Genomic DNA, 138,663 nt, shown 5'->3' on the forward strand with positions numbered 1-138,663 from the left:
GATGGTACAACGGTCATAAATGCAAATACAGGCCATAAAGCACTTTTCCTGAGGCCCTCATAACTTTGGATAAACAAACGGTCGGTTAAGTCAAGAAATGCCTGTACCTCTTTGAGCCAAGCTGAAGTCCTTTATGAATTTCAGGGAGAAATCTATGAGGAATTGGGATTTCTTTCTTTTTTCCCCCCCTCTTCCTCCTCACTTGGGCTGGATTGTCAAGATTGATCAGAAAACAGCTCAGTTGTCCTTTTCTGCCCGGTTTTAATTAACGTCCCTTTCATCTCTAGCCTGAAGGAATCTGCTCACTCCTGTCTTCTTAATTAACGTTCATTAAGTAAATCCAAAGAACGCCTTCGCCTTACGAACTGGAGGATTCTTAACCCTTGCAAGAGGCAGCAACGGTGTAGAGGGAGAGCAGAGGCTCATTTTACAACCCCTAGCATTTTTGGAGTCACATTGAGTTGGTTGCAACTCTTGTATCGGGTGTAAACAACCAGACCCACACGTATAAGAGCTCAAAGTAGCTACTTGATTGTTTGATGCCCATAATACAGGAATCTCCCCACATTGGCACCTGGTCGTAAACTGAGAACTATCTGTATCTCCAGGGCTCAAAACCTATGGCTCTTTCTGAGAGCAGAAATGCCTGGCAGGTTTTTTTCCTCCTCCTGTTCAGCGGCCCCTAATTGGAGGTGGCTTTGATAGCAACTTAGTTTTCCCGCGCCGCTTTCCCGCGCCTGTCAGAGCTGTGACAAGCCAGGCGTTTTTTGGACGCAGAAGACAAATCCACGGAGCTGTCTGTCAGCCCAGAAAGATGTCACCCAACTCATTTGGAGAACGTGCAAGCAGCATTGCGTGACATGGCATCACCAGCGGGCTGACAAAGCCATCAAACTCCAAGATAACCAGACAGCTAATCATGGTTAGCGGATCAACAGCACAAATGCAGGTAGCTCTCCACCTACAACCATCCATTTAGCAAGTGTTCACAGTTGCAACGGCACTGTAAAAAGTGACTTATGATCAGTCCTCACATTTACGACTGGACCTCACACTTATGACTATCACAGCATTCCCACGGTCACGTGATCAAACCGTTCATTTCTCAACCGTTCAAAGTTACAACAGCACTAGGGAAAAAACGACGTATGTTGTTTTTCACACCGTTTCCAACATCCCGATAGTCACGTGATCAAAATTCAGACCTTTGGCAACTGGCTCGTATTTACGACGGTCGCAGTATCCCGGGGTCACGTGATCCCCTTTTTGCGTCCTTCCGACAAGCAAAGTCAATGGGGAAGCCAGATTCACTTAACAGCTGGGATACTAACCTAACAATTGCAGTGATTCACTTAACAACTCTGGCAAGAAAGTTCGTAAAACAGGGCAAAGCTCACTTAACCCCTGTCTCGCTTAGGAACAGGAACTTTAGGCTCAATTGTGGCTGTAAGTCGAGGATATATGGTTAGACTATGGGTTAGATTCACTTAACAACTGAGATGCTAACCTAACAATTGCAGTGATTCACTTAACAACGGTGGCAAGAAAAGTCGTAAAACGGGGCAAAACTCATTTAACGAATGTTTCGCTTAGCCACAAAAACTCAGAGCCTCCATTGTGGTCGTAAATCGAGGACTGCCTGTAAATTAAATTAAATAAGAAACCAAGCTTTGGAAGAATTTACCAGCCCAAAGAGGAAGTCAGCTGTGTACCACTCAAGGACAATCAATTTCTTTTTTTTTTAAATAAACTTTTATTAATTTAATTTAATTTAATTTAAACATATTTCATATTAAACATATTTCAACCTTTACACCACATTTCCACTCTTTACAGCGTTCCAATATCGGTATTGCTCCTAATTACATAATTTCCTATTTTATAGATTACTCTTCTATATAGTATATAATTATTTAATTAGATAAATTTAAATTATATTATAATTATTTATTTATGTACATACATAATGTACTTTTGACTTTAAATGGTAGTGATATCTACAAATATATACAATGTTTTCCCATTTTTAACATGACTCTTGAGTAATCTTTATGTATGGACTTTACATCTATTTCCTAGCCAATTGTACCATGTATCCCAAATCTTATAATATTCCGTTTCTTCTCTGTCTTTTAGTTCCATGGTTAACCTGTCCATCTCTGCACAATCAAACACCTTTTTTTATTAATTTCTAAAGAGGTCTCCTCTCTTTGAACCTCTTATTTGGAAATTTCATCAGCATTCCTTCCTTCTCGTTCCCCAAAGGAAATAAGTGGGCCGGATCCAGAATTAAACCCATTGCAATGTGATAAGGATCCGTGAGTGAATATTATTTGAGGTTAGCAAGCCCTCTGAAGCCTGCCAATTAAAGATGACCTCCGGCGTTAATTTAACTAGCTCGCTGCTCGGAATTCCAAGGGAGCGCTTTCAAATGCTTGGCTGAAATTAAAATATCCCTACAATAAGCAAGAGGTATAAAAATCAGGTGTCGAGAAGCCCCGTTGCCGAACGTCTAATCATCCCAAACATTGTTTTCAAGGTATTCGCGGATCGATAGTTTTATCATCTGCAGCCTAATCAGTCTTCCCGATCTTGCACTTCTGCTGGAAAAAAGAAAGAATATCTCTTGCAAATGTCAAGCGAATCTTATTAATACATCGGTTCCCAACTGAGCCCGCGGGCCAAGTCAACTTTTGGGGGTGGCTGGGTGTCATTGTGGTTTGTTTTCCGAGGAGAAAGCCTCAGGACTGCAATGAATATCTTGGGTTTAGTTCAGGATCCTCAATCATTTCCCATGGATTTTAATCTTTGCCTTCTCCTTCTGAATCCGGTGCCGGCTGTGCGACTCTAATCCAAGATAACATTTTTTTTCTTCTTCTCTGCTCTCTAAAAAAAATTGGTGTTCTTCAGTTTGAGAGGCGCGAGTAGCAATTCCAAACATCTTAAATTCCCATCTTGAACCGAACGGCTTTCTTTAGCTATAACACCTGTTATTGATCAGTGTTTTATTTTGCCATTATGTAAAGTTTTATGTGCCAGTTTGCCGTGTCCCGGCCTTAAAAATCGATAGCAGAAAATGATCTTGCTTGGAAAATGTCTGGTGGGTTGCAGTAACTATAGCGTGCGACGGGCAAAGATGAAATTCAAACCAAGAAAAAAAAAAAAAGAAAAAAGAAAAAGAAAATTGAAAAAATGTGGAGGATAAATTTAGCCATCTTTCGCCAACCTGGTGCATCCAAAATAAAAAGAAGCAATAGGGGCAGGGGTGGGGCTGCTGGGGGTTTGCATGGGTTCGGGAAAATCTCTAGCTAAGATTCAATCCAAATCCCACTCCTGTCTGGCCCCGCCCACCCTGCCCCGCCCCTCCCCTCCCAGGAGTCCCCACGCAGCCCATTTTGGATGCAGGTAAGTGCAGGGTGAGCGCAGAGCCTCGGGGAGGGTGAAAAATGGACCTACCGGAAGTTCAGGAGGCCTCCAGAGGGCCTCCAGAGCCTGGGGAGGCCGTTTTCACCCTCCCAGAGGCTCAAGGAAAGCCTCCAGAGCCCGGGGAGGGCAAAAACACCCGCCCCCTGCCGTGGTGCATGAGGCCGACTAGGCCACACCCACCATGGCCACGCCCACCCAGCAACCAAGCAGCGAACCCCTTGCTAATTTTTTTGAAGCCCAACCCCCTGAATAGGGGTGACATGACGGCATTGTTCCAATATTTGGGGGGCTGCCCCAAAGAAGACGTCTGGTCCACCTATTCTCCAAAGCATCTGAAGGCAAGACAAGTGATGGATTGGGAACCAATCAAGGAGAGAAGCAATCTAGAACTAAGGAGAAATTTCCTGACTGAGAATAATGGCTTTCCTCCCAGAAATTGTGAATCCTCCAACACTGGAAGTTTTTAAGGAGAGGTTAGCCAGGCATTTGTCTGAAATGGTATAGGGTCTTGCTGTCTGACCGGGGGGGGGGTGTTGAACTTGGAGTAGGAGACCTCCAAAGTCCCTTCCAACTCTGTTATTCTGTTATTCAAATGCTTTGGAGACCATCTCCCATCCTCCCCAGCCAGCACAGGAGGCGGCTGCTTTAATTAACTCTCTATAAACGTAACCGAGACAGGGGGAAAAAAATAATCAGGCTAAGGAGTTTGACCTCTTTATAAAAATAAATGCCACTTCAAAGAAAGAGGATGAACCGAAGGGAACCCGTCATTCCCTGTTTCTGATTAGAGGTAATTGCTTCATTTAACAGTTATAGAACAGAAAGAAGTGAAACTTAATTTAAACTGGTGGAGGCTGAAATCCCTTCAAACCGCTTTTGGATTATTTGAAAGAGGCCACGGAATATTTTCTGTAGCATTTTGAGTACAGGCTGTCCAATCCTTTTTTTTTCCAACTGTAAGAACATTGTGCAGCAGAGAAAGGCAAAAGAAAGTTTGGGAATAAAACCATTTCCAGGAAGATGCAACGCATTGCAATCTGATGTTCAGAAATGTCCAAGAAAGTGGGGAGGAAACAAGATTTCTTTCTTTCTTTCTTTCTTTCTTTCTTTCTTTCTTTCTTTCTTTCTTTCTTTCTTTCTTTCTTTCTTTTTTTGCTTTTCCTTCTTTCCTTCTTTCCTTCTCTCTCTCTTCCTCTTCCTTCCCTTCTTTCTCTTTTTTCTCTTCCTTCCTTTCTCTCTCCTTCTGTCTTTCTCTTTCTTTCTCTTTATTTTTTTCTTTCTCTCCTTTTCTCTTCCTTCCTTCTTCCCTCCCTCTTTCTTTCTTTCTCTTTCTATTCTTCCCTCCTTTCTGTTTCTCTTTTTCTGTGCCTGTTTTTTTTTCCTTTTTCTTTCTTTCTCTCCCCCCCCCCACTTACTTTCTTATTTTCTCTCTTCCTCTCTCTTTTTCCTCCTTTCTTTTTCTTGGTCTCTGTTTCTCCTCCCTCCCTCTTGTTAATTAACTTTTTTTTTTTTTTGCAAAGACTATTTTGAGTCCTAGTTGGCATAATGAGAACCAGTGAACGCATCAGCAACATCCCAAGTTAAAATCATCCAAAACTTCCATTACCAACCCACATATGAATGGGCCCCACGTCATTTCTTTGCATCACTTTGCATTTTTTTTTAAAGAGGGAAATTCAGGATCAGACATAGCATGGAGGATCTGGGCACAAAACACTCAGAAATTTATAGACTCCGCTTGAAAATCAGAAGAAGGGGGGGTGAATCGTAGGAGATCAAACACATTAAGTTCTCTCCAATTAAGTCCCAGAGCAACCCATGCAAATTTTCCCCAGTCTGGAAAATCCCCTGATTCTATTCCAGCTGTCAAAATACAGATCAATAGATGTTAACGAGGCTTTGAAACATGACAAGTGCTAGGAGTGGGGTAGGGGATTTTTTTTTTTTGCAGACATTCAAAGACCCTTCATAATTCATGGTGATTTTGCCAAGCCTTCTCTCTCCCTCTGGTCCTTTTGGAAGAGGAAGAGGCTGAGTGTGACGAACATATCCATAAACAGAGAGAGGGAAGCTTAAATTATAGATGAGGGTGAAGTTTCGGGAACCCTTGGCAGAGTGTTTGAACAGGCAAGTGAGCAGAATCAAATGGGGGGGGGGGAGTGTGAGCTTTTAGTGGGGTTTTTTTGTTTGTAGACGGAAAAGGTAGGTAAAATCCAAGCTTATCTAGGATCTCAGAGTACAGAATAACAGAGTTGCAATGGACCTTGGAGGTCTTCTTGTCCAACTTCCTGCTCGAGCAGCAGACTAGGTGGCTCAGCGGCTAAGACACTGAGCTTGTTGATCAGAAAGTTCGGCGGTTCGAATCCCTAGTACTTGTCTCCTGCGTGAGCAGGGGGTTGGACTACATGGCCTCCAATGTCCCTTCCAACTCTGGTACTGTTACCTATACAATGGATGTCCAAACTACTCTTCAAAACCTCCAGTGATGGAGCAACCACAACTTCTGGAGGCAAGTTGTTCCACTGATTAATTGTTCTAACTGTCAAGGAAATTCCTCCTTAGTTCCAGATTGCTTCTCTCCTTGATTAGTTCCCACCCGTTGCTTCTTGTCCTGGTGTCTTGGAAAATATTTGACCCCCTCTTCTCTGTGACAACACTTAAATATTGGTAGATATTATCATCTCACCCCTAATTCTTCTCTTCATTAAGGGTAAAGGTAAAGGTTCCCCTCGCACATACGTACTAGTCGTTCCCAACTCTAGAGGGCGGTGGTCATCTCCATTTCAAAGCCAAAGAGCCAGCGCTGTCCGAAGACGTCTCCATGGTCATGTGGCCAGCATGACTCAACGCCAAAGGCGCACAGAACACTGTTCCCTTCCCACCAAAGGTGGTCCCTATTTTTCTACTTGCCTTTTTTACCCGCTTTCGAACTGCTAGGTTGGCAGAAGCTGGGACAAGTCACGGGAGCTCATCCTGTTACGCGGCACTAGGGATTCGAACCGCTGAACTGTCGACCTTTCGATCGACAAGCTCAGCATCTTAGCCACTGAGCCACCGCATCCCTCATCATTAGAGTAAACCTCTCTCAACTGTTCATCATACGGTTTAGCCTCTAGACCCCCTAATCATCTTTGCTGTTACCTCCCCCGCCCCCCAAGTCCTTCTCTTTGCTAGATGAGGCATATCCAGTTCTCACAACTGGATATTGTAAATTGTGGGGTAACTCACAATTTACCCCAGCTTCTGGGTAAATCTCACAAAGACAAACCAGCTGAGCAAAGCATCAAACTTTCTTTCTAGGTTCGATCTCTCCCTGATAAGCTTCTTGTCCTACCCTTGGGTGCTTTGCAGAACAAGTTGAACCCCTCTTTTTTCTGTGAGCCCCACCCCCCAAATATTGGAAGTATTGGAAACAATTTCAGGCATCCCCAACTGTTTCTTTCAGGTTGCCCAGGGAGCAATAGAGCTGCCTTCACCACCTGTTTGGAAAAAAAGATCCGGCATCTTAGTTGAAGCAAGTTGTAGCATTTTGCAGCAACCACTGTTATCTTTCCTTAATCCAGTAATAAATGCCCGAGTGCAAAAGGCAATCAGTTTCCATCAAAAGAATCATCGCAGCCACAAGCCATAGCAACAGAAGATGATCAAAGCACATTGACATACACGGAACAACATTTCTCTAAGAAGTCAGAGCACAAGAATAATTAACAAAGATGTACATGTCATGTTCCTTTTCCTTCCGCCCCCAAATTCATGCTAGATTTTTCTGAATTACAGTATTAGATGTGAAAGGTTTTTTTTTTTTTTAAATGAAATTAGAGAAGTTTTGCCAGTAGAAAACGTACTGTATCAGTTTGAGAGACGGCAAGGTGAAGGTCAGCCTGCTTCTGTGGAGCGCCTCTCCTGAGTAATGAACTACTTGTGAGTAAGTTCCCTGAAGGAGTAGGAAGGAGACACCAAAGCTGGCATCTGGTGAGGTTCTTCAAAATGTCTTCGGGTTGTCTTCCAAGAAGGAGTAGGAAGGAGACACCAAAACTGGCATCTGGTGAGGTTCTTCAAAATGTCTTCAGGTTGTCTTCCAAGAAGGTTCAGAAAGGAGACATCGAAGGTGACATCTGTTGAGGCTCTTCAAATTGTCTTCAGGTTGCCAAGAAGGACCAGAAAGGAGACCCAAAGCTGACATCTGGATGAGACTTCAGAAGGATCAATGTTAAAAAAACACACACCAATACTTCAACCATTTGAACCAATTCAGAAAAATCTCAGAGTTTGATTCTGATCATTTCAGATCACTGAGTCTCTTCAGGTTCATTCAACCTATGAAGATGGTGGTTTCTCATCTTAGAAGGCTTTCCATAAGAGTTGGACAGCCACTTCTTGTGGATAATGTACTGGTTTTTCTGCACGTTGCAGAAATTGAGGTTGGATCAGTGTTTTTCAAACTTGGCAAACATTAAGAAGTCTCGACTTCAACTACCATCAGGCTGGCTGAAGAATTCTGGGACTTGGAAGTCCACACATTGTTGTGGTCACCATCTCCAACATCAAAACTCGCTCAAAAGCAACCGAGAAAAAAAAACATTCTACCCTGCAAATATGTCAGAAACCAAAAGACCCTTTGAAAGAGAGAAGGGGAGAAAAAATTAAGAAATTGGCAGGAAAACTTTGTCATCAATTTTTGACTGGGGTTGACTAAGGCAACCTTGCTTCTTCTTGGTATGACACAGTTCATCCATTCAAGGTGTCTTCTAGTCCATCAATCATGCACAGCCTAGAAGTTCCTTCTGGCTGCTGGAACAGCTGGAAGACGCCTTGAGGCGATGACCAGCCAAACAAGGTGAACTGCTTTGTTTTCAGAAGCGGTCAAAGCACACGCTGTTCCACCTAACACCTTTCTGACTCGCACTGAAACCCCATCAAAGATTCAACATTTAAACCTTTTCAAATCTTTTTAAAAGCGTAGCGTGTGTCTTCTTGCGTTTAGGGAATGTCGGTATGTTAAATAACACATTGATCTCCGGGGGGAAAAAAGGAATGAAGGAATGGATTTCTAAATATTTGAACACTCTCTCGCCTGTTCTGGCAAGACTTTAGAATCATAGTCCTGGAAGGGACCTCGGAGATCTTCTAGTCCAACCCTCTGCTTAAGACAGGAGACTTATATCATCCCAGTGAAACGGTTGTCCAGTTTATTTTTGATAACTTCTAGTGATGGAGCACCAACAAGGCAAGCTATTCTGTTGATTAATTGTGGTCACCGTCAGAAAATTTGTAGTTCTCAACTTACAACCCTTCATTTAGGGACCATTCAAAGTTAGAAGGGCACTGAAAAAAAGTGACTTAGGACTGGTTTTCACCCTTACGTGTTGTGACCCAGGCCCACGTAATTGATATTAAATGCAAAACAGTTCCAAAAAACACAAACAGGTTTTATTAAAACAGCTGAGAATTAACTCATTCTCAGCGTATTCCAAATGAAATGACAGCAAAGTCCTCAAAACACCAGTCTTTAGTTTATCTCTGACCTTGGGATAATTAGGCAAACTGCCAAAGGCTTTTTCCTGGCAACAGTTCAGGAACAGAAGAAATAACTTCAGCAAAAGATGAAGCAATTCTCTCAACGGTTGTTTTCTGGCAAAGAGGCCAAGAGCCATTGCTGGTCTTTTAAGCCTTATGGGAAGGGCCAGTCATCTCTTGGCCCTACTCCCGAGTCGTCCTCCGACACAGAGCCCTCATCCAGGCCTTCCCCAGCCTCCAGGACTGGCCCACGTTCTTCCTCAGCCTCATCGCTCTCCGACTCTTCGGCCAGCTCCGCAGGCTGCTGGCGGACCACAACATTACGACCGTGATCAAAAGTCAGATGCTTGGCAACTGGCATGTACTTATGACGGTTGCAGTATCCCGGGGCCATTTGATCCCCTCTTGTGACCTGACAAGCAAAGTCAACGGGGAAACCAAATTCACTTAAGAACAGTGTCCCTAACTTAACAACTGTGACAAGGCAGGTCATAAAATGGGGCAAAACTCACTTAACAACTGTTATGCTTAGCCACAGAAATGTTGGGCTCCATTGTGGTCATGCAGGGCTACCTGTACGATGAAATATATCTTGCGGGAAAGGTGTCCATGAATTATAAAGAATCCAATATAGCATTAATGCCTAAAGTGGGACAAGATTTGATTTTAAGAAGAAAACAATAGCCAATATTTATTGAATGAAGGTCTACAGGTTGTTAGCTGATAGACGGAAAATGGGTTTGCAGGAATTTGTTTTCCTGAGGATCGATGTCACGTTTTCCTAAAAGATAGTTAAAGGGTAATGTTAGACATATGTTACACGTTCTAGAATATTTGGAGAGATGTCACGAAAAACAAACCGCATTGATTTTCTTAGAGGCAGAGAAGGAAGAAAGGCCTTTGACAATTTGAATTGGGATTTCACACCAGCAAATTTTGGAAGATATGAATTTTGGAGAGACCTGTATAAAACAAGTAAGATCGATTTAGACTTGACAGAAAACACAAAAGAAAAACCCCCACATCATTAATGGAGATTTAACCACCAAACCTTGTAAGATACAGAAAGACAAGGATGCTCACTGTCTCGTTTCTTGTTTATTTTGGTTCATGAAATACTAAATAGAAATATAAGACAAGACAAGAAGATTGTGGGAGTAAATATATATATATTTTTTTTTAATAAAAAAAGAGTCATTTTGCAGATTTTGCAAATGACTCGTTGTTGATTCTGGAAGGTCCTTTAAAGGGAATTGAAACATCAATGGGAAGACACAGATAATTTGGTACGTTAGCAGGTTTTAAAACTAACAAACGGAAGATGAAGATGTTAACAAAAACCATGAAATTGGATGCTCAAACAGAACTGATGAATAAAATGGGTTTTGAAGTTCAGAAGAAAATAAAATGTCTAGATATCACTAGGAATTTGGGATTAGTGTGTAATATTTCAGGCCTTCGGATCACTTCATCCAAAATCTTTGAAGCAGGGTGCAAAATGCTGTTAATTATAGTTGTTAACTAGTTTATTACCCTCCTATCCTACCTTTGGGATGCGGTGGCTCAGTGGCTAAGACACTGAGCTTGTTGATCAAAAGGTCGGCAGTTCAGCAGTTCGAATCCTGAGTGCCACATAACGGGGTGAGCTCCCGTTCCTTGTCCCAGCTTCTGCCAACCTAGCAGTTCGAAAGCAGGTAAAAAAAATGCAAGTAGAAAAATAGGGACCACTTTTGGTGGGAAGGAAACAGCGTTCCGTGCGCCTTTGGCGTTGAGTCATGCCAGCCACATGACCCCGGAGATGCCTTCGGACAGCGCTGGCTCTTCAGCTTTGAAACGGAGATGAGCACCGCCCCCTAGAGTCGGGAACGACTAGCACGTTTATGCGAGGGGAATCTTCACATTAACTTTATCCTACCTTTATTTTGGGAGATGAAGATGCAATGGATAATATTCCCTCCTCTTGGTTTTTTTTTTCTTTCTATAGCAACAACCCAGTAGAGTAGATTGGATGGTGGACATGCCTAATTGTTCTCAATTGTTAATTGTTCTCACTTTCAGAAAATCTGGATCCAGTTGGATCTCAGGTTTTCCTCTGCTCCGGTTTTCCTCTGCTCTGCTTTTCTCTTTGGAAGCTGGCTGGGAAGATCACAATTGTAATAACGTGATCAAAAATGTGAGCTGGTTGCCAAGTGCCCAGATTGCAATCATATGACCGCTGGGACAATGCCATAGTCATGAGGACTGTCATAAGTCACTGTTTCAATGCTGTCATAATTCGGAATGGTCATTAAACGAATGGTTGTAAGTCCAGGACTACCTGTAAATTCAGATGGCCAATTGTAATTTGGCTGCCAAAATACAGGTGGCCACTTGGTGGCAGTAGTGAGACAAAGAATACGTACTATGAACCTTTGCTGCCACCTAAAGGTTCCCTAGATTTTCAGCATCAAGTTCTGGCACAGCGCAAAAGAATAACGAGAACAACAACAACAACAACAACAACAAAAAAGAGTTCAGCGAAGAAACTCACAAATGTTACTCTTTCACTTTGTGTAAACTCTCCCGGGAATTTATTCTAGTCCCTCAGCTTTTTCTTGTAAGAAACAAACTCTCAAATTACAAAGAGGAAAAAAATTTTTTGCTGGGAGCTACAGACATATTCTCTTTCTGCCATCTACAGTGGGGAGCAATTCTTGCAAGTTTTTTAGACGGCCCTTATACCATCAGAACAAGAATTGGAAATTCCAAGAATTGTTTGGATTCTGACATCAGAAAAGTGCAGCTCTGGGACTAACTACTGTGCATTACTCTGGAGTATTTTATTATTGTGGTTGCCATAAAAGTATGTGCGTGCCTCTGCAGATTTGCCCAATATTAATGGGTAAGAAACCAGTTTGGTCTAATGGATAAGGTGCCAGGCCAGACCCTGAGTTCTAGTCCTGCCTTAGGCACGAAAGCCCACTGGGTGACTTTGGGAGAATCACTAGAAGATGGTGAGTTTGAATCCCGCTTTAGGCATGAAAGGCATCTGGACTTTGAACTAGTCTGTCTCAGCCCAACCCACCTTACAGGATTGTTGTTCTGAGAAAATAGGAAGGTGGGTTGGATATGTTCGCCACCTTGAGTTATTTGTAAAAATAAAGGCTGGAATAGAAATAGAAATAGAGTAGAGTAGAGTAGAATAGAGTAGAGTAGAAGTAGAGTAGAGTAAAATAGAATAGGAGTGGAGTGGAGTGGAGTGGAGTGGAGTGGAGTAGAATAGGAGTGGAGAGTAGAGTAGAATAGGAGTGGAGAGTAGAGTAGAGTAGAGTAGAGTAGAGTAGAGTAGAGTAGAGTAGAGTAGAGTAGAGTAGAGTAGAATAGAGTAGAGTAGAATAGAATAGGAGTGGAGAGCAGAATAGAGTAGAGTAAAATAGGAATGGAGTGGAGTGGAGTGGAGTGGAGTGGAGGAGTGGAGTGGAGTGAGAGAAGAGAAGAGAGGAGAGGAGAGGAGAGGAGAGGAGAGGGAGAAGAGAAGAGAAGAGAAGAGAAGAGAAGAGAAGAGAAGAGAAGAGAAGAGAAGAGAAGAGAAGAGAAGAGAAGAGAAGAGAAGAGAAGAGAAGAGAAGAGAAGAGAAGCAAGATTAGACCACATGGAAAATGAAAATGTCTGGACCATTTCTTTCCCTTCACAAGAACCTTGGGAAAAAACTTTGGGCTGGGAGAACCCCCTCCACCCAACAATTTTGCAGCTGTGTGATTCCAGGAAGCGCTAACCTTGGTCTATTCTGCACCCAGCATCAATCCTCAGCCATCCCAATCCCACAAAATGTCCCTCGGGTCAGGCTCCAACTTCCCCAACTTCTTCTGGAGGGCTTAATGTGTGCATCCCTCTTGCCTGCGTCCGTCCCCCGCCCCCCCCCCATCCCCATTCTGTGCAAAGAAGAAAGTGTGTCTCGCTGCTTTTCCACCCAGCTAGAATAAATCCTTCTTTCCGAAGGAGCTTTATTTGTTCCCAAGAAAGAGAGACTTTGATGGAACGGGGGGGCCATTCCTGATTCCGTCCACAAGATGGAAGTGAGTGGGAGAGAGAGATCCCGCAGCTGGGAAATTGTTTTTCCCCATCCTCCGTGAAGGAGGAGGAGGAGAGCTTTAGAGGCTGGGACTGTGCAAACACGAACATCAGAAAGATTCTTCCCAGAGCCGTCATGGCACAGCTGCTGCTTTGTTCTCTGGCTTTTGTCATCTTCTTTTGCCCGGCCAAGGGAGCCATGGATGTCTGTTACAACTCCCAGGGCCGTGCCCAGCGTTGCATGCCCATTTTCGAGAACGCAGCCTTCGGCCGGCAGGCGCAGTCGTCCAACACGTGTGGCTGGCCCCCCGAAACCTACTGCTTGCAGATGGGCACGCGGGAATCCAGCACCCTGTGCCACCGTTGCGACGCAGAGGATCCCCTGGCGCATCACAACGCCTCTTACCTGACCGACTTCCACAGCCAGGAAGAGCCCACGTGGTGGCAAAGTCAGTCCATGGCGTTCGGGGTTCAGCACCCCACCTCTGTCAACATTACTCTGCACTTGGGTGAGTAGGTTGGGTGTCGGGGAAGGGGGGATTCCTCGTCTCGAGCGCGCACCGTTGCTTCTTCGTTGTGATCTGGGACTTTCTTTGTAGGAAAGAGCTGAAGAAACCGGATGGCAGGTTTCACACGAATCTCTTTTATAAAAAGCATTGGGTTGGGGGTTTTTTTTCCAATTGGCACAGGATAAAAGGAGCTGTGGCTCGCAAAAGCCGACGCTTTTTGGGTTCGTCTGGCAAGGTGCTCCTCTTTAGATCACTGTTTGTCAAACTTGGCAACTTCCCGATGTATAGACTTCAAGTCCCAGAATTCCCCAGCCAGCATGCTTTGAACTAATGAACACCGAAGATGTTTCTTAATTGGGTGGGGAAAAGAAAACCCTGTCTGGAAGATTGAATGAATGATCATGAATAAGTGATGAACACTGATGGTGTTGGGTCGTGAAACGTCTACAAGGCAACAACCAAGCTCAAGAGTTTTAAATAACAAGCCACCTTCACCAGCACTGACGACGTTACCTAGTGAGGCCATGAAACGTCTTAAGGAAAACAAAGCCCAGAGGTTTTGTATATAAACAAGGGAGCAAGCAAGCCACACTCAGGAGCACGGATGATGTTCCCTAGTTGGGTCATGACACATCTGCAAGGAAACACCCAAGGAACTCACCGTTCAACCCTCAGCTACAGATATTCTCTTTGATGGGAACCATTGTTTATTTGAGACCGCATGTTACTAAGCAAGACATTTGTTAAGTGAATTTGGCCCCATTTAACGACCATTCTTGCCACAGGGAGTCAGTGTGGTTTTTAAGTTACCGTGCTTCCAGGAGCAAGTGCTTTGCTCCTGGAAGCACGAAGCCGAGAACACCAGCCTGAAGATGACGAATGAGACTTCGTCGAAACGTCACGTCACAGACACTTCCAATTTTACGTGGGAGAAGACCCGAATAACCAAAGACCTACATACATATATATATATATATATATATATATATATATATATATATATATATATATATATATATATATATATATTAAACCCTGAAATAAGTGCTTGGCCTTATTGCCATGCGCTCAAAAGCCCGATTGGGCTTATTATCAGGGGAATGTCTTATTTTGGGGGAAACAGGGTAGTAACATGGTTGTTAAGTGAATCCAGCTTCTCGGTTGAATCTCCAAAATGGACTTCATGCTCCGCAGTTTTGGATTATTCCAGACCTCCTTGGTGGATCCCGTTGGCCAAAGATGATGAGATGTTCAAAGGAGGGTCCTCAGCTCCAACGGAAACAAGCACCTTTGGGGTTCGGCAAGTAGAAAATTGAGGTTCTCTCTCAAGGTAGAAGATAGAATAATAGAGTTGGAAGGGACCTTGGAGGTCTTCTAGTCCAACCCCCTGATGAAGCAGGAGATCTTAATCCATTCCAGACAACTGGCTGTCCAGTCTCTTCTCAAAAACCTCCAGGGATCCACAACTTCTGAAGGCAAGCCATTCATAAGGTTGGTTGGTCTCTCCGTCAGGAAATTTCTCCTTAGTTCCTGGTCCTCTCCTTGATTGGTTTCCATCATCAATCATTCATCATACAGTTTAGCCTCCAGACTCCTAATCATCCATTCCTCTCTCTCTCTCTCTCTCTCTCTCTCTCTCTCTCTCTCTCTCTCTCTCTCTCTCTCTCATTCTCTCTCTCTCTCACTCTCTCATACTGCATTCAGTTTTGGTCGCCACAATGTAAAAAAAGATGTTGAGACTCTAGAAAGAGTGCAGAGAAGAGCAACAAAGAGGATGAGGGGACTGGAGGCTAAAACATATGAAGAACGATTGCAGGAACTTGGTATGTCTAGTTTAATGAAGAGAAGGACTAGGGGAGACATGATAGCAGTCTTCCAATATCTCAGGGGCTGCCCCAAAGAAGAGGGAGTCAAGCTATTCTCCAAAGCCCCTGAAGGCAGGAAAAGAAGCAACGGGTGGAAACGAATCAAGGAGAGAAGCAACTTAGAACTAAGGAGAAATTTCCTGACAGGGAGAACAATGAATCAGTGGAACAACTTGCCTCCAGAAGTTGCAAATGCTCCAACACTGGAAGTTTTTAAGAAAATATTGGATAATCATTTGTCTGAAGTGGTGTAGGGTTTCCTGCCTAAGCAGGGGGTTGGACTAGAAGACCTCCAAGGCCCCTTCCAACTCTGTTATTCTATTCTATTCTATTCTATTCTATTCTATTCTATTCTATTCTATTCTATTCTATTCTATTCTACTCTACTCTACTCTACTCTACTCTACTCTACTCTACTCTACTCTATTCTATTCTATTCTATTCTATTCTATTCTATTCTATTCTATTCTATTCTCTCTCAAAAGAGAATCTTTCTGGAAGAGAGGCTGTTGTTTTCCCAGCCTCCTGTGACTTTGCCAACATCTGTTCCAAATTGAGAGAACTTCCTGCTTACGATGAAAAACCAGACAGAGGTTGCTGAGATCGAAGTCCACATTCTTACACTTCCACTCTCTTGGCCTTGTCTTGGACCTCCTGGGAGGATGCTGCATCTCTTAGCTGTGACCTGGTGGGACCTTGAAGATTTTTTCTGGAACACCCAAAATGAAAACTGTCAGGCTGGAGCAACGTGGGAGTTGTGAATGCTGGCTGTTGGATCAAGGCTAGGAGATGGTGGTGGCTTCCTCCAGGCTGAGCCAACAGGTCCTTCAAAGTTTCTTCTTCACATGTTTTAGTGGCTCCCTCGCTGAGACCCTGCCTGAAGGGGAACTAATTTATTTTGGAAAGTTGTCCTCTGCAAATCTCTGCTTCATTAAGGGAGCACAAATAGCTGAAGAAGATGCCTCAGATCTTCATTTCAAAAGCTCCCTGCAGACCTTCAGATAAGACTCATCTGCCCACTTCTACAAGCCACTGCTTAGGCCTCTACTAGAAAAGGTGGTGAAGGAAGGAAGGAAGGAAGGAAGGAAAGAAGGAAGGAAGGAAGGAAGGAAGGAAGGGAGGAAGGGAGGGAGGGAGAGAAGGATGGAAAGAAGGAAGGAAATGAGTGAGGGAAGGAAGGAAATAAGGGAGGGAAGGATGGAAGGAAATAAGGGAGGGAGGGAAGGAAGGAAATAAGGGAGGGAAGGATGGAAGGAAGGATGGAAGGAAATAAGGAAGGGAGGGAAGGAAGGAAGGAAGGAAATAAGGGAGGGAGGGAAAGAAGGGAGGGAGGGATAGTATTAGGGAATTAATGCAACCCCAGCTACTTTTCCCCCCCGAATTTGAGCTTATAACTCCCCCTCCTCTTCTCCTTATTCTTCCTTCTCATCTCATCCTCCTCCTCCTCCTCCTCCTCCTCCTCCTCCTCCTCTTTTCCTTCTTTTCTTTTCATCTTCTCCTCCTCCTTCCTTTTCATATCTTCCTTCTCCTCTTCCTCCTCCTCGACTCCTTCTCCTTCCTTTTCATCTCCTCCACTCAGTGATGGGATTTGAAATTTTTTTCTACCAGTTCTGTGGGTGTGGCTTGGTGGGCGCGGTGTGGCGTGGCTTGGTGGGTGTGGCAGGGGAAGAGTACTGCAAAATTTCCATTCCCTCTCCACTCCAGGGGAAGGTTACTGCAAAATTCCCATTTCCTCCCTATCAGCTGGGACTCGGGAGGCACAGAATAGATGGGGTATTTACCGGTTCTCCGAACTACTCAAAATTTCCGCTACCAGTTCTCCAGAACCTGCTGAACCCCACCTCTGAAACCACTGTCTTTTCCCTTCCTCCCCTCTTCCCTGCATGCCACAATCATGGTTGAAAAAAAAAAATAGCTATTGGTTGGGTGTTTCCTTGGTGGAAACAAGAAACATCTTCCTTCCTTCTCTTCTGCTCATCCATGGCAGATGCTGACATTTTTCCCTTGCCGGAGTTGTTGGATAGCTCCACGCAGTTAACCCTGCAGCTCTTTTGCGTCAGCTGGGCTCCTCCTCCACAGACAATGTTCATATGGGTGCAATTAGAACTTGTTTTAATCTTGCTTAAGAATAACTGCCATTTTTCCATAATCGTTTAGTCTCCTTAGCGCCTCGCCTGACAGCTAATTGCGCTGTGTTGGACGTCATACATGATGTTGCTTATTCATGGAGGGAGTTTTTCCTAAAAATAATAATAATAATAATAATAATTTGCTTTGAGGCTGGTTTTAAAAGAAAGCAAACCAAACTCCAGATTAAACGTCCTCTTTCCAAAAAATTAAAAAACAAAAACCTGATCTGCTTCTGATTAGTGTTATTGAAACAGGGCAACAGCTGGGCATAACATTGCAGTAAACAATGGCTTCTTTTAACCATGGTTTGTTGAACAAACCTCCATAGCTTTCATTTACCCATGAACAGTGGTTTGCTCATCACAATTGCTGAGTTTGCAGGACACACCAAAAATTAACTTGAAAAGCACTGGGGGAACATGTAATGACTTAAAGTAACTTGTGAACATAATTCTTAAGAAAGCATAGATTAGAAAAATCTTGTTATGTCTTGTGTTCGATTGTCCAATATTGTTAACAATGGTTTAGTTCATATGAACCCAGTTAACCTGTTTACTGCTTTAATTTGTTTTCCTGTTGATAGGAAGATCGTCCTAAATCAACCAGACACATTGAATTTACAAAACACACACTTAGTCATGAAACATCAGCGTTAGATACTTTGCAGTTCAATACCTCTAGTTTTGCAGACATGAAAATAAAATTTAGCTGATCTGATTTGTTTATAGAACATACAGCACAGAATAATAGATTTGGAAGGGACCTTGGAGGTCTTCTAGTCCAACCCCCTGTTTAAGCAGGAGACCCTATTCCATTCCAGAGAAATGGCTGTCCACTCTCTTCTTGAAAACCTCCAGTGATGGAGCAGCCACAACTTCTGGAGGCAAATGGTTCCCCTGATTAATTGTCCAATAAAATCAGCCTGTATGGGCAGGATCCAAATGATATCTATCTATTTACGGTATCTATCTATCTATCTATCTATCTATCTATCTATCTATCTATCTATCTATCTCCCTCTCTCTTCTCTCTCTGTCTCTCTTCCTCTCCTCCTCCTCCTCTTCTTCTTCTTCTTCTTCTTCTTCTTCTTCTTCTTCTTCTTCTTCTTCTTCTTCTTCTTCTTCTTCTTCTTCTCTCTCTCTCTTTCTTCTTCTCATTCTCTTTCTCTCTCTCTCTCCTCTCTCTCCCTTTCTCTTCTCTCCCTCTCTCTTCTCTCTCTCTTCTGTCTCCTCTCTCTTTCTCTCTTCTCATTCTCTTTCTCTCTCTCTCTCCTCTCTCTCTCTCTCTTCCTCTCTCTTCTCTTCCTCTCTCTCTCTCCTCTCTCTCTCTTCCTCTCTCTTCTCTTCCTCTCTCTCTCTCCTCTCTCTTCTCTTTCTCTCTCTCTCTCTCTCTTCTTCTCTCCTCTCTCTCTCTTTCTCTCTCTCTCTTCTTTCTCTCTCTCTCTCTCACACGCACACCAATGCCAACAGCCACTTTTCTTGCAAAACGGCCTTAGGAAACTTTCATCTGTTCTGGGTTTCCTTTCCATTCTTCTCCGGCCAGGAATGGCTGAGACCAGTTACTACAACAACAGACATTTTCTTTGGACGGGATTCCTTTGTTTGTTGATCCGGAGGAGAAGCCGGGGCAAAGAAATAAACATTACAGTCAAGATGGAAAAAGATAGCGGTGGGGAAAGTAAATCTGCAGCTTGTTTTTTTATAGCCAGGAGGTGGTTAGCTCAGCTTGCTTGAGTAGCAACCTCCAAGAAAGAAACTGGGGAGGCTGCCCTTAAAAATGGAAGAAGGAAGTCGCAATAAAAGTTGGTGGAAGGTTTTGTGGATCAACTTTCCCAGTTCTCTGGCATTTGAATTCTGCCAGATTTCCCAGAATTCTTTAGCAAAGTGTGGCTGGGAATTCTGGGAGTCGGCCTCTGAGATCCCAGAATTCTTCAGCAACCTGCTTGCAAGGGATTCTGGGATCTGACATTCCAGCACATCATAAAGGTCTCAAAATCGGGGAGGGAAAATCCTGTTGTTGCTTCTGCTGCGGTTGTAAACATTGCTGAGTGCTGTTTCTCTAACTGAAGGAAGGTTTGAAGTAGTTTTCAAATTAAAAACCCATCAACAAAACATTTGTACAGAATTGCCACCACTTTGAGAAAGCATCTCGGAGGAGTGAATCAAACATTAGCATAACAAATCCCTGTGAGTGTGCAACATTAGCATAACAAATCCCCCATGAGTGTGCATGAGTAGATGTGCATAGAGTGCACTCAAGTCCTACAATCACAGAATAAAGAAAGCAAATGGGGGTAATTTAATGGGGGGGGGGAAACTGGAGGCTAAACTGTACCATGAATAGCCTTGAAACAGGTGGAATTCAATTTTTTTTTACTATTGGTTCTCTGGGTGTGGTGTGGCTTGGTGGGCATGGCTTGGTGGGCATGGCAGGGGAAGGATACTGCAAAATCCCCATTCCCACCCCACTCCAGGGGAAGGATGATGCAAAATCTCCATTCCCACCCCACTCCAGGGGAAGGATACTGCAAAATCCCCATTCCCACCCTACTCCAGGGGAAGGATGCTGCAAAATCCCCATTCCCTCCCCACTCCTGGGGGAAGGATACTGCAAAATCCCCATTCCCACCCCACTCTGGGGCCAGCCAGAGGTGGTATTTGCCGGTTCTCTGAACTACTCAGAATTTCCGCTACCGGTTCTCCAGAACCTATCAGAACCTGCTGGATTTCACCCCTACCTTGAAGGAAGGATCTTGAAAAGACCCTCATCCTACCCTGAATAATTTCCTTCCTGGAATTCTCCTCTCCCCCACCCCTCTCTTTAGGGAAGTCTTATGAAATCACCTACGTGAGGCTGAAATTCCACACCAGCCATCCAGAGAGCTTTGCCATTTACAAAAGAAGTCGGGCCGAAGGACCGTGGATCCCATACCAGTTCTACAGCGCCTCTTGCAAGAAGACGTATGGAAAGGCGGAAAGGCAGTTTTTGAGATCCGGAGAACATGAGCAAGTGGCCTTTTGCACGGATGAGTTCAGCGACATATCTCCTCTCAGTGGTGGAAACGTGGCTTTTTCCACCTTAGAAGGCCGGCCCAGCGCCTACAGTTTTGACCAGAGTCCCCTCCTCCAGGTATTAAAACCTAGACAGGTAGAAGAATCCTAATGGAATTCTTCCTGCCTTTTGCTTCCTTCCAACTCTCGTTGCATCCAATGGAAAGGAATTTCTGAAGCGTTATATAGAGAGAGTGCTGTGGTGGCCTAGAAGTGGAGCTCTCGCCTCACAATCAGGAGGCTGTGAGTTCAATCCTAGATAGAGGCAGATATTTCTCTCTCTGGGCATGATGAGAACATATCTGCTGAATATAACTCAGCAGTGGCAACAGGAAAGGCATCCGGCCAATTAACGCTCAGTTCCATTCAGTTGCCCAGCAGACTCCACCCCATATATATGGAGTGTATATATGTATAGGTATGTGTGTGTGTGTATATCGATCGATCAATCAATCAATTGATTGATAGATCGATAGATAGATCATTGTAAACCGCCCAGAGTTACCTTGAGGTAAGATGGACGTCCTATAAATTAGATAATAAATAAATAAATAACCCCCCAAAATTAAAACAGTTGAAGCAGTCAACCAAAGCATACATTGAAAGGTTGAATAGGTTTCCAGAGCTAAACATATAATATAAATTAGAAATTGGATACTAGCAGGATAAAAGCAGCGCTCAAATTAAAGACGATTCAACATGAATGCATTGACATGTTCTTGTTGTTATTAGCAAATCTGAAAAAAATTAAAATGGTCTTGCCCGGTGCCCTAAAAAGCAACATAGATAGTGGAACTTCTGATTCCCAATTCAGAGGGCTACCATTGAAAAGTTCCACTCTCGAGTAAACTACTCACCATTTCCCAGAGGTTCTCTGGTGATGATCTTGGTGTACAGGAAGCTACATGATGCGGAGTAAATCTCCTTTTTAAATTTAGAGCCACTACTCTGGAGCTCCTGTGGTTTCCCAACCTCCATTTGTTCTGACCTAGGCTGCCCCAGCAGCACGAAGCAGAGTCCTCGTCCCGATAAACCCCTTTTATTTAATTTACAGTGAATTCCTCTCCAGCAAAGTCTTTCCTCTCCCACAGTCTTTCAAGATAGTTCACCATTATCAACCTTGATCAGGCTTGGAGAGTGGCCAGGCCGATATCTTTCAGACGCCTGCAACACTTGGCAAGAATGCAGGAATGAACTAATTGTCTCCTGCAAACTCCACTCCCCTTTCGCTCCTCTTTTATTCCCTCTGGGAGGGGCCATTCACCGTCCATCTGTGGCCTTACTCCCAAGTCGACCCTTGTTCTTTAGCTGTTCCCTGCGTCTGGCAACTCTGTGCATGCACACGCTGGGAACAGGCTCCAGCTGTTCATCTGCCTCACTGATGTCTGACTCCGAAGGCAGCTGATAACTGTCAGACGGCCCTGGCCCCCTCTCTGCCTCCGACGCAGAGCCCTTGTCTGAGCCTTCCCCAGACTCCAGGACTGGCCCATGTTCCTCCCCAACCTCCTCACTGTCCGAATCTGCTGCCAGATCTACTGGCCGCTGGCGGGCCACAACACCATTAAACCCCAAGGGAGAAGTAAGGTGTAAGGTGTCCCTCTCTCATTTAAAGGCCTCCAAAGCTCTTCAGTTCTTTCCGAGTTGGTTTGGGAAAGACCCAAAAAGGACACGAAGAATTCATAATTCAAACATGGCCACCTCCAGTTTAAAGGATCTTGGATGGTAGACTTGAAAAAGTCAGGTTCTCCTTGGTGTTCCTCAAATCTTTTGCCAACGTTCATTCCAGACCAGTGAGTTGCCTTCAGCATTTTTATTATTCCACAGGAATGGGTGACTTGTACCGACCTCTTGATTTCTTTGGATCGCCTGAACACCTTCGGGGATGATATTTTCAAAGACCCCAAAGTGCTCCAGTCTTACTATTATGCCATCTCGGACTTCTCCGTCGGGGGAAGGTAAGACGAAACTTTATAAGAGGAAGCCTCTGAGGAAGTTTGGAGTGTGGGATGAGGTAGCTTTGATCAATAGGAGGGAATATTTGTAACTCAGGGTCCCCTTTGGCAGCCTTCTGACAAGCAAAGTCCACGGGGGAGTCAGATTCATTTAACAATGGTGCTATTAGTAAGGTTCTACATTTAGGCAAGAAAATCCAAATGCACAGGTACAGTGTATGTGGGACTTTGCTCAATAGTAGTGACTGTGAGAGGAATCCTAGTGGACAACCATTTAGATAGGAGCCAGCCGTGTGCAGCAGCTGCCAAAAAAGCCAACACAGTTCTAGGCTGCATCAACAGAGGGATAGAATCAAGATCACGGGAAGTGTTAATACCACTTTATAAGGCCTTGGTAAGTATTCCCTACTTGGAATACTGCATCCAGTTTTGGTCGCCACGATGTAAAAAAGATGTGGAGACTCTAGAAAGAGTGCAGAGAAGAGCAACAAAGAGGATGAGGGGACTGGAGGCTAAAACATATGAAGAACGGTTGCAGAAACTGAACATGGATAGTTTAAGGAAAAGAAGGACGAGGGGAGACATGATAGCAGCGTTCCAATATCTCAGGGGCTGCCCCAAAGAAGAGGGAGTCAAGCTATTCTTCAAAGCACCTGAAGGCAGGACAAGAAGCAACGGGTGGAAACGAATCAAGGAGAGAAGCAACTTAGAACTAAGGAGAAATTTCCTGACAGTTAGAACAATTAATCAGTGGAACAACTTGCCACCAGAAGTTGTGAATGCTCCAACACTGGAAGTTTTTAAGAAGAGGTTGGACAACCATTTGTCTGAAGTGGTGTAGAATTTCCTGCCTAGGCAGAGGGTTGGACTAGAAGACCTCCAAGGTCCCTTCCAACTCTGTTATTCTATTCTATTCTATTCTATTCTATTCTATTCTATTCTATTCTATTCTATTCTATTAACTGAACCACTGAAGTGATTCATTTAACAACGGTGGCAAAAAAGGTCATAAAATGGGACAATGCTAACTTGACTAACGCCTCGATTTAGCAGCAGAAATTTTGGGCTCAACTGTGGCCATAATTCAAGGACTGCCTGTATGTTATAATCTAGAATTACTATCTTTTTTTTCCTTTTAATGTTAGGTGGGTTGTCTTTTGATTCATTGATTTTTCTTGGGGAGGTGACATATAAACAAGGAGGGAATGCTCTCTACATTATCTTTTTCTCGTTTATGTTGGAGAAGCACGCCTCCTTGTTTTTAACCGTATTAAATCTTCCCTTGCGTTTTTGTCTTCCACTTGAAGCCTGAAATGCTGTAGCTTCTACTCGGGTTTTAAGAAAAGTACCCTTCGTGTAAAGATTATGTCTCACTCATTTGAGGTATTGAAATTTTACGCGGCATGCATGTCGGAGGATAACGGAAATAATCCACCAGGGCACGGTTAAATCATATTTAAGCAGAAACGTTCAATAAAACATGTCTGGAAGGATGCTCATCAGCTGACAGTGAGGGACGCATTCTATCCCTAGATTTGATTAGGGAATAAGGCATTAAAATGTGATTAAAGTGCTATAACGCACAATTAAAGTCTATCTGAAATAGATAGTTTTTAAAAAATTGCAGAAGTTCAGCCGAATGAAGATTAGTTAGGGGAGACATCCAGCTGTTTAAAATACAGGTAGACCTTGGCTTACAGCCACTCGTTTAGTGACCATTTAAAGTTACGACGGTGCTGAAAAAAAGTGAATTAGGAGCCGTTTTTCACACTTAATGACCGTTGCATCCTCAAAATCCGGGCGCATGGCAACCGGACTGTATTTATGACGGTCGACGTATCCCAGTGTTATGTGATTCCCTTTTCCGACTTACCCAACCGGCCTCCGGCAAGCAAAATAAATGGGGAAGCACGGTTCGCTTAACATCCATGTGATTCCCTTAACAACGGTGGCATGAAATGGGGGGAAAAAAACTCGCTTAGCAAACTGTCTTGCTTAACAGCCGAATTGTTGGGCTCGATTGTAGTCATAAATCGAGGGCTACCCGGGGTGGAAATTGCCATGAATTCTTTTTTTTTTTTTTTCCACTAAGTTCATTATTTCCCCACTAAGCCCCATCGTCTTTCCCATTCATAAAATTGATGAAACGGTGGCTATTTTTCATGAAAAGGGCTCCTCTCCCTTCCCTGCCACAGCCTCTCTGAATATATTCCATGTTTGGGAAGGGAGGACATATATTTTCCTTGGATTCTTAGGTGGTCTCGGCACGCGGTGGGTTTTTTAAATGAGGTGTGTTACACCTTGCAAATTAAATATGATAAACGCTTTCCCTCGGTGCAGAGGGGGGGAAAGGGAGATATTCCCCAGCGGTCTGCTCTGAAAATATATATCTTTCTTTCTTTCTTTGGTCTCTACCTTGCTAATTTTCACTGCCTGTGGCTTCGCCGGAGTCCTGAATTGTGTTCTGCGGGAAAAGGAAATAGGTTTCTTATAAAATCCTAACCAAGACCACCCTGGTTTTATTACTCTGTCATCTTAGACAGCTGGAACTTTTTAATCAGCTGAAAAGGCTAACGAACCCTAGACCGAAGCAGGGTCGGAGGGAGGTTCTGCGGAGAGGAGGTGACCAAGGACGCCACACAATTTGATTTGTGTTGCTGGTCTCCAACTTTGCTGATTGCGTGTTCCCGAACTAAGGGAGGAAATTTGGAAAGAGGAAGCATTGTAGAAATCGGGTGGGTGGGTGGCCATTGGCCTGAAGTTGAAGCCAGGGAGGTAGTAGCTAATGTGAGATGGAATGTTCTAGTTGTTCTACTCAGAGGTGTAGTGGTTATATAGTATAGCGTTTTAGGATTATCTAAAGCTCCATAGTAGCTTTACAGCACTCTCTGGTCAGTTTACAGAGTCACAATCTTGCCTCCAGCAATCTGGAAGGATGGAAGGATGAGTCAACCTTGAGCTGGTCAGGGTCGAACTGCTGGCAGTGGGCAGAGTCAATCTGCAATATGGCATTCTAACCACTGGGCCACCATGCCTCAGATTAGAAGATAGATAGATAGATAGATAGATAGATAGATAGATAGATAGATAGATAGATAGATGGATGGATGGATGGATGGATGGATGGATGGATGGATGGATGGACAGACAGCAAGACAGATGGATGAATGGATGGGTGGGTGGATGGATGGATGGATGGACGGACGGATGGACGGACAGACAGCAAGACGGATGGATGAATGGATGGGTGGATGGACGGATGGACAGACAGACAGCAAGATGGATGGATAGATGGACGGATGGATGTCCAGTCTCTTTTTAAGAGCCTGGAACATCCAACTTCTGAAGGCAATTATACTCAGTGGTATAAGAAAGAAATGACAAATCAGTTGGAGGAGAACAATGATTAAAGTATTGGAATAAGTAGGAGTAGGATAGGTTGGAGTAATGCTGGAGCAGAATGCTAGAATAGATCGGAATAGCCTGGAATAGGAATTGCTTGGTGTAGGTTGGAATAGAAAGAAATAAATTGGAGTAGAAATGTTGGAGTAGGAGCTGAAGTAGGTTGGAGTTGGAGGAGGTTAGAGTAGAGTTGGAGTAATGTTAGAGAAGAAAGGACAGAATAGCGTTCCAGTACGTAGGTGGAAATGGAGCAGGAACATTCAAGAAGATTAACCCATTGGTTAAAGAGTTGGAGGGAAATGGCAAGACCTAATCCATGGGGGGAGGGGGGCATCCAGCCATTGTGACCGTAGCTTCCTTCATCAAGCACAGATGGCTCTCCACCACACCCAGGAGTAGTGGGGCCACCGATCTCAAAAATCTGCCTCTTGTATCTTTGCCAGATGCAAGTGTAACGGCCATGCCAGTGAATGCATCCCTAATGAAGAAGACCAACTGATTTGCCTCTGTCAACACAATACTACCGGGGTAGACTGCGATATGTGCCAGCCATTCTACCAGGACCGCCCTTGGGCAAGGGGTACCGCTGAGTCAGCCAACGAATGCCTTCGTAAGTCCTCCTGGCTCCGTTTTAAGTCCATTCAACTCTTACAAGCAGCTCATTCCCACCAACTTGTATCAGCTGACACCCAAAAGTAGCAAAATTGTGTGTCGGTACTGAGTCAATCACAACGGGCTTGAGGGATAAGATTCTGTAGTCCCTGTCATCAAGGACCTTACAATCTGAAGTTAGACAACAAGGCTTAGCTTCACAAGAATAAAACAATCCATCATGCTTTTCTGCTGTCTCTATCCAGCGTGCAACTGTAGCGGTAGATCCGAGGAATGTTATTACGACTGGGAACTCTACCGGCGCACCGGGCATGGTGGTCATTGCGTGAATTGCCGGGACAACACCGCCGGACCCCACTGTGAATACTGTCGGCCAAATTTTTATCGTTGGGATGATGAGATGGTGTGTCAGCCCTGCAATTGCAACCAAGCAGGTAGGGTGGTGAGAAGATGGGACAATACTTTATATTACCTTTTTTATTTGCATGTCATAGAACCTAAGCTTGGAAAGGGACATGAGGATCTTCCAGTTGTAAGCAGGAAACAGAGTATTGCTATCCAGACAGAGCCTCTATATTTGAAGAGGCAGGCTTTAACATTTTTCCTCTTGTCCCCCTTTTCTTTCTTTAATGGGGGTCCAGATTTAATCAAGATTGGATGGACATTGAAGCCTAAGGTTGGGTAATCTTGTTATTGCTACTGACTTCTGATTATTGCTTCTGTCTTCTTTCCTCTTCTTCTTATTCCTTTTGTCTTTTCATTATTGCTTCTATCTTCTTTCCTCTGTCTTTTTCTTATTCCTTCTGGCTTCTCATTATTGCTTCTGTTTTTTTTCTTATTCCCTCTGTCATCTTCTTATTCCTTTTGTCTTCTCATTATTGCTTCTGTCTTCTTATTGCTTCTGTTTTTTTCTTATTCCTTCTGTTGTCTTCTTATTCCTTCCATCTTCTCATTATTGCTTCCATCTTATTGCTTCTGATTTTTCCTTATTCCTTCTGTCTTCTTATTCCTCCTGTCTTCTTCATATTATTCCTTCCATTGTCTTCTTATTCGTTCTGCCTTCCTAGGTTCTTTAAACCCTCAGTGCGATGCTGCAGGGAAGTGTGAGTGCAAAGTGACAGTCACAGGCTGGAAGTGCGAGCGATGCCAAGAAGGATTCCATTCCCTGAGTGAAGGAGGGTGCAGGTGAGTAACAAGGAAGTAAGCATGGAGAAGTCACCTGCTCTTTTGTGGAAGAGCTGCTGATATCAAATGGACTGCCCACTTCCAGCTTTCTTTTTGCAGACCTTGTGCTTGTAACTCCGCTGGAAGTTTGGGTGTGTGTGACCCCAATTCAGGACACTGCAGGTGCAAGAAGAAAGTGGAAGGGTACCTGTGCAACAGGTAAGTGAAATGTTTGAAAACTCAAATCTCTTTTCTTCTTTTCCATCTACCTCTCTTTCCCTCTACGCATAAGTAACTTGATAGAATCTGTTGCTTTCTTCATGTAGTTTCCATTGATGCTATTGAGAACAACAGTTTTTAAATGTGTAAATAAATAGACAGAGAGGCAACCATAATTGAAGGTCCCAAAACATCCCTCATTGCATTGGCAAATTTTGATGGAAAAAGGTGAAATTTTGGGAGTGCAATCAAGAATTTGAAAACACCCATGAGACAAGGAGAATGCATGTGCTGAACATCGGAGATATGACTTTTTTTTTTCCTATCTAATGTTTCCCTCCATATTTTTTTCAGAAGGTGAAATTTTTTTCACCACAATGCCAGGCATTCTCCTAGTTGTAAGAGTAAAGTGTGAAACCTTCTCCATAGCCAAAAACATAGTGTACCTCATTTACATTGAACAAATAGGCACACCGAGTCCTAAATTTATAGTCCAGATTTGAACAATAGCTGGGACTTGATGCTAGGAAGGGACCAAACCAATTGACCTCAAACTATTATCCGTCTATCCCTTGTTAGAACAACGTGTTCTGTGTGGAGCTGTCCAAGGTCCTGAAACATAGCACTGTTTCACCAGCTTCAACCATCCTGTGATCTTTCTTGAGGGCCTTCTTTGATCTGTAGAGGTTCTCATTGAAATTTTGGGACCCGGATTTTCCCCGATAACAGCCCCCACACACATACCCTGCCCCTGTGTAGAATGAAGGAGGGTGGGCATGGCCGCTCTCTACTCTCAGTAAAAAGTTGTATGTCGGGAGAATGATTACGCAGAACTACAGGTGTATGAGATCCTTACGTGATGAAGACTCAGTGCAGAGAAGAGAAGAGAGAAGACAAGCTGTGAGTCACCATCATATTTTCCCATCAGAGAGACCCTCAATAGAGGGGGAGTCAAATAGAAGATATGTGGATATGTATGTGTATCTATCTATCGATCGATCGATAGATAGATAGATAGATAGATAGATAGATAGATAGATAGATAGATAGATACCATGTTTCCCCGAAACTAAGACCCTGTCTTATATTTTTTTAAACCCTGAAATAAGTGCTTGGCCTTATTGCCATGCGCTCAAAAGCCCGATCGGGCTTATTATCAGGGAATGTCTTATTTTGGGGAAAAAAGGATATCTATCTATCTCTATCTATCTATCTATCTATCTATCTATCTATCTATCTATCTACCATGTTTCCCCAAAAATAAGACCCTGGCTTATTTTTTTTTTTTTGAACCCTGAAATAAGAGCTTGGTATTATTTTCGGGGTGGTCTTATTATTTTGGGGCACTTGGAGCAAGATGGGGCTTATTATCAGGGGAGGTCTTATTTTGGGGAAAACAGGGTATTTAATAATGAATTAATTGCTGGCATCCAGATTATTTCTGGAACATCATGAACTACTTAATAGTTCCTCTTACAAAATTTATTTCTCTTTCTTTGTCTCTCTCTCTCTCTCTCTCTCTCTCTCTCTCTCTCTCTCTCTCTCTCTCTCTCTCTCTCTCTCTCTCTCACGCACACACACACAAAAATAGCTGGAACATCTGGTCAGGGAAAAACAAAAACCTCTCCACTTCTTTAACGTTTCATCCTAAGAACAGAACAGAGCAGAACATTGTATTCCATTTTATTTTTTATGGACAAGTCAGCTCCCTTCTCAACAAGCAGAGTTTCATCTATTCGCCTCATTTATTTTGGAAAAAAATAAATAAGAAGAAATCTTTTGCACCGGTAGGAGCTATTCTGATTCCAGAGGCTGAAGCTTTACTTAGCAAACAGCTCCCTGTTTGTTGTTTTATTTAAAGGAATCTAAAGGAAATACCCTTGGAAGACAAACCCGAGGAACTAAATCACAATAAATAAAGTAAAAGCTGGTGGGTGGTAGAGCATTTGGCGGCCCTCGAAAGAGGAATGCCAAGCAAAATTGAAGATCCGGTGTTTAAAGATTGTCCACTTACAGATTTAACAGAGTTGGAAGGGACCTTGCAGGTCATCTAGTCCAACCTCCCTGCCTCTACCTAGGATCGAACTCACAACCTCCTGATTGTGAGGCAAGAGCTCCACCTCTAGGCCACAGCAGCTGGGTTAGTTTGTTACTTTTACCTACTTTGTTGTTGTTGTTATTGTTATTAACAATCTTTTTTTTTTTCTTTTTTTGGGATGGGGCAGGAGATTTTTAAGTTTACAAAGAAATGGCCCTGCTTTCCTTAAAAGCGATTTTCTTCCCGGAAGGAGCCTCATTCGTAATTTTGTTCACACAGATGTCAGCCTGGCAGTTTTAACCTACAACCTCACAACTCAGAGGGGTGTACAAGTTGTTTTTGCTATGGACACTCAACCGTCTGTGCAACAGCTCCAGGATACGAGCCCCGTGACATTGTCTCCGACTTCAGACAAGGTAGGTGGGCAAATAAAACCCTCCTAATTCCTCCAAGAAGGGAAGGCGGTGGCTCAGTGGCTAAGACGCTGAGCTTGTCGATCGAAAGGTCGAAAGCCTGCAGGGATGGACCACCCACAACTTCTGAAGGCAAGCCGTTCCACAAACGAAGAAAGAGCCACAGCAGTGATTCCAGAAATGTTCTTAATTGTGGTAGGCTAGAATCTCGGAAGCCTTCAGAATGGAACAATTATCTTCCTGCAACATTGTAATAAAACTAAAATTAGCTTGGATGATTTTGGTTTGGGTTCCTGGTCCACCTTGAAAGACTGACATTTATGTACTCCATCTATCTATCTATCTATCTATCTATCTATCTATCTATCTATCTATCTATCTATCTATCTATCCATCCATCCATCTATCTATCATCCATCATCTATCATCTATCTATCGAGCTATCTATTTATCCATCCATCTATCTATCTATCCATCCATCCATCCATCCATCCATCTATCATCCATCATCCATCATCCATCATCTATCATCCATCTATCGAGCTATCTAATTATCCATCCATCCATCTATCTATCTATCCATCCATCCATCCATCCATCCATCCATCCATCCATCTATCATCCATCTATCGAGCTATCTATTTATCCATCCATCCATCCAACGATGGATGGATGGATAAATGGATGATAAATGGATGATATCTATCTATCATCCATCATCCATCTATCGAGCTATCTATTCATCTATCTATCTATCTATCTATCTATCTATCTATCTATCTATCTATCTATCATCCATCATCCATCTATCTAGCTATCATCCATCATCTATCTATCTATCTATCTATCTATCTATCTATCTATCTATCTACCTATCTATCTATCTATCTCCATCCATCCATCCATCCATCTATCATCCATCATCCATCTAGCTATCTAGCTATCCATCCATCCATCCATCCATCCATCTATCTAGCCATCTAGCTATCATCTATCTATCTATCTATCTATCTATCTATCTATCTATCTATCATCTATCATCTATCTATCTATCCTATCTATCTATCTATCATCTATCTGTGTCTGTGTATGTCTGTCTGTCTACCATATATCCATCCATCCATCCATCCATCCATCCATCTGGAACAATCTTAAGGAGCAGAAGGAAAAACTGGTATCAAACCAGCAATTAGATAAAAGAAATCCGAGACTGGGGCACAACTGTCCCAGATGTTCTCTGTGGAGCATTTGGATGAAATTTGGGGGCACATCACACTGTCCCTGGGAAATCTTTCATTCAGTTGAAGGTCCCCAACAGATCTATTATCTGAACTATTAAATCTGTGCTCTGCTGTGAAAAACATTTGGGCCAATTATTCTTTGCAGAATCCTTAACACGTCTGGATCAATCATGGTTGTTGATTTTTTTAAAAAAATAGCTTTGAATAAGTGAGGCCACGTAGCTTTGTCTTTAAAAACAAACAGATAACCCCTCTGTGTGGATGTGTGGGTGGGTATGTATGGACCGAGTGTGAAAAGCCACCATATTAAAAATCCATCCTGATTATATTTAAAATGGAATGTGAATTGCCACATTAATTTTAATGCGTTCTTGGGTTTGTAGCAGAATTAACCTTTGCCTCTGTTTAGCATGGAAAATTCAACCTATTTCTGCTTGGCCACTTAAGGGCAACGTTTTCAAAGCACGGAGATAATTGTATTTTTTTTTAAAAAAAAAAAATAAAAATAAAAGACTTGCAGTCTTTCAGTGACATGTAATTAAAGATGCAATCTTTTCTGCTCTCCATGAGTAAGGATGCTAAGGATCGGTTTAGACTAGACGAATGTGGTCGTGCTGTAATTTCTTTCCTCCCATTTTTTTAACCCAGGAATTGACGGCTGGAAAGCAGAAAACTCAGACGGGAGAGAGATTTTACTACGCTGGGATGGGGACGTCATCTTCGTAGACCAAAATGAACAGGAGGTGACTGGGTTCAAGGCACCAGGTAGGACAGCTCCTTGCTAAACCAGTAGGCACAGTTGGATGTGATTAATACAGGTAGTCCTTGACTTACGACAGTTCATTTAATGACCCTTCGAAGTTACCATGAAGTGACTGATGACTGTTTTTCACAGTTACGACCTTTGCAGCATCCCTGTCGTCTTGTGATCCAAACTCAGATGCTTTTTCAACTGACTCTTATTTATGACTTTCACAGTGACCTGGGGGTATTCTATTCAGAATAGAGTAGAATAGAGTAGAGTAGAGTAGAGTAGAGTAGAGTAGAGTAGAGTAGATTAGAGTAGAGTAGAGTAGAGTAGAGTAGAGTAAAATAGCATAGCATAGCATAGCATAGCATAGCATAGCATAGCATAGAATAGAATAGAATAGAATAGAATAGAATAGAATAGAATAGAATAGAATAGAATAGCAGAGTTGGAAGGGACCTTGGAGGTCTTCTAGTCCAACCCCCTGCTTAGGCAGGAGAAACATCTCACACAAGTGACTGTCCTCGCTGTTCTTATCTCCCTTAGCAACAGAAATTTGGGACTCCGTTGTGGTTTTGTAAGTCAAGCAACTACCTGTAATTTCTGGCAATATATAATTCTTTCCTGTCTGCTCTTGGCTTGGCTCTCCACTCCGCTTAGAGAAATTCCTAGGCGATCAGCGTTTCAGCTACGGCCAGCTGCTCTCGGCAGTCCTTCACTTCGGAGACAACACAACGGATGTGCCTTCTCCTTCCGTCCAGCTAATTTTGGAAGGCAACGGGGTCTTTTTATCAGCGAGACACGAGGACCCGGAAGAAAAAGGGAACGAAATTCCGTGCAAGGAACGGATCGTGTCCTTCAGGTATCCCTCCGCCTGCTTCGATTCTCAGCTCGGTTGCAAAGACCAATTGTGTTGTTTTTCCTTTGCAATTCTTTATACAGGAAAACGCCACAGATGTAGCTACGCTATCCCATTAAAGCTATAAATAGCGGGTGGCAATTATTCCAGATTATTCTAGATCGGAGAAAACCTAATGAGGGGTGTTCATTGTTCTGGGGTTTTAAAGCTGAGTTTTGCCTTGCCTAAATGGAAGCTTTGTTGTGCATACTAAACAGCTCTTTAAAACAGCCGATAAAACGACTTGTAAAAACCAGCGCTACACTCAGGGTTATAGGCTGAGAGACACAGCAGCAAAGGAAGATGTTGTGGCGCAAAACTCGCTTAACAACTGTCTCGCTTAGCAATGGGAATTTTGGGCTTAATTGTGGTCGTAAGTCGAGGACTGCCTATCATTTTGGAGAACAAGTCTATTAGGGCTCTTAGTCTTGAAGACACTGCCTTGGAGTAAGGTGGGACTCCGTCTGTTGCTTGTGAGCACCCCAGAGGCATCCAGTCAACCCCTCTGAGCACCGAAATGCCGGACTACGAAGGGCCTCAAGTTAACAGACCTGTAAATGTGTAACACGCCACAGACGTCTTCATAAAGGCAGCTTATTTTATTTTATTTTTAACAAAGTAATATCCATGCCGGGCTCTGCAATACCTTTTGATGTTGTTCAATTAACTCTAACCGCTGCTGGCAAACAGCAGGATGAGCTGATCAATGCTACATCCTTTTCTTTGTGGAAAGCTATAAATATCCAGAGAACAGCAAGGGTCGGGGTTTCAGCAGAGGGGAATTAAAAGGTTTTTATTAAAAAAACAACGCCACCTAGCCTGAGCAAGAACCTGTTAATCCTTCAGGTGACTTTTCTGCAAGTTTTGTTTGATGACAGTTCCTGGGTCGGCTTGTTGCAGGTTGCACGAGGCAGAAGAGGCCATGAATTCGGTTCTGTCGCCTTTCCAGTTTCAGCGGATGCTTTCCAATCTGACCAAGCTTCGGATCCAAGTTAAAAGTAAACCCAGATCGGGTAAGCGCAACCGCCAAAGAAGGTTAATCCTCATTAGTTTCAGGGAGAAAAATGAAACTTGGTCACTGTGGTTTACCTCTTAATAGAGTAGAGTAGAGTAGAATAGAGTAGAGTAGAGTAGAGTAGAGTAGAGTAGAGTAGAGTAGAGTAAAGACTAGACTAGACTAGACTAGACTAGACTAGACTAGACTAGACTAGACTAGACTAGAATAGAATAGAATAGAATAGAATAGAATAGAATAGAATAGAATAGAATAGAGTAGAGTAGAGTAGAATGGAGTAGAGACTAGACTAGACTAGAATAGAGTAGAGTAGAGTAGAGTAGAGTAGAGTAGAGTAGAGTAGAGTAGAGTAAAGACTAGACTAGACTAGACTAGACTAGACTAGACTAGACTAGACTAGACTAGACTAGACTAGAATAGAATAGAATAGAATAGAATAGAATAGAATAGAGTAGAGTAGAGTAGAGTAGAATGGAGTAGAGACTAGACTAGACTAGAATAGAGTAGAGTAGAGTAGAGTAGAGTAGAGTAGAGTAGAGTAGAGTAAAGACTAGACTAGACTAGACTAGACTAGACTAGACTAGACTAGACTAGAATAGAATAGAATAGAATAGAATAGAATAGAGTAGAGTAGAATGGAGTAGAGACTAGAGTAGAATAGAATAGAATAGAATAGAATAGAATAGAATAGAATAGAATAGAATAGAATAGAATAGAATAGAGTAGAATGGAGTAGAGACTAGACTAGACTAGAGTAGAGTAGAGTAGAGTAGAGTAGAGTAGAGTAGAGTAGAGTAGAGTAGAGTAAAGACTAGACTAGACTAGACTAGACTAGACTAGACTAGACTAGACTAGACTAGAATAGAATAGAATAGAATAGAATAGAATAGAATAGAGTAGAGTAGAGTAGAGTAGAGTAGAGTAGAATGGAGTAGAGACTAGAGTAGAATAGAAACTAGAGTAGAGTAGAGTAGAGTAGAGACTAGACTAGATTAGACTAGACTAGACTAGACTAGATTAGACTGAATAGAATAGAATAGAATAGAATAGAATAGAATAGAATAGAATAGAATAGAATAGAATAGAATAGAATAGAAATATTCTTTATTGGCCAAATGTGACTAGACACACAAGGAATTTGTCTTTGGTGCCTACGCTCTCGGTGTACATAAAAAGACAACATACATTCGTCAAGAATCAGAAGGTTCAACACTTAATGATAGTCATAGGGTACAAATAAGCAATCAAATCATGCTAGTAAACAATGTCAATATAAATCATAAGGATACCAGCAACAAGTTACAGTCATGCAGTCATAAGTGGGAGGAGATGGGTGATGGGAACGATGAGAAGACTAATAGTAGTAGTAGTGCGGACTTAGTAAATAGTTTGACAGTGTTGAGGGAATTATTTATTTAACGGTATGTAGTGTGCACGGCCCCGTTGCGAACTACTTACTAAAGGTAAGTAGAACCCACCCCTGGATGGAAGGCAGGTGAATTTTCATTCTCACTGTAAAACCTGCGTTTCTTCCTCTACAGGCAGAATTGCGCTAAAGGAGGTTCGGCTGGCCTCTGCTCATCCGGGTTTCTCCCAGCGGGCTCCGTGGGTTGAAGAATGCCTCTGCCCCCAGGGGTACCAAGGCCGATTTTGCGAGTTTTGCGCTCCGGGTTACAAACGGGAGATTGCTTGGGGCGGGCCATTTGCAAGTTGCGTGCCTTGTACCTGCAACCAGCACGGGAGCTGCGATCCTAATTCGGGTGCGTATAAATACTATCAAATTTAGGACAGATGGTATTCCTGGCTTGAGAGTAAACGCAAAACCTAAGGGATAATCTCTTAAATATAATATGTAGAAGGTAAAATTGCTGAAGAAATATAGGATATGAAACTGAATTATGAATCGATGTTATTACAATTCAAATAAGGATGTAATTTAAGATAGAGAGATATAGAATTAGAATTTTTGTAAATATGTTTGTTATGATAGAGATACCGATATAGAAAAGCTGTCATTAGCGTTAAATTTTTGCTATGTGGGGTTTTTTTGTATGGTGTGTTTTATATGTTGGAATTTCAATAAATATTATTTTTTTTAAAAAAAGAATTCTGGATTTAGATCTCTTGTGAGCATGAAGGGATTCGAGACTGATAACACGTTTGACTCCTCCCACCAGTTCATTCGTGTCATCTCCTACAGTTACACTTCCTCAGGTCTTTTCTTTCTGAGAAAATCTTCCTAAGGTTTCCTTGTCTCTGCCCCTTCCCTCCTCCCCCTCCTCCTTCCACAGGCATCTGCCAATGTCTACACAACACCGAAGGACCCGCTTGTGAGCGATGCGTTGTGGGGTTCTACGGCAACCCTTTTCTTGGGCAGCCTGATGACTGCCAACCTTGCCCGTGTCCGGGGCAAGGGCCTTGCGCAACCATGCTAGACAGCGAAGAAGTGGTCTGCACGCACTGTCCCCCGGGACAGAGAGGTAAGTGACCCCCACAGCAGGGCACCTCAAAAGGCAAGCAACACTGGCCCAAACACAATGCTCACCGAGTAAAGTGGTATATAAGTTTAAGTGCTATTGTTATTCTTATTATTATTACTCTGTTGCTTTGCATGTGTTCTGACCTAAACTCCCTTAATAAGCAGGAGGCAGGAATTGGTCCCGGCAAAACCTCTTTTATTTACACGACTGTGAGTTACGGTCATTCACAGTCAGCAAGGTTTGTCCAAACAGTTTTGCAAAGGAATGTTTCTCAACACACCTTATCTCGTTTGGCAAGCTGCCACGTAACTGGTTTCCAAACGCAGTACAAGGCCAAACTTGGCACAGAGTCTCTCAGAGTCACGGGACGAATTTATTTATTTATTGTTTATTGTTTATATTTATATACCGCCCTTCTCCCGAAGGACTCAGGGCGGTGAACAGTAAAACCCAAGAAATACAAAATTTAAAAACAGTATTAAAATCCAATTAAATTAATTTGGCCCACAATTAAAAACACCCCTGTATTAAGACTCCTAATTAAACAATTTAAAAATTAAAACAATTTAAAAGAGTTAGGCCAGCCCGGCTTGCTGGAATAAAAATGTCTTTAGGGAACGGCGAAAGGTGCGAAGATCTGGGATCTGCCGTATGAATTATTTTCCGCAAAAGCCCCCTCCCCATTCGCTCCTCTTTTGTTTCCTATGGGAGGAGCCAATCACCTCCCAAGGTGTGGCTTTACTCCCAAGTCGACCCTGCTTTCTGAGTTATTCTTGTCTTCTGGCAGCTCTGCGCATGCTCACACCGGGAACAGGCTCCAGCTGTTCCTTTGCCTCGCTGCTGTCTATCTCCTTCTCTGCCTCCGACGCAGAGCTCTCGTCTGAGCTTTCCCCAGCTCCCAGGACTGGTCCAAGTTCCTCCCCAACCTCCTCACTGTCCGACCCTACTGCCAACTCCGCTGGCCGCCAGCAGGCCACAACAGCATATGCACTGAGAGCTTCTGCACCGGAGACAAATTCCTTGTGGGTCTAATCACACCTGGCCAATAAAAATATTTTAATTCATCATCATCATCATTATTATTACCATCATCGTCCTCAATTATCAGGGAAAATGTTCTGTTTGCGTTTCTCAGGTCGCCTGTGTGAATTATGCGATGACGGTTTCTTCGGGGATCCCTTGGGAAGAAACGGATCGCTGCGTCCTTGCAAGAGCTGCGATTGCCGTGGCAACACGGACCCCAACGCAGTGGGCAATTGTGACACTTTCACCGGCCGTTGTCTACGCTGCTTGTACAACACCGCAGGGGAGCATTGCGAGCGGTGCCAGGAGGGCTTCTATGGAAATCCTTTGGCTGCCAACCCAGCCACCAAGTGTGCGCGTGAGTCCTTCAGCTAAACCCGAGAACCGAGGGTGAAATCCAGCAGGTTCTGGCGAACCGGTAGCGGAAATTTTGAGTAGTTCAGAGAACCGGCAAATACCACCTGTGGCTGGCCCCAGAGTGGGGTGGGAATGGAGATTTTGCAGTATTCTTCGCCTGCCACGCCCAGAAAGCTACACCCACCAAGCCACACCCCGCCCACCAAGCCACGCCCACAGAACCCGTGGTAAAAAAAAATTGAATTTCACCACTGCTGAGAACCATCCCAAAAGTTTCTTAAGATGTGGTGGGAGCGTCAACAGCGTGAGCGATTAAATCGAGGCTGCTTTTGATCTCAAGGATATAACAGAATAATAGAAATGGAAGAGGGTACCTTGGAGGTCTTCTAGTCCAGCCCCCTGCTCAAGCTGAAGACTCTAGTCTAGGCCATTCCCGAACAAATGATCATCCAAGCTCTTCTTTAAAAACCTCCAGTGATGGAGCTCCCACAACTTCTGGAGGTGAGCCATTCCGCTGATTAAAACTCACTTAACGACTGTCTGGCTTAGACAATTGAACTTTTGGGGTCCATTGTGGTCGTAGGTCGAGGACTACCTGTAGAGCAAAACAAGAAATGATGGAAGCTAATCAAAGAGAGATCCAGCCTAGAACTAAGGAGAAACTCCCTAACAGTGGGGACAATTAACCAGTGGAACTACTTGCCACCAGAAGTTGTGGATGCTCCATCATTGGAGGTTTTTAAGAAGAGACCAGACAGTCACTTGTCTGAAATGGTAGAGGGGTCTCCTGCTTGAGCTGGGGGCTGGACTAGAAGACCTCCAAGGTCCCTTCCAGCTCTATTTTGATTGAACTATGCAGGTTTTTTTTAGCTGATTGGCTGCATTTCAGCCTCACGTTATTTCTCCTTCTTTCTCACATTCTCTCTCTTCTCTCTCTCTCTCTTTCTTCCTAGCCTGCAACTGTAACCCTGATGGCTCTACTCAGGGACCAAAAACTTGTGATCCCGTTTCGGGTCAGTGTCACTGCCTCCCCAATGTAAGCGGACGAGAGTGCACCCAGTGCCTGGAAGGCTATTTTGATCTACAGCCAGGAGTGGGGTGCAGAAGGTAACGGACGTGGGATTGAGGGAGGAGAAGGGTGAGAAGTTTCCAGGAAAGGCCAGAAGAGGGGTACATAACCCATCTTCCTTCAAATGGGTGGTTTTTGATCCATTGGGATTACGACTTGGTTCTCTAGAGTTTTCAACCTTAGCAACTTCAAGATGGGTGGACTTCAACTCCCAGGATTCTCCAGCCAGCATGCCGGCTGAGGAATTCTGGGAGTGGAAGTCCAAACATGCTGGATGGAAAGTTAGTTGGTCCAAACCCATTGGCTGCAGAATTCTGGGAGTTGAAATCCACACATCTTGGCTGAGGAACACTGAGCTGAGGAAAAGGAATGCTGGCTGGGGAATTCTGGGAATTGAAGTCCAGCCATGCTGAATAAAGAATTCTGGGAGTTGAAGCCCATGCACGCTAGATGGGGAATTCTAGGAGTTGAAGTCCAAACGTCTTGGCTGAGGAACATTTCTCTTAGATCAAAGAGAAATGAATTCTGGCTATGGAATTCTGGGAGATGGCCCACCATGGATGAATGAATGAAGAATTCTGGGAGTTGAAGTCCATGGGGAATTCTGAGCGTTGAATCCAAACATACTGCCTGGAGAATTCTGGGAGTTGAAGCCCACACCTTTTAAAGGTGCCCAGTTAAAGAAAGCAGCTCCAGATGATACTTGGCAACTGAGGATGTTCCCATCCGAGGAGAATCAGACTAACATTAAACATAACATGTCCTCTCTCTCTCTCTCCCTCTCTCTCTCTCTCTCTCTCACTCTCTCCCTCTCTCTCTCTCTCTCTCTCTCTCTCTCCCCCCCCTCCAAGTTGTCAGTGCCACCCGATGGGAGCCCAGAGCAACATCTGTCACCCCACTGCAGGGCAATGCATCTGCCATCCCGGCGTGACGGGGCTATCGTGCAATCAGTGCCAGGCTGGCTTCTTTCAATTCTCTTCCCAAGGCTGCCAAGGTAGGCTCAACTTCCCTTCCCTTTCCCTACTTCTGGTGGGCCCAGAAGGCCTGAAATCTGAGCTCACGTGCCCACCGATATAGCTACGTGTGCCACCTGTGGCACGCGTGCCATAGGTTCCCCATCACGGGTGTAGGGTTTCCTGTTTGAATAGGAGGTTGGACTAGAGGACCTCCAAGGTCCCTTCTAGTTCGGTTATTTCTCCTTTATTTGGTACCCACTGAAGATAAACATCAGGAGGCCTCGTGATGACTCACCCCCCCAAATGCATTTTGGTTTCTTTCCAGCCTGCAACTGTTCCCAGATTGGTTCGGTTTCACTCCAGTGCCGTGACAACAGTACTTGTGTGTGTAAGAAGGGCTTTGTGGGTAACAAGTGCGAAGAGTGTGATGTGAACTACTTCTTTGACCTGGAAAGGAAGCAATGCCGGGAGTGTCCCCTTTGCTACAGCCTTGTGAAAGAGGAGGTAAGATTCTGTTTTGATCAGCCAATTTAGTAAGCCTTTCAGTCCGATTAATTGAATGTTCTCACTCAAATCAGCCTTGAAATATCAACTTTCTTGATCGGCCTTTCGGTGCCCTTAATGGCAGATCAATCAGCCTTAAATAGATACACATGGCCTGGCAGACATTGTGATGGCCACAAATACGAGAATCTGCCCTAAGACCTCTCCTTTCAGCCATCCTAACATTGAACAGTGGCCGAATGAGTGGTCTTTAACTGAGGACTAGCTGCACGATAGAGTAGAGTAGAGTAGAGTAGAGTAGAGTAGAGTAGAGTAGAGTAGAGTAGAATAGAATAGAGTACAGTAGAGTACAGTAGACTAGAATAGAATAGAATAGAATAGAGTAGAAGGGAAGAGGAAGGGGAAGAGAAGAGAAGAGAAGAGAAGAGAAGAGAAGAGAAGAGAAGAGAAGAGAAGATGGGGAAGGGAAGGGAAGGGGAAGAGAAGAGAAGAGAAGAGAAGAGAAGAGAAGAGAAGAGAAGAGAAGAGAAGAGAAGAGAAGAGAAGAGAAGAGAAGAGAAGAGAAGATGGGGAAGGGAAGGGGAAGAGAAGAGAAGAGAAGAGAAGAGAAGAGAAGAGAAGAGAAGAGAAGAGAAGAGAAGAGAAGAGAAGAGAAGAGAAGAGAAGAGAAGAGAAGAGAAGAGAAGAGAAGATGGAAGGGAAGGGAAGGGAAGGGAAGGGAAGGGAAGGGAAGGGAAGGGAAGGGAAGGGAAGGGAAGGGAAGGGAAGGGAATTCCTTATTGGCCAAGTGGGATTGGACACACAACAAATTTGTCTTTGGTGCCTAAACTCTCATTGTACATAAAAGCTATAAGTGATAAACCATGATCATACTCATCATAAAAATACATTCATCATCAATCATAAGATACAACAGTGATAGAATCAACATAAATCGTACTAGGAAACTCAATAAAACCATATAAATTGTTAAGATACAAGCAACAAAGTTATAGTCATGAGTAGAAAAGGAGATAGGAAAGATAAGAAGACTAATATTAATAGAGTCTTACTAAATAGTTTGAGAGTGTTGTGGGAATTAGTTGTTTAGCAGACTGATGGCATGGGGGGAAAACCGTCCTTGGGTCTACATACTGCATTCTGATTCTTCTAACGCTCCATCACTGGAGGTTTTTAAGAAGAGCCGCTTGTCCGGAATGGGATAGGGTCTCCTGCTCGAGCAGGGGGTCAGACTAGAAGACCTCCAAGGTCCCTTCCAGCTCTGTTACGTTTAGAGAGAGGTGAGGTCTTTCTCCAAGACAGACTCACGAGGACTTCTTTCCTGTGCAGACGGACAGACTGAAGGACAAGTTGGCCGAAATGGAAGCCTGGTTCCAGAAGCCCAGCTGTGACCGATCCAAAGGCGAATATTATCATGCGATGTTTGGCGAGAGCCCACGTGGAGACAACCTTCAGCGTCCGTACCTGTTGGAAGGTAAAAATAATGGAAGGGGGAATCATCTTACGACAAACAGGAGACACCATTTTTCCTGGGCAACTGATTAATTGTTCTCACTGTCAGGAAATTCCTACTTAGTTCTAAGTTGGATCTTTCCTTGATGAGTTTCCCCCTCTTGATTCTTGTCCTGCCTTCTGGTGCTTTTTGACAAATGTCTCCTGGCTTTCAATGGTTGGAGTTCCACCAAAGAGGGCATCAAATCTCCATGTTTTGTTTCCAAACATTCACAGATCAGTTCCTTGGCCCTTCGGCCAAGGGAAGAGTTGAAATGTCAGGATCTGAAGGTCCATATCTCACTTAGCATCGGATCAATGGAAGGGCTTTGGAGGGGGTTCTTGAGAAGGACTCCTCTGTTTTGGCTTTTCTTCGTCAGCTTTCTCGAGGTCCAGCTTTAGAGGCATCATGGACCAGGGGAGTCCACCCCGAATGACATTGTCTTGGTTCCAGGTGCCAAAGCTGCTTTCTTGGAGAAGATGACGGATCTGAAGGGCTTGGTGGAAGATGCCCACCATCGGCTGAGCAACACCAGCAAAGCCATCGCTTGCGACGGTCAACGGGTCACCAAAGTGTGCGGACTCCTTTCCGATGTATCTTCCACCCTTCAGTCCACCCATGAGGACATCCAGCTGGCCACTGAGATCCTAGAGAGCACGGTACCTGATACATATATTATAATGATGATGATGATGATGATGATGATGTACTTGGTTGATCCCTAGGACGCTGGCAGCAACCCATATCAACCATAAATATGTCATAAATATGAGTCAGTTGCCAAGTGTCTGAATTTTGATCAAATGACCACAGGGGTGCTGCAACGGGCATAGGTATGAAAAATGGCCATAAGTCAGTTTTTTTTCAGGGCTGTTGTAACTTTGCTCACTAACCAAATGGTTGTAATTCAAGGACTACCTGTATTAATCTTAACCACAGTCTGTTTCTTCTCCTAAATCCATCTACTGATCTATCAACAGGTAGTTTTCTGACCCAACTAGGTAACTTCATCAGTGATAGAAGGGAGGAGGAGGAGGAGGAGGAGGAGGAAAAGGACTGTGGGGTCCTCGGTGCTCTCTGAGCTTGATTGTTTCCTTGCAAACGTTTCATGACCCAACTAAGTAACATCACCAGTGCTAGAAGGGAGTGGGGTTTGCTCTTTCTCCCTTCTAGCATTGATGACATCACTTAGTTGGGAAATGAAACGTCTGCGAGAAACCCACCAAGCTCAGAGATCCCCAAGGACCCCACGGTTCAATCCTGAGCTATCAATATCCTCAAATATCGGTACATAAATGTCCATAACGACAACATTCAACAATGTGACTTAAGTTGTTTTAGCCACAAGAAGAGGACCGCCAAGACACAGGAGCGACGATCCGTGATCTGAATTCCTAAGCAGTCTCCCAGCAGAGAGCTGGGGGCGATCGAAAGCTTAATTCGGATATCAAACGAGATAATTTCATAGCGAAGGCAGAAAAGTTTTGCCATTTTTTTTTTTCCCGCGGTCGGGAAAGCCAGCTGAATCCATTTCAGCTCTCGTTCTCCGAGTTTCCAAACTATCAGTATCTAATTTGGGAAAACACGGGCATCTGCCCAAACTAATGAGTCCTTCAAAACAACTTTAATGGATGGAATAAATTCCTGCTTGGAAGGGAACAGACCAAGCGCTGATAAATGAAGCCCTTTCCCTTCGAAACACAACAACAACAACAACACAACACGGAGACTGTTAAAGTCACTGCTGGTCTTCTCACAAGCCAATGAACAATTGGATTCAATACGCTGAAAACTGAGTTAACGGGAAAAATCAGTCACTAAAAACTGGCGCAACTAACCCAACCATTAGTGCAGTTTAGACCTCAATTTACAATCCTTCCTTCGGCAAACATTCAGAGTTGCAACAGCACTGGGGAGGAGGAAAAAAAGTGGTCCTCGCACTTATGACCGTCGCAGCATCTCCACAGTCACGTGATCAGAATTCGGGTGCTTGGGAACCGGTATGTATTTACGATGGTTGCAGCATATCATGGCATTCAACAAGCCAATTTGCTTAAGGACTGCAATCTGCGTCGATCCACTTAACAACCATGGGGAAAACGAAAAAAAAAACATTGTAAGGGCAGGACTCATTTAGCAACCGCTTTCCTTCGCCATGGAAAACTCTGCTCCCAATTTTGGTTAAAAGTCAAGGACGTCCTGTAAGGTCCTGTAGGCCCTTGCCAACAAGGAACCTCATTGTTTCCCTCTGTAGCCAGAGTTCCAAGATATACTGCTCCTATGCCTAGAGGCTCTACTTGACCTGTGTACTAAATCTGTATCAAAGAAGGCTTTCCTTTGATCTGTTTTTTTAGGTCTGTAATTCAATTTATTTATTTATTTATTTATTATATTTCTATACCGCCTTTCTCCCGTAGGACTCAAGGCGGTGTACAGTCAAGAAAAATAGAGATACACAAACATCATAAAATTACACAGAGTCAAATTATTGAAACACATTTATTTGTCCTGACTGCAAAGCCAGGAGTAAATTAGTAGCATCTGTCTGTCTGTCTGTCTTCTTTCTAACTATCATGTCTGTCTATCTGTCTATCATCTGTCTATCATCTATCTTTGTATCTAATATCTATGTACCTATCTACCTACATCTATCATTAAACCATCTATCTACCTATCTACCTTTCTGTCTCCTCTCTCTCTCTCTCTCGCTTCTGTCTGTCTGTCTGTCTGTGTCTATCCATCCATCCCTCTGATCACTTTCTCTAATATCTATCTATCTATCTATCTATCTATCTATCTATCTATCTATCTATCTTCTATCTACCTTCTTTCTGTCTATCTCTCTCTGTCTATCTATCCATCCCTCTGATCACTTTCTCTAATATCTATCTATCTATCTATCTATCTATCTATCTATCTATCTATCTATCTTCTATCTACCTTCTTTCTGTCTATCTCTCTCTGTCTATCTATCCATCCCTCTGATCACTTTCTCTAATATCTATCTATCTATCTGTCTATCTATCTATCTATCTATCTACCTTCTTTCTATCTGTCTGTCTGTGTCTATCTATCCATCCGTCCATCCATCCATCCATCTGACATATCTCTATCTATTTCTCCTCTCTCTGTTTATCCATCCCTCCTTTGAAAGTGGCATCCTAATGCCGGTTGCAAATGTTTGTTTGTTTATTTGTAATTGACTTGCAGAGCCAATTGTCAATCATTTGCATGTGTTTACTCCTGTGAAATTGGCTCCTGGTGCCTGCTGTAAATTATGAGTGCACACTTGTTTATTTATGTGCCGTTGCCACCCGGTGCCAAATGAAAGCGATTAACATGTAAGTTGCTCATTTGTCTTTCGGTGGCGGTTGCAAACGAGCACAACTTACTTATTTAACTGTAGTTGGCTTCCCACGCCAATTACACATTATTTTTTTTAAAAAAAAAAACTATGGACAATCTCTTGAATCAACGGCTTTGTGTATGTCCTTATTTCTGGCCCCAAATAAAGAAGCGGCTTATTCACTTTTATTTCAGGAAGCTTCCTGTATATCTTCATATTATTCTCAAGATCTAATTTAGAATAAAATAACCCTACTTAGTTTTTCAACTCGATCAAAGTTTGCTAACCGGCGCCACCTAGTGGGGAAGAAATTGCGACCCAACACAGTACAGGAAAACTTGCTTAGTGACCATTTGAAGTTACAATAGCACCGGGAAAAAGTGCTAGTGTTACAATCGATCCTCGCAGTTATGACCATTGTAGCATGCTCTAAATTTTGATGCTCTACATTTTTATCACAGTTATGTGATAAAAATTTAGGCAGTTGGCAACAAACATGTTGGTTAATCGAGAACAATTAACCAGTGGAACAACTTGCCACCAGAAGTTGTGGGCGCTTCATCACTGGAGCTTTTTAAGAAGAGACTGGACAGTCAAAAGATCAATTGTTCTTTCTTTCTTTCTTTCTTTCTTTCTTTCTTTCTTTCTTTCTTTCTTTCTTTCTTTCTTTCTTTCTTTTCTCTCCCCCTGCTAGGAATTTTCTTCTGAGATTTCTTATCCGTCTACAAACTGGAGCCGGCATGCGATCAGATCCAGCGCCTTGGCCCGCAGGTAAGTTTTACATGCTGTTTGTAAAAATGCAAATTGCCCCATCCTTGTACAGACTAGCTTAATTAGTCAACTCATTCAAGTTGATCGAATGACTTCAAATATCTGGAATGGTTTAAGTATATGGAGAATTTTCTTTCCGGACCAATTTGGGAAAATCTTTAGGCTGGGAGATGTCCACCACCAAAGTCACCAGATTGGTTGGGGGGGGGGGTTTCCCTCTTTGCAGCCATGTTGAAATTGCATCCTTGGTGGAAGATCTGGCCAGAAGAGCCATCCAGGCATCCAACTCGAGTTATCAACTTCTGCAAAATGTTGCAAACGTCAGCAAGAGGATGCAGGAATTCAGGCAAGACATGGAAGAAAGGTGAGTTGGTGAGGTCCAGGATGGTGACACAGAGTCTAGAACAGGGGTCAGCAACCTGTGGCTCTGGAGCCGCATGCAGCTCTTTGGACCCTCTGCTGTGTGCTCCATGCAAACTGAGAGTCGGAGCTTCCTTTGTTAAAACTGTGGAACTCCCAGCCACTAGATGCCCAGATAGGCTTTAAAAAGCGATGTGGTAAACAGGAAGAAAGGCCTGTTTTAAACATTTCTGCTTAACGTGGCTACGTGTTTTCTCTAAGACTGCCTCAGCCACGTTTCGAGATTTGCATAAGGCCTTCCTAATTAAGCCAACCTAAATTAAATTAGACTAAAGTAAATTAAGATCAGGAAAATTGAGTTTGAGGCAACAGCTAAAAGAACAAGTTAAGCATGGCAAATGGGGCATTTATTGGCAGAGCTTCTTTGAGTCCTTTATGCTTTAAGATGGGCGGACTTCAACTCCCAAAATTCCCTAGCCAGGATGCAACTTTAAGCATCGTGGACTTCAACTCCCAAAAATCCTCAGCCAGACTGCTTTAAAATAAAATGAGCAAGACCCTGCCTGAAATTCAGCTCTAATTTTTCTATCCTAGCAAATATCAGCAAATACCACCTCTGGCTGGCCCCAGAGTGGGGTGGGAATGGAGATTTTGCAATATCCTTCCCCCAGGAGTGGGGTGGGAATGGAGATTTTGCAGTATCCTTCTCCTGCTACGCCCACCAAGCCACACCATGCCCACCAAGCCACGCCCACAGAACTGGTAGTAAAAAAAAATTGGATTTCACCACTGCTAAAACTCATTTCCTTCCAGTTTTTATCTTTGTTAAATTACAAGGATATCTGTGATGTCCACAGAGACCAAGCCCACCGTTTAAATGAGTTGATAATTTGAGAACATTTGCCTTGCAGTGGTGAGAAAATCGAAGAGACCCAAAAAACCCTCGTCTTGCAAATAGAAGATGCTGAGATCCTGGTTTCAGGCCATCAGAGCAACATAACCCTGGTTCAGACAAATACTTTGGAACTGGTAAGCGTTAGTCACAGGACGATTTTTTCTCTACATCCTTTGTTCATGGAATCAGGTTTTCTCTATATTGGATTATATTTTGTATATTCCTTATCCACTTAATGCCTTTTCCAATTTGATTCCAGGTCTTCTAAATCAGTGTTTCTCCATTTCAACAACTTTAAGAAGCGTGGACTTCAGCTCCCAGAATTCCCTAGAATGCTGGTGGTAGAATTCCCAGAATTCCCCAGCAAGCATGCTTTAAGATGCATGGACTTCAGTTCCCAGAATTCCCCAGCCAATATGTTTCTCAAACATGCTGGCTGCCAAACCCCCAGAATTCTCCAGCAAGTTGGCTGGGGGATTCTGGGAGTTGAAGTTCACCCCATGTTAAAATTGCTAAAGTGGAGAAACGCCTTCCTAAATCTTTCCTGCAAAATAAAACTTTTAGCATAACTATTGTGTTAGTCCCTGTTGTTTTAATGGTGGTCTTTTGGGTGCGGTCTAAGGAAATCAGCTTTATTTCTTCATTTTGCTAAGGTTTTTTAGTATGGTGCACTGTGCAAAGCAACCTGGAAAATAAAAATAGGGGTGTTAATAGCCTGCCAAAAAAATCAATCAATCAATTATTGAGTTTCTAGAATTGGAGGAAGAAAAAGGAAGTTTCTGGTTTTTTTCAGGTAATGATGGGATAGACACCTAGTTTGATTTAAATGTGGGATGAGGCAAAAATAAGGCAGAAAATCTTTCCAGCTCTTTTCCACTAGCTTGTTTCTATAATTGCATGGAATTCAGCGTATTTGCCCGTAGGCAGATTTGCCTGGTGGCCTATGGAGAGCAGGCTACTGCTTAAACACGGCTGATTTATGGAGCACAAGCTATCTTGGGGGCTCAGATGGAGCCCCCCCCCCCAAAAAAGTACCCCAGCAATCTATAAATGTCATAATTCTAGTAATAAATTTGTCTTTCCAATTCTGGGTAGTTTTTAATTTCGATTAAAATCCCCAGCCTCTGATCTTGCAGCGCCCTCTGGTGGAGAAAGCTGGAAATCTGGTCCAAGAAGCAGAGGAAATTCAACAACTGGTTGAAAGGAAACACCGGTTGGCAACCAACAAATCCTTGGCTGTAGAAACTGGGTTAAAAGAAATGCTACAGAGGACTCAGCCCTTGGAAGAGGTGAGTGCTTTGTGGATTGATTTTGCCTTTTATTTGGCAGCAAAATTTGGCACAACAAACCAGGATGCAAAGAAACAATCAACTGAAGGAATAGCTGACATTCGTGGTCAGATCTTGGGGGTCAACAACCTAGACTTATTTGATTGACTCCATCTTTTAAAAGGCTTCGCTATCAACCCTGTAATGCCACAAATGGCCATTAGGTGGCAGCAAAGAAGTATTTCAAATTAACTCTGGTCTGCCCTCTGGTGATCAGCGTGAGATTTGCAGCCCCGGTACTACCGCCCTGTGCAATATAATAACCGAATAATTCACATTTTGGCTGGGTTCACACACACACATCATCCTCACCCACAATCTAACGGGATGGCTTACTTAGGGCATCAACTCAAGTCAAGCCTGCTCCAAAGTTAAATAATTACTGGTCATTTTTAGCGAATGTTCGCACTTATGACTTTTTTAGCCTAATTTTGCTTTTCTCTGTTTCACAGCTATGGCAGAGAACGGACAATGCACAAGCACTGGCCGAGTCCTCCCTGGCCAATGGAGAGGCCGTGGTGTCCGAAGCGAAGGCTTTGGTGACCACATTGGACGGTAAAACGAGACTAATCCTAACCACTTAATCTCAAAAACATTTTCTCCCGGATGGGTAAACTCGCACCCAGACCCTCCAGTTCTCTATGGAACTTCTGAACTCTCATCCAGAACTGGACTTACTATGAATCAGGACAATCTTATAGACAAATTTGGGGGTGCAGAAAAAAGACAACAAAATATATTTTTTTAAAAAAAAAACTTTTTGCCTTACCACTATTTGTTTAGTGACTGTTCAAAGTCACAGCGGCGCTGAAAATGTGACTTCGGACTGGTCCTTGCACTTATGACCGTCACAGCATCCTCATGGTCACGTGATCAAAATTTAGACACTTGGCAACTGGCATGTACTTATGCCTGTTGCATTGTCCTGCGGTCGTGTGATCCCCTTTGGCAATCTTCCCAGCCAGCTTCCGACAAACAAAGTCAATGGGGAAGCTGGATTTGCTTAACGACTGTGTGATTCACTTTGCAACGGCAGTGACAAAACAGGTCATAAAATGGGCGCGGCTCACTTAACAAACGCTATGCTTAGCCACGCCAATTCCGGTCCCAATGGCGATCTCAGCCTTTCTTTGTAATGGAGTGTAATTTTATCTAGCTTGAAACAGGATAACCGGTTTCTCCTTTTTTGCCGGCAGGAATAAAGACCCTGATGGAAAACCCTAAAGGCCGCGCTGCGGTCAGGAGGAAGAGGGTTGCAGTGCGGGACAGGATGATTGCGGAGACCCAGAGGAAGGTCAAGCAGGTCCAGAGAGCCCTGGGAAATTCTGGAACCGTTTCTGCAAAGGCCTTCGAAATTGCCCGTGATGGGGAATCGGTCTCTAAGAAAAATGCTAAGGTACTTGTGCTTCCTAGACCAGTAACTCTCAATCTTAGCAACCTTCAGAGGTGTGGACTTCAATGCCCAGAATTCCCTCGACCAGCATCCTTTTAAAATATCCAGACTTCAACTCCCAGAATTCCCTTAGGCATCAATGCTTTGAAATGTCTGGACTTCTGGGAGTTGAATTCCTCAACCTCAGCATCTTTGAAAATATCTGAACTTCGACTCCCAGAATTCTCCAAGCAGCTTTCTTTAAAATATCTGGACTTCGACTCCCAGAATTCCCCAAGCAGTTTTCTTTAAAATATCTGGACTTCGACTCCCAGAATTCCCCAAGCAGTTTTCTTTAAAATATCTGGACTTCAATTCCCAGAATTCCCCAACCAGTTTTCTTTAAAATATTTGGACTTCAATTCCCAGAATTCCCCAACCAGTTTTCTTTGAAATGTCTGGACTTCAACTCCCAGAATTCTCCCACCAGTATGTTGAATGCTGGCTCAGGAATTCTGCCAATCCAAGCCATATATCTTAACATTCCTGAAGTTGATAAAGATTTAAACCTTGGCTTATCCTTTAAAAAAAAACTACACATACACACGCATACACAAGAATATTGTATCTGTTGGGGTTTTTTTTTCCCCTGAGGTCCCTCTTTTATTTGTTTGTTTCATAAAAATCTTTTTTTTTTTTACAAAAAACAACAACAACAACAAATAAGCAGAATTAGACTTTGTAAATTCTTGGATGGGAGACCACTTAGAAATCCTGGCTAGAAAATGGGGAATGGAAAAACAGCTGAGAAAAAAGGCTATTTTGGGGACCAAGGAGAAGCAACGGGAAGGTCTCTCTCTTTCAAATCACCAAAGGTGGCACGAGGGCAGCTTTATGGCGTCATTCATTCTCCTCTGTTTCTTTTTAACTCTTCTGTTCTGCAGGCAGCCGAAGACGTGCTAAGACAGGCCAAGCAAGAGAAGAAGCAGGCCAGCAAAATATCTGCCAGAGTTGCTCTTACGATGGCAGAGATCTCCAGACAGGAAGACAAAGCCAAAGAACTTCAGGTCCAACTTGGAAAACCTGAGGAGGTCGGTCACCATTCCTCAAGGTACATCAGGACAGGGATGTCCCAAAAGCGCCTTTCGACTTTGTTTTGTTTTTTTTTTCCTTGAAGACGTCTCGCTCCTCCATCCAAGAAGCTTCTTCCATTCTGACTTAGAAGTTCAGTTCTAAGTCGAGTTCAGTTCATCCAGAACGGAAAAAGCTTCTTGGGCGAGGAGTGAAATGTCTTCAAGGGAAAACAAAGTCCAGTTGCCCTTTGGAAAAGCAAACTTTTTGGGACAGCCATGGCCTGGATGACGGAGAATCTGAATAGACATCAGGAGAAGGGACCATTGGAGGAGCCTAACGTAAGACTTGTCTTGTTTGAAGGTCGTCATGGAGATGAAGAGGCTTGGTCAGAACTTCCAAGTGGCCCAACACTCCTTGGAGGTGGACATTAAGGCCCTCAAGCATCTGCTCTCCAAGCTAGGTAAGCCCTCAATTCATGGTCACCTTGAACTAACCAAGATTAGCCCAATCCAAGCTTGCCTCGTTCCGTGATTCCAGGTAGTCCTTGAGGTGTTAAAACAGATATTTAAAAGGCATCCAGAGCGAGAGTTGATCAAATATACCTGTGGATTTAGCTTTTACCTGGCAAGGAATACACCTGTTCCAAGCTTTCAGCATTCCCAGTCATTTCCACTAGAGGGCAGACTCTTCTTTCCATAAAGATTTTTTTTTTTTTTTAATTAAATTACTTTGGGTTTGAGCTTCCTTGGAACAATTCAGGCAGTGGTGAAATCTAATTTTTTTTTACTACCGGTTCTGTGGGCATGGCTTGGTGGGCATGGCAGGGAAAGGATATTGCAAAATCTCCCTTCCCACCCCACTCTGGGGCCAGCCAGAGGCGGCATTTGCCGGTTCTCTGAACTACTCAAAATTTCCGCTACAGGTTCTCCAAAACCTGTCAGAACCTGCTGAATTCAGGGGTGAAATCCCTGACAGGTTCTGTGCTGTGGAGTTGATTTCCCAGTCTGGTCTACTTAGCAGGGCTGTGATGTTGGAGCTGTGATTTTTTAGGGGTGTCCGTCCCCCTCCCTTAGTGATAACACTCTTGTTTTGTCTCCCCCCCCCCCACCCAGGAAACCTGGATCAATCGGCAGCTGTGCTCCATGCAAGCCAGGTCCAGCTGGCAAGCTTGAAGCTGCGCCTGGCAGGACCTGGTTCCCTGAATCAGACGCTGGGCATCTTGGTACGGGAAGCTGAGCAACAACGGGTATCATTGGAAGCCTTCGAAGAAGATCTGGAGGAGATCCAGAGTGACAAGGAGAACCTAGAAGCTATTCTTCGGAGCTTGCCCAGCGGCTGTTAGAGCTGAAAGGAGGCCTGCAAAATTGAGGAGTGGCAGTGAGGGAATCAATATAGACCCTTTTTTTAAAAAAAGGAAATGTTCCCAGAATGCATCTTTGTCAGGGACAGAGAATAGCTTGAGTAAACCATCCGTGATTCTGGGCTGCCGCAACCAACCTTAAGAATCAAACCCCGAAATGGAGACCTCCCAAATTCATTGCAGTCCTGAGGACTAGAAACCTGAAACAGCCATTTTGCAACTCTTGGGAAAACTGAGCCTTGTGCTTTTTTTTGGTCCAAGGAGTTTTGGACCCTGGTGGGGAGAGAAAAAAGAAAAAAAAAAGATTCCAAGAGATTTGAAACCCTGATACAGAAAAATTGAAAATTGGCTGCCAGGATCGGGAGTAAATTCCAGTGCTAGGGATGTAGAATTTGCTTGTTTCCAGTTCTTCAGAAGTTTGAGAAATGCTTTAAAGAGAAATTCTCGTTTTCTTTTTAAGACAAGCGTTAAAAACCAACAAAAACAGCCTCTTAGCTGTGGAATTGAATAGACAAAACGGTGGTGAAATTGACTGGACCCAGGTTGTGTCAATATCTTATGAAATTGACCCACCCACAATGGTGAAAACTGGACAAGAAACAGTGTTTTGGGAAATCGGTAAACAAGCAGAAGATCCAAAATTTTGATATTTTCCCATCCCTTGTCCTGAAAAAATACCACCTTCGCCAATCAAGGACCCAAACCTGCGACGTTCTAAGGTAGTGATGGCTAACCTTTTTGCCATCGCATGCCAAAAGTGGGGGGAGTGCGGGAGGGTCGTGCGTACATGCCCACACTCATAATTATATGCACCCATCCCCCCACGCATGCACGCATGGCCCCCTCCCCCCACTTTTGGCATGCAATGGCACAGTGGGACCGGAAGGCCCGTTTTTTGCTCTCCCCAGGCTCCAGGGTCTCTCTAGAAGCCTGGGGAGGGTGAAAACTGCCATCCCCACCCACCCAGAGGCCCTCCGGAGGCTGAAAACAGCCCGTTTGCCAACTTCCGGTGGGACCAGAAAGGCTCTGGAGCCTGAGGAGAGCAAAATATGGGCCTTCCCCACCCACCACCCACCCCCAGGCCCTCCGGAAGAAGGAAACAGCCTGTTTCCCTACTTCTGGTGGGCCCAGAAGGCCCGAAAATCAGCTGGCCGGCGCGCATGTGAGCTCGCGTGCCCATCGATATGGCTTTGTGTGCCATAGATTCACCATCACGGTTCTAGCAAGCAAACTGCGGAACGCTTCTCTCAAATGGCAAATCCTTCTTGTATATCAGCGATCTGGAATCCATTCGCTTGCTGACATAGAAAGCTATTTCAGCCCTGTTGAGCTTAAAAGAGAGAAACTCTGCGGTTACATTCACACATATAATCAGGAAAGCTTTATCTGAGTTTTTTAAGAATACGGGATTTGTACTGTACATCTACGTGTGTTAATATATCTCTTTTCCGGACCCCAGCTTTTCAATCCTGCTTTAAAGCGGCAATGAGCTGACGGTGTGAATGTTTACAAATATCTTATCTTTGGGGGGGGGTGGTTCCCAGCCTGGGCAGGAGACTCTGGGATTGTATTTGTTAAGGATCAGCAAATGGGATGCTAAATCCATATTACACCCATCTACACCCCGGAGGGCTTATCCTCTTTACATCCTAATTCCCTGCATGCATAAATCGATCGATTTGCATTTTAAATATTTAAATGATGCCTTTCCGTGGAGCTCCCGTCACCTCCAAAGAACGAGACAAAAATCGCTCAGCAAGAATACCAAGTGGCTCAAATTAACAGACACACCAGTCCTTTAAGATTCATTTCGGGCTGAGTTAATAACGCCGTATTTAGCTGGGAGCCACGATGGGCTGGGTAATCCCTAAACTATGATTGATAGTTTCCGATGGGCGTCCTGACACGAATAAGACCAGAAAGGGAAATTTATAGTTTTGTATGCGATGCAGACAGTCCTTGACTTAACAACCACAATTAACCCCAATTTTCTGTTGCTAATTGAGACACCTGTTGAGTGAGTTTTGCCCCCATTTTATGACCTTTCTTGCCTCGATTGTTAAGTGGATCACTGCAGTTGTTGAGTGAGTCAAAAATACACTTTTCCCAAAAGGTTTCCACAATTGTAAACACGTTTGAATTTTATCTCCTCTTTCTGAGGTTGCCTCGTAGCTAAACTGCATGAGCTTTTTATACCGAGGGAAAAAAATGTGATGATGATGATTATTATTATTTTTGTTGCCTTCCTTATAGAGAAGGAAAAAAGGACGTATTTTATCTGAATTCTTTCTTTCCATATCTTTCTAAGCCTTGCCAATGCGAGTGTTAAAAAACAGTGTGGGAGAAAATAACCCAACCCGTTGAAAGAAAGAAAGAAAAAAATGAGATAATCAAGAGAGCAGATTCCAACACTGAGAGTAGATTTCCCCCAAGGACATTACTAACACAAAGGAATCCTTGCGCAAACTTCACTCGGCCCTGGGAAATCTCGGTTTATCTTCTCACCAGCGTTGGAAACCTGACTTTGGATGGTGAAGAGCAGAGGACTAGGAAGAAAACAAAAATAAAAAGCAGAAGACACCACTTTTGAGGGTCTCCTTAAAGAGATGGGTGGGAAGAAGGAATGATTGAGATTTAAGGAATCAGTGTTCCTGCCAGTTTCCTTCCAAGTATTGTGTTTCTCCTCCAAAATTTTTAGTTGTGATCATCTTACAGTAGCGGCCAAAATTGTTGGAAACCTTTTGGGGAAAGTGTATTTTTGAGATTTGATGTCTAATAACACCACTTCTATTTTGGAGTTTCAAGATAATCCTATTCCACTGCTAGAATGGCTTGGGAATAGCCCAGATCTTAACCCTATGGAAAATCTATGGAGTCGACTAAAGAAACTGGTTAGTCAGAAGCAACCCAGCAATAAAACCCAGTTAATAGAAGCAATCCTTCAATTTTGGTTTCACATCATAACAGCTGCAGAACTAAAAGGCTTGTTTCACTCCATGGGAAGATGTTGTAAGGCCGTCATTCATACTAAAGATTACCCAACGAAGGATTCACTGACATGGGGATCATTTTTGTATATCTCGTTTTTTCTACGTGTCTCACTTTTCTTCTTTATACCATAACTGCTATTCTAGTAGCAAATCCTTCATAAAAGTTATTGCATTACATTCCTGATTAAATTATCTTTCCATTGATATATAATTTTATAATACTACTCCCCCCCCCAAAAAAGTGGTGTTATTAGCTAGTTTTAGAAAATACACTTTTCCCAGAAGGTTTCCACAATTTTGGCCACTACTCCAAATATTTTTGAGGCTCCTAGGCTTATAAGACGATCTTAGAGAGCTTCTACTTTAATCTTGCCCCAGAGCAGGAATCCTGAGATTGACAAGATGAATGGTGATCCAACCTTTGCTTGAGATCTTGCAGTGATGGAGACCTCGTGATTAGGTGACAGGCTGGTCCACAGTTCTCACAGTTAGGATGTTCCTCCTGACTTTGAGTTTGGATCTTCTTATGTACAGCTTCCATCCGCTGGTTCTTCTCCCATCTTCGGTGCTATGAAGAATAAGTCCATGTCTTCTTTTTCTGAGGCAACCCTTCAAGAATTGGTAGATTGCGATCATGTCTCTCTTTAATCTTCTCTTCTTCAGGCTAAACTGATCCACTTCTATATAAGGGTTGACCCTCCACCATCTTCTCTTCCCTCGTTCCAGGTCCTCCACATCCTTCTTGAGTTGTGGCCACCACAGTTGGACCCACAACCGAGCCCAAATCTTCTGCCGCTAACCGAAACGTTTGTTCGGTCAACGTTGCCCCATTTTGCGAAATTTCGTGCCCCAGTTGTTGCTGTGGTTGTTAAGCGAGTCACACGGTTGTTAAGTGAATCTGGATTTCCCTATGGACCTGGCTTGTCAGAAGGTCACAAAAGGGGAGATCACATGACCCCGGGACACTGCGACCGTCATAAATAGGACTCAGTTGCCAAGGGTCTGCATTTTGATGGCGTGACCCCGGAGATGCTGCCACGGTTGTTAAGTGTGAAAAGCGGACGTAACTTTCTCTCTTCGGTGCCGATGCAATTTTGAACGGTCACTAAGTGAGTGGTTGTAAGTCGAGGGCTACCTGCAGTCCAGGTGTCGTCTGGCCAGGGCCGTGTCAAGTGGCACGATCACTTTCCGTGATGTTAATGCTTTTAGCTCCGAGATCCGGCGTTTGGGCAGCTGCAATAAAGCAAAAATATTAGGCTGATGGTCGAAAAAGGAGGGAAACGCTAGAGAGGAAAGGGAACTTGGGAGGGAAGAGGAAAAACCTGATTTCAGCCCCTGGGTCTGCAGGAGACCCACGTGATGGGCAGGGTGGAGGAGACCCTCCCTGGGCTGCTCTCTCTGTCCTCGGCAAAGTTGACAAACCTCGCCAGGAATGCTGTGGATAATAAGTGCTTTGGGCCTTTCAGGCGGTGATTCAGAATCTTGGCTTCACCGAGGTGGGTGGGGGTCCCCGGGAACCACGCCTTGGTCCACGCCTGTTTGGTTGCATTTCTGAACCAAAATATATATATATATATATTCCCAGGAAATTTGAAAGCAGAATAGAGCAGGGATGAACTTTCTTTTTCTTTCTTTCTTTCTTTCTTTCTTTCTTTCTTTCTTTCTTTCTTTCTTTCTTTCTCTTTCCTTTCTTTCTTTCTTTCTTTCTTTCTCTTTCTGTCCTTTCTTCTCTCTTTTTCTCTCTCATTCTTTCTCCATCTATTTCTCTAATTTTTCATTTGTCTTCTTCCCTTTCTTCACATCCCTCCCTGCCTTTCTATATTCCTTCCTTTTGTTTTTTCCTTCCTTCTCTCAGCTCTCTTCCTTCCATATATGTAGCTCTTCCTTCCCTTCCCTTCCCTTCCCCTGTCATCTGTCCTTTCCTTTCCTTCTTTCCTTCCCTTCCCTTCCCTTCCCTTCCCTTTCCTTTCCTTTCCTTTCCTTTCCTTTCCTTTCCTTTCCTTTCCTTTCCTTTCCTTTCCTTTCCTTTCCTCTCCTCTCCTCTCCTCTCCTCTCCTTCCTTCTTTCATTCCCTTCTCCCTTCCCTTCCCTTCCCTCCCTAGCTTTCCTTTCCTTTCCTTTCCTTTCCTTTCCTTTCCTTTCCTTTCCTTTCCTTTCCTTTCCTTTCACCTTCCCTTCCTTTCCCTTCCCTTCCCTTCCCATCCCTTTTCCCTTTCCTCTCCTCTCCTCTCCTCTCCTCTCCTCTCCCTCTCCCTCTCCCTCTCCCTCTCCCTCTCCCTCTCTTCCCTTCCCTTCCTTTCCCTTCCCATCCCTTTTCCCTTTCCTTTCCTCTCCTCTCCTCTCCTCTCCCTTTCCCTCTCCCTCTCCCTCTCCCTCTCTTCCCTTCCCTTCCCTTCCCTTCCTTGGGTCCGCCTTCACACCTCAACCCACACCTCATAAACACAGCAGGGCAATTTCCCATCATTTCCCCAGAACAAGGAAAGTTAGCCGTATAACATAGTCGGAAGGGACCTTGGAGGTCATCTATCCAAACCCCCCCCACCCACCCCCCACTCAAGCAGGAGACCCTTTACCATTCCAGACAAATGGCTCTCCAATCTCTCCTTAAAAGCCTCCAGTGATGGAGCAGCCACCCACAACTTCTGGAGGGGGAAGCCCTTCCACCGATGAATTATTCCCACTGTCAGGAAATTCCTCCTTAGTTCTAAGTTTGTTTGTGGGTGGGTGGGTGGGTGGGAAGAAACCGAAGTCTTGTGTTGTGTTAACCCAACGTCCAGCTTGGGTTATTTATTGTGTGTCTCTCCAGCCTTCCTGAAACCAGGTTCCTGATCATTATAATAACCCTCTCCGCCAATGCCCGGAGCAAGGCATTCATGGCACAACCAAGGAAGGGGTTAACTTGCCAGCTTTCTTTGCAACTGCAGAAGGGGGAGGGAGGGAGGTAGGGAGGCCCCGGCTGTGGGGCACTGAGCCCTTTGCAAAGCCTTCCTCCCCCAATCCCAGCAGAGGGACCCGCCACTCAACCGGGCTTGTGAATGGCTTCATTGAAGAGAAATGGGCTGGCTTAGGTGCACAAAAGTACGACTCCCTCTCGGCTTGGCGGTGGTGGAGAAAAAAAAACCCAGCAGAGCAAAGGGCTAGGGGAGAGCGTCCAGCCCGTTCCCCCCACCACCCTCCACAACCAGCCACCAGCATCCCACCATGTCTGTGATGCTCAACAATGCCCACCAAGGTACGTGCGTGGGGGGGTTAGCGAGAGGAAGAAAGTTCCTTGCGTGGAAGCTGTGTGGTGTTGGTGTTGGAAAACTCCCAAAGTTGCTTCAGTTGCTTTCCCAGACACACAAGATTGCTTGTTGTGAATGCAAAGGGAGGAGGGGGGTCTTTTTAATTCCCCTGGGACGCAGTTTCAGTCCCCCACTCCTCTTTTGAAGAAGACAGGATGAATGGGACTTGGCTATTTACTTCTCCCTCCTCTTCTGTTTGTTTGTTTTTTTTCTTTTCTTTTAAGGCTGCGACTTTGAGACGGGAAATCTTCTCCAGAAAAAAGATTCTCTCTCTTCTTTTCTTTCTTTCTTGACGGGATGGGGTCGAAAGGGAGCAAGGAAAGTCCCCCTTTAGATAAGGAAAAATGGCCTGGAATTTTTTTTAAAAAAATAATTTTTAATTTAAAAAAAAACTGCCTGGAATCCGCATTGTATATCGGACATTAATACAATTGAGCGAGTCCAGAGGTATTTCACGAGAAGAGTCCTCCATTCCTCTACCCACAATAAAATGCCTTATGCCACCAGGCTTGAAATTTTGAGCTTAGACAACGTAGAACTATGCCGCCTACGGTCTGACCTAAGGATAGTACACAAAATTATCCGTTACAACGTCCTACCTGTCAATGACTACTTCAGCTTCAACCACAACAACACACGAGCAAATAATAAGATACAAACTCAAGGTAAACCGCTCCAAACTCGATTGCAGAAAATACGACTTCAGCAACAGAGTGGTCAATGCCTGGAATGCACTACCTGACTCTGTGGTTTCATTCCCCAAACCCCCAAAATGTTAACCTTAGACTGTCTATTGTGGACCTCACCCCATTCCTAAGAGATTCGTAAAGGGGGCGTGCATAAGTGCACCAGCGTGCTTTCCGTCCCTGTCCTACCGTCCCCATTTATTCATACCCATTTCCTGTGTTCATAATTGTGTTTATACTTATATCTGTTATCGTATACATCCTTGACAAAATGGAATGAATGAATGAATGAATGAATGAGTCTATCTATCTATCTACCTATCTATCTATCTATCTATCTATCTATCTATCTATCTATCTGATCCACAGGGGGAAAAGCGTTCCGTTTGCTGAAAGCTGAACAAGAAGGGAGGTTAGAGGAAATCAACAAAGTAAGTGTAACTTTTTCCTCTCTTTCTCTCTTGCCAAGTTCGAACCCACATTCACACAGCCTGGATTAAATCCCCGTCAGCGACAAACTTTGCAAAATCTCTAGGCGCACAATTTTTGGCAGCTTTCTCCATTCGGGTTCACCTCACTCGGTCTGTGCCTTTCTGTGCCTGTCAAAATTCGCTTTGAGGTTTAACCCGGTAAAGGGAACCCCTCCAGAGCAGGTTCTGATCAGTTCTGGAGAACCGGTAGCAGAAATTTTGAGTAGTTCGGAGAACCGGTAGTAAAAATTCTGACTGGCCCCCACCCCATCTATTCTCTGCCTCCCGAGTCCCAGCTGATCGGGAGGAAATGGGGATTTTGCAGTAACCTTCCCCTGGAGTGGGGTGGGAATGGAGATTTTACAGTATCCTTCCCCTGCCATGCCCACCAAGCCACGCCCACAGAACCAGTAGTAAAAAAATTTGAAACCCACCACTGGAACCAACGAACCAATCAGTAACCAGGATAGGAAGAAAACCAGGTTAGTGGATGGGTGTCTGAATTGTGATCCCGTGATCCGGGAGATGCTGCAACGGTACTTAAATGTGAAAAATGGTCGCAAGTCACTTCTTTCAGGGCTGTTTTAACTTCGACCCGGTCACTAAAGGAATGATTGTAAATCAAGGACCACCTGTATCTTGAGCCAAGTTGAATGGGAGCATTTAAGCGGATTTTTGCCGAGTTGAGACTAAGTTTTGGAGACCAGGTGGTCCGTTTTGATTTCTCCCTGCTGATCATTCACAGAAAATAAGGATCAATTAATTCTCCAAAGCGCCAGAAGGCAAGACGAGAAACAATGAATGGAAACTAATCAAGGAGAGAAGCAACCTGGAATTGAGAAGAAACTTCCTAACAGTGAGGACAGTTAACCAGTGGAACTCCTTGCCTCCAGAAGTTGTGGAAGCTCCATCACTGGAGGCTTTCAAGAAGAGACTGGACAGTCATCTGTCTGAAATAGTGTAGGGTCTCCTGTTTGAGCAGGGGGCTGGACTAGAAGACCTCCAAGGCCCCTTCCAACTCTGTTCTATCCTAGCTCTTATGAGGACCTTCCTGTTCCTTATCTTCCCCATTTTCAGCCTTCATCCTTGCCAACTATGGTATTTTCTAGTTAATTCATCATCCAATCACCTTCCGGTGGCCAAAGTCTGCTCTGGGATCCAGGAAACACTCAAGGTTTTTTTTTGTTCAGCCTTTTGTTAAAATTATTATTTTTTTAAACCTATGCTTTCCTGGCCTTCTCCAAAGGATTAACTATGGGGGCATTTGTTGAATTGCCAAGAAGAGAACACGGAGGGCGAGAGGCACAACCTCAGACTGACAGGAGGGACGTTCCAAAGTTATTTTGGAAATTATGATTTCACAGAAGGAATAATGGAAGCTTGGAACCAACTTCCAGCTGAGATTGTGGATCAGGCGTAGAAATTGAATTTAAACATGCTTGGGATGTAGCAATGGATGGCTGGGAAAGTTGGACCATAAGGAAGGCTGAGGGCCAAAGAATGGAGGCCTTTGAACTCTGGTGCTGGAGAAGACTCCTGCGAGTCCCTTGGACTGCAAGGCCATCCAACCGGCCAGTCCTAGAGGAGATCAACCCTGACTGCTCTTTAGAAGATCCTGAAGAGGAAACTCAAATCCTTTGGCTACCTAATGAGAAGGAAGGACTCCCTGGAGAAGAGCCTAATGCTGGGAACGATGGAGGGCAAAAGAAGAAGAAGGGGACGGCAGAGAACGAGGTGGCCGGATGGAGTCACTGAAGCAGTTGGCGTGAGCTTAAATGGACTCCAGAGGATGGTAGAGGACAGGAAGGCCTGGAGGAACGTTGTCCATGGGGTCGTGATGGGTCGGACATGACTTTGCAACTAACAACAACAACAATACTTTGTCCATCACCCGATCAAAATGTAAAAAATAGAAATAAAAATAAATACAATACTGTCTCTTCGTCATCTCTCTCTCTCTCTCTCTCTCTCTCTCTCTCAGCCCCTCCCTCCCTCTCTTTCTGTCATCTCTCTCTTTGTCTCATCTCTTTCTTTTTCTCTGTCTTTCTCATCTCTCTTTCATCTCTCTCTCTCTGTCTAATCTCTTTCTGTGTCATCTTTCTCTCTCTGTCATCTCTCATTTCTCTTTCTTTTTCATCTCTCTTTCTCTTTTGCTCCCTTTCTCTTTGTCTCTCATCTTTCTCCCTTTGTCATCTCTCTCTCTCTCTCTCTCCCCTTCTCTCTCTGTCATCTCTTTCTCCACCACCACCCCCAATCTCTCTGTCATCTCTCTCTCTCTCTCATCTCTCTCTCTTTGGCCGTTGAAGCTTTATTTTGCATTTGTGATATATATATAAAGCTGTCTTTTGTCTTGATGAAAAGCTTTGGATGTGGGTTTGGGAGCAGATAGAGATGTGAAGAAACGTGGAGGGTGGCAATCAGACTTCTGCGGCGTTCAAGAAATCAGCCAGATCTGCACTTTCTGATCCCTCCCTACGTTTCAGACTGGATCATCACCCAGCGTAAAAGGCTCCGATTGTCCTTGCCAGCTTCGGTTTTTTTTCACGAGGGAATGTGCTGGCTCTTAAAAAAGAAACGCGTGGCTCTTGTTGATGCAATCTAAACAGATTTCCAAACAGCCCTCTGGCTTAAACTGATGATTTATGCAAGCCACGTCTTTCCCTGTTTGGTATCAGCCTGCAAAAGGTGAAAAAACCTGCTTGAGAAGTTTCAGGTAGTGACTTCCAGGAATTTCTACCCTTCCTGCTCAAAAGGATGTGTGTGTGTGTTTTTTAAAATCTTAAAAATAAATTCCTTTGGGGTACGGCGGAGAGTTATGAAAATATATCTCTCTAGATTCTCAAAAGGATTTTCTTTTTTCTTTTTGTGCCTTTTGCCAAAGAAAAGAGATAGGAAACTGGCTGGATTTTAGAATGAGGAGAAGATGCTTCAAGAAATTGGAGCATGCCAGCGGAAGCTCTGTGACTGATGGTCAGGATTATAGGTAGTCCTCGACATACGGCCAAAACTGGAACCTCTGAAGTCGGACGGTCAATAAATGAATGTAGAATAACGGAAGGGACCTTGGAGGTCTTCTAGTCCAACCCCCTGCTCAGGCAGAAAACCCTATTCCATTCCAGACAAATGGCTGTCCAATCTCTTCTTGAAAACCTCCAGTGATGGAGCATCCACAACTTCTGGAGGCAAGGAGTTCCACTGGTTAATTGTCCTCACTGTTAGGAAGTTTCTTCTCAATTCCAGGTTGGGTCTCTCCTTGATTAGTTTCCACCCTTTGCTTATTGTCCTCCCCTCAGGGGCTTTGGAGCATAGGAGGAGGAGGATTCTGGCATCCTTGGTGCTCTCTGAGCTTGAAGATGTGTCATCAGTAGCACTGATCATGTTACCTACTTTGGTAATGAAACGTCTGCAAGAAAAAAATCAAGCTCAGGGAGCACCAAGGATGCCTGGTAGAAGGTCTCCTGATTTGGCCAGAGGGTTGGACTAGAAGACCTCCAAGGTCCCTTCCCTTCCAGCCCTGTGCTTCTATAAGTAGAGAGGATTATCTGCATTCCATTTGTCTGAATTGACTTTCTTTATCATGCATCCCACGGAGTCCAGTTTGGCTTTGCTGACACAATTGTTCATTATCTCTGCTCAAGGCTCTACAATCTCTACTTCAAGATAACTTTGTTGAAAATTGACTCCTAACCCTCAGCCTTAATTCAGGGACTGTTGACGCTTTTCTCTACTTTTAATGCTGTGTTTTTTCTTTCTGGCAGTTTCTTTTCCTTCTTTTTTTTAACAGAATGGCCCAATTTTTGCAATATATTTCCCCCCCTGCAACACCCAACAAAGCTATGTTCATTGTGTAAAGTGTTTAAATTTGGCTAAAATTGCAAAGAGATTGTGACAGTCTCTATATACTGGTAGTTCTCAACTTATGACCACAACTGAGCCCAAAATTTCTGTAAACACACTGTGTCTACCGAGGCAACACACAAAAGAAGCTGCTGGAAGATTTGATTGTTGCTTAAACCTATTGATCGCCTCCTTTTTTTAATCCTTTTTTTCCCTCTGTTTCAGGAGTTTCTCTGCGACCCAAAGTTTAGCGATGAAGAGGACCTGGAAGAAAAGCTTGCGGTTTTTAAAGGTACTGGTCCTCATTGAGTGAACCACCTGTAGAAAAGAATTTTCCTTTGGGTTAGGGCCAGATGCACTGCAATTGTCCAGAAGATGGAAAAAGAAACAATGCTATGTGACAATCTCCAAAGTTATTATTTTGGGTAGATCCATGCCTCTTAAAGCATGCTGGATGGGGAATTCTGGGAATTGAAGTCCGTGCATTTTAAAGCATTCAGACTGAGGGATTCTGGGAGTTGAAGTCCATGTATCTTAAAGCATGCTGCCTGGGGAATTCTGGGAGTTGAAGTCCCATATCTGGGAAATACCCTGGACCAGACTTCAGTTGCCTGGAGAATGAGAGTCTATCTAAGCCAAGGAGATAGGAAATCTTTCAGTCGTCCCCCGCAGTGGATAGAAACCAGTTTTTTGTCTCACTTTTAGGGAGATTGGTGAGAATTTATTCTCTTTTTACCAGTCAAAATTACTTCCAAAAACTACTTCCATTCACCCTCCTCTTTTTCTTTCCCTCTACTTTTTAAAGTAAAAATGGAGGACATGTTAAAGTCCTATTGTGGTCTCCTCCAGCTTGAAGTTCCCCAGATGTTTGGGGCCACCACCTCCCTGGCTCCAAATCCAGCACATCTGGAAGGGAGTTTGCATCCCACCAGTGGCCAGGTTTCGTGGCCAAATCCGATCTGAGGAACTGGCAATGGTGGCTAGTTTTTTTTCCCAGCTGGGAAGCGGGATTAAAAATGTGTCTTTGGCTACAAGATCAGGGTGTGGGTGAGAACTGGGAATATTATTATTGCCAGTGCAACAGATGGGATTGGAACCTCTGATTTTTAAATATGTTTGGCCTCCTTCGAGATCTCGTAGGCTACGCCCGTATGGTTTCACAAAAACAACTGGATCATCAAGTAACCGACCAGGCTCGGTTTTGCAAAATATAGTCAACCAGGAAAAGCAAACAGGATTGACAACTGATCAGCAGCGGATCTGCAAGTAGTCCTCGACTTAGAACCAGGGGTGAAATCCAGCAGGTTCTGACAGGTTCTGGAGAACCGATAGCGGAAATTTTGAGCAGTTCGGAGAACCGGTAGCAGAAATTTTGAGTAGTTTGCAGAACCGGCAAACACCACCTCTGGCTGTTCCCAGAGTGGGGAGGGAATGGAGATTTTGCAGTATCCTTCCCCCAGGAGTGGGTTGGGAATGGAGATTTTACAGTATCCTTCCCCTGGAGTGGGATGGGAATGATGACTTTGCAATATCCTTCCCCCAGGAGTGGGGTAGGAATGGAGATTTTTCAGTATTCTTTCCCTGGAGCGGGGTGGGAATGGAGATTTTGCAGTATCCTTCCCCTGCCACGCCCACCAAGCCATGTCCACCAAGCCATGCCCACAGAACCGGTGATAATAAAAAAATTTGGATTTCACCACTGCTTAGAACCATCCGCTTAGCAACTGTTCGAAGTTACGACGGTGCCGAAAAAAAATGTGACTGACCATCAAGCCTTCACACTTGCAACGTTCCCCACCATCGTGCGATGAAAATTCTCGCTCGGGCAGAATCGAGACTCGAAGTTGTGAAATGAAATCCGTGCCTGCTGCAGAGACCACGAAAATTCAACCTTGGGCAAAAGGGGGTTCAGCATGCAAAGCGTCTTTATACGCTGCTCGGGGAAGGACTAAGGTTGTGTTGATTGTGAGCACACGTGCAAAGCATGCACACTTATTTTTCCTCTTTCCAAATCTTTGCTCCTGTGCACGTCTAGCCAGCAAATCCAGCATTTCTCTGATCAAAAACTTTTCTCTTTTGGAACTGACCAACAATCAAAGCTTTTGTTTCTACGCCTTTTTTTGTCCCACCGGATACAAAGTGTACAGAAACACACACACTCACAAAACACGCTGCAAACTCAGGATTTGTACACCCCCTTCCCCCCCGCCACCGTTGGTGAGGATATGTACAGGCAGGATCTCCAAGGCTTCTTTTTTTTTTCTTTTTTTCTGGGAGCAAAGTAGTTTGTTGAAGCCAGGGTGGTCTTCTCTCCTCTTAAAGCATTTTTTGTCTCTTGTTTTTCCATGAAATTCGCTGGGAGCGAATTCTGGGAAGCGTTGAGCAGCAACGCCAAGCAGGAATGTGGACCTTCAACTCATTTGTGCAACATGTGAAGCCAGGAAGAGCAACAAGGCAAGGATTAACATAAAGCAAGCCTTCAGCAGGTTGCTGGAGAGCGCTTAAATCATCCGGTTAAAGCCTGTTTTATGGACGGAATCGGGGGGGGGGGGGCATTTTTATGATACGGCCACACGCCAAAGAAAGGAATGTTCCTGTACCGCGTAAAAGTGTGATAAACAAACAAGAAGGGAATAGGATTTTAGGTTTTGTAATTTGCCTTTCTGCCTTCCTTTCTTCCTTCCTTCCTTCCTTCCTTTCTACTTTCCTTCCTTTCTTCCTTCCTTCCTTCCTTTCTTCCTTCCTTCCTCACTTATAACTAGATTTCTTCATCCCTCCCTTCCTTCTTTCCTCCCTTCCTCATCTTTCTTTTTTCCTTCCTTTTCTCCATCCCATTTCTCCTTCCTTTCCTTTCTTCCTTTCTTCCTTCCTCACTTATAACTAGATTCCTTCATCCCTCCCTCCCTCCCTTCCTTCTTTCCTCCCTTCCTCATCTTCCTTTTTTCCTTCCTTTTCTCCATCCCATTTCTCCTTCTTCCTTCCTTCCTTCTTTCCTTCCTTCCTTCCTCACATAACTAAATTCCTTCATCCCTCCCTTCCTTCTTTCCTCCCTTCCTCGTCTTTCTTTTTCCTTCCTTTTTTCCTTCCTTTTCTCCATCCCATTTTTCCTTCTTCCTTTCTTTCTATGTTGCCCTCTCTTCCTTCCACCTTCCCTCAATTTTCATTATTTCTTTCATTCATTCATTTCTCCCTCCTCCTTCACCCATTTTTTTCCTTTCCTCTTTATTCTCCTGCCTCCCTTTTTCTTTTGTCCTTCCTCCTCTCTCCTTCTTCCTTTCCCCTTCCTCCTCTCTCCATCCTTTCTTTTTTCTTCTTCTCCTTCCTTTCTCCCTTCTCCTTCCTCCTTCCTCTTCTTTCCCTCTCTCCCCGCCCTTTCTTCTTCTTCTTCTTCTTCTTCTTCTTCTTCTTCTTCTTCTTCTTCTTCTTCTTCTTCTTCTTCTTCTTCTTCTTCTTCTTCTTCTTCTTCTTCTTCTTGTAATATTAAGCACCCCTGCCTGATCTCCCAGGAGGAAACAGCTGCTTTTGAAGTCTACTTTTCTCTCAAAAAGAGAACTTGGAAACCAGCAGAAAACAAGCACCAGCAGAAAACAGACATCAAAAGTAAAGCCGCATTGAATAAAATAAAATAGCCGGCAGGAACAGGAAACGAGTCAAGGGCATTTTCCAGCATCTTGGCACAGGGATCGTCCTTCAGATCTTTCAAAACAGGGAAATACGTGTTGCAAGACAAAAAAGGCTGAAGAGGAAAAAAAAGAGAGAGGAGGAGAAAACCAGAATATTTTCCCTGCTGCTGCCTAAACTGGATAGCATTTATTTACAAGTGAACATGCAACGGATCGGATTTTTTTTTTTCCCCTTATCTAACGGAGACCTTTTCTTTTTTCTTTTTTTGCCTTGTTTCAACCCAAAAGCTTACAAGAAAAAAAGGAAGAAAAAGAGAGAGGCAATGCATTCTCGTGGAGGTCTGCCATCTCAAAGTCACAGCCTCGAAGGAAAAACGGAGGCGGAGGGAGAAGAAAAGAGCAGTCCCATCATCCTATTTCTCCAAAACAATGGCTCCAATAGGTATATCTTGCACACTAGCTTGCCTCCAGAAGTTGTGGGGGCTCCTCACTGGAGGTTTTCAAGCAGAGATTGGACACCCATCTGTGCGGAATGGTCTAGGGCAGTGATCAGCAACCTGCGGCTCTGGAGCCGCATGTGGCTCTTTCACCCCTCTGCTGCGGCTCCCTGTCGCTCAAAATATGCGTCACAACCGCCAATGTGCGACACCCGCCAGCACGCGATTTATTGAGCTTTTCAACCCCCGGTAAGCCAACCATGGATAAATCCAAGAAAAGAAAAGTTTCAGAAGAAAACAGAACATTTAATTCAACTACATATGCTAAGTTTTGTGGCCGCTCAGGAAATAGTCAGGCATGGGAAGGGTTTTGTGGCTCCCGGTGTTTTCTTTTCTGTGGGAAACGGGTCCAAATGGCTCTTTTGAGTGGTTTAAGGTTGCAAACCTCTGGTATAGGGTCTCCTGTTTGAGCAGGGGGTTGGACTAGAGGACCTCTAAGGTCCCTTCCAACTCTGTTTATTCTACGGTGGTGTGTTCTAAGGGCTGAGTTTGGATGGCGCTAACCTTTGTTTCTCCTTTCTAGAAAAATACATGGAGTTCGACCTGAATAATCACGGCGAGATCGGTGAGATGCTCCTGTGGCCAATTGACCCCACTTGAAAAGAGCAAATCAGTGTTGTTTTTTTTGCTTGGTTTTTACGTGATAAAGGGAGTCCTTGACTTACAACCACTCATTTAGCGACCGTTCGAAGTTGCAACGGCGCTTAAACACGTCACTTACAACTGGTCCTCGCGCTTAAAACTGTTGCGGTACCCCAAAGTCACGTGATCAAAATCCGGGCGCTTGGCAACCACTGGCATGTATTTATGACGGTTGTAGCAATCCCTGGAATCGCGTGATCTCCGCCTGCGACCCTTCCCAGACGGCTTCTGACAAGCACAGCCAGTGGGGAAGATGGATTTGCTTAACGACCTGCATCATTGGCGTAACCACTGCATTGGTTCACTCAACAACTATTGAAAAATAGATGCGGTAAAATGGGGAATTATGAACTGTTCCCAATGGTGGTTGTATGTTGAGGGCCACCTGTAGATGTTTAACTTCACAACTGATGCTGTGTTATGGCAGTTTGCCTAAGAGGTGTGTGTGTGTGTGTGTGTGTGTGGATGTAAGAGAGAGAGAGAGAGAGAGAGAGATGGATATTGCCCACCTAAGTGGCAGAATGGAGCTCAGCTAACTGGGCTAACAGCTTGTAATTTGGGAAAGGAGACCACTAGGAAATCTTAGCAGTGGAGACTAGACCACAAACCTGAACTTCGGGTGTTTGGCAACACATTTACATTTACAGCTGTTTGCAGTATCCCAGTGCCACATGACTGCATCATGTTATATTTAATTTAATTTAATTTAATTCAATTTATTTCAATTTATTTCAATTTAGTTTAATTTTACTTCATTGTACTGTATTTTATTACTTTACTTTATTTTAATTAATTTAATTTAATTTATAGGGCCCCCCCATCTTACCTCAGAGTCACTCTGGGGAGCTTACAAACCATATTATGACGGTTTTGCCGAAAAAAACCTGGCATTTAGTCTCAACTTCCAGCAAAGCCGCACACCCTCGCGAACCATGGGCTCACTTAATGACCATGGTGCTCATTGAACAACCACCTCCAGGGAGGTCACAAAATCGGGTCAGTCGCGTGACTGACCCCTTTTACGACCTTCACGATTTAAGCTTCACTACAGTCATAAGTCGAGGACTGCCTGTACAGCAAGGCAAGGGGCAGACACGCCTCTTCTCTGGTTTTCCGTTAGCGTCCCCCTCTGCAGGCCTTAAGCGTCCTCTCTCCGCCTGTCGTTCCTCGCAGATCTCATGTCTGTGAAAAGGATGATGGAGAAACTGGGGACACCCAAGACCCACCTGGAGCTGAAGAAAATGATCTCCGAAGTCACCGGAGGGATCAGCGAAACCATCTCGTACCAGGATTTCGTGACCATGATGCTGGGCAAGAGGTCGGCCGTCCTCAAGCTGTGAGTATCCGTGAGAGGAGCAAATCGCGGTGCGGTTTTGATGCAGCGTTTCCAAACAGTTTGTTGGGCTGCTGCCCAGCCACCGTTGTGCCTCTGCAAAACTCTCTAAGCCATTTTTCCCAAATCATCCATTTCTAGCCCAGCCTTTTGGTCAAAGAACAGTCAGTTTAAATGTATCAGTGATCTAGACCACGTCTCCGTGGTTGTGTGGCCGGCATGACTCAGCGCCAAAGGCGCACGGAACGGTGTTACCTTCCCATCAAAGGTGGTCCTTATTTTTCTACTTGCATTTTTTTACGTGCTTTCGAACTGCTAGGTTGGCAGAAGCTGGGACAAGGAACGGGAGCTCACCCCGTTACGCGACACTAGGGATTCGAACCGCTGAACTGCCGACCTTTCGACCGACAAGCTCAGCGTCTTAGCCCCCTGAGCTACCGCGTCCTAACGTTCTTGTTGATTTATTTAAATTTATTGGCCCCCAAAACTTCGGAGAACTCTGTTGACGCCCCATCAACAGAGAAAGGAATTCCTCGTCCCCCTCAACACCAGTTAAGACTAAAAACTATTTTGCTAAAGATTTAAAAAGCTAAAATGCAAGAATGGCAGGAACAAACTGCCCATTGTCTTTCGATCCCCGTCTCGGTTTCCATTCCTGTTCCAAATTTTGAATCCTGGACGGAGAACAATGACTCCGAACTCTGTGTGGGCACGAGGGATTTGGCTCCCATTATTATCGAAGTTTTCCGATTCCCCTCCCTTCCCCTCCTCTTTGCCCTCCGGCCTCGCGTCCTTCCTCCACGGCTGACCCAGGCCATTCACCCCAAGATTCGCCAGAGGGAGACCGTGGGTCGTGATGTTGGAAGGAGAACTTGTAACTGGCGTGGGGTTAGAGAGGCAGCCACCGAGAGAAGTGAGAGGGAGCAGTCTAGCCGTCCTCAGCAGAGAAAGTTGGAGAGCTAGGGTAGCTACAGGGCATCTCAGGTGAGTAAGCTACAGGTGAACGTTGGTTCTTCTCAAAGGGGGTAGAAGAATATAGAATGCTAGGGCTGGAAGGGACTTTGGAGATCTTCTAATCTAACGCCGTGCCCAAGGCAAGAGACCTTCAGTGGCCAAGACACTGAGCTTGTCGTTTCAGAAAGGTCGGCAGTTCGGCGGTTCGAATCCCTAAGTACAGGTCTCCTGCGTGAGCAGGGGGTTGGACTAGATGACCTCCGAGGTCCCTTCCAACTCGGTTAGTCTAATCTGGTAATATTCCATTAATTCTTCTTCTCTCCTTTGCTGTCCTCTTCTTTTAGGGTGATGATGTTTGAAGGCAAGAGTCAAGAAAGCACCCCCAAATTTTCAGGTCCTCCTCCAGAAAGAGACCTCTCGAGCCTTCCTTAAAGGGAGAGGAGAATACGGAACATTTTCCACCTCTGACGGCCGCAAGATGTCTGCTCCGTTGCTTTTAAACCAGCCCGTTTTTTAAGACTCCATCTGAAGGAATGGCAAGGAAAAGTCCACCAGACTTCAAGCCAGAGGACTATCTTGAGTCACCCCTAATTTTTATTCTCAACTGCAACCCGAATAGCAAGCCCCATGGTTCTCCAGAACAGAAGAAAACTCTAAATGCAACATCCAGATTTCACGGGGCGTTCGCGGGAGGTGAACACTCTCCGAAGCACACACCCCCCCCCCCAGCTTTTCTCCCAAACCTGAAATTATTCAGATTTACTTCTGTTCCAAACACAAAACTACTTTTCTGAAAATGGCTTTTCAGTGTGCAGATGGAAGAAAAACCAACCCCTTTGGTCCAAGGGGGGAAAAAAATTCATATCTTTTAAGGAGCATAAACTACACAGCCAGAATTTTTGGCATCAGGCAAGTGTGTTATTTTTTTACCAAACGGTGATGAAGCAAAGTGAAAAGGGAAAACCAGAGGCATTTTAGCCTGAATTTCAGAATCAGTCCTAAACCGGATTAAGTGACATCGTGGTTAGTTCTGGAGCTGGGGGGGTCGACACACGGGGGAAAAAAATCGCTCCCGTTTTTGCAAAACCACCACAAAACTTCTAAGTGTCTTTCTCAGAGTCGCTTTCCTGATTTCTGAGATTTTTTTTCCCCTTCTGTCATCCTGTAAAATGCGTAAAAAAATGTTTTTTCTCGATGATTTTCTAATCTTGGTTTCTTTGTTCAAGCCAACTTCCTTGATCAGGTCAATGTGTACCTTCCCCTTCTTGATACAGGTAATCCTCGGCTTAACAACCATTCGTTTAGTGACCGTTTAAAAGCTACAATGGCACGGGAAAAAGCTAGTCTTCTTCACCCTTAACGACTTGTCGTAGCAATCCCACGATTGTGTGATCGAAATCCTGGCGCTGGGAAACTGGCATGTACTTATGACGGTTTCAGCATTCCTGGGGGAGGAGGGTGTCACGTGATCGTTCTTTGCGACCTTCGCAGCGGGCTTTCAACAAGCAAAGTCAATGGTGGGGGGGAAACTGGATTAATTTAACAACCAGGCAACTCACTTAACAACCGCAGCGATGTAAGGTCGTAAAATCGGACGTGGCTCACTCAACAAGCATCTGGATGAAAATTCTGATTTCGATTGTGGTTGTAAATCGAGGACTACCTGTATGTGAGGTCCATTTGACTGTGGAGTTGAATTTAATCCTCTTAAGGGGTTCTTTTTCTTTTAGTAGCTGAGTTCACCCAGGGCCGAGTCTCCGTTGAGTTGAATTCAACTCCTGATGAGTAACTGGACACGCGTCGAGTTTCTTTCGGTTTCTTACAAAATAATACAAAATAATTTGCCGTTTACTTCTATCGTTTTTCTTTTTTTTTCAACTTCCCAGTCTAACCATTCAGCCTCGCGGGGGAAGGGGGGTCTCTTGGTCATCTCCCATTCAAACGCTAACCAGCTTCAACCCTGCTTAGCTTTCCAAGGTGGCTAGAGGCGCCCCCTGCTGGCTTTCTACCCAAATGGACCAATACAATTCTTAAGACTCACAGTAAATAAATCAAAATTCTGACTTCTGAGCACAAGTGGTATTCAGCCGGTTTGAACCGATTCGCCTAAACCGGTAGTGGAAATCGTGGCTTGGCCTGCATCCCCACCCCACCCGCACCGGATGCCATCCAGATGCTCTATGCCATCCTATTTAGGCCCGTTTTTGAGGCCGGGCACACGCGCGGAAGGCAGGCGCGCACGCAAACTGGGGGCACATATGCAGGAAGCAAGAGTGCACGTGTGCGGAGAACCAGTAGTAACATAAAGTGTAACCCACCGTTGCTTCTGAGATATATATTATGGACACCAATGAAAACTACCTGGTGTGCAAGAGAATTCGTGCCACATGCTAAACTCAGGATCGTGGCTCTATTCACCCGACGTGTGATTTACGGGAATTTGATGTCCTTCACTTGACACTCTCTGGAGTCACACATTGCACAAAGCCACGAAAAACTATTATTTGGGGTTTAGCTTCCTGGTTAGTGTAAACCCAGAAGGCTGCTAACCGAGGCTTAGGACTCAATCCACCCAATGGTAGTTTATTCCAGCAACAGTGGTTAATCAAATCTTGGCTTAGCAACATGGCTAACACTAAGCTACGTGGGCTATGAGGAACATTTGTCTTCTAGGATGTCTTGAAAGCTGGCTATTGAGGGGTGTCGAGAAGACTTTTTTTTGTCTTTCTTATCGACAATTATTAAGTCTGGGGTGTTATGTAGCAGGTGCCTGTTTGAATTCTAAAGACCCACAGCATTTTAACTTCTTATTTTATTTTTATGATGCTGGTTTCTATTATTTTCTTTTGTCGCACACAGCCAGTGTATGTTCATGTAGAAACACACCAACTCATCAACATCTGTTTTAAAAAAAATTCCTGCTCCTTGCAAACATATTTTTTGGGATATGTTGTTGTTGTTGTTAGTCGCGAAGTCGTGTCCGACCCATCGCGACCCCATGGACAACGTTCCTCCAGGCCTTCCTGTCCTCTACCCTCCTCTGGAGTCCATTGAAGCTCACGCCGACTGCTTCAGGGACTCCATCCAGCCACCTCGTTCTCTGCCGTCCCCTTCTTCTTTTGCCCTCCATCGTTCTCAGCATTCGGCTCTTCTCCAGGGAGTCCTTCCTTCTCATTAGGTATCCAAAGTATTTTGAGTTTCCTCTTCAGGATCATCTAAAGAGCAGTCAGGGTTGATCTCCTCTAGGACCGACCGGTTGGATGGCCTTGCAGTCCAAGGGACTCGCAGGAGTTTTCTCCAGCACCAGAGTTCAAAGGCCTCTCAATTCTTTGGCGCTCAGCCTTCTTTATGGTCCAACTTTCACAGCCATCCATTGCAACTGGGAAAACCATCGCCTCGACTATACGCACTTTTGTTGGGAAGGTGATGTCTCTGCTGGATATGAAGTTATGTACTACATATCTTTGGATATGTAGCAATAACCAATTGCATACAGATATTGTGATTCTGCAGATAAGCCTATGCACCCAACTGCAGTGGGGAGAGTGGCTCTCCTTGACTGGATTCCCATACCACCCACCCACCCCAGATCGTCCCAACAGCATCTATATAGCGGCTGCAGAGATTTCCCACAACTAATTTTAAATCAAATTCCAGCTGACACAAGGCTGCTGTGCAAAATGCAGCCTCTGGATGGAGAAACTCAAGCAGCAACCCTGACTTGGGTTGATCCTTGGGGGAGCAGTAACAGAGTCGGAAGGGACCTTGGGAGGTCATCTAGTCCAACCCCCTGCTCACCCAACGAGACCTATACTAGGGATTCGAACCGCCGAACTGCCGGACCTTTCTGATCGACAAGCTCAGTGTCTTAGCCACCGAGCCACCTAGCCAGGAAGAGATCCCTCCTCTTGCAAAAAAGAGATCCCCTTCTATTTATTTATTTATTTATTTATTTATTTATTTATTTATTTATTTATTTATTTATTTATTTATTTATTTATTTATTTATTTATTTATTATATTTCTATACCGCCTTTCTCCCGTAGGACTCAAGGCGGTGTACAGTCAAGAAAAATATAGACACACAAACATCATAAAATTGCTAATTAAAATTATTACTTAGTTTTCTATTGTAAAATCTTTTTTTTTTCTTCAGAAGATGCTGAGATCTTTAGAGGCTGTCTATCAAAAAAGGGATTAAATAATCCCGGAAGTGAGAGAGAGAGTCTGCATGACTCTCTACTATTCCTACATCTACGTCCTCATGCTTTTGTTTTCATCTCCTTAGCACCAGCCATAGAGTTGGGCGACCGAAAGAGGGCCGATGCCGGAAGGACGTCCTTTTTTTTTTCCTTCCCTTTCGCAACTCCCCTCCGGCTCCTTAGGGGTGGTGGGAGTAGTATGTGTCAAACCGGAAGCGGCGCCCTAGAGCGTCGCCGGAAGCGGAAGCGCCCTAACGCGTCCGACCGGTTTCTCCTTCCCCTCCGTTGAAAAAGCGGGGAATGTAAGGAAGAGCGGGGCGGCGCGTGTCCAGGCTGCCGGTGGCGGCGGAGGCGGCGAGATGGGCGACGACATGGACGTGATCCCCGAGCGGGAGATGAAGGTGAGGCCGGGCTTCGGAGGCCCAAGGGGGGCAGAAAGAGCCGGAGGGGGATTTTTAGTACCCCCCCTCATCCCCCAATTTCCTCCCCCGGGTTCATGGCAACTTTTGGGGGCTCCTTTTATAAGTGGGGAGGGGGAGTCAGTCACCCCCCTTCTCTCCCCTCCCCCACCCCCATTATTCCGTTACAGTCTTCCTGCACAACAACCCCGCCAGGTAGGCCAGGCAGGATAAGGATCTCATGTCCTGTCATTAATATTACTTTATATTATTTTATATCTGTCATAAAATGCATGCTTGACGAGATTAAGTAAATACAGTAATATAACAATATGAATAATATATATTCATAAAAATACTTATATTATATTACTGTATTACTGTATTTTATATCTGTCATAAAATACATGCTTGACGAAATAAAATAAATATATTATTTTATTTTTATTTTATAAATATTATATTATTATAATTATTATATTGTAGTATTTTGTAGTATTAATTTAATTGGATTATTTTAGCTTTAATTTATTGTTCTGTTGTTTATTGTTGTGAGCCGCCCTGAGTCCTTCGGGAGAAGGGTGGCATATAAACGTGAATAAAATAAAAAAAAAATTGTATTATTATAATGTTATAATTGTATTATGTTAGATTATAATATATTATATTTTGTATTCTATTCTATTATGTATTAATATAATACAATACAATATAATACAATATTGTATATTATATTAATACAAAATACAATACAAAATATAATATAATATACAAAATATTATATTGTTTTGTATTCTATTCTATTATGTATTAATATAATACAATACAATATACAATATTGTATATTGTATTATATTGTATTATATTAATACAAAATACAATACAAAATATAATATAATATACAAAATATTATGTTTTGTATTCTATTCTATAATACAATATAATACAATATTATATATTATATTGTATCATATTAATACATAATACAATACAAAATATAATATAATACAATATTTATAAAATAAAATAAAAATAAAATAAATATGTTTATTTTATTTCGTCAAGCATGTATTTTATGACAGATATAAAATACAGTAATACAGTAATATAATATAAATATAATATATATTATATTATATTCATATTGTTATATTACTGTATTGTATATTATATTATACTGTGTTATGTATTATATATTATGTTATATTTAATTAATATTTTACATATTATATACTATACGTTTTGTTTTTATTTTACTTTATTTGGTTTTAATGTGTTATTGAGTCAATTTGTACGCTGCTCCTCTCGATAACCCAAAGTGGCTTTAGGAGCTTTCCAAGTTGGGATCCGGCTATGGGTTCTTCGGAGAGCCCCCATCCCCTCCATTAAAAAATAAAATGAAAAGAATTATCCCGATTCGGATAACCTAAAAGTTTTCCCAACCAAGAAGTTGGATTCACTGCCTCCCACCCACCCACCCCCATCCCACTGTCAGATTATCCTGACTTTGGTTCCCTAAAGCAGGTAAACCGACAGTTACTTTTGCTAACAGTTAGAACATAGAACCATAGGGCTGGTAGGGATTCTATTCTCATTCAGCTCAGCTACTGCAGAATAATAGGGTTAGAAGGGACCTTGGAGGTCTTCTAGTCCAACCCCCTGCTCAAGCAGGAGACCTGATACCCTTCTGGACAAGTGCCTGTCCAGTGTTTTAAAAGCCTCCATTGATGGAGTACCCACAACGTATGAAGGCAAGCCGTTCCACCGATTAAATGTTCTGACTGTCAGGAAATTCCTCCTTAGTTCTAAGTTGCTTCACTCCTTGATTAGTTTCCCTCCATTGCTTCTTCTCCTGCCCTCAGGGGCTTTGGAGACCTTCTCTTCTTATGTGGCAGCCCCTCAAATACTGCAATCATCCCCCTTAGTCCTTTTCTTCATTAGACTAGACCAGGGGTCTGCAACCTTAAACACTCAAAGAGCCATTTGGACCCGTTTCCCACAGAAAAGAAAACACCGGGAGCCACAAAACTGCCGGTGCCTGACTATTTCCTGAGCAGCCACAAAACTAGCATCTGTAGTTGAATTAAACGTTCTGTTTTCTTCTGAAACTTTTCTTTTCTTGGCCTACCGGGGGTTGAAAAGCTCAATAAATCGTGTACCGGCGGGTGTCGCACATTGGCGGTTGTGACATATATTTTGAGTGACAGGGAGCCACAGCAGAGGGATGAAAGAGCCACATGTGGCTCCAGAGCCGCGGGTTGCTGACTCTTGGACTAGACATAGAGTTAAAAGTTATTAATTTTTTTTTTTCCCCTTAAGGGATGTCATGCGGCCCCTTTAATGTTTCTCTTTCTAGTAAACCTTCTTAATATGGTGTTTTCTTGGCAGGATTTTCAATTCCGAGCCCTGAAGAAAATCCGGATCTTCGAAGCCCCCGAGGATCTTCCCAAGGAACGTGGCAACCTGCTGGTCGTGTCCAACAAATACGGGCTGACCTTCACCGGCTGTGCAGCCGGACTGCAAATCTTTCAGACGAAAAACCTGCTTATGCAGATTCAGGCTGGAGATTCTCCTAATAAAATAGGTGACTATTATCGGATTCTCTCTCCTGCAGGACAAGAAGCAAGGGATGGAAACATATCCAAGAGCAGTAGAGGTTGTTGTTGTTGTTACGTTTTGGTTTTTTTTTTTCAACTTTTCCTTTCATTTTGTTTCCACAGTAGAGAATGTCCAGGGTCTTTTTGTCCCAACCAAGTTTTGGGTGCATCACTTGGCGCTCAGCTGCGATAACCTCACGCTGTCGGTTTGCATGGCCTCGAATGAAGTTGGGTCTTTCATCGGCTTTTTCGACATCCGCACTTTTGTGAATCAGGTGAGCCGATTCCTCCGGGTAGGTTCGAGCAACGAAATTTAATGTTACGGTTTGATCTTTTGTGCCTGAGGTTAATCTAACCAGTTTCTGGTCTTCTCATTCCTTCTTATCTTTCCTACAACCTTCTCCTAAAATTGGCAGAGCTTTTGTCAATTTCATCTGTCAAGGCTAGAGGGGGAGGTCTTTCTATCCATTTATCCATGTCTGTCTATCCATTTCTCTCTCTGTGTGTCTCCTCTCTCTCTGTCTCTGTCTCTCTGCTTGTCTGTCTCTCCTGTCTTTCTCTCTCTCTCTCTCCACCCATACATGTATCTATCCATTGATGTCTCTTTATCCATCCACATGTCAGGATTCCAAGTAACGAAAGAAAACTCCGAGACTTGAGTTTCCTCAAAGTTCCATTTTATTAAAGATGTCATATTGGCATCTGGGAAAACCCGAATCTGAAAGTTTCCAGGTTTTCCCCACCTAAAGAAAGTCCAAGTCCCTGCCCAGCACCCACATGTCCATCACATGGTCCAATCCAAGCACCATCCCAAGTGGAGATGCCTCCCAGCTCGAGGCTCCCAGGTGCAGGGCAAGATGACCTTGACTTCTTGAGAAAGGAATGTTATTTTGACTATATATCACCCGTACTCCACACAATCCCCCCTCCCAGTTTCCCACAGTAGTAAACGTGTCAGGCCTGAAGGCCCAATGCAAAAGATGGCTTCCAGGCCTGACACCACATCTCCATCCATCCGTGTATCCATCCATGTTTCTCTACCTGTCTATCCACTCATTGATGTGTAGCATCTATCTATTTATCTGTCTTGTTCGACTCTGTCCATCTATCCACCCACCCTTCTTAAATTCTCATTCGATCTCTTTGCAACAGGCTAAACAGCAAAAACGGCCGTTCGCTTATCAAAAGATGGCAGGGGCGCTGGTCAACGACCTCAAGTGGAATCCGGTGAATGCCACGATGTTAGCTGTCTGTCTGTCCGATGGGAGCGTCTCCGTCCTGCAGGTGGCGGAAACCGTGAAGGTGTACGCCACACTTCCTGCTTCGGTGGCCGTCACATCCGGTGGGTTGCGTGGTTTCATCCCCTCACCCAATCTGGTCATCTCCTTTTTAGTTATTTCTTTCTTAATTATTTATTTGTACGTATTTATTAATTTATCTATCTCACCCTTTATTATTTTTTAAAAAAAGTTACTCAAGGCAATTAACATACCTAATGTCAGCGTTCCAAATTAGGCTCTCTTCCAGCGCTGATATAACAAGATGAACTTTTACCTAGTTTTGTATGTACAGATAGTGTTTCCTGGGAGACGAGGGTGGGGGCTACATTCCTGTGAAAAGAACGTGCCGGGAGGTAGAGATGGATCTGCATGATGGCCAATGGGACATTGGGGTTGGAGAGCGGAAGAGGAGGGGGTTGGAAGGAGGGGCCAGTTTGGCTGCAAAAATGAAATCAGGAATGTCGGCTTTTTATGTTCTTAAATAAAAATGATTCATTAGAGAGATTGTGCTTGAAAATGAAACTTATTTAAGATAGCACCGAAACCTGACACCTAATCTTCCTCCTTCCTCCCGTTTTCTCTACAACAACAACTTGGTCCGGTGGAGTTGGGTTGGCTGAGAGAGAGAGAAGGACTGGCCCGAAGTCACCCAGCTGACTTCCATGCCTGAGGCGGGACTAAAACTCCCCGTCCCCTGGTGATTGGCCCAAAGTCACCCAGCTGACTTCCATGCCTAAGGCGGGACTAGAACTCCCTGTCTCCTGGTGATTGGCCCAAAGTCACCCAGCTGACTTCCATGCCTAAGGCGGGACTAGAACTCCCCGTCTCCTGGTGATTGGTCTGAAGTCACCCAGCTGACTTCCATGCCTAAGGCGGGGCTAGAACTCCCCGTCTCCTGGTGATTGGCCCAAAGTCACCCAGCTGACTTCCATGCCTAAGGCGGGACTAGAACTCACTTTCCTCTATTTTCTAGCCTGGTTCCTTAGCCACTAGACTAAACTCAAGCTGGTTTACAAGGGCAGCTTGTTAACTGCTAAGCCATGTTGGACTATATAGCTTCTCTCTTCTCGGCCTGACACGTTGCTGGCTTCATTATCTGGTCTGACGAACCATACCTGAAGTGTCCTTGATTGGCACAAAGCCGGGGCACAAAAATTGGCCTGATTCGCTTCAAGAACGGATTGTTTTATTCGGGTTTGTGAGCCAGGTTGGTGTAGTCATTAATGTGTCCGTTTTTGAGGCTTTTTTTTTTAAAAAAAAAATGTTTTCCCCCCCAGTATGTTGGAGTCCTAAAGGAAAACAACTGGCAGTCGGCAAGCAGAATGGCACAGTGGTCCAGTATCTGCCAGTAAGTCTTATTTCCTGTCCGCAATAATTTCCCAACCATTCTCAATTTATGATTAAGGATCTGGATGGAGTTTTGGGGCGTAGTTATCTTAGTTAAGATGTGGAGACTCTAGAAAGAGTGCAGAGAAGAGCAAGAAAGATGATTAGGGGATTAGAGGCTAAAACATCTGAAGAACGGTTGCAGGAACTGGGTATGTCTGGTTTAATGCAAAGAAAGACTAAGGGAGACATGATAGCCGTCTTCCAATATCTCAGGGGCTGCCCCCAAAGAAGAGGGAGTCAAGCTATTCTCCAAAGCACCTGAGGGCAGGACTTAGAATTTAACTCAAGTGCTGCACCAACAGACAAAAATATGGTCTCACTGTGTTTTTTTTTTTTTTCTTCAATTTTTCAGAACCTGCAGGAAAAGAAAACAATTCCTTGCCCTCCATTCTACGTGGCAGATAATCCTGTCAAAGGTACGAATTTAGTGATGTTTCAATAGGAATACCTGGTAGGCCTTCTTTTCTAATTTCAATGCACATTTCTAATAACTAAATTAGGCCAGGTAAACCTGACATGGCTGGGAAAGTACAGCCCTTGGTTTGGAGAAAAATAACCATTTTCAGTGAAGTTTAAAAACACAAATTTTCCTAGTTTTATTTGTGTTAAAACAAATAAAACTGTTCACGCATTGATGTGTTTGTTAAAAATTTAAAAAAATAATAAAAAACTTGTAAGAATAATAATAAAATAATCCTTTTTGTTGTTCTTTTCCAGTCCTGGATGTGTTGTGGATTGGCACTTACGTCTTCACCATCATTTACGCCGCTGCGGACGGCAGCTTAGAAACTTCCCCCGAAGTGGTTATGGCTCTGTTGCCGGTACGTATCCACATCTTGCGTTTTTTTGGTTTTTTTAAAAAAAGAAAAATAAGATTAGAAACCAAGCTGTTCTTCTCTTTGTTCAGAAAAAAGAAGAGAAGAGGCCTGAGCTGTTTGTAAACTTTATGGAGCCTTGTTATGGTAGTTGCACTGAGAGGCTGCACCACTACTTCCTTAACTTCATTGAAGATTGGTAAGTACCAATAGAAGAGAATATTTGTAACTCAGGGTTGAACTGGGGAGTGTTTGGCGTTCTCTGAATCTTTCTTGCAGGAGTTTCGTTACCCAATTAGATAACATCAGCAGTGCTGGTGTAACACGCCCCCTGTTTATATACAGTAGATCTGAGCTGGGTTGTCTTTTTGCAGACATTTCATGACCCAACTAGATAACATCATCAATGTTAATGTAACTTACCAAAGCCCATCTTTTCCATTTGGACTATCATGAATCGCCAGTTTACATTGTCAAAAGCTTTTTGTGCGTCTAAAAATACCAAAGCCATCTGCTCTTCAGGATGTGCTTCATAATACTCTAAAGCATCGAAAATTATTCTTATGTTGTCTCTAATTTGTCTTTTTGGGAGGAATCCATTTTGATCAATGCTAATTGTAACTTGTTCCCTGTTTATAGCTCTGAGCTGGGTTGCCGTCTTGCAAACGTTTCATGACCCAAGAAGCCTCCTAGCACTGATGATGTCACCTAGTTGGGTCATGAAAAGTCTCCAAGAAGACAATCCATCTCAGAGAGCACCAATAACATCAAGATGTTGGTTTCCTGTTTTTTTGCGGGCTGATCAGATCCCTGGGCTCCCTCAAGGCTGTTCTTTTCACAGGGAAACCACAGTGGGAACTGAATTTGTTCATTCAAGATTTTCCTTGAAATGTTCACATTTATGTGTTTTATTTTATTTTATTTTTCCCCCCTTTCCCAGGGATCTGGTCTTACTAGCTTCTGCCGCTTCCACCGAAGTCAGCATCCTGTCAAGACAAGGGGATCAGGTAACTCTCCTCCCAAACTCATTAAATTAAACAGTGTGTCATCTGGGTATAAAATTCAAAATATTGTCACTCAAAATATGCGCCACCACCGCCAATGTGCGACACCCGCTGGCACGCGATTTAGTGAGCTTTTCAACTCCCAGTAGGCCAACCATGGATAAATCCAGAACGTTTAATTCCAACTCCATATGCTAGTTTTGTGGCCACTCAAGAAATAGTCAGGCACGGGAAGGGTTTTGTGGCTCCCAGTGTTTTCTTTTTTGTGAGAAACGGGTCCAGATGGCTCTTTGAGTGTTTAAGGTTGCCGACCCCTGACATTCGGCAACAGGTTCATATTTATGACTGTTATAGTGTCCTGGGGTCATATGATCCCCTTTTTGTAACCTTCCGACAAGCAAAGACCCCAGGACGCCGCATCCGTCATAAATACGAGCCAGTCGTCAAGCGTCTTAACATGGATCACGTAACCGTGGGGATACCGCAACAGTCCCAAGTGTGAAAAAACGACACTGTTTTCATTGTAACTTTGATCGGTCATTAAATGAACTGTTGTGAGTCAGGGGCTACCTGGGGGGAGGGGTCATGTGCTTGTGGAGGCCTCCAAGGCTTTGGAGAGCTGTTGGCGAAGCACATGTTGGAAACCAGATGAATTTTCCTTGCAGACTAACTGGGAACTGTGGGTGTTGGAAGACTCCAGTCGCGCAGAGCTTCCTGTGACGGATAAAAGCGACGATTCCTTGCCGGTCGGAGTTGCCATTGATTATAGCAACAACATGCCCATAACTATCAGTAAGTCCGAGGATCATTCGTTTGATCCGAGAAAAAGGGCGAAAGGTTCATAAGGACGCCGTCTAATCTGCCAACACTATTTGTTTTATTTTATTAAATTTGTACGCCATCCAGTTCTTTACTAAGCAGCTCTGGGCGGCTTACGAGAGTATAAATAACGCAATAAAACAATAGCAAGAGCACTGAGACTTACATACCGCTTCACAGTGCTTTTACAGCCCTCTGTAAGCAGTTCACAGAGTCAGCCTCTGGCCCCCAGCAATCTGGGTCCTCGTTTTACCTGCTGCCAGTACTTGTCTGCACTACTTAGTCCTCATTTTACCGACCTCGGAAGGGTGGAAGGTTGAGTCGCCCTTGAGCTCATTAGGATCGAGCCTCTGGCAATTGGCAGAGTTAGCCTGCAATATGGCATTCTAATCATGGGAGGGAGGGAGGGAGGAAGGAGAGTGAGAGGAGGGAGGAAATAAGGGAAGGGAAGGGAAAGAGAGAGAGAGAGAGAGAGAAAGAAAAAGAGAAAGAAAGAAAAGAAAGAAAGAAAAAGAAAAAGAAAGAAAGATAGCAGATTTATATATCGCTTCACAGTGTTTTACAGCCCTCTCATAAGCGGTTTACAAAATCAGCCCAGTACTTGTCTACGCTACTTAACAGTTCCTGGATTTTAAGAGTTTTTGCTTGGAGTGAACGTGTCGCGTTTCGTTATGATTCCCCCCAGGCGAAGATAAAACCTTGGATCCTGCTCCGGTCTTGATGTTGTTATCCACAGACGGGGTGTTATGCCCCTTTTACATGGTCAATCAAAACCCCGGCGTCCGATCTCTTCTGGTGGCCCCCGAACCTCTCTCTGCAGAAGGGGAGAGAGGAGCAAAACCCACAGGTAGGCATTTGACGCCCTCGCCAGGAGATTTCCTTGCGCTTGGTCGATCTAAGAGGGTCACGGAGGCGTTGAGAAGATCTCTGGCTTTCCAAGGGAGCCTCCTTCAAATAAAATACCAGAATTTAAAATCAGTTGCGATTATAATTTTCGTTAACGACTGCGGCCAAAATCAGTTGTAAAATCATGGCCACTTGGCTCACTTAGCGCCAGTCGTAAGCCGACGACTTCCTATATTATTTGTGTTAATGGTCAATCTCTCCCTTCCAGGCACCACCACTCCTTCAGCTGCTGCCAAGAGCGACGCTTCCCCAGCCCCTCCGGCCCCGGGTCCCTCCTTAGTCCCAAGCAGTGGGGCCACCCCCTTCTCTTTTACAAGTCCCCCTCTCAAAGCCCCTGTCCCGGCTCCGAATTCTTCCCTGCCTTACCCCTTCCCCTCGGAGGCCTCGACAGCAGCGGTTCCCGGGCCCAGCACAAGCAAGGCCGCCGAGTTCTCTTCTCCCGCCACCCCCGAAAGCACCACAAGTTCCCGTCTCCTCGTCCGGCCTCGTCCCGGGTTCCGCTCCATCTTTCTCCTTCGGGTCGGTGAGCTTCAACAGCCGCGTCGACGGGCCCGTTCCTCCCGTCGTGACAAAGCCCAGCTTTGCCCCAGCGGTGTCCTCTGTCAAGGTCAACCTCAACGAAAAGTACGTGGGGTCTCTCTCTCTCTCTCTCTCTCTCTCTCTCTCTCCCTCTCTCTCTCTCTCTCTCTCTCTTTCTCTCTCTGTCTCTGTCTCTGTCTCTGTCCCGGCCGCTTCTCATCCCCCTCTATTTATTTATTCATTTGTATCCCACCTTTTATTGTTTTTGTTTTTTTTGCAAACAACTCTTTACCCTTCCAAACAAAATCCTGGCCTTTTAGCTAACTCTTAAGTAGTTGAAGAATGCTAGGCGGTGTGTGGCTTTGCCCATTTTCATTTTGAGTTTTTCCTCTTCAGGTTTGCCGCTGCCGAGTCCGCTGCCCCTCCTCCTGCCAACACCAGCCAAGGTTCTTTGCCTTTCCTTTTTCCCGTGGCTGCAAAATCTACCTCTGCAGGACCCCTAAACCTGACCACGCCGCCTCCTGCCCCAATAAAGGCTTCTACCCCGGTGACTGCTGCAAGTACGGTTTGGCCTTTGCGTTCCCCACTTTGTTGTGGCCCGCCAGCGGATCGGACAGTGAGGAGGTTGGGGAGGAACGTGGGCCAGTCCTGGAGTCTGGGGAAGGCTCTGATGAGGGCTCTGCGTCGGAGGCAGAGAGGGAGCCAGGGCCGTCTGACAGTTGTCAGCTGCCTTCGGAGTCAGACATCAGTGAGGCAGAGGAACAGCTGGAGCCTGTTCCCCGTGTGCGCATGCGCAGAGTTGCCAGATGAAGGGAACAGCTAAAGAACAAGGGTCGACTCAGGAGTAAGGCCACAGATGGACGGTGAATGGCCCCTCCCAGAGGGAATAAAAGAGGAGCGAAAGGGGAGGGGAGTTTGCAGGAGACAATTAGTTCTTTCCTGCATTCTTGCCAAGTATGAAAGATATCGGCCTGGCCACTCTCCAAGCCTGATAAAGGTCGGTAATTGGGAACTATCTAGAAAGACTGTGGGAGAGGAGAGACTTTGCTGGAGAGGAATTCTCCGTAAATTAAATGAAAGGGGGACGAGGACGAGCTGAGGAAGCCTAGATCAGAACACACTTCTTTTCCTGTGATTGTTGGGATGTTTGAGTGCAAGCTGTTGGGGCAGGGACGTTTCCTGTGTCCCCACCCTCTCTATTCTTCTCAAGTGATCCACAAGTGCAGGCGGTCCTCGATTTACGACAGTAATTGAGCCCAGAATTACATGGGTGTAAGTCATTTGTAGCTGTTAAGCGGGCCACCCTAATTTTACTTTTCTCGGAATGGGCGTTCCCCTCATTTTATCTTTTAGGGCTTAAGTCGTAACTGACCGCCAGCAGCAGTTGTGCGAGTGCGTGTCCCTCTTTTTTGTGTTCTTGCCCCCAGCAGTGCGTCCATCTCAAAGCGCTCCCGCAACCTCGGGCCTTCAGAAAGCTGCCAAGATATCCCCGGTTGCTCCGAAAACGAGCCCTTCGCAGGTAAGAATACGTAAATACATTTATGGGTATTGATGGCACTGCCGAACTGACAGCCGACACGCCCTCAAGCTGTCAGCTAAAGAACAAGGGTCGGCTCGGGAGTAAGGCCACAGGTGGACGATGAATAGCCCGTCCCAGAGGGAATAAAAGAGGAGCGAAAGGGGAGTGGAGTTTGCAGGAGACAATTACTTGGCTTAATTGGTTCGTGACCCTCTGAGATTCCTTGCCAAGTTTTGAAGATATTGGCCTGGCAGCTCTCCAAGCCAGATAAGATCTGTGACTGTAAAGTCTGACAGACTTTGCTGGATGTGAACGAGAAGAATTCACTTAATAAAAAGGGTTTTTTTGTCGGGACAAGGAGTCTGGGAAGCCCACATCAGAACACCTTGAAGGTGGAACAAGAGTGGGTTATTATCTCTGCACAGGCTCTAAATAGAACTACACCATTCCGAAAGTCGGGTCCTAATCCTGAACTCTGTTCATCCCGATTCTTCAATCCCTCTCGCTTCTTTCTCTTGACACATCACGGATGCTTTCGTGTTGCACCTTCCAGAGTCGGCAGCAGCCTGCCGGTGTTGGAGTGGAGAAGCAGCCCTGCCAGTGGAAAGAGACGGATCCTGTCATCATCGGGATAAGAGAAGAGGTAAATTTATTGGTTCGATTTATATGCCGCCCTTCTCCGGAGACTCAGGGCGGCTTACAATGCGTTAAGCAATAACCTTCATACTTTTGTATATACCTGCTTAGTAGGGCTTTTGGCTCCCCCCTAAGCGGTGTTCTTTTTTTTAATACAAAGTCAGCTTATTGCCCCCACAATCCGGGTCCTCATTTTACCTACTTCGGAAGGATGGAAGGCTGAGTCAACCTTGAGCCTGGTGAGATTTGAACTCGCAGTAATTGCAGGCAGCTGGTGCTACTTAACAGCACTTTAGTCCGCTGCACCACCAAGGCTCTTCACCTTCACCAAATCACCTTCCTTCCCCCCCCCCCCCCCCCCCCGGTGGATTCTTCCTGAAGTTTTTTTTTTTTTAAGGGGGTTTTAAAAGACAGATTGGCATTGAAAGTTTGTGCTGGGTGTCGTTGTTTCCTCGTTACCTGCCGTGAAGAATAGCAGGTAATCAGGTGCAGAGAGAGGGAACCAGTAGCGGGTTTCAAATCCAGATGCTACCGGTTCGCTATCATCGCGTGGCGCTTTTGCACATGCGCAGAGCGTTTTTGATGACGTCTGGGCAGGTGGGCCGCCGCTACCAGTTCACTTGAACCGGGAGCAACCCACCACTGGAGGGAACCCCTGATTGAACTGGCAAAGTTGTACAGTTTATAGCCAGGATGGCGAACCTATGCCACGCGTGCTAGAGGTGGCACGTAGAGCCCTCTCTGTGGGCATGTGCGCCATTGCCAGCTGCTCTTCTGGTTTCCAGCTGGACTTCACGGGCGGCAGAGTACCAGAAAACAGCTGTTTTTCAGGCCGAAAACAGCCCGAAAAATGCCCAAAAATCAGGCATGTGCGCACCGACCAGCTGTTCTTCATAGGCACCGGAGCGTCAGAAAACAGTTGTTTTTCAGGACATATTTCAGGCCAAAAACAGGCCAAAAACACCCAAAAAATAGGCATGTGTGTGCCGGCCAGCTGATCTTTGGATTTCTGGCGTGTGCGCATGCACACACATTCCGGTTTTGGCACTTGGTGCTGAAAAGTTTCACCATCACTGCTTTGTAGTATAAGGCAGGAGTCCCCAATCCGAGGGGTCACGTCCTGCAGCCAGGCCGTGCCAAAAGCGGGCCGACAAGCACGCACGCAGAGCTCGACCTCGCCCAAGCGAGGAGGAGGAGGAAGAACTCAATGGAGTAGGAAAAGCACATTTTTAACGTGTTACACCGGAAAAAAAGTCCTGTTGTGTGTCTCTTTTTTTCGCCTCCCACTTGTCACTATTTTTTCTCAAATATCCACCCGCCCGGTGGCTCGATTCCGCAGATCGCCCATTTCCAGAAAGAGTTGGAGGAACTCAAGGGTCGAACCGCCAAGGCCTCGTTTCAGGTGGGCGGCGAAGAGGAGAAGAAGAAGTTACGTGTGGAAGCCAGTGACCTGCACACTTTTCTGCTGGAAATCAAAGAGACCACAGAGGTAAGGAGGAGGCGGTGAAGTTGCCGGGTACGAAAAGCGGCAGATTTGGGGAAAAACAATCAGAATAGAGCTGGAAGGGACCTCGGAGGTCTACTTAAGCAGGAGATCCTATCCCGTTTCAGACAATTGGCTGTCCAGTCTCTTCTTGCAAACCTCCAGTGATGAAGCACCCACAACTTCTGGTGGCAAGCAGTTCCACTGGTTAATTGTCCTCACTGCTAGGAAGTTTCTCCTTAATTCCAGGTGGCTTCTCTCCTCGATTAGCTTCCATCGTTTCTTGTTTTGCCTTCTGGTGCTTTGGGAGAATAATTTGACCCCTTCTTCTTTGTGGCAGCCCCTCAGATACTGGAATACTGCTGTCATGTCCCCCCCCTAATCTTTTTTTCGCTAGACTAGCCAAACCTGCAATTAATTAATAAATTCATAATCTAAAATAATTAATAAAATCAGGAGCAGATTATTTGTTAGAGTCAGGCATTTATTTTTTTTCCTTTATTTTTATTGCCTTTATTCTTTTTACTGTATTCTTGGTTAATATTGGTATCCTGCCTTTACTACCATCTTTCCCCGAAAATAGGACCCTGTCTTATATTTTTTTGAACCCCGAAATAAGCGTTTGGCCTTCTTTTCGGGGAGGTTTTATTAATTTGGGGCTCGTGGAGCAAGACGGAGATCCTCTTGCCGTCTTACCTGATTTCCAGCTCTTGTCTCCCTAACCCTAACCAGAGGAAATGGCGGGGACTGGCTGTGCATCCGTTTAAATATTTTTGGGGAGGGCTTATTTTTGGGGAAACACGATATTTGTACAAATAATTCAAGGCAGCGAACATACACAACACAACTTCCTCCTATTTTCCCAGTACTACAACAAGCTTGCGAGGTGGGTTGCGCTGAGAGAGGAGGACTGGCCCAAAGTCACCCAGCCAACTATCATGGCTAAGGCGGGACTAGAACTCACCGTCTCCTGGTGATCGGCCCAAAGCACCAGCCGTGTTTCATAGCTAATGCAGGACTAGAACTCACCAGCTCCCGGTCACTAAAAATATGGTCGTCAGGTGAGGACTAACTTGTAACGCGTTCCCTCCCGGTCTCTTTCTCCCATCTGCCTCTTGCAGTCCCTTCACGGAGACATCAGCCTTCTGAAGACCGATTTGTTGGAAGGTTTTGCAGGGGTGGAGGAAGCCCAGGAGAAGGACGAGCAGGCTCATAACTCGGAGTACTTGCGCCTGCTTTACAAGAAGCCTTTGGACCCCAAGAGCGAAGGGCAGCTTCAGGTAGGAGCAGAGCAGAGCAGAGCGGATCTCTCTGGTCCAGAATGTCTGAGCAGATGCCTTCAGGAAGCTCCCCAAGAGGATCAGGAGACCAATATGTCCTCTTCTGTGGTGGCTGTCATCTACCCGCTGGTCTATTGAGGGAAGAAGCTGCCTGAGATTCAGGAAGTGGGGTTCAGCGTCAAAAACTAGCTGCTAGCCATAACCCTATCTTGAGGAGTCATTGTCATTTTGCAGTGTGGGAAGATGCCAAGGGTTGAACTGGGAAGGGCGGAGGAGAGCAGAGGAGAGGAAGGAGGGGAGGGGAAAGAAGAAGAAGGAGAGGGAAGGAGAAGAGGAAGCGAGGGAAAAGATAAAAGAAAGGAAGAGGAAGGAGAGGAGAGGAAAGAAAAAAGGATGAGAGAGGAGAGGGAAGGATGGGAGAGGAGAGAGAAGAAAGAGGAAAGGAAGGGAGAGGACAACGAAGAAGAGGAAGCGAGGGGAGAGGGAGAAGAAAGGAAGAGAGGAGGGAGAGGAGAAAAAAGGAAAAGAGAGAGGGAAGAGTGGAAAGGGGAGGAGAGGAAAGGAAGGGAGAGGAAAGAGGGAAGAAAAGGGAAGGGAGAGGTGAGGAGGAGGAAGGAGAAGAAGCGAAGAGAGGGAGAAGAAAGGAGAGGAGGGAAAGGGAGAGGAGAGAAGAGAGGAAAGGAAAGGAGAGAGAGAAGAAAGGAAGGGAAGGGAGAGGAGGAAGAGGGGAGAGGGAGAAGAAAGGAAGAGAAGAGGGAAAGGGAGAGAAGAGAAAAAGAAGGAGACGAGAGAGGGAAGGAAGGGAGAAGAGAGGAAAGGAAGCGGAAAGAGAAGAGGAGAGGAGACCCAAGCAAATACACCACCAGGGTTCAGATCCATATGGATTGTTCACTTTAGGACATCCAGATCTGAGAATGCCGGAGAGGCCACGCCAAGCCATGGTGTTTGCTCAATCCCAGTTAGTCGAGGGCGCAACATTCCCCTCGGGACGGCTTGCTCCACCCCTGCAGATTTTGAGCTGAAGGTTTGAAATGTTCTCCCGGGCAGGAAATCCGTCGCTTGCATCAGTACGTGAAGTTTGCCGTCCAAGACGTGAACGACGTTCTGGATTTAGAGTGGGATCGGCACCTGGAACAGCAGAAGAAGCAGAAGTGAGTGTACTTCGAACGGGGAAATTAAGAAATCTTCCCCCCCCCCTTAAGATTTCTTGCAGGCTTTTTAAGCGCCAACAGCACTCCTGCTTTGTCAATTTAGCTGCTGAGTGGTTCAGATATCAAATAATGCTTTGGGGGGGGGGACGCTGATGGTCAGCCCCTGGTCTGCTTCTGTCAAGAGTTTGTTGCAGCACACACAATCAGACAATTCAGCAGGATTCAATTTAAACCTTTATATACAATACCATACAGCAGAAACCAGCATACAAAATCAGGAACACAGAAGCAATATTCATAGAAGCAAGTCATTACAGAGTAGAGAGATAACAGAGGCTAATATTGTACAGGGGCACCCATTAAACAGTGTTGTGGCCAGCCGGCAGAGCTGGCGGCAGAGACAGGCAATGGGGAGGTTGGGGAGGAACGTGGGTCAGTCCTGCCTAAGTCTGACCTCAAGCGACGCGGTTCCGAGTTATCCAAACCGAGAATTTCGAGCCTACTAGCATAGGAAATTCTATTATGTACAGAAGAGTGCAAAACTTTTCTCGTAAAGTATCATATTTTTTGGACTATAAAATGCACTTTTTTCCCCCTTAAAAAAGGGTGAAAATTTGGGTGCGTCTTACACACCGAATGTAGCCCTGCCCACCCGCCAGCCCCCTCCTTTTGGCCTCTGCCTCCCAGCAGTTTGCCTCCTTGCAGCAAACAGCCTGTTTCAGTTTCATTTTCAGCACAGCCTGATTAGCACAAGAAACAAAAAAATCTGCCTCCCAGCAATTTGCCTCCTTGCAGCAAACAGCCCGTTTCAGCTTCAGCACAGTCTGATTAGCACAAGCAGCTGATTGTCGGTCGGATCGGCCTCCCGACCCTCAGCTGTTTCAGGCTGCAGGGATCTCCATGGCCTATTGCCACATGGGCCTCCGCTGTTTGCTGCAAGGAGGCAAATTGCTGGGAGGCAGATTTTTTGTTTCTTGTGCTAATCAGGCTGTGCTGAAACTGAAACTGAAACTGAAACAGGCTGTTTGCTGCAAGGAGACAAATTGCTGGGAGGCAGAGGCAGTTTTTTTTTTTTTTTCCTTATTTTCTTCTCCCAAAAAAGGTGCGTCTTATAGTCCGAAGTGTCTCATACTCCGAAAAATACAGTACTTCTGAACCCGCTTTTAATGAGTTGCAAGCACAGTCGTGTTCCCGTCCCTTTTTCTTTTCCTCAATTCCTTACCTCGTTCTCTCTCTCTCTCTCTTTCTCCATCTATCTCTCTCTCTCTCTCTGTCTCTCTCTCTCCTTTTGACATAGGCGTTTAGCTGTCCCCGAGCGAGAGACTCTCTTCAACGCCCTCACAAACAACCGGGAAATCATCCACCAGCAGAGGAAGAGGCTGAAGAAGTTGGTAGACAGCTTGTACGAGCTCCGTCTGTACAACCAAGTCACTCCGTGGAACGCGTCCGCTCCCGTTTCTTCTCACACCAGCATCCAAAGGTGAGGTCTGCTTGGAAGAGTTCTCCAGAAAAGCTTTCCTTCCTCTTGTCATTGAATGCAAAAGATGGCTTCCAGGCCTGACCCCTCTCTTGACCCATTTGGAAAATGTTGGATCTTTCTGGATTTGCGTGGGACATCATTTGGTTGAGAGGAAGCCTACCCTAGTTTTAGTAGCTAGTTTCCAATATCTCAGGGGCTGCCCCAAAGAAGAAGGGGGATCAACCTATTCTCCAAAGCTACCTGAAGGCAGGACAAGAAGCAACGGATGGAAACTAATCAAGGAGAGAAGCAATTTAGAACTAAGGAGGAATTTCCTGAGAGTGAGAACAACTTGCCTGCAAAACGTCTTCAAAGAAAAACCACGAAAATCCAGTTGCCTCTTGAAAAAGCACCTTTGGGAAAACTTATAATGATTTTTTTAAAATGTATTGTGAGCCGCCCTGAGTCTTCGGAGAGAGGCGGCATATAAATTGAATTAATCAAATTAAATTAAATTAAAACCAACCCAGAACTAAAGAGGAATTTTCTGGCAGTGAGAACAGTTCATCGGTGGAACAGAAGTTGCCTTCTGAAGTTGTGGGGGCTCCCATCACTGGAGGTTTTTAAGAAGAGGCCAGATAGCCAATTGTCTGAAATGGGATAGGGTCTTCTGCCTGAGCAGGGGGTTGGACTAGAAGACCTCCAAGGTCCCTTCCAACTCTGTTATTCTGTTATATTGCCGTAGTTGAGTTGAGTGAGAACAGATTATGGAGGAATAATGCTGCATGAATCAGAACTGGTGGTGGACCAACGAATGGATGCGTATTCAGTTCTTCAAGTCCTTGAACTGCACTCCGGTTGTGAGCGGTGTGACAATTTCGCATCTCACTTTTGCCTGCTTTTTTAAAAGAAATTTTGTTTTTCCTCCCCTTTTGTGACAGCTTGGAGAGTGAGCTGGAGAATCTGAGCAACGCCTTAACGAAAGCCACGCTGGAATCTTCCACCAAAGCTTCATCCCCGTCAGCTGGTAACTAGTCCCTGCCGTTTATTTGACCAGGTTCCACAGAGGCAATGTGCCGTTGCCTCCTTCCTAGGGCTGAGAGAAAGTGGCTGGCTCTGTGTGCCTAAGGGAGGACTGGAACTCACAGCCTCCCGGTTTTCCTAGCCTGACGCTTTAACCAGCGACACCACCACGCTGTCTTTTCGTAGCGTAATAGGTCACACAATGGTTTCTAAAAAGATATCGATTCGAAAAGAAATAAATAAACTTTGGATCGTAGTCCTGAATTTATGACAGTTCATTTAGTGACCGTTTGAAGTCACACTGAATCACAAACCAAAGTAGAGCCCTAAAACTGTGTTCTTTGTTCCCTGCTTCTTACAGCTAAGTTGTCCCTGGTGAAGCAGGCTCAGCTAAGGAATTTCTTGTCCAAGAGAAAACTGCCACCTGTCCGCTCGACAGCACCAGGTAAATAAATCAGCATCATTGACAATATTTTCCATTTCAGGACAAAAACCGAGTTATTTAACCTTTCATTCACTCCCTTTTAGCAACTGAATTTTTCTCGATGATCAGTGTAGCTCTTGACTTAAGGACCATTCCTTTAATTCAAAGCATTTTGAAGCCATTCAAATTTAGAATGCCTCCATCCAGTTCAGGGAGTCCTTGCCTTACGACTGTTCGTTTAATGACCGTTCGGAGTTACAGCAGTGCTGAAAAAGACTTATGGCCGTTTTTCACACTTAGGGACCGTTGCAGCGTCCCCGGGGTCACGTGATCAAATTCAGACACTTGGCAACTGGCATGTACTTACGACAGTTTCCTGGAATCGTGGTTTTTTTATTATTATTATTATTTTATTAAATGATAGAATAAAATACAAAAATACAGAAGCAAATAGTCAGACATAGCGGGGAGGAAAAGGGAAAAGGTTTCCTGGGATCATGTGATCCCTTTTTTTGCGACCTTCCGACAAGCCAAGTCGATGGGGAAGCCAGATTCACTTCACCGCCCTCTTACTAACTTAAGAACTGCAGGGATTCGCTTAACGACACTGACAAGAAAGGTCATAGAATGTGGCGAAACTCGCTTAAAGAATGGTTTCACTTCGCAAGAGAAATTTGGGGCTCAATTGCGGTCGTATCCATATTAATAATTCCCCTCCTGCCCCCCTTCTGTTTTTTTTTTTTGCAGCAACTCTGTCCCAATCGGCTTTCCTGTCTCTGAGATACGACGAAGACCTGGATGACATCAGCTCCGCGTCTTCGGTCACCCCGTCCTTGGAGAACGAGGACACGGAAGCGGTGGATCAGGAGGAAGCGGAGGAGGTGGTACCAATCCAAGCGCCTCGTCACGCCCCGGTCGTCCGGACGCCTTCGATCCAACCTCCCCTGTTGTCACAGCCCCTGCCTCTTGGCAAACCCCACATCACAATGGGCACTTTAAGTGAGTCGAGTGCGGGATTTAGTAAATCGTTTGCCATCTAGAGATCTTCCTTGAGGGAGATGGGTGGTTAAGACTTGCAAAAAATGAATGAAAGGAGGAGGAAGAGAACTGTGGGGTCCTTAGTGCGCTCTGAGCTTGGATATTTTCTTGCAGACGTTTAATGACCCAGCTAGGTAACCTCATCAGTGCTACTAAGGAATGGGGTCAATTTATACTCTATTTGTGTGTGTGGGTCTTAGAGGTTCTTTGGCTGGGCTGTTTGCTGTTAGAAACTTGCATTAAAATTAGAAAGAAGTCGTAAAAAGGGGCAGAACTCCCTTAACAAATGTCTCCCTTAAGAACGGGAATTTGAGGCTCCATTGTCGTCGTAAGTGGAAGACCACCTGTCTTTCATCCCAGAAAGACCTTCCATGAGATGGCTTCAAATTCTTTTCTGCCATGGCAGAAGAAAAATTATCCCGATCCATGACAGCAGTTCCTCCAGTTCATATATTGGAATAATTAGCTTAATTGGCCTCCGAGGAACACTTAGCATTCCATTTGGGAGCATAGAATTGCAGTCATAAAACAGACTCTGAATAATCATGGCTTGGATCCAGCTGAAGATAGAATTGTGATCCTACCTCTTAAAGGACCGTGGCTCTCGGGCCTTCTCAAGAAAGCAGAAATCCTTTGTTCATAACATTGGAAAGGAAACTCATGCCCCAACATGATTCGGGATGGACCTTATGGATAATTAAGGGAGCTGGTCCTTCCGGCACGAAAAAGTGTTTTTCACACTTAATGACCATTGCAGCGTCCCTGCGGTCCTGTGATCAACATGGGACTAATACGTATGTAGCTCATTTGGCTTAGCATGATGTAGAAGCTAAAATCAAAATTTGCAAGAGCTGGCAGCAGACAAAATTAAGGAGCCGGCAGCAGAGTCGGACAATGAGGAGGTTGGGGCCAGTCCTGGGGGCTGGGGAAAGCTCGAACGAGAGCTCTGCGTCGGAGGCAGAGAGGGAGCTAGACAGCAGTGAGGCAAAGGAACAGCTGGAGCCTGTTCCCAGTGTGCACATGCGCAGAGCTGCCAGAAGACAAGAACTACTCAGAAAGCAGGGACGACTTGGGAGTAAAGCCACAACTTGGAGCTGATTGGCCCCTCCCATAGGAAACAAAAGAGGAGCAAACGGGGAGGGGGCTTTTGCAGGAAACAATTCGTTCATTCGGTCGTTTCAAGAGTGGGAAGATCTGTCCGTGAATCCCAGAGACTCTGTGCCAAGTTTTGCCTTGCCCTTCGTTTGGAAACTAGTTATCTGGCAGCTTTCCAAGCGAGATAAGGTTTGTGTCGATAAATACTCCTCTGAAAGACTGTTTGGACAAGCCTTGCTGGCTGTGAATGAAAGGAATTCACAGCCGTGTAAATAAAAGGGGTTTTGCCGGGACCAGGACTCTGCTTCCTGCTTTTTAAGGAAGCCGAGGTCAGGACAGATTTCCCCAATCTGAACACAGGTCAACTCCCAGAATCCTTTGCCACGGACAAATTCCTAGCTGGGGAATTCTGGGGACTATAAAAAAGAATTTGGAGAACCTTTCAGCTCCCGCACTTCCCAGCAAGAATGGAGGATTCTGGGAGTGGAAGTCCTCTTAAGTCCAGGCAGACGCTGTGGCTTAATCAAGACATTCAAAACAAACTATGGTTTAAAGTAGGTGAACCCATCTAGAGAGAGCAAGTTTCTTCAACCTAGTTTATTTATTTATTTATTTATTTATTTATTTATTTATTTATTTATTTATTTATTTATTAATTAATTAATTAATTAAATTTCTATCTACTTAATGGTCCCATGACTGTTTTCCATCACGTTGTTCGGACTTTTGAGATAATTCTAACCGAGGATCTGTTTTTCTGCCCTCTCTCTTCTAGTGTCTACCCCTAAGCCCATCATCCCTGGGGCAGAGAACACAATGTTGGCAACGAAGACGGTGAAGCACCGAGCCGCCATTCCTTCCGTCACTCTCCCAGCCCCCCAGGCTGCTGCAGAAGCTGCCTTGAGAAGACAGGTGGCGAACCAGAATCCAGGTAAGCTCCAGCATAATAAACTTGGTCTACAGGTCGCCTCGACTTACGACCAAAAACGGAGCCCAAAATCTCCACTGCTGAGCCAGACGGTCGTTGTGTGAGTTTCGCTCCATTTTGGGCCACCGTTGTTAAGTGAATCAGTCCCATGACTTCCCCGTTGATGTTGCTTGTCAGAGGTTCGCCAAAGGGGATCGCCTCGCCTTGGCGACCGTCATAAGTAGGAGTCGGTGGCCAAGGATCGGAATTTTGGTCTTCTCCAGCGCCAAAATCCAAAATCGCCAATGCTCTTTCTGCCTTGCTTCTTCAAAGTCCATCTTCCACTTCTTCATAAATGGGCTGAACATCTTTTGTTTTGCCCCAGCTGGAGACTTAAAACCCTTGTACGAGTAACATCTCTTCTGTTTGCACGAGCCAGAAAGAGGGCTGTGAAAATATCTACACACACACACACACACACACACACTCACCAGGGGTGGGATTCCAACATTTTAGCAACCGGTTCTCTGCCCAGTTGCTGGGTGGGCGTGGCCTACACGGCCTCCTGCAGCACGGCAGGGGTGGGTGGGGTATTTTCGCCCTCCCCAGGCTCCGGAGGCTTTTCTTGAGCCTCCGGGAGGGCGAAAACGGGCCCGTTTCCAGACTTCCGGAACTTCCAAGAGGCCCGTTTTTTCACCCTCCCAGAGCCTCCGCGGGGGCCCTTCACTTAACCTGCCATCCAAAATGGATCGCGTGGAGACTCCTGGGAGGGGTCTCTAAATTTTCTTGCTCTTTATTCTCAATTCAACAGCGGCAAACACCTCCCTGACCGAATCGACTCTGAAGAATGTCCCTCAGGTGGTCAACGTCCGTGAGCTGAAGAGCAGTGGGTCTCCCCCAACCGTTTCTGCAGCAGCGGGGTAGGTAACCTCTGCCTTTCCTCCTGTCTCATTTTCAAATAAAGGGAAAGATCCTTCAGGCCGGACCATGAATGAATAAGCAAGAATTTAATTCCGTTGACACAGATTCTTCGCAGAATCCCCTAAAGCAAAGATATTGGGAGTGGATCGAGTTCATTCATTGTTAATGTTAAACTTTTTGGCTGCAGCGTGTATCTCTAATGGGCAAAAAATATTATTCAATGAAATAAGTTTCTTTTAAAAGGTGGAGGCGAGTGCTGACTTTCCACAATTGTGTTTTGTCCAGTTTTCCAGCCGTAATAAGTAGCTTTTCCCACTCACTTGTCCTTGAATCTCTCCTGAGCAGTTGATTATCAAAGCCAAGAACACACTAATGTTGCTTAGCGGAGCAAAACTCTGCTCAGAGCTGGACATTTGGCCTTGAGGAAGCTGGGCAGTTATTTTTGAAAAGCCCCCATTGATGGAGCACCTACTATTTCCAGTGGCCAGCCGTTCCGCTGATTAATCATTCTCACTGAGAGAAATTCCTTTTTAGTTCTAGCTTGAACCTCTCTTCACTGCTCTTCCTACCCATTGCTTCTTGTCCTAGACAAGTGGGGTTGTGTGCATACAGTTTCTAAAAATTTAACAAGTCTTAGTTAGGTAAATTAACTAAGTTAGTTAGTTAGCACTGAGTGGTGGATCAGTGGCTAAGATGCTGAACTTGTCGATCGAAAGGTCCGCAGTTCAGTGGTTCGAATCCCACACCCCGGGCGACACTGCAAGCGTCATAAATAGGAGTCAGTTGCTAAGCCCCTGAATTTTGACCGCGGGCGATGCTGCGTTGGTCGTAAGTGTGAAAAACTCTCACCGCTCACTTTTTTCCCCAGTACCGTTGTAACTCTCTAACAGTCACTAAACGGATGGTTGTAAGTCGAGGACTTACCTGAACACCGGAGGCGGGAAGGAAAACATCAAATGCTCCGGTGTCAGAGTTGGTGGAAAGAGCTGGGAGGAAAATGCTCAGCTGTCTCCAGAATTATCCTTGTCTTTTTCTAAATCAGGGCCTGTGTGAGTTTGTACAACATGTTTCTGCTAAGCGGTGATAAGCTATAAATCTTCCTCTTTGTACTCCCACTGCTGGGGGAATCCATTAGTCTTTTGTTTTATGCTGACTCTGAGAAGTTTGGCAGGAGTTGCAAATCATGAGCCAGTGAGACTTCATATTTTTTTTTTCCCTCCTGCAATTTCTCTGCTGAGAGTCCTGACCACTTCACCTCTCTTAGCAGTAGCTGCAGTGGTAGATTCTTGGTCAAAAGGCTGCAGTTCTCGCTGTAACTATCGGATTTTCAAAGTCCCTGCTTCTTGGCCAGGACTTTGCTCCGGCTGCTTAGTCTCAGCCCAGCCAACCTCTCGGGGCCGTTGTTATGGGAATATAACCTGGGGAGATCTGCCTTGAATTTTCTGAGGATAGATAGATAGATAGATAGATAGATAGATAGATAGATAGATAGATAGATAGATAGATGGATAGATTAGATAGATGATAGATAGATAGATAGATAGATAGATAGATAGATAGATAGATAGATAGATAGATAGATAGATAGATATGGATGGATAGGCAGACAGACAGACAGGCAGATGATTGAGAGAGAAAGGATGGATGGAAGGAAGGAAGATAGACAGACAGACAGACAGACATGATTATTTATTTATTTATTTATTTATTTATTTATTTATTTATTATATTTCTATACCGCCTTTCTCCCGTAGGACTCAAGGCGGTGTACAGTCAAGAAAAATATAGATACACAAACATCATAAAATTGCTAATTAAAATTATTATTATAACATAGTTTGGCCCAATTAAATAGAACCTAAAATTAGATAACATTTTAAAAACATTCACATGTTCGTATGTTTAGCCCTGCCTGTTGGAACATCAGGGTTTTGAGGGCACGGCGGAAAGCACGGAGATCAGGGATATTTCGTATCTCAGGGGGCAGTTCATTCCAAAGGGTTGGAGCCCTCACAGAGAAGGCCCTCCCCCTGGGAGTCGATGATTGAGAGAGGATGGATGGATGGAAGATAGATAGACAGACAGACAGACAGATAGACAGACAGACAGATGATTGAGAGAGAAAGGGATGGATGGATGGATGGATGGATGGATGGATGGATGGAAGGAAGATAGACAGACAGACAGACAGACATGATTGAGAGAAATGATGGATGGATGGATGGATGGATGGATGGATGGATGGAAGGAAGGAAGGAAGATAGACAGACAGACAGACAGACAGACAGACAGACAGACAGACATGATTGAGAGAGGATGGTTGGATGGAAGATAGATAGATAGGCAGGCAGGCAGATGATTGAGAGAGAAATGATGGATGGATGGATGGATGGATGGATGGATGGATGGAAGATAGATAGAACAACAGACCGACCTAGGTAGGGGGAGAGAGGAAGGAAGGAAGGAAGGACGGTTGGATGGAGGGAGGGAGGGAGGGAGGGAAGGATTGTATGCCAATACAAGAAGATGCTTCTGAGTAACTCAAACCCATGGATGCATCAGGCAGTATTACATTTACAACCTTAGATAACTCTGATAAAGGAAAACATTTGATTTGTTCTCCTTGCCATCTAGCCCAGCCTTTTCCAGCCAGATGCTATCCAGAAGTTTTAGGGTTGTAGCAGTTTCCTGAATTCCCGCTTGCCTCTGCATTCCAGAAGTCATCATCTCAAACCCCTTCAGAGGGTGCTTGCTTGGTCAAGTCCAGCTTACCGATAGGAAGAGAATATTTGCAGCTCAGGGTTGAACTGTGTAGCCCTTGGTGGTCTCTGAGCTTGGCGGTTTTCTTGCAGATGTTCTTCATGACTCAACTAGGGAACATTATCAATGCTAGAGGAGAGTGGGGTTGGTCTCTCCCTTCTAGCACTGAAGATGTTACCTAGCTGGGTCGTGAAAAGTCTGCAAGAAAACCGCCAAGCTCAGAGCCCACCAAGGACTTCAAAGTCTAGCTGGTGCTTACAAAGAAGGCAGAGATTAGTGGCCACAGACACAAGTTGGTTTCTAGCCTATTTATGGAACAGAAGATTTGTTTAGTTTGAGTTCTGAGTTGTTTGGTTGGGTTCTGTCATTTTTCCCTCTTCCTCTTCCAGGTCATCAGTTCCTCAAAGTGCTGCTCAAGGTGTCCATCAAGTTTTGGCTACCGTGGCAACAAATCAAGTCAACCAGGTAAGGCTGATCTCTTGGAAGATCAGTCCTTCTCTTCAAGGAAGAGTGAATGGGTCGAAAGGAAGGGAAGGCCGGAGGAGGCTGATAGCAACAGCACTTAGCCTTATATACCGCTTCATAGTGCTTTTACAGCCCTCTAAGCGGTTTACAAGAGTCAGCCCATTGCCCCCAACAATCTGGGTCCCCATTTTACCCACCTCGGAAGGACGGAAGCCTGAGCCAACTTTGATTTGGTCAGGATTGAGCTCCAAGCTGTGGGCAGAGTTAGCGCTTAATACTGCATACTAACCAACGTGCCACGCCTGAGAAGGGAAGGGAGGGAGGAAATGGAGGAAGGAGGTGGGATGAAAAGGAAAGGAAAAGGAACGAAAGGGAGAGAAAGAGCCAGAAAGGATGGGAAGGGAAGGGAACGAAAAAGAGAAAGAAGTAGGATGGGAAGGAAAGGAAAGGGCAGATGAAAGGGGAAGGAAAGGAAAAGAAGGGAACAAAAGTGAACAAAAGAGAAAAAGAAAGAAATAGGATGGGAAGGAAAGGAAAGGAAAGGAAAGGAAAGGAAAGGAAAGGAAAGGAAAGGAAAGAAGGGCAGATGAAAGGGGAAGGAAAGGAAAAGAAAGGAAGGGAAGGGAACGAAAGGGAATGAAAGAGAAAGAAAGAAATAGGAAGGAAAGGAAAGGAAAGAAGGGCAGATGAAAGGGGAAGGAAAGGAAAAGAAAGGAAGGGAAGGGAACGAAAGGGAATGAAAGAGAAAGAAAGAAATAGGAAGGAAAGGAAAAGAAGGGAAGGGAAGGGAACGAAAGAGAGAAAGAAAGAAAGAAATAGGATGGGAAGGAAAGGAAAGGAACAGATAAAAGGGGAAGATAAGATACAATAGATATAAATTTTCCCAAGGCCTCCCTCAATGGAAGCTTCTCATCTCTTGCTTTCTGGACAGTTTGTGCCCTGCCTGTTTTCTAACCAACCCCTTTTGCTTAATATTTTAGGGAACCCCGTCAAGCACCCCGAAGATGCAGGCACCACCCAGCTCGGCAGCAGCATCCATCGGCCAGACCTCGGTTGGGAAAAAGAATTCAGGTCAGTCGAGATTTTGCCTGTCCTTCCGTCATAAGAGGCAGAAGGAAAAGCAAACCCGACAACATCTTTGACCTTGCTGAAGTACGGCAACATCAGGGGAAAGGGGGAAAAAAAACTCCCAAGAGATTAAAAAAAAAGAACAAAAATCCCAGCGATTAAAATTTTGGACCACGATTGGATGCCCCAAGTGTCAAAAACGGTCGCAAGTCGTTTTTTTTCCCCAGCTCCGTTGTAACGGATAGTTCCGCTAAACAAATAATTGTAAGGCAAGGACCCCCTTCTGTTCATTTATTGCAAAGATCCATCTGGCTGCCCGCCTTGAAACCCAGCTCTGGCTGGCTGGCTGGCTGCCAACCAGAATAAAATTGCAAAAGCCGGAATTAAAAACTTAAATTAAAAACTCCATCGTCCACCTAAAGAAACCCCAACAGCCATCCATCCGCAGGGTCTCTCTCTCTCTCTCTCCTCATTTAACCCCACCGCCTGGGTAAAGAACAAATCTCTATAGCCTTCCAGACGGCTAAAAAGGGCGGGGGCTGGCCAGATGTGAGGCATTATCCCACGTTTTCAATTACACACCATTTGGAGAGATTAAGCGTAATCCCTTCTTACCGATGCCGAAGCCAGGAGGCTGAATTTCTGACAGCGCTCGGGCATTTCCGGTAGCCATTGGAAGTGCAAAGGTCCCTAAGCTCAAATTTTGGGTAGAGGGTTTGAACCAGGGGTGAAATTCACTTACCTCGGCTACAGGTGAGCACGCGCACCTCCTCCATGCATGCACAGAGCCGTCAGCTGAGCCCTCCTTCCTGAGCATTGCGGCACACTCAGCAAAATATGTGCAGGTGCGCCAAAGATAGCCACACCGAGAGTGTCGAAGCTTGGGGCTCGACGAGCTCAGTGACGCAGGAAGGTCGAGGAGGAAGAAAAATGGGATCGCGCAACGTCGACGAGTTTGGAGAGCTGAAATGCTTCTGCTTTTCGGCTCCCTGTTCCCAAGGGTTAGCGACAGTGGTGGGTTGCTCCCAGTTCGCCCCGGTTCAGGCGAATCGGTAGCGGCGGCAGGAGGCTCCACGTCATCAAAAACGCTCTGTGCATGCACAGAAGCACTGCACACTTGCAAAGTGAGCACGCAAGTGCGCGCACTTCCAATAGCAAACCAGGAGCGCTGGGATTTCAAACCCACGACTGGTTAGCGAGTCTCAGCTCACTGTAGAAAGTGTGTGGGGGGGGGGGGGGAATCTGTTCTTAAGGTCAATATTCCTATTCAACCGACACATAGAGATAAGCCACATTTACACACCCATCAAAAAGCGAAAGAGAAACAAAGAGACTCCAAACACCTCCTCACCAGCAATCAGCACCCAGATAAGCAAGAGATTGACGCCAGATTGACACCAGATCAACAATATGATTAAACAATACCCCAGTCAAGAAATTATCAACACAAACAAAAAAAATCAATGGTAAACAGTAGCCTAATCAAAAAAACACACCAACCAACACAGACAGAGCAAGTCACTAGTATATAAACAGAGCAAACCCCCCTCACTTCTAGCACTGATGATGTTACCTACTCGGGTAGTGAAACGTCTGCAAGAAAACCATGAAGCTCAGAGAGCAACAAGGACCCCGTAGTCGTTGACCTCCTCCTTCTCTTCGTCGTCCTCCTCTTCCTCCTCCTCCTGCTCTTTTTTCCCCCTTCTCCTCCTTGCACCAACCCCGCTCCCTTCTAACACTGACCATGTTACCTAGTTGGGTCACGAAACGTCTGCACGGAAGCAATTTAGAGAGCACCAAGGGCCCCACAATTCAACCCTACAGATATTGTCTTCTGGTGCCACCAAAATCCCCTCTTAGGTGTGTGTGTGTGGGGGGGGGATCACACCTTGCAAAGCCATCAAAATTCGTTCCTTGGAAGGAAGAAGGTGGGATACTAAAGAGAAATAACTCAGAGATCTGCTGGGAATGTCGGGACGAGAGGCAGGATTTTTATTTATTTATTTATTTATTTGAGCTTTGGTTATCTGCTAACTTTCGTTTATTCTTTCGCACTTAACTTTGTCACGATTCCAGGAGCCGCAAAGACCGTCGCATCTGTCCCCACGCCAGCGGCGACGTCCATCTCGGCCGCTGCTTCCCAGTTCAACAAAGACTTCACGTTCGCCCCATCGGGGTCAGTACTGTCCAACTTCCCATCCTCTCCTCTCTTTTCGAACGCTGGGGCGACGTTTTAAAGGGGCGTCGTACAGCGGATGTAGCACCAAGCAGTGATCTAAGAGACTCAGATTTCAGCTTTTGCTGGGACAAAAGAGAGAGAAGAGCCCTGCTGCATTTTAGTGACGTTGTGAGCAAAGATAAGAGCTAAGGCACGGCCTTTTGAGTCTCGGCGCCTTCCAAGAGGCAGACACCCAATTCCCAGGGATTCCTTGCAGCCATGCTGCAAAGAATCCTGGGAAAATGAGTCCAGGCCTCCAGAAATTGCCACTCTTGGACAACAGGTAGTCCTCGACTTACGGACCATTCGTTTAGTGACCATTCAGAGTTACCAACGGCACTGGAAAAAGTGACTCGCGGTACTTGGCAGTTAACAACCATTACAGCATTCCCTCTACGGTCATGTGTGATCATAATTCGGGCACTTGGCAACTGGCATGTACTTGTGTCGGTTGCAGCATCCCTTGGGAAATCGCCATTTGGGTCTTCCCATCCAGCTTCCGACAAGAAAAGTCAGTGGGTTCATTGAACAATTAATGTGATTCATTTCAGAAGGCAGCGATTTCGCTTAACAACCGCGTCAGAAGAAGGTTGTGAAATCGGGCGTGGCTCCCTTCTTAACGACTGCCTCGCTTAACAACAGAAATTACGGTGTGGTTCGTAAGTCAAGGACTACCAGAATTTGTAATTGATTTATCAGAGGGTTGATGATCATCAATACTGATAACAATGGCAGTCCCCAGAATTTGACCGAATCCTCCGTTGTCCGTAGGAGAGAGAACAACGGGTGGCCCCAAAATCAGAAAAACCTGGGGGGGGGGGAAATACGACCGCATAGAAGAAGCGACGGATAAATCTTGCTGCCGTCTATAAGGCAGTTCTTACAAATGGGATGTTGGTTTGTTTTATTTTCAAACGTAGGGCTGGGTTTAACTTCGCTGCGGTGCCTGCTTCTGCTGCGACGCCGGCCTCTTCTGTTTTGGAAGGTAAGTTTTTGGGGGTAGGGTCTCCTGTTTGAGCAGGGGGGGTTGGACTAGAAGACCTCCAAGGTCCCTTCCAACTGTTATTCGGAGGAAAAGGAAGGAAGGGTCTCCTGCTTAAGCAGAGGGTTGGACTAGTGCAGGGGTCGGCAACCTTAAACACTCAAAGAGCCATTTGGACCCGTTTCCCACAGAAAAGAAAACACCGGGAGCCACAAAACCCTCCCCGTGCCTGACTATTTCTTGAGCGGCCACAAAACTAGCCTATGTAGTTGGAATTAAACGTTCTGGATTTATCCTACTGGGGGTTGAAAAGCTCAATAAATTGCGTGCCAGCGGGTGTCACACATTGGCGGTTGTGATGCATATTTTGAGTGACGGAGCTGCAGCGGAGGGGTGAAAGAGCCACCTGAGGCTCCAGAGCCTCAGGTTGCTGACCCCTGAACTAGAAGACCTCCGAGGTCCCTTCCAACTCAGTCATTCTGTTATTCTTTTGGCAGCTACAGCCACCCCAGCAAAAGAGCCGAACCAGCCCGAAGCCTTTCCCCTTGGAGGAGGGATGAAATTCGCCTCCGTCCCGGAGACCCCGTTTACTTTCGGGAGTCCCAAGACCCCCAATCTTTCTGCCTTTGGGAGAACCAGCTCCGGAGACCCTGCTGGCCTGAGCAGCAACGGACAAGCGGCCGAGACTTCCCTTCCCTTCGCGAACGCCCCCAAACTGGAGAGCCTTCCCCTCAAACAAGGCGATCCGGCGATCCAGGCCTCGGCGGCCGGAGAGACATTAGGCAGCTTCTCTGGTCTGAGGGTCGGCCAAGCTGATGAGAACGCCAAGGCCGCTCCGGCTAAGGGACCCTCCACCGGCACAGCCGCCGTGCCACAGCCGCCTGGATTTTCGGCCGGGAACGCTCTGTCGGCGAGCAAGCCTGCCGAGGCCATCCCCGCTGCCTTGACCACGACGGCCAGTTCGACAACTAGTGGCATCTTCGGCAACGTCCATTTGGTCAGTTCTGGTCCTCCCGGAATCTTCAGTCTCGCAGCACCGGCGGGCGGTGCCAAGACTCCATTTGCCTTCGGGGGCCCTCCGGTCAGCGCCCCCCAAGCATCAACTTCCTTGTCTTCGGCCCCTCCGCCATCCGCCCCGAGCCTCTCGTTCGGGGGTCTCTTGAGTGCTCCGGCCACACCGGCTGCCCTTGCGAGTAAGGGAGAAGAGGACGTCAGAACGAGCCCTCCTGAGAAGCCGCCTTTGACCGAGGGGACCACGTCGCCCACGGCACAGGTTGACCCCCAGGCGTCCGTCCTGGCCCCTGAGCAGCGTCCAGCAGAAGCGCCCCCTCCCCATGCAGAGGCGGAAGGAGGAGGGCAGCTTGCGACTGCTTCGGAAGTGGCACCTAGCAAAGACCTGGCTCCAGTCTCGGCACCTGGTGAGCCCAAGGCTGAGGGGCTACTTCCTCCTGAGGGCCCTGCAGAAGAGCAGACGCCGGCCTCCTCAACTCCACCGGCCATCGGTTCACAACTCACGGAAGCCACTGCCTCCCCTCCAACCACCACCGCGGGCGTGCCAGCCCCAGCCAACAGCACCTCTGCCTTTACCGAGGCAGTCCCGACCTCTCCTGGATTCGCACAACCTTCCGGACTCCCTGCTTCTTCTTCTTCCTCCTCCTCTTCCACCGGCTCGGCCTTCAGCCAGCCCACCACTGCGGGCTTAGCCAACTCTTCTGCTCCCCCCGTCTTCGGTCAGGTCCCCGCGGCAGCCCTCCCGGTCTCTACTCCCTTCGGTCAACCTCCGGCCACCTCTCCGTCTTCCTCGGCCGTCGCCACCGGGTTCAACACCTCGGTTTTCGGGACGGCAGCCACCTCGGGCTTCGGCCAGTCGGCCTTCGGACAAGCCCCCGTTTTCGGCCAGTCCACCAACCCATCCAGCGGTTTTACGTTCAACCAGGCCGGCTTTGGAGCGACTCCGGCGTTCGGGCAAGCGCCGTCTTCCACCCCTCCGGCGTCCAGCAGCGGGAACGTCTTCGGGGCAGCGTCCAGCACCAGCACGGCCAGCTCTTTTTCCTTCGGACAGCCTTCGACGGCCACTGGACTTTTCGTTCAAAGCAGCGCTCCTGTTTTCGGTCAGAATTCCAGCTTTGGACAGAGCGGGGCCATCTTTGCGAGTCCGGCTTCCATGACGACCACCACTCCGACGTCTTCGGCCGGATTCAGCTTTTGTCAAGCTTCCGGTAAGGTTGCAAAAGCGTGAGCCCGTGTCACGCATCCGTCATAAATAGGGGAGTCAGTTGCCCAACCGTCCAAATGGTCATAATCCCCTGGTTTTTGTTCCCCCCCTTTCCGTTGTAACTTCAAACGGTCACTAAATGAACCGTCATAAGTCGAGGACAGCCTCTCTTACAGCTTTTTTAAAAAAAAAATTTGCGGTTACCCCCAGAGAGATGAAAAAGTTTGAAATTCAAACGTCCCCGGATTGCATCCGGGAATAAATGTGCGTCTTCCCAAGAGCGGAGAGATTAAAAAAAACACAAAGAGGATGGATTTTTACAAATTTAGTTTTTGATCCTGACCTCGGCCGACCCGTTTTCTGACTGGAATCCCAGCTTAGGCAGCTTTTCACGTTGAGCAAAACGTTGTGTAATTTGATGCATTTGAAATTGGCTGGGTTTTTTGGAGAAGTGGAGTGGGCAGCCCGGAGCACCATCGGCCCGAGTAATTTTGCAAAGAGGAATTAACAATTTCTCCCGACTCCTTGCACCCGTGCCAGACCACTAATCAGGTTAACTGTTACAAGAGACCCATATATTTTTGGGGGAGGAAAGAGACTCCGCTTAATTACTGGGACAAAAGAATATATATATATATTTTAGGGGGAAAAAAAACCCTGCTCTGTAATTACAACTTGGCCAAAAGCGCGTTAGGAAGAGCTGAGAAATTCCTTTTAAATCGGGAGTCCTTCATTACCATCTCGTAGGAACGTGTGATTAACAGAGCCGAGTTTCTGTCTGCTGAAAAGGCAGTTAGGGGTTATTTTGAGACTGGCTTTTAATTAATTAATTAATAACTGAATGAATAAATAACTGAATAAATAACTAAATAACTAACTAATGAGGGGGGAGAAAAATCAGTATGTGCCCAGTTCGATCCTCAGCCTTGGCAAGGCTGCGCTTTGTCCCATGAGAGAGTCGGTCTCGGTTTACGACTTGCAATTGGAACCAGCGTTTCCGTTGCTAAGCAAGGCCAGGAGGGGGGGGGTTTAAGGGAATCGGGCCTGATTTTACCATCTTTTTTTTTTTTTTTTTGCCACGGTTGTTAAAGCGAATCCGTGCAGTTGTTAAGTGAATCAGGCGGTCATTGAGCGAAACGGGGCTTCCCCCGTTGACTTTGCCAGTTGGGAAGGTCGCAGGTGTCGATCACACAACCTCAGGATGCTTCAACCATCATAAATGCGGTTTAGACAAGAGGCCCAGAAAATCAGATAGAGACCATGTTGTCTCTTCTCTTTTTTCCTTTCCCTGCCTCCTTCCCTTCCCTTCCTCTTTCTCTTCCCCTTCCCTTTTCCTTCCCTACCTCCTTCCCCTTTTCTTCCTCCTCCCTTTCCCCTGCCCTTCCACTTTCCCTTCCCCTTCTCTTCCTCCTTTCCTTATGCCTTCCCTTCCCCTTCCTCTTCTCTTCCCTTCCCCTTTTCTTTCCCTTCCCTTCCTCTTTCCCTTTTCCTTCCTCCTTCCCTTCTCCTCTTCCTCCTTCCCTTCCTCTTCCCTTCCCCCTTCTTTTTCCCTTCCCTTTCCCCTTCCCTTTTCCTTCCCTACCTTCCTACCTCCTTCCCCTTTTCTTCCTCCCCCTTACACCTTCCCTTCTTCTTCTCTTCTCTTCCTCCTTCCCTTCCCTTATGCCTTCCCTTCTCCTCCCCTTCCCCTTCTCTTTCTCCTGTCCTTCCCTTTCGCTTCCCCTTCTCTTCTACGCTGAACTCAGACCTCATAAGGCATTAATCCCTTAACCATAGTCTCCACTGTCCACATTATGTAGAACGTGGGTTGATGTATTGGTGGGCCACGTATCCTACCTTCGAATACGATGGTGCCGAAAAAATTAATTTACGACTAGTCCTCACATCTAACGACCATGGCAGTGTCCCTGTGGTCACGTCTTCGCTATTTGCATCTTCGAATGGTCACTAAACGAAAGGTTGTAAGGATGACTTGTACGGGTAAAAATTCCAGTGTTCGGTTTTTCACAAGCTGTTTATTTGCTCTGATTCTTTCAGCGTTTGGTTCCAGCACCCCAAGTACCGTCTTTGGTCAAGCCGCCAACGCCAGTGGGAACCTCTTCGGCCAGGTAATTCTTCAGACCAGCTCTTCTTCCTTTCTAAGGGCAAAAATTGCACCGGATCTGATCAGAAGAAAATTTACTGTATATAATTGTAATCAGCCACCATTTCAGTATGAGCCAGCCGGGTGCTGCAGCAGCCAAAAAAACCAATACAGTCCTAGCTGCATTAACAGAGGGATAGACCCAAGATCAGGCAAAGTGTTAGTACCGCTTTATACTGCCTTGGTAAGGCCACACGAGGAATACTGTCTTCACGTTCTGTTCACCACAATACAGCAACAATGTGGGGGCCCTGGAAAGAGTGCAGAGAAGAGTGTTCTGTCCCCGTCCCACACACGCACCCCCACAGACGGCCCGGAGTTAATAAGCCACATGACAAAACTCTTTGAAGATAAAGCTGGCAGCAACCCAGTGGCTAGCTGCCAATTCAGACTCTACTCACACAAAACGAAGATTAGACTGCCAGCATTCCGATAAAACAGGCAGAGTTTCAACAATACAAGGATTAATCCAAATGCAGTCCGATAAAGCAGGCAAAGGCCAGTAACGCAGAGATCATGGATTATTTCCAGTTTTTGCTCGTCACAAACTGAAACGGCCACCACACCCTCATTTATACCCTGTGGGGTGTGGTCCAGTGACTCAGCTAATCTCTGACACGCCTTCCCCTCTGCTGCGCACGCTTCTCCCTGCGCCTCTGCCGAGGGTCCAGCCAGCACTTATCTCCTTCGTCGCTGTCCACCTGTGGCTGCGGGGACGTGCTTGGCTCTGGGCCTATCTTTTGGACTTCGGTGTCCTCCGGAGGCATTGCCAGAGAGGAGGGTCCTGGAGAGGGAGGCCTTGCCAACTCCTCTCCCTCACTCTCAGAGTCTGCATCTGTCGATAGCCCAGGCTCAGGCAACGGAGCCACAACAAAGAGCAACAAAGAGGATGAGGGGACTGGAGGCTAAAACATGTAAAGAACAGTTGCGGGAACTGGATATGTCTAGTCTAACAAAGAGAAGGACTAGGGCTGACATGATAGCAGTCTTCCAATATTTGAGGGGCTGTCACAGAAGAGAGGAGGGGATTGATTTATTCTCCAAAGCCCCAGAAGGCAGGACAAGAAGCAATGGATGGAAACTTACGAAGGAGAGAAACAACCTAGAATTAAGGAGAAATTTCCTGAAAGTGGGAACAATTAACCAGTGGAACAACTTGCCACCAGAAGTCATGAATGCTCCAACACTGGAAGTTTTTAAGAACAGGTTGGATAACGATTTGTCTGGAATGCTTTAGGGTCTCCTGCCTAAGCAGGGGGTTAGACTAGAAGACCTCCAAGGTCCCTTCCAACTCTGCTATTCTATTCTAGGGCTTTGTTTGAATCAGAGAAGAGCCGGTCTAACGTTCTTCGTTTGGTCTTTCGCAGCCGTCCTCTTCCGGCGGGGGTCTCTTCGGATCTGGCGGCGGTGGCGGGAGAACGGGGGGCTTTTTCAGCGGCCTGGGCGGGAAACCGAGTCACGAGGCGGCCAACAAGAACCCCTTCGGCTGTCCCACCAGCGGTTTCGGGTCCTCAGCCAATCAGAGTAAGTAGCATTGAGGGCTCAGCCACTACAGCTTTCCAGTTGGATAGCAGTCTCTTTGCAGGCTGCAGATCTACAGGGCACACTTGTACCGGTAGTCCTGGACTTATGACCGTTCATTTAGTGACTGTTTCAAGATTTGCAGCAGCACTGGAAACAGCGACTTATGACCGTTTCTCCCATCGTTGCCGCACGGTCAAAATTCACACGCTTGTCCGCTGACTCGTATTTACGTCGGTCGCACTGCCATGTGATCCCCTTTTGCGACCTTCTGACAAGCCAAGTCAAACGGGGAAGCCCGATTCGCTTAACAACCGGGTTACTAACTTAGCAACCGCAGCGATCCACTTAGCAATTTGCGGTAAGGGAGGTCGTAGAGCGGGTGTCAGAGCTCAATTAGCCACTCTCTCGCTGAGCGGTGTATCTTTAGGGCCTCCCTTGTGGTCGCAAGTCGAGGACCACTGTGCTTTTTCACTGGTTCCGTGGAGCGAATTTCTGCTGTCGACCCATCGATGCACCCAGCCAACATAAAGGACCTTTTACCATATAAAACTAAATTGTGTGCGAAAAACCGTGATGATCCCCCCTTTTTTTTTCTTTTTCTCACCGCCGTCGTAACATTCGAACGGTCACTAAACGAATTGTCGTAAGTCGAGGACCGCCTTGTAGTTTTTTGGTTTTTTTTTTTTTTTTTATCCTGGCAAGAAAGGAAAGAGGCCACGTCTTAATTTCTCCCTCCCTTCCCCACCGCAGACACGTCGACTCTTTTTGGAAACAGTGGGGCCAAAAGTTTTGGATTTGGCACCGCTTCCTTTGGTGAGCAGAAGCCGATGGGCACCTTCAGCTCCGGTGGAGGAAGTGTGGCATCCCAAGGCTTTGGATTCTCCAGCCCCACCAAAACAGGTACCAAATTCCCGCAAGGTCCAACCTTAAATTAAATGATTTAGATCATGATCTATTACTAGATTAGCACCACCTTCCCAAATAGCCACTGCCTAATTTGGGGGGGGGGGAAATCAGGGAGCAGATTTACAGATAGTTCCTCGTCTTACGACCGCCATGGAGCCCAAAATTTCCATGGCTAAGTTCCCGGGCGACTTTTGTCCCGTTTTTAACAGCCTTTCGTGCCGCCGTTGTTAAGCGGATACCTGCAGTTGCACGGCTGTTAAATGAATCCAGCTTCCTCCCATTGCTCGTCAGAAGATCGCCAAAAAAAGGGAGGGGGGTCGCGTGACACACACACACACACACACACCCCGGGGACGCTGCGACCGTCATAAATACGAGTCGGTTGTCCGAGTGTCCGAATTTTGATCACGTGACCGCGGGGATGCCGCAACGGTCGTTAAGTGTGAAAACCGGTCCTAAGTCTTCAGTGCCTTTGTGACCTCGATGAATGGTTGAAAGTCAAGGACCACCTGTAGTTTACAATATCCAGGAAATTCCACAGAATCCGAGGCAGGGGTGAAATCTACTTACCTTCCCAACCGGTTCGGAAGTGCACACGCCGCGTGGATCCTCTGCGCATGCGCAGAGGATAAAAAACAGGTTACTTCCTGGTTAAAACCACGAAGTAACGACGATCGGGCGGGTGGGCGGAGCCTTGCACCGCCATTGCTACCAGTTTGCCGAACCACCAGATGCCATCGCTACGGGTTCGTCCGAACCGGGAGCATTTCACCCCTGATCCGAGGGCTGTTTGACAAACATCCACAAGATTCCCTTCAATAATTCAACCGGCCTGCTTTTTTAATTTTTTTCACCTCCCTTCTTTCTTTTCTCCTTCCTTTATTTTATTTTATTTTTATTTTTCCCCCAGATCGTTGTGTTTACAGCCAGGGGGGATATCTTATTACATTGGCCTAGACTGAAATTTCACCCAGGGGTATTAAAAGCATCCGTAGTCAAACAGGAGAAAAGCAGCGGCCTTGGTAGCTTTTGATCTGGTCTGTGGTTTGGGTAAAAAAAAAAATTAAAAATATGCAAAAGCTCAAGAGGAGGTTTTGAGGAGAGAACACCGATTACAAACGTAATTCTGGGCAATTCCTTATTTTATTTTTTTTTTCCCCTCAGGAGAGCTTTTCCTAAGAGGAAAAAGATGTTTTGGATTTTGCATTAAAAACGGAGGCAATTCCTGGTACAGGAAGCCCTCGACTTACAACAACTCGTTCAGTGACCGATCAAAGTTACAGCGGCACTGAAAAAAAAGCAACTTAGGGCCATTTTTCACACTTAACGACCGCTGAGGCATCCCCACGGTCACGTGATCAAAATTCAGAGGCTTGGCAACCGACTCATATTTATGACGGTTGCAGCGGTGTGGGGGGGGGCTGGGGGGGGTCACACGATCCCGTCTTGCGACCTTCTGATGAGCAAAGTCAACGAGGGAGCCAGGCTCGCTTAACTCGAGAACGTGTGACTCAACGGCAGTGGTTCTCTCAACCACGGTGTCCGGAACGGTGTTGAAATAGAGTAAAAGCCAACCGTCTTCGCTTAGCGACAGAAATGTGGGGGGGGGGGCTCCGTCGTGGTTGTAAGTCGAGGACTTTTGTTCCTTCCTCCCAGCTGTCATCCTCCCCGATTTAAATTCGAAGGGAAGAAACACGCCCCTTTCCTGCCAGACCGGATGGGGGGGGTGGGTGGATGCAAGAGAGGTTACGTGCCCCCCCCCCATCTCTCTCAGCTTTCCACCTGGTTCTCCCATCGACACCAGGGAGCCTGCAAAGTGCTCTGACCCCCCCCCCCCATTGGGTTGTGGTTTTAATTATTCCGCTTGTAAGCTGCCCAAAGTCACTTTTTTGGGAGTGGGAAGGAAGGAGAAGGAGATGGAAATGAGGGAAGAGGAAAAAAGGAGGGAGGTGGGAAGGAAGGAGGAGGAGGAGGGAGCTATAGAGAAGGAAGGAAAGGGAGGGAGGCAGGGAGGAAGGAAGGAAGGCAAAAGAGAAGGGAGGGGAAGGAAGGAAAGAGGGAGAAGGAGATGGAAATGAGGGAAGAAAGGAGGGAGATGGGAAGGAAGGAAATAGAAGGAGGAGGGAGCTATAGAGAAGGAAGGAAAGAGGGAGGGAGGGAGGTGAGAAAGAAGGGAGGGAAAGAAGGGGAAGGAAGGAAGGTGAGATAAGGGAGGGGAAGGAAGGAAGGAAAGAGAGAAGGAGATGGAAAGGAGGGAGATGGGAAGGAGAAGGAGGAGGGAGCTATAGAGAAGGAAGGAAAGGGAGGGAGGCAGGGAGGAAGGAAGGAAGGCAAAAGAGAAGGGAGGGAAGGGAGGGGAAGGAAGGAAAGAGGGAGAAGGAGATGGAAATGAAGGAAGAAGAAGAAAGGGAGATGGGAAGGAAGGAAATAGAAGGAGGAGGGAGCTATAGAGAAGGAAGGAAAGAGGGAGGGAGGGAGGTGAGAAAGAAGGGAGGGAAAGAAGGGGAAGGAAGGAAGGTGAGAGAAGGGAGGGGAAGGAAGGAAGGAAAGAGGGAGAAGGAGATGGAAATGAGGGAAGAAAGGAGGGAGATGGGAAGGAAGGAAATAGAAGGAGGAGGGAGCTATAGAGAAGGAAGGAATGGGAGGGGGAGGTGAGAAAGAAGGGGAAAGAAGGAAGGTGAGAGAAGGGAGGGGAAGGAAGAAAGGAAAGAGGGAGAAGGAGATGGAAATGAGGGAAGAAAGGAAGAAAGGAGGGAGATGGGAAGGAGGAAGAGGAGGGAGCTATAGAGAAGGGAGGAAAGGAAGGAAGGAAGGAAGGAAGGAAGGGGAAGGAGATGGAAATGAGGGAAGGTAGGAGAAGGAAGAGGGAGCTATAGAGAAGGAAGGGAAGGGAGGAAGGAAGAAAGGAAGATGAGAGAAGGAAGGGAGATGAGTGAGAAGGGAGGGAAAGGGAAGGAAGGAAGGAGAAGCGAGGGAGCTATAGAGAAGGAAGGAAGGTGTTAATATGCTACAGGAAGAGAAGGGGAGGAGGAAGGAAAGGGTGGGAGGGTGAGAGAAGGTGGTGAGAGAAGGAAGGGAAGGAGAGAGGACGGAAAAGAAAAGGGGGAGGTAAGAAAAGCCAGGAGGAAGGAAGGAAGGAAGGAAGGAAAAAGAGAGAGAGAGAAGAAATAAGGGAGGGAAAGATCAAAGCAGAAAAACCACACAGCCCTTCCCTCTTCTGGGCCCGGGAGAGAAACCCCCCTTCCTCCTCCTCCTCCTCCTCCTCCCAGCTTCAAGGCTTTTCTTCGCTGCCCCTTTCAAAAGAAGAGGCAGAAGCCTCGAGGGACCGGGCCCATCTGCACAGCAGCCTAAAGGGAAAATTAAGATTTTTGTTTTGGTTTCCCGGCCAGCGCTGATGCTCCAGACTCTCCGAAAAGAGCCCGGGGCTTCCAGACGGTCGCATTTTCCTTCTGGCCCCAGAAGGAAAACCCTCTCTCCTCTTCAGGCTTGTTTTCCATTCCCAGTCAATTCCCAGGTCAGGAGGAAGATCCCTACTATAGGTTTCCTCCTGGCTGAAATGGTTGCGTGTGTGTGTGTGTGTTTTTTTTCCCCCAGCGCGATGAGAATTGCTACCTTAGCAACTGCTCGCGGGCGAGAGGTTTTTCTCTCTCTCCCTCTCTCTCTCTCTCTCTCTCTCGCGCTCTGTCTCTCCCTCCTTCGGGCTGCAAAGCTGCAGGCCGCAGCGGCTTCCGCAGCCGCCCTGCCGCCTCTTCTCCTCCTCGCATGCGGGCACCCCCCCCCCCTTCCTGCCCTCTTCCTCGAATCCATGTCCAAAGGATTTCTGGTTCAGACCATGCCTGTTGAATGCCGGCCTTCCTTCGGCAGTAAGTGCCTGGGGCTCCCGGAGGCTGAAGGTTCCCACCCCCAACCCCACCCCGGTGTTTGGGGTTTTGTGCTGACGTGGGAAGGAGGAGGTGGGGGTGGGGGGGCAGGACACTTGCTGTCTGAGCCACTGGAACGGAGGGTGGGCACTGCAGGACCCTTCCCCTGCCCTCTGCCCCCCCCCCAAACCCACCTCAGCTGAGCCTGCTCTTCTCTTCTTCTTCTTCCTGGGTGGCTAAAAATTTTCCCACGCTCTGGCCGGGAAAAACGTACGTTGAGAGGGCGGCAGGGTGGGGTCAAAAGAGGCTTTGCCGGGAAGGTGGGGGGCTCCTCGTGGCAGGAAGGCGCCCCAGGCTGAGCTTCAGTGCAGTTGTAACCTTGTTTACGGTTGACTTCGATGGGTGGTGGTGTCGGTCGATGTGTGTCTGTCTATATATGACGTCTGTCCCTCTCTCTCTCTCTCTTCTTTTTTTTGCCTCTGTTTTGCTCAGGTGGCTTCGGAGCTGCTCCAGTGTTCGGCAGCCCTCCCACTTTTGGGGGCTCCCCCGGGTTCGGAGGGGTGCCGGCATTCGGTTCAGCCCCGGCCTTTGCAAGTCCTCTGGGCTCGGCGGGAGGCAAAGTGTTCGGTGAAGGGACCGCGGCGGCCAACACGGGTGGATTCGGGTAAGCTGGCCAAAAGGCCCCTCCTGTGTTTCTAGACCTCATGGTTTTCCGCCCATCCTTGCATGCCTGTATCATCCGGCTCCCTGCCTTGGCCTTCGGGAGGGAAGGAATGAATGAAAAGAGGGAGTGGGGAAAGGGATGGAGGGAGGGAGGGAGGAAAGAAGGAGAGAAGGGAGAGAGAGGAGGGGAAAGGAGGAGAGGGAGGGAGGGAAAGAAAGAAAGAGAAGGAAAGAAAGAAAGAAGAAAGAAAGAAAGAAAGAAAGAAAGAAAGAAAGAAAGAAAGAAAGAAAGAAAGAAAGAAAGAAAGAAAGAAAGAAAGAAAGAAAGAAAGAAAGGGGGGAGGTAGGGAGAAAGGCAGGTAGGAAGAGATAGGAAAGGAGGGAAGGAAGGAAGTAAAAAGAGGGAAGAAGGAAGGAAGAGATAGGAAGGGAAAGATAGGAAAGGAAGTAGAGAGGGAGAGGAAGGGAGAGAAGTAGGTAGGAAGAGGAGAGGGAGAAGAAGTGGGAAGAAAGGGAAGGAAGCAAAAAGGGAGGGAAGAAGGAAGGGAAAGATAGGAAGAAAGGTGGAAAGGAAGTAAAGAGGGAGGAAGGGAGAGAAGCAGGTAGGAAGAGGTGGGAAGGAGGTAAAAAGAGGGAGGGAAGAAGGGAGGAAGGGAAAGATAGGAAGAAAGGAGGAAAAGTCGTAAAGACGGAAAGGGAAGGGAGGGTCTACTTTGTTGGGTGGCCAAGAAAGGATTGTCCAGCAGCCCAGGGACATCCATTCTCCCAGGCCCTCCTCACCCCACTCTTCTCTCTCTCCCTCTCTCTCTCTCTGTCCCCCCCGCCCAGCTTCGGCAACACGGCAAGCACGGTCTCCTTCGGCACGCTGGCGAGTCAGAACACCCCAACCTTCGGCTCCCTCTCTCAGCAGTCTACGGGTTTTGGGACTCAGAGCAGCGGCTTCTCCGGCTTTGGGTCCAGCGGAGGAGGTAGGAGATGGGGGTCAGGGGGAGGGAGGGAGGGAAAGGAAGGAAGGAAGGAAGGAAGGAAGGAAGGAAGGAAGGAAGGAAGGAAGGAAGGAAGGAAGGAGAGAAAGAGAGAGGAATGGGAAGGAAAGAGATAGGAATGGGAAGGGTGAGAGGGAGGGAGGGAGGAAAAAATGAGAGGGAAGGAAGGAAGGAAAATAAAGGGAGAAGAAGGAAGGAAGGAAAGAATTTGAAAGATGAGACATTAAGGGTGCTGACCGAGAAACCAGGAGTCGGTGAATTCTAGTGCCCCTTAGGCATAGAAAGTCGGCCGGGTGACTTTGGGCCAGTCACCAAGTGACAGTGAGTTCCAGTCCAGCCTTAGGCATGAGGTCCTTCTCTTTCAGCCCAACCCACCTCACAGGGTTGTTGTTTGTTGTTGTGAGGGCAATAGGAGGAGGAAAGAGTATTAGGAGAGTATTTCACCGCCTTGAGTTTCTTCTAAAAAATAATAAAAGGTGGCGTCAGATCGAATAAATAAGGAGTTTCTTATCTGGAAAAGGAAGTGTTTCGAATCCTGTCCTTTTGCAAAGTGTATTCCTTCTTTTGTAACTTCTCCAGTAATCCTTCCTTTTCCTTTTGTTCATCTTTTTCTCTTTTTTTTTTTCCCCCCCTCCTGTAGGATTTGGCTTCGGATCGTCGAATGCGTAAGTCCAGATCCTTGCCCTTCCGTCTGCCTTTCTAGCGGCTGCTTTCGGTATCCGAAAGCTTTCTTCTGTGGCTGAAAGATATATTAAAAAGCGCTTAATTCTGCTTGCGGGATTTTTTTTTTTTTTAATCAGAGAGGCCGGCTTTGTTGGGTCTCTTCTGTCTCCTTGTAAGAGCATTAATGGAAAAGCCGAGGATCTGGCGGACAATTCTCTCTCTCTCACACACACACACACACCCACACACACAAATACACGGAGTTGTTGGCTATTTTTTTGTCTTTTAATGACCCCGTAATCCCTTGCATCGGGGTGGAGTCAGGGCAACTGAATGGAGCTGAGTGTTTCCTGGCCGGATGCCCTTCCTGTTGCCAATCCGGAGTTTTGTTCGGCAGATATTTTCTCATCGTGCCCAGAGAGAGAAATAACTGCTGCTACCTAGGATTGAACTCACAGAACCTCCTGATTGTGAGGCGAGAGCTTCACCTCTAGGCCACCACACCACTTTCCCCCTCCCCCCCCACCCTGGAGTTGATCCCACCGTAGAAATCCCCTCTGTCCTCTCCCCTTCCTTGGGTGCTTTTCTTTAAACCGAGGTGAGGCTTCGGCTGTTTTCGCGAAAGGACCATCGGTTCTTGATCCACCGGGGGGGGGGATACAGATAGTCCTCGACTCGCGACCGTTCGTTTAGTGACCACTCAAAGCGTCTTGAAGCCATTCACATCCGAAGGCCTCGGATTCAGGTAGTCCTTGATTTAACGACTGTTGCAGTGTCCCCCGTGGTCACATGGCCAAAATTCATTGAGTGACCAAAGCTTTTTTAAAATTGGAATGCCTTCAATCCAATTCAGGTGGTCCTCGACTTACGACCGTTCGTTTAAACTTTCAAGGGTTGCAACGGCACTCAAAAAAGGGACTTAGGGCCGCGTTTCACACTTAATGGCCGTCCCAGCATCTTTGTGGCCACGAGATCAGAATTCGAGTGCTTGACAGCTGACTCACATTTACGACAGTCGCAGTGTCCCGGGGGGGGCGGGGACATGTGATCCCGTTTTGCGACCAATAAGCAATGGGGAAAACGAGATTCACTTAACAACTGGGTGACTCAATTAACAACTGCAGGGATTCACTTAACAATTGCGGCCAGAAAGATCGTAAAATGGAGCAAAACTCACTTTAGCAAATGTTTCACTTAGCAACGGAAATTTCAGGCTCTTTTTTTCTGGTCGTAAATCGAGGATTAGCCATACTCTGAAACGGAGCAGATTCAGTCTTAAAGCCAACCAGCTTTCGTTCTCAATTTCTCAAATTATTATTATTATTATTATTACTACTACTACTACTACTACTATTATTATTATTATTATTATTATTATTATTATTATTATTATTTCTTCCCCCTTTTAGATCCAATTCTGGATTCAGCGGCTGGAGAAGCTGAACAGGCAACGGCTCTTTTGCTGTTCTGGGACTTTCCTTTTTTTAAACGTCGCTTCCTCCAACTTTTTATACCGAACCAAAACACAGGAAACAAAAAAAAAGAAAAAAACCTTCGCAAAATTGCCTATTTTTCTTTTCTTTTTTTTTTTTTTTTTGGTTTTGTTTTGTTAATGGAAATGTTGCTCGGCTTCGCTAAATAAAAGCTATTTTGTCTGATGGTCTTTGAATTCCGCCTTGGCAAACCTCAAAAGCCCAGAGAGGCGTTTCGTGGGCGCGATTGTTTTCGTTTTTAATAGGGATCCGCTGGGTTCCTTTGAAGGAGCTGGGCGGGGAGGGGCGCACAGGGATCCTTTACAGATCTGCGTTCTCTTGGGTGATCGGTTTACTCGAGGTCTAAGGTCCTCGAGGTACGACCTTAACGGAGTTGACTTGTGATGGCCGTAAAATTATACCAGAAAATTACAGTAAAGAAAATGTAAATTTGATTGTTCATGTTATAACAGCAGCTAGGATTGTATTTGCACAAAATTGGAAAAGTGAAGAGATCCCTACAGATGAGAATGCGATTAGGAAAAATACGAGAATGTGCAGAACTGAACAGATTGACCCTGGCTATCAAAGAGAAAGACCAAACTGATTATTATACAATTTGGGAATCTTTTTGCCGGTGATTAGAGAATAGAAGACATAAGAATTTATAGTAAAAGAAGTTATTTAAAGTATAGAAAATGTATATTAATTAGTTAATAATTAGACTAAAACATATGAAGAACGGTTGCAGGAACCGAACATGGATAGTTTAATGAAAGGAAGGACTAGGGGAGACATGATAGCAGTCTTCCAATATCTCAGGGGCTGCCCCAAAGAAGAGGGAGTCAAGCTATTTTCCAAAGCACCTGAAGGCAGGACAAGAAGCATCCGATGGAAACTAATCAAGCAGAAAAGCAATTTAGAAGTAAGGAATTTCCTGACAGTTAGAACAATAAGTGGAACAATTTGCCTGCAGAAGTTGTGAATGCCCCAACATGAAGTTTTTAAGAAGATGTTGGATGACCATTTGTCTGGTTTCCTGCCTAAGCAGGGGGTTGGACTAGAAGACCTCCAAGGTCCCTTCCAACTCTTACTTTATTCTATTATAATATAATATAATATAATTAATAGAGTTAAATAAATCACAATGGGGGTTGTTATAATATTAGATGCTTAAGGGATTGGAAATTAAGCCAAGATGAGATGAAACAACGAATAAAATTATATATTTTAATGTTGGCACAAAATATTTGTATCCGGATGACATGCTGGTTAATGGAAAATGGATTGTTTATATAAAAATAAAATTTAAAAACGGGAAAAAAAGGAAGGGGAAGAAAGGAAGGGTAGTTATGGGAGAAGGAAGGAAAGAAAGGACTGAAGGAAGGATATGGGAAAAGGAAGGAAGGGTTCAGCACCCAGAAGATCGATTTCCCCGTTTTCCAAAACCATGAGGACTAGAAGCCTTTTTTTAAAAAAGGGGAAAAAACAAAAGATGCTCACCGTTTTCCTTTTGTGGCAGGGAAAGGACGCCGGATTCCTTTTTCCTAAAAATAGCAGCCTGGAGAAAGGATACCTCGCAGGCCCCCGTGAAAATCAAGATCTGAGCCAAAGCCCACTTCGTGGCGTATCTTGATTTTTTTTTTTTTTTCCCTGCCTCCATTGCTATGTTGCAGGCAGCTCTTCTCGTGCAGGAATTTTTGTTTTTGTTTTTTTTTCCATTTGAGTTTTATCACGGAAGACAGCTGTGGCAGCTGGACTTTTATCTTCCTAATGGCATCTATTAAGAATCTTCTGCATGTCGGGCTATTTCAGTCGTTCTTAACCTTCAGTATCCCTTAAGCCCCCTAATCGGTTTTCGGGGACCCTCTTGAGATCGAAGGGGGGGGGGAAATCACTTTTTTCTGACTGGTTGTCTCTTAATATTTATCCACTACTGCCCCTTTTTAAGGCCATCAGGTTGTGATACACAGTTATGCTAATTGTGTAAAAAAAATTAATGGGTTGTGTGGAGTGGAGGAGGAAAGGGGGGAGGAAGAGGAGGATAGTGGGGTCCTTGGTGCCCTTTGAGCTTGATTATTTTCTTGCAGACGTCTCGTAACCAAACGGTATCGTCATCAATGTTAGAAAGCAGTGGGGTTGGTTAGTCCCTCCCTTCCAACACTGATGATGTTCCCTAGTTGGGTCATGAAACGTCTCCAAGCCTAGAGAGCATCAAGGACTCCACAGTTCAATCCTAAGCATACAAATGTTCTCTGCTTTTTTGTGAATATTGGCTGTGAAGCAGTGGTGAAATTCAATTATTTTTTTTTACTACCAATTCTGTGGGCGTGGTGTGGCTTGGTGGGCGTGGCAGGGGAAGGATATTGCAAAATCCCCATTCCCTCCCCACTCCTGGGGGAAGGATATTACAAAAATCTCCATTCCCAACCCACTCGGGGGCCAGCCAGAAGTGGCATTTGTCGGTTCTCCAAACTGCTCAAAATTTCCGCTACCGGTTCTTCAGAACCTGCTGAATTTCACCCCTGCTGTGAAGTCTTAAATTTCGGACAGAGTTCCTTCTAACCGTCTCCTTACACGCCTTTCCTTCCTCCTCCTCCTCTCCAATAAACTCTTAGCGTTGCCCCTTTCCTACCCGAACGTCAACACAGCGAAGGCGTGACGGCGTATTTTAACACACAACCACACCGGCGGCTGGATGGCTGAGCCCCCTGCGTTCCTTTCTTCAATCGCTCCCGATCCTGGAGCTGGAAGAGGCATTCCAGTTTGGCAGCTGGTTGAGCTGGCCGGGATCCAGTTATCGGCGGAGAGTTAATCTCAGCTATGGATCCTTTGGCCCCTCCCGTTAGCATCTCTGGTATGCCAGATCAAATGGGCTTTGTCCGACGGAAGAGAATAAATTATTTTATTTCTTTCTTTTTTTTAATTCGCAGGCCTTTTCTGGCCAGCTGTCCCCCTAACACAGGTTCCAGGCAGCCCACAACCATCCATAAAACATAGTTACAAATACAGATACCCGCGACTTAACCACCACAATCGGGATCAGAATTTCTGTCGCTAAACAAAAGTGGCTGTTATGGGAGTCGGGCCCGATTTTACAGCCTCGTTTCACCCCCGGTTGTTAAGTGAATCACACAGTCGTTTCCATCTACGGGTTGAATAAGCAAAGTGAGTCCTCCAATTCTTAACATTAATTTGTGTCGGTTAGAAGCTGCCCTCAAACTCTGCCTCCGACGCAGAGCCTTCATCCGGACCTTCCCCTGACTTCAGGACTGTCCTGCTGGCGGACCACAACACTCGTTCAGGTGTATCCTAACTGTTCTTTAGAAGGACAAATCCTGAAGCTGAAATACTTCGGCCATCCAAGGAGAAGAAAGGACTCCTTGGAGAAGACCCTGATGTTGGGAAAGATGAAAGACAAAAGGAGAAGGAGATGGCAGAAGAGGAGATGGTTAGATGGTGTCATCAACGCAACAGACGTGGATTTGGACAAACTCCAGGAGGCAGGGGAGGACAGTAGGACCTGAAATGTTGTGGTCCATGGGTGAACAAAATAAATAAAAAATAACAACTTTATTGTCATTGTACGTGTATACACAGTATACCCATACAACTGAACATTTGTTTTATTTGAAGGTCTTCATTCCTGAAGCACGGATTGAAGTCGGTTCTTCCTAAGATAGGAACCCAGCAAAAAAAAACTCACAAAGAATCAAGACACAACTTAAAACTGAACAACAAAGCTGCAGGCGTGCCCAAACCAAATTGCATCTTGACTTTTCAGACCTTTTCGGTGCTTCTCGCTGACCCACAAAGATGGAAGGCCAACCAGGATGATAAAGCGGCAAGAAACATTCCAAGCATTTGTCAACTTATCGGTCTAATTTTGACCCTTTGTCCTATTTTTCGATCCTTCCATTCTCTGAAGTCTTAACGTCGCAGAGGAGCCGGTGTTATCTGGCAGTTGTCGACGGCGGGCCCGGCCACCGAACGTCTTGTGTGGGCCTTCGTCATGGTGCCAGAAATAGACCTGCGCTCTAGCCAAGATTGTTGACTCTCAAAATGCCATACATTGTTGGCTCAGCCTCCGACAGGTTTGAGCTGCAGAGAAGATCCTGGTTTTAACCCTGCAAAAATATCTCCATGCTGAGCTCCTACAGGTGCAACCTAAACAGATGTCAGCCTAAAGCCTTCACCGAGCTGGACATCTCTTTTTCTGATGTCTCCCCGGAACATCAAATGATGCAGATGTGGCCAAAATTGCAAAATCTCCATTCCCACCCGACTCCAGGGGGAAGGATACTGCAAAATCTCCATTCCCACCCCACTCTGGGGCCAGCCAGAGGTGGTATTTGCCAGTTCTTCGAACTACTCAACATTTCCGCTACCGGTTTGTCAGAATCTGCTGGATTTCACCCCTGCTATTCCACTGCTGGAATGGCCTGGCAATAGCCCAGACCTTTACGCCTCTGGCAACTGATTCATATTTATGACGGTCACAGCATCCCAGGGTCACGTGATCCCATTTTGCGACCTTCCGACAAGCAAAGATTCACTTAACCACCCTGTGACTAACTTAAGAACTGCAGGGCTTTGCTTAACAACCATGGCAAAAAAAAAGGTCATAAAATGAGGCAAAACTCGCTTAACAATTTTTTCCCTTAGCCACAGAAACTTTGGGCTCAATTGTGGTCATAAGTCAAGGACAATTGTATTTGTCTTTTTTTCCTCTTCCACACCATTCCGTTCCTCTTGTTTTTCGCACAAATAAAATCACACCACATCCGTTTCTCTTTTGAAAAAAAAAATTACTGTTTAATTTCTTTGCTCTTTTTAAACATTCCTCCTTTTTTTTAATTTCCCTAAAAGCAGAAATATTCTTTTTTTTTTTTCATCTTGACCTCTTTTATTAATTATTATTATTTCAACACTTTTTTTTAAGTGCCCATTCCTGGTATTTTAAAAAAAAACAACAACCCCACACACAGAGTAAATTCACAGTATTTTTGCAAAAAAAAAAGAAAGAGAAAAGTTTAACAGTTCTTATTGCTGAATCAAAATCCAGGCAGAAAGTTGGTTGTGGAAGTGGCTAGGGGCCAGTCCCCATTGTCCCTGATGAAATCCCCGTAAACTCCCACCTTCCTTCTGAATTCTTTGGCCCTTGTCTCCCTTCTCTCTGTGTGTATGTGTGTGTGTGAACTGGTACCGAGGGGCTGCTCAAGAGCTCGACAACCCCAAATCAAAAACCATTCACAGTGATACAATGAGGATCCTGTTACCCAGAAGAACAAACGGCGGTCGAACCTTCGGCGGTTCGAATCCCTAGTATAGGTCTCCTGCGGGGTTGGACTAGATGACCTCCAAGGTCCCTTCCCACTCTGTTACTGGGGTTCCTCAAATGTGGCAGCTTGACGATGCGTGGACTTCAACTCCCAGAATTCCCCCCAGCTAGCGTGCTTTAAGGACCAGGCAGGGGGAGGCCCGTCAGACCAAGCCAAGCAAGTTTCCAGGATGAGGTCAGCCTCTGCTTCCTGAACTTCGCACTCCTCTACAGAAGACAAGAGGAGGCCATTGTTGGGTTTTGTAGTGTTCTGAAGAACCGCCCCCCCCTTTTTTTTAAGGAAGGAAACCATGGCGAGAAATATCTCCATTGTTTCCCTGTAGCTCCCGTCATTGTTGACCGGATGTGGCTGATGACAGCTCCGATGTCCTACCACTGGTCCATAGTGATGGCCATCACCAATGTTCTACATCATCCTTACATGAAACCAACTATGAACAAGATAGGCCGAACCTGGAAGAATAAACTTAAGGACTATTCAGTGCATCTGAGTAGACAGAATTTTGTAAAAGAAACACAGAAGTGGCCTTCAAGTATCTAAGATTGTGGAAAGGTTTCCACAATTTTGGCCACTACTGTAATTCAAAATTTGTTCTCGGCTGCTTTGCATCCATTACCATACTTCCTACTTGGGCACAGTGAACGGTAAACTATCTTTTGATCGTTCTGCATCCTGAATCTTCATTCTTCCAAGCTGAACCGTAAATGACGGAGAGGCTTTCAACTTTGATTCCCTCTCCCCTCCCCCCTTTTTTTTTTTTCTTTTTTCTTTTTTCCTTTTTCTTCTCTTTTTTTCAATAAAAAAAAATAGGGCCCTTTTTTTTTGCTCGGTGCAAATCCACAAAGGGAAGATCTCGGCTGTGCTTGGCGTGAAAGCTGTAAAACGGGGGATTTCTAAAACAGGAATCTTTTAATTAAAGGGAGAGAAGTCCCCCTTAAAGAAAACGGAAGTGTCGTCGTGGTTTTTTTAAGAGGAAAATCAGTGAAAAAAATAAATAGGAAACGATCAAGGAAAAACCACTGGAATCGAATCCTTTGTCAGCATTCGTGGGGACACCCTAACTCAACCATGGGATGAGAGACCTGGCTTTCTGCCACAGGTAGAAGTTCCAATGGTGCAGAAATGAGCTCAACCGGTGACATTTCAGCCTGTGTGTTCGACCCCCCACGACAGAAACAAGACCGGGTTTTTTTGTGGGGGAGAAGGGGTGTCTTTTTAGACAATTCCTATCCTCCTTACAGTAAAGCTTCTGCCACGCACATTAAAAAGAAAAAGGAGAACACAATTCCTTGCTGGTCACACACACACACACCCCTCCTTCTTCTCCCTGCCAGGCTCATGGAGACCCAAAATGCATATTAAGGCAAATGTTTGGCAACGCAAAGCAAACGTCTGGGTAAGGCCACACAACTTGGCTTTTGGGGGGTGGGGGGAAACCAAAAATGGAAAACAGGCACCACTTTCAACCCATCATCCACACCCTGGTCCACGGAAATCCACAGTCCGCATTTGTGCACCACGACTGCCGCGTTCATTCACCCCTCCCTTCCTTCCTTCCTTCCTTCCTTCCTTTCTTCCTTCCTCACTCCTTTCCTTTCTCTTTCTTTCTCTCCTCCTTCCCACCCTTCCTTCCTTCCGTTCTTCCTTCCTTCCTTCCCTCTCTCCCCCCTCCCTCCCTTCCTCTTCTCTTTCTCTCCCTTCCTCACTCCTTTTCCTCTTTCTTTCTCTCCTCCCTCCCTCCTTCCCTTCCTCCCTTCCTTCCATCCATTTTACCTTTCCCTTCCCTCCTTTCTCCTCCTTTCTTCCTTCTCCCTTTCTCTCCTTCCTTCTTCCCTCCTTTTTCTCTTCCTCCTACCTTCCTTCCTCCATCCCAACCGATGCCTCCCACCCCTCTTTTCTCCCCCTCCTCCAAATAAAACCCACTTTTTTTCCTTCCTTTCTCTAGAAGCGGCCCCACCTTAAGTCCACCAAGCAGAACATCAGATAACCACCAAAGGGAGGAAAAAGCGAATTTTTAAAAACCTGGAAGTAAGAGCGGGGCATCAGGGAATCAGATAGCCCGCTCACCCCCTCTCCTCCCCTCACACACACCCCCAGGCTAGAAATCTTGAAGGCAGTCCTTAAAGTTGACCTTGGCAAGCACAGTGAGATCCGTTCTGATGGGACAAGGCAGAATGGCTGCATTTTGTCTGTTTTTTCTGATAAATGAGTTTAAAAGTGCACCTCTGTTTTTGCTGATTTTTTTTCTCTCTCTCTCATAAATACGAAGTGTTTTTTTTTTTTGTTTTACCCCTCTCCGTTCCTCTGTCCCCCCCTTGCCACAGGGGGGTTCCGATTACCGATGCTTTGGGGGTATCACCACTAGGGGGCGCCCGTCATTGGGCCTCCACATGAGGACCTGGGCATCGTTGGCGTTGGGTTTGACTAGGGCACTGGGTGGTATTGGCTCGTTCTTGCTGAGGATTTGGGGCTGCTCCTGAGCAGAAGGTTCCCTCAGCTTCGCCCGGCGCCCGAGAGGATGGCTGGGCTCCACGTCGATGCCCAGTTTCATCCGCCACTTGATAGTCTGCAGGATGACCATCTCGTTGGTGGTAGTGTTGGTGGCCACCAGCCACGTGGTGAAGCTTTGATCCCGGTGGATGCAAGTCAGCTTGGGCACGTTGCTGTCGCTCACTGGGACCGCCCAGGTGACGCTGGGATAGAAATTGTCATTCATGCTGATGGTGAACTTGGCTTCTTTCTTGGTGGGACCTACGATGGTGCAGGTCTCGGTGGTGTTCCCGTACCAGGGGTAGTTGACGCCGTCTGAGTCGCTGATGGCTTGGATCTTGCCCTCGAGGAGATCGGGAAGTTCCCAACTTGACCTGGGCGGAAAGTGAGAGAGAAGGACCAGGTTGAAGAAGGTTTTAGAATTTAGAATTCATAGAAGGTGAGCATGAAGACGGCAGAAGAAGGCAACTCAACTGGACCCAACAAATCACGATCGTTCCTGGGATTGTTCTGCAAGGCACAAATCAGTTAGCATCCCCCACAAATACAACCTTGCAATTATTCATTTAGTGACCAAAGTTATAACAGCACTGCAAAAACATACGATGCTTAATGACCATTGCACAATACTTACGATAACAGTCACGTGATCAAAATTCAGGTCTATGATCTATCTATCTACGATCATGCTATCTCTGGGCCTGAAGGTGAATTAGGGCCATCTTGATCTCAATGTTTGTCAACTTTGGTGACTTTAAGACACATGGACTTCAACTCCCAGAATCCTCCAGCCCTCAGAGGAGAATTCTGGGAGTTGAAGTCCACGTGTCTTAGATGAGAAGCAACGATCTTGACTTAACGCTCATCGGCTAATATCAAACACTGTCCTAAGCATATAGTTGATTCAGTTGTGCCTAGAATGGATGCAGCAAAACCACCAATGGTGGTTTATTCAGCAAGCTACAGTCAAACAAACCGTAGCCTGCAATGACTGAGAGACTAATCTTCTCAACCTCCCTAATCTTCTTTGACAGCCACCCAAAGAGGTGGCTGAAAGCCAAGCGATGGGTCTTGCAAAGAAGCAGTTCTCCGTTCGTCATCACAACCTCAAAATAGCTTCCCAGATGACTAAACCCCAGACTTTCATTTATTTTAAAGGACAATGGTTTACAAAAGCTTTACCACATACTTGCCCACGGTTGCAAGCGTTGTAATGTACTAGAAGGCTCCCAGTCTGGATCCCCATTCTACATTCAATTTTCTATCCAGTTTTCAATTTCAATTGAAAAAAACAATAAACTGGAAGACTCGGAATAAGCGAATAACAGAGTTGGAAGGGACCTTGGAGGTCTTCTAGTCTAACCCCCTGCTCAGGCAGGAAACCCTATTCCATTCCAGACAAATGGTTATCCAATCTCTTCTTAAAAACCTCCAGTGTTGGAGCATTCACAACTTCTGGAGGCAAGTTGTTCCACTGATTAATTGTTCTCATTGTCAGGAAATTTCTCCTTAATTCTAAGTTGCTTCTCTCCTTGATCAGTTCCCAAATGCAGCCAAAGAGCTTCGCTTGTTCGAACACCGCCACTACGTCGGAATTGTTCTGTGGTTACCGATCATCCTCGGCTCATAACCACAACTGGAAACTTTGCAACTGCCCTCATAGTTTGCTAGCAAGGTAAAAAAGAAAAGAAAAGAAAAAAACTCAAAGAGAGGCCTTTGCAAATTTCAAAAACTCCCCTATTTTTTTTGCATCTCTTGATCCAAATTAATTTCAAAACCAAAGTTCTCTCTTCCTGTTTCAGTTCTTGCCTGCGATCCGTGGAAATCTCTTTTTAGATTCCTAGCAGGGCAGAAAATGCTGCCCAGTTTTCGGCAAACCGCCAACCAGTTCTCAGTTCAGCATTTGCTTGTTTGTTTATTTATGTAACCTGCTTTGCGAAGCCAACCCCGCCCCGTCTTTTCGAAAATCGTGGTTTACTGCAGCTTCGCTGGCTTGTCAATCCAACGCAACCAGCCGAGCTTTATTGAATAAGCCTTGTTTAACCAAAGCATGAAATTGGAAAGAGCGGGTTAGGGATGCGATCGTAGAAAAATCTATCCATGCAGTCGCTAGGAAGGAAAACCAGAATTTGATGGCGTATAATCAATCGGCTTGGTGTGATGCAATGGGAATACCATAATTTAATTGCTATTTTTTAGAAGAGTTAAAAACAAACCATATGTACACAGTGTATGCCTACTACATATTATATAACACACACACAAAATAGAGAACCCATAACTTGTTGGGTCATTATTTCAGAGATATTTCCTTATCTAAACAGACAGACAGAGTGATTATGGCTGGGCCATTCAAAAGCAATTTTTGACTTCCCACCAGCTTCCCCATTGATTTTCCTTGTAGGATGCTGGCAGGAAGTGTTGAAAAGGACAATCAGGGGACTGGCCAAATTTTAATCCCACATGAGTCATGGTCCCAAATTTTGGGCTCATTCCTGAATAGAATAGAATAGAATAGAATAGAATAGAATAGAATAGAATAGAATAGAATAGAATAGAATAGAATAGAATAGAATAGAATAGAATTCTTTATTGGCCAAGTGTGATTGGACACACAAGGAATTTGTCTTTGGTGCATAAGCTCTCAGTGTACATAAAAAGAAGAGATACATTCGTCAAGAATCATAAGGTACAACACTTAATGATAGTCATAATGTAGTGCTTTGAAAATTGCTGTGCTGGGATGCATCGCTTTGCCCAACTGAGGTTTACAAAAAAATAAACACAAAGGGTAGATAGATAATGTAGAGTAGAGCAGAGCAGAGCAGAGCAGAGTAGAAGAGTTGAGTTGAGTTGAGTTGAGTTGAGTTGAGTTGAGTTGGAAGGGACCTTGGAGCTCTTCTAGTCCAGCCCCCTGCTCAGGCAGGAAACCCTATACCATCTCAGACAAATGGTTGTCCAATCTCTTGTTAAAAACTTCCAGTGTTGGGAGAATTCACAACTTCCGGAGGCAAGTTTTTCTACCGATTAATTGTTCTGTCAGGAAATTTCTTCTCAGTTCTAGGTTGCTTCTCTCCTTGTGCTTTGGAGAAAGAGAGAGGAGGGGAGAGAGAGAGAGAGAGAGAGAGATGACCCAGAGGGAGGGAGGGATAGATAGGAGATGGATGGAAGAGAGTAGAGAGATAGAGTGATAGAAAGACAGCTTGGATAAGTTTGTGGATAGCTGAGATAGGGAGAAAGAAAGAGGTGGGTAGGTAGACAGACACATAGACACATAGGTAGTTGGATGGATGGATAAATGGATGGATGCATGGATAGAGAGACAGACAGAGAGAGATGACATGGATGGGTGGATGGATAGAGATAGATATTGTTTTATGTTTATGTCTGCTTGTATGTGTGTGTGTCAAAAACAGAGGGGTGTAAAAAAAATAAATAATTGGCCAGGTGTTATTTGAAAGGCAGAAGCTTTCGTGACCTGTCGCAAGCAATCTGCTAAATAAATAAAAGAAATGCCAAATAAATAAGTAACTACTCGGTGCATCGGAGGAAAGCCGATGCCTTTCTGTTCAACCTCTTAGGTCAGGGAAGGTGTGGCCATCGGCTAACCTCCTCCTAGCCTGCCCGCCATGTGAATTCTGTCCCTGCAAGGTGATCTGCAGATAATGCTCGGTTGGTTTGTCGCCTGGAAATCAAGCGAACGTTATCTGCCTCCGACAAGGAGCATCCTGGTTTATTTCGCTCAAGGCTGCAGCAAAACAAACCCCCCAAACAGCTGGGTCCAGCCCACCATCTTTTCTAAGCCCTCACCGTTTGCGAGTCGACTTCCCTTGTGCCTGGCATGCACATCTGCGAAAACAAAAGCCCTTTCGCCCATCTACTATCTTCCAAACTCATCTGTTTCTGCAAATTTAAGGAAGTCTCCTTGACGTTCCTCAGGAAACGGGTGTCTTTCAGCTCCCAACCAAGACATGTCTGGGATTCTGAATGACTCTCTGGAGACCTTTGGCCTTGCCGGGGCTGAGACCAAAGGGCCAGGAAGGATGGCGTGGCCCTTTTGGGGTGATTATTCTGCTATTTCCCCCACTACGTGCAACTCCAAACAGGAACCCATAAGCAAAACAGGTCCCAACTGATGGACGAGCATAATTCCAAAGGCTATTTCCATCTGGAACTGGGACACGGTGGCTCAGTGGCTAAGACGCTGAGCTTGTTGATCGAAAGGTCGGCATTTCAGCAGTTCGAATCCCTAGTGCCGCGTAGCAGGGTGAGCTCCCGTGACTTGTCCCAGCTTCTGCCAACCTAGCAGTTCGAAAGCACGTAAAAAATGCAAGTAGAAAAATAGGGACCACCTTTGGTGGGAAGGGAACAGCGTTCTATGCGCCTTTGGCGTTGAGTCATGCCGGCCACATGACCACGGAGACGTCTTCGGACAGCGCTGGCTCTTCAGCTTTGAAACGGAGATGAGCACCGCCCCCTAGAGTCGGGAACGACCAGCACGTATGTGCAAGGGGAACCTTTGCCTTTTACTTTATTTCCATCTGATCTCCATCAGGAATTTATATTCTGTCTTTTTCTCCCTCGTTAGTACAGGTCGTCCTCGACTTGCGACCACTGTTGAGCCCAAAATTTATGTGGCTAAGCAAGACACTGGTTAAATGAGTTTTGCCCCATTTTGCGACCTTGGGTGCCCCGGTGGTTAAGTGAATCACTGCAGTTGTTGAGTTAGTCACACGGTTGTTAAGTGGATCTGTGGTTTTCCCCACCAACTTTGCTTGTGAGAAGGTCGCAAAAGGTGACAATTCAACCGTCGTAAATATGAGTCAGTTGCCAAGTCTCTGTATTGTGATCAGTGACCGCGGGGATGCTGCAATGATCGTGAAGAAGACCCCATGCCATTCCAGACAAAAGGCTCTCCAGTCTCTTTTTGAAGACCTCCAATGTTGGAGTTCCCATAATTTCTGGAGGGAAGCCGTTCCACTGATGAATTGTCTTCACCGTCAGGAAATTTCTCCTTAGTTCTAGGTTGCTTCTCTCCTTGATTGGTTTCCATCCGTTGCTTCTTCTCCTGCCTTTTGGTGCTTTGGGGAACAGGTTGACCCCCTTCCTCCTCTCTGTGACAGCCCCTCAAATATTGGAAGGCTGCTATCGTGTCACCCCTGGTCTTCCTCTTCACATACCCAGTTCCGGCAACCATTCTTCATAAGTTTTATCCTCCAGCCCCCTAATCATCTTGGTTGATCTTCTCTGCACCTTTCTAGAGTCCTTTTCTTTAGAAAAAAAAAAACAAGGCCAGATTTAAATAGGAAGCAAACTCCTAATCTTCTTCTGCAGATGGCTGTTTCTTTTTAACGCCTGCTGTTTTCAACTTCCTTTTTTGCTCTTGCGCTGGTAAGGCTACTCAGAGCAAGCTTCCTCTTTTACTTCCTGTGTTAACAGCCAGCCAGGTGTCAGGGGTTCAAGCATTCCTGCCATGCCTCAGCATGCCATAGTAAGCTAAGTATGGTCGAGCTTCAGACAATCTTGGCGCCTTGGTGGCGCAGCGGACTAAAGTGCTGTTAATTAGCACTTAGCTGCCAGCTGCCTGCAATTAGTGCGAGTTCAAATCTCACCAGACTCAAGGTTGACTCAGCCTTCCATCCTTCCGAGGTAGGTAAAATGAGGACCCGGATTGTGGGGGCAATAAGCTGACTTTGTATAAAAAAGAACACCGCTTAGGGTGGGCCGAAAGCCCTACTAAGCAGGTATCTACAAAAGTATGAAGGCTATTGCTTAACATATTGTAAGCTGCCCTGAGTCTCCGGAGAAGGGTGGCATATAAATTGAATCAATCAATCAATCAATCAATCAATCAATCTTGAGCTGAAAGACTAGATAAGGCTGGACGAGTGCCCACAAGGGCTTTGAGGGCAATGATAAGGCGTTTCCTACATCCCAGGGTGATTTAACTCAGCATCATAAGGACTAGAGCCATGATGGCGAACCTATGACATGCGTGCCACAGGTGCCACACAGAGCCCTCTCTGCGGATACGCCAGCCGTCGCCCCAGCCCAGCTTCACCACTCATGCGCGCGCGCCTCCCGCTGGCCAGCTGGTCTTTTGGGTCTCTGCCATGCATGCGCGGGGCACGGGACATTTGTGAGGGATGCACACGCAGGGGGGCACTCGCGTTGCATTTTGGGGGTTCACGCACGTGCCACCCCCACACCCCGTTTTGGACATGGAAGGCCTCCTGCACCAACCTGGAAGCCAAAATGGGGCATGGGGTGGCTGGGGAGCATGCGCGAGGGGGCGCATCTGCGGGGGATGTGCGTGGGGGCAAGGCGCATGCATGGGGGGGTGCTCGCACTGCATTTTGGGGGTTCGGGCACATGTGCGTGCATTCGCGCATGTGAGCGTGCTTTCGGCACTCGGCACCAAACAGGTTAACCATCACTGGACTGGAATCTTGTCTGAGACCAGAGTGGATTTGAATGCCATAAAACTCCTAAATTCAACCTCAACCAACTCCGATTCTGGTCACCACCATATACAGAAAATGATGCTGAGATCCTAGAAAGAGTGCTGAGAAAAGCAAGAAAGATGATAAGAGGATTGGAGGCTAGGATGGCAACTAAGTACGGTATGTCTAGTGAGTCTAACAAAGAGAAAGATTTGAGGGTAGGAAGAAAGCACCTGAGGGCAGGACAAGAAGCAATAGGTGGAAACTAATCAAGGAGAGAAGCAACCTAGAACTAAGGAGAAATTTCCTGACAGTGAGAACAATTAACCAGTGGAACAACTTGCCACCAGAAGTTGTGAATGCTCCAACACCGGAAGATTTGTATTTGTATTTGTATTTATATTTGTATTTATTGAATTTGTATACCGCCCTACTCCCGAAGGACTCAGGGCGGTGAACAGCCATAAAAATAAAACATGGAAATACAAAATTTAAAATAGAGATAAAACAAATTTAAAGAAGATGTTGGATAACCATTGGTCTGAAGTGGCGTAGGGTTTCCTGCCTAAGCAGGGGGTTGGACTAGAAGACCTCCAAGGTCCCTTCCAACTCTGTTTTTCTATTCTGTTCTAAGATGAGATGTGACACAATAGCTTTCTTCCAGACCTTGATGGGCTGTCACAGGGATGAGAGGGGTTGGCCTATTCTCCAAAGCATTTAGACAGCAGGACAAGAAGTAACGGATGGAGACCTATCAGAGAGCGCTCTAACCTAGAAGTTAAAGAAGATCATGATAAATTGTGATCACTGAAATTATAAAAAGATAAAGACAACATGTTCAATACGACGGCTCAAGGTTTAAAAGGAGGGCATCTACAAATTTGCAGCCTCGTATTATCCAGGAGAGGCGACTTTGGGATCATATAAGACTTGCAAATTGCCCTCAAATCATTTTGCCCCCTCCTCTATTTGCCCTGCCGTGAAATGGCAGGGGGAATCTTGACCTCTGTTGTAGAGTTGTGAGTTTTAACAGGCTTGGCAGAGGTGATTCTTTGATTCTTGCTTACGTCGGTCCTCCGGAGGTTTCTTGTGTTAAACCAAGAGGAAGTTAACACGACAATATGCTGATGGTGCAAAACTGTGTGTCGTACACACACACACACTTTTCCACACACTAAACCTACATTTTCTGGAGTTGCGCAATATGCCAACCCAGTGTTTCTCAGCAACTGGGCAACTTGAAGAGGGGTGGATTTTTAGAATTCCCCAGCCAGCATGCTTTAGGCTGTGTGAACGTCAACTCGCAAAATTCCTAGCATGTTGGCTGGGGAATTCTGATAAGCCCATGCCTTTTAAAGCATTTGGCCTGTGGAATTCTGGGAGTTGAAGTCCATGCATCTTAGGGAATTCTGGGAGTTGAAGTCCACCTACTGTAAAACATGCTAGTTCGGGAATTCTGGGAGTTGAAATCCATTCATTTTAAAACTTGCTGGCTGGGGAATTCTGGGAGTTGAAATTCATGCACCTTAAAGAATGCTGGCTGGGGAATTCTAGAGGTCGAAGCCCACCCATCTCAAAACATGCTGGCTCAGGAATTCTTAAAAGTTGGCCAGGTTGAGAAACACTGCACTACCCCTTAAACAAACCCAAAATTATATCCTGCCCAAAATGCAGAGAGGCAGCCTGGCTTGCAATGGCACTAGTCCAACCAACCCTGTCAACCGCCTTCTCCACTCCTCCCGCCCCCAAAAAGGACAGTCACTTACATGCCATGGTCGCCATAATAGTTGTAAAACTCCATGTGACTGCAAGCCTGTATCCAGCCTACAATCCAGGTCTCCTTTTTGGGCACCGGAGGCAAGAGGACTTGCGCCGAAGCGCGGAAATGCGGGGTGCGGTATCTCAACACCACGCTGGATGACTCGTCGATGTTGGTGGGGACGGGGTCAATGGACGTCTTGATATCCAGGACGGTGATGCTCTCCCGAAAGCCTTTCGCCTTGCAGCTGATGCTTTGGATACAGCCCATGGCCCAAAGTACCAGCACGATCGCCAGAAGGCACCAACAATCTTCTTCATCGGTCAATTCAAAACTGATATCCATAGGATAGAAGACGCATTCTCCTTAGAAGGCCTGAACCAGTTTCTGGCAGGCTGAATAAATCAAAATTCTTTTTTTTTGCCCTAGGGGATAAGTTTCTCCGTGCCACGGAGCCAAATCCACAGCTTTTGCTCCAAAGCGAGAAGATGGGAGTCCAATAATCCACTTTTGCTTGATTTGTGTGTATGTGTGTGTAAAGACCGTTAACCAGCTGTCTTCGATTCCCTGATCGGTGAGTTACAATCAACTGGCCTTATATTTGCTTTGATATATTTCTTTGGGTTTTTTTTTTTCTTCTTCTTCTTTCTCTTCTGGTTTTTAATCTTTTAAAACAAGATGAAGGCGAAGAATAAATGCTTCTCTTTCATCTCTAGGTTCTAGTTTCTCGGTGACGGCTTCAAATTTTCGCTTCCTGATGGAGATTCATTCATAACTTCCCCTTTGGGAAAGCAGGAAAAAAAAAAAGCATTAATTTTGTTTTTGAAACAGCCAAAATGATTTTTTTTCAAGCATTGCCCGAGCAAAAGCCCAAATTGGTAAATTTCGATATATTTAACCCATTGACTCTTATTTAATGTCCTTTTTCAGCTACTGAAAAACATTTGCCCAGATGTAAAAAAAGAAAAAGAAAAAAAAACACCATTCAAAAATAGCTCAGTAAATAGTCACAGTTTTCTGGTCCTGCAGATTCATTTATTATGAAATTTATATTGCTGCCCATCTGACCAAGCAACGACTCTGGGCAGATCAGCATGAGTAAAAGGAACAGAATAAAAGCTGAAAACGTGACAAGAATAAATATTAGCACTCAAATGAATTAAATGAAAATTAAATTAAAGTTTGCCCTGTTTTGTAAACTGTATTGGAATATAAGAGATGAACTCCAAGTGGAAATATTAGGAAATATATATATCAGCATGTAGTACCTAATTCCTGCCTTAAGAGTTGTGGGAAATAAATTAGATAGATAGATAGATAGATAGATAGATAGATAGATAGATAGATAGATAGATAGACAGATGGATAAGATACCATAGATATAATAAGATAAATGATAGATGATATATAGAGAGAACAGAGATACAGACAGAAGATAGATGAATGATGAATGATAGATAGTACATGAAAGAGAGAGAAAGAGCGAGAGATAGAAAGAGGAAAATGAAAGAGAAGGAGGGAGAGAGAGAGAAAGGAAAGGAAGGAAGGAAGGAAGGAAGGAAGGAAGGAAGGAAGGAAGGAAGGAAGGAAGGAAGGAAGGAAGGAAGAAGAAAGAAAATAAATTGGGCCATAATCAATAAAGGCTGCTTAAACTTACAGGAGTTTTAATGATCCAAAGTCCAGTTTTGACTCTCCAAATCTGTCAATACAATCTTCACCAGTTTTCAAGGTGGATCACAATTTGTGTGTTTGCTGTTAACAGTCCTGGGTTACCCTCACTGTTTTAGAACTAAGCTGTCTTAAGTGAGGCCAGTCAAGACCTTCTCGAGGCCTCCTCCTCCGAAGAAGAGTTCTTAAGTGAATAGACACATCTGTCCTTCCTTCCTTCCGTTTGTAGATTTTTCTTTAGTCACATCCGCAAAACAGTAGGAAGGGCAAAAAAAATAAGAGAATGGAAGCAAAAGGTTCCTCTCAGAGCCATTAATTCAGAATTTAGCTTATTTATTTCTGACCCAGGATGTTCTCTCGCTCAGGTCTCTGAAGCCTTTTACTCACCTTTGGGCAGGGATAGTGTTAATAATTGTAATAAGGATCTTCTTTCAAAGTTTGCAGAGGTTCTAAAATATCCAGCTTTTTTCACTAAGTCCTCATCACCAGTGGACAATTCCATCCATCCACCCAAAAAAAAAAAAGCATTTACACGCCCACGCGTAATTTTCTTTTGCGGCCAGCCTCTCTACCCACCTCAATCTCCCGCGCGTTCTCCTCTCCAGAAGCGAAGTCGGGGTGCTGGAAAGCCAGGCGGAAAAAGTTTGATTTCAACTTTTCTCTCGTGGGTTGGTTGTTGGGTTTTTGTGTTTTGTTTTTTTTTCCGTGTTGTGTTTTGGACCCCTTCTCTCTCTCTCTCTCTCCTCCTCCTCCTCCTCCTCTGGCGGGTTCTGGATTGGATTGGATGTGATTTTTTGGGGTTTCACCCCCTTTCTGTCTCTTTCTCTTTTTTTTTTAACCCTCCCCCGCCGCTCAAAACCGGGTCTGAGGCTCCTGCGCTGTCTCCCCACCGTCGGCTGCTTGGGCGCCCTAGTAGTGTATCCCCAGCTCCGCCACTCGCTTGCGCATCAATCGCGCCTTTGGTGACCGCGCAAGGCACCTCACAATCGCCGGCCGCCACGTTCTCCGCCCCCCCTCTCCCCCGCGGAGGGGCCCCCACCTGAAAGAGGTGTGGGGGGGGAGGCGGCCCCGGCGGCCAGCAGCCGTGCAGGGGGCTCCTCTTGGGCGCCCCCCTCCCCGGTGGCGCTTCCTCCTCGCCCTCCGTCTCTCCGCGCGCGTCTCCGCGTCCTTCCCAGCCGGCCAACGCCGCAGCCGCCGCGCTCTTCCTCGCCTCCTCTTC

The 138,663-nt window shown here is 45.5% G+C and overlaps 4 protein-coding genes across 4 annotated transcripts in view; 3 read left to right on the top strand and 1 right to left on the bottom strand.

Annotated features, from left to right (window-relative positions):
• The first annotated feature begins 13,129 nt into the window (after window positions 1–13,129).
• LAMC3 (laminin subunit gamma 3) lies at window positions 13,130–52,618 on the top strand. The gene is made up of 28 exons (XM_070955647.1): window positions 13,130–13,502; window positions 20,322–20,626; window positions 22,372–22,502; window positions 26,345–26,511; window positions 26,759–26,947; window positions 27,581–27,698; window positions 27,798–27,896; window positions 30,214–30,350; window positions 32,237–32,353; window positions 32,997–33,198; window positions 34,135–34,247; window positions 35,791–36,009; window positions 36,541–36,729; window positions 37,865–38,110; window positions 39,063–39,216; window positions 40,030–40,172; window positions 40,460–40,638; window positions 41,968–42,112; window positions 42,584–42,789; window positions 46,171–46,247; window positions 46,474–46,611; window positions 47,519–47,636; window positions 48,639–48,791; window positions 49,283–49,385; window positions 50,027–50,226; window positions 51,147–51,293; window positions 51,637–51,736; window positions 52,389–52,618. Exons 1-28 carry the CDS (start codon window positions 13,130–13,132, stop codon window positions 52,616–52,618), a joined length of 4,698 nt encoding a protein of 1,565 aa, XP_070811748.1.
• Window positions 52,619–58,580: 5,962 nt separating this feature from the next.
• AIF1L (allograft inflammatory factor 1 like) lies at window positions 58,581–72,984 on the top strand. Its single transcript, XM_070955536.1, has 6 exons — window positions 58,581–58,858; window positions 59,966–60,027; window positions 64,129–64,195; window positions 68,547–68,588; window positions 69,839–70,001; window positions 71,297–72,984. Exons 1-6 carry the CDS (start codon window positions 58,828–58,830, stop codon window positions 71,382–71,384), a joined length of 453 nt encoding a protein of 150 aa, XP_070811637.1. The 5' UTR covers window positions 58,581–58,827; the 3' UTR covers window positions 71,385–72,984.
• Window positions 72,985–75,466: 2,482 nt separating this feature from the next.
• NUP214 (nucleoporin 214) lies at window positions 75,467–119,923 on the top strand. Its single transcript, XM_070955502.1, is given in 37 exon segments — window positions 75,467–75,555; window positions 77,941–78,136; window positions 78,273–78,424; window positions 79,302–79,491; window positions 80,707–80,777; window positions 81,171–81,234; window positions 81,536–81,639; window positions 81,726–81,832; window positions 82,574–82,640; window positions 83,303–83,429; window positions 84,142–84,303; window positions 84,571–84,809; window positions 84,811–84,986; window positions 85,278–85,441; window positions 86,309–86,400; window positions 86,954–87,043; window positions 88,376–88,525; window positions 89,641–89,799; window positions 90,847–90,950; window positions 92,248–92,430; window positions 93,351–93,436; window positions 93,794–93,877; window positions 94,604–94,855; window positions 96,765–96,920; window positions 97,708–97,816; window positions 100,967–101,042; window positions 102,023–102,113; window positions 104,187–104,286; window positions 105,249–105,313; window positions 105,808–107,529; window positions 109,563–109,633; window positions 111,036–111,192; window positions 111,943–112,092; window positions 116,451–116,622; window positions 117,450–117,589; window positions 118,248–118,272; window positions 119,680–119,923. Coding segments are annotated over 37 exon segments (6,129 nt in total). The 5' UTR covers window positions 75,467–75,513; the 3' UTR covers window positions 119,714–119,923.
• Window positions 119,924–126,991: 7,068 nt separating this feature from the next.
• Window positions 126,992–138,663, bottom strand: part of FAM78A (family with sequence similarity 78 member A) — a 12,041-nt gene continuing 369 nt past the window's right edge. Inside the window, exons 1-4 of the mRNA XM_070955815.1 lie at window positions 138,484–138,663; window positions 138,021–138,214; window positions 135,784–136,557; window positions 126,992–127,948 (exon numbers count right to left, since the gene is read on the bottom strand). The exon at window positions 138,484–138,663 is cut by the window's right edge and continues 369 nt beyond it. Coding sequence (XP_070811916.1) covers window positions 127,420–127,948; window positions 135,784–136,121 — 867 coding nt within the window. The 5' untranslated portion in view covers window positions 136,122–136,557; window positions 138,021–138,214; window positions 138,484–138,663 and the 3' untranslated portion in view covers window positions 126,992–127,419. The remainder of the gene's footprint in view (window positions 127,949–135,783; window positions 136,558–138,020; window positions 138,215–138,483) is intronic.

This window comes from Pituophis catenifer, unplaced genomic scaffold, assembly GCF_029215685.1.
Source record: "Pituophis catenifer annectens isolate HBS135680 unplaced genomic scaffold, rPitCat1.0.hap2 SCAF_17, whole genome shotgun sequence".
Taxonomy (NCBI): domain Eukaryota; kingdom Metazoa; phylum Chordata; class Lepidosauria; order Squamata; family Colubridae; genus Pituophis; species Pituophis catenifer.

Bases quoted from the DNA above. Each gene is read 5' to 3' on its own strand.
- LAMC3 (XM_070955647.1), top strand. From the start codon at position 13,130: ATGGCACAGCTGCTGCTTTGTTCTCTGGCTTTTGTCATCTTCTTTTGC. The intron at 13,503-20,321 runs GTGAGTAGGTTG...CCCTCTCTTTAG, and splicing joins CAACATTACTCTGCACTTGG to GGAAGTCTTATGAAATCACC. The intron at 27,897-30,213 runs GTAAGTGAAATG...TTGTTCACACAG, and splicing joins GAAGGGTACCTGTGCAACAG to ATGTCAGCCTGGCAGTTTTA.
- AIF1L (XM_070955536.1), top strand. From the start codon at position 58,828: ATGTCTGTGATGCTCAACAATGCCCACCAAG. The intron at 68,589-69,838 runs GTGAGATGCTCC...CGTTCCTCGCAG, and splicing joins GAATAATCACGGCGAGATCG to ATCTCATGTCTGTGAAAAGG. The intron at 70,002-71,296 runs GTGAGTATCCGT...CTCTTCTTTTAG, and splicing joins AGGTCGGCCGTCCTCAAGCT to GGTGATGATGTTTGAAGGCA.